This window comes from Hyperoodon ampullatus (genome assembly GCF_949752795.1).
Source record: "Hyperoodon ampullatus genome assembly, chromosome: 10".
Taxonomy (NCBI): Eukaryota; Metazoa; Chordata; class Mammalia; order Artiodactyla; family Ziphiidae; genus Hyperoodon; species Hyperoodon ampullatus.
This window is the reverse complement of record NC_136923.1, coordinates 50,618,007-50,762,185: the sequence shown is the minus strand read 5'-3', so window position 1 is coordinate 50,762,185 and position 144,179 is coordinate 50,618,007. Positions and strand designations below refer to the sequence as shown.

Below are 144,179 nucleotides of genomic sequence, written 5' to 3'. Positions count from 1 at the left end.
TTTTAAAGTATGAGTTCATGCATCTGTGTTTAAGTTGAATTAAATATGAACAACTCTGGAAATGTGTGACTATCATGATCCAGATAACAATTTTGTGATTTACTTTAAAAAAAGAGTGATATGGAGGATCAATTTCCATTAGTTACGAAGGATGCTCCCAAGGCTCTTCTCCTGGTGACTTATCAGGAAGTCTTGTGAGGAAATAAAGTAATTCAAATATAAGTTTCACTCCAGCACAACCGTAGAGGCAAATATGTCTATTAAATAAAGCACTTGATGTCTTAAGAAGCTGCCTTTTAGACAGGTTCTTTCTGAACTAACTCCTCTTTGGCCCCCAGGCTCTGGTGTGTGTCGCTGGACTTGTGCGGGGCTGAATCTCAAGAGTGAGTGTACAACTGTCACGCACAGTCTGCGTGTGAGCGACAGAGCACCGGCCAATCTTCTGCAGCTGGGAGCAGCAATTAGCCGCTTGGTGAATTAGGGTCTTGTTTACACTGTTGTCCGAGATAATCATGTGCTTGTTTTAACTAAGATGCTCTGTCTTCCTCAGAGGCATCAATCCTCATATTTAAATGATAAGTTCTTTAAATCTCACAAATCATGTTTGGGTTTCACAGGAGGAACCCTGTCACAGCCTGTATTTTCTCTCCCTGATTGGGGAATCAAGGCATGAGTTACAGGTATATTTCAAATTATTCTTCAAACAGTTATAAAAACATTATGTGGTCTAGTCCAGCAACTTTTTCGACACAGACCTTTTTTTTTTTTTTTTTTGCGGTACGTGGGCCTCTCACTGTTGTGGCCTCTCCTGTTGCGGAGCACAGGCTCCAGACGCGCAGGCTCAGCGGCCATGGCTCACGGGCCCAGCCGCTCCGCGGCATGTGGGATCCTCCCAGACCGGGGCATGAACCCATGTCCCCTGCATCGGCAGGCGGACTCGCAACCACTGTGCCACCAGGGAAGCCCAGACCTATTTTTAAAAATGCCCTTTATGTGAACTCCCAGAACACATCTATATGTACACGTGCACAGACACGTCCCCTCCCCCCAACCCCAGCACACAAACACCTGCACACACAGATGCGAAATTCGAGTTTACAAAATAAGGCATAGCCTTCCCTAGGGTATCGTACTCTAATTCTTAGCTATTCTATTCTAGTGCATCTCATTTCACTCCATTCATTCTGCTCCATTCTATGTTCTGTTTACTTCCTTTACAAAATTCAAGTTATAACCAATGATTTGACTTTCTGATTTACTAACATGTCACAACCTGAAGTTTGAAAAGCATTAATCTACATATAAATTTAGTTTGGATTCTATCTGCTCTCCAAGTATTTGCAGAAAGGAGTGCATCTGGCATTACTATGTCTTTTTGCTCTTCGGCTATGTGTGATCACAATACAATGATCCAAATAGGTCCAGATTTACTCTACTGAATAAATGCCAGTTAGTACCCCTTTAAGACAATAATGACCTCTAGTCACTCAGTATGTACTTATTGATGAGTCAGATAAGTTATTTTGGAGATCATGAGCATGAGTCACTATCTACTATATCCGGTTTTTCCAGAAGAGGGACTTCCTGAACAAAGTGTCTGTGTATTCCTAGGAAATGTTTGCTGGTCTGAGTTGTGTTCTTTATGCAGCCACAGCACACAAAGTCAGGTTTTTTAAAGACATAAGTCTTAAAGACACATTTTAAAATTTTATACCATGAATATAATATAAACAGTTAATATTTTAAACAATTGAAAAATTAATACAGCTTTCCTGGTTAAGATGATTAGAAGACATTTGCAGAAGACGTTTATCTTTTTTAGAAACCATGGTTAATTTCCTGTTATGTTCCAGATACCTTCGTGGTTCCTGGAGGCCCAGAGATAAGTAAGACATAGTCCCTGTTCTAGAGGCACTAACAGCCTGACTCTCAGATAACTTCAGGACCCTCTGATAAGTGCTGGAATGGAGATGTGTCCTCTGATGGAGGTCAGTGTGAGCACAGAGGAGGAATAGACCGTGGGGAGTGGGGACAGAGCCAGGGATTTGATGGGGAAGAGGTGACTTTTGAATCTCATCTTGCTGGTTAATATATAGGTTTAAAGCAGTGATCCTTCACATGTTGTAAAATGAGTTTCTCCTTTGGAGAGTGGAGGTGGCTGGGGTCACCTTCCCCCCTGACACACAACTGATGGAGGGGCTTTCTGCTTTACCCCCAAAGCCCTATACCCTTCCAGAGCAGCCCAACCAAGAAACACATGGGTACACAATGACCATGAGGCCTGGATGTGTGAAATTCGTGTTAGTTCTTGTAACAAAAACATCGGAGAGCTGTTTTGTGACAAGTGTCACAGGTGTGCATTGCACCATCTGCTGGCACTGGAAGAATATGAGAAGCATTGCCAAGGGCCGGATTGAAGTTCTGGCCCTGACACGCCTTACTGGCATCCTTCGCAGGGTTCTCAGGTTATATGGACCTTGACTTCTTTCCTGTTTTGACTGGGTTCAAGGCCAGAGGTGGTTTAATAAATAATATAAGGTATCTCTTCTAAATTAGTGAAGATTCTTTTAAATGTGTACATTTAAATGGTTCTTTTCAGTTTCTCCAGTGGGACACGGGGTGGGGCTAGTATATCCACACACTGAGCAACGAGCAAGATGATCTGTAGACCTGAAAAGGGGGGGCCCAGCCACCAAAGGACCACTTACCGTGTGTTTGCCTGTGACTTCGGCCGCTTATTCTGCTCTAATCCGTCCATTGTGAGCAGTGGAACTCTGCCTCTGCCCCGCCTCCTGCATCCACACCCGAGGTGCGCATCCCCACTTTGACCGTGCTCCTCAGCCTCTTCGAATCATCCTGGCCACCGGCTGTTACCTTTGCCCTCCTGTCTCATCTCTGCTGCCCCATCCTTGGAGAAAGGCCTGGGCTCTCAAGGAGGGCAAGAGGGAGGCTGCTCCCAACTCTTCAGTGTGTGGAGCCACAGGTTCAGATAATGACCAGCTTCATTCTTAAAGTTCACGACTTGGCGAATAATTGTCAGACTCAAAAGGAGAAGTATTTTTAACTCTTGACTGAGGACTTTGAGTAAATATTTCCTTTCTTACTGGGAGGATACTACTTTCTTCATTTCATTGGATGAGAGGATGTTTTCTTCAAAATCTTAGATTAGTCTAATCTGTTATCCTTGAAGCTTAGTGAACTACCCGGTAAGGATTCATTTGGAATTCATTGTTTAGCATACTCGCTGAAAAACAAAGAAGGTAAGTCCTTGAAACGCTAAGTTGAATAACTCCTCGTTTTTAGCAGACTGTAAATTTCCTGAAGGCAGGGGCTGGACCATATCAATCTTTGCACGGCTCACAATTCCTAGCAGACTGGATTGTACCTAGTAGGAGCTGAGTAAATAATTGTTTATCCATTTCACTAGCATTAACAGCCCTGATTACACACATGGTCACACACACGGATTGTCTGGACAATTAAAGTGGGGTCCTCCAAGAGACTAAATGTTTTACCTAGACTGATTTAAGTACACATCTTGCCAGCCTTGTAAAACATCAAATGCTGAATACAACTTAGTATTCTCATATTGATTCATTGTCATAGTATGAAAATCAGTTATTGAGCTGTGTTTGTGGGAATAACGATTCATGCTGTTACAGCTTCACCTCCCCCCAGGCCTATCCACAAAGAGAAGTGGTGAAGGATGCCACATAAAGAGGGAAAGAGATAAAGTGACTCTGTGGGTTGTCACTGGTAAAGTTTATAGAATGCTGCTCAGCCTATAGGACCACAATGAAAGCATTAGCTGCTATTATAATTGTTTAGACTGCTCCTTTATTAGTGTCTTTGAAGTGCTAACGTACTTGCTCTGCATAGGGTAGCACAGGGAAATCAGAACACTTATAAATTTCCTATGGCCAGCTATAAAAATTTTTAAATCAACAATATTCAGTTCTAATTTACCTTATTATGTCCTGCCTGTTCCTCCAAAGAGTACTTTAGATAGACAACAATAACAAATGTTTCCTGTGGTGAAAGGCATGGTCAACACTTTCTAACTTGTATAATCTTGGGCAATTTTCTTGGCCTACTGAGTCTCAGTTATCCCATCTGTATAATGGGAACTGTGACAGCTAACTATTATCGATTCTGACAGAGTAAATGAGATCATGTGTATAAGCCGCTTATCATGATATCCTTAGTGCCTACTGTATATCAGGCATGGTGTTAGCTGCTGGTGGTCTTGAAATGACATCTAGGAATGTCACTTTCAGAGGTGCCTGCAAGTAGATGTGTGCTAGATTTGAGGTTAGAGGACTGTGTAACCTAATAGTGGCCTCTGAGAATTGGAAGTTAAAAATAGGATCAGATTTTATGTTTAGATGAAAATTCATAACTTTGGGGAGAGTTATAGATTTTTTTTAATTGACCAGAATTAAATATGGGGTCACATAAGAAGCAGTTACTTGGAAGTACAGATTGATATACAAATACACATAGTACGTACAAGTTTCAGTCCCTTTACACGTATTGCAAGATTTGGATCAGTAGTGAGGTATCCAGGGTTAGAGAAGGTGCATTCTGTTACCACCACAATATGACTTCAGCCTTCCAGAGGGAAGTCCTGAGGTGTGGCAGGCAGGGTCCCCAGAAGCAGCCTCTGAGATGGAGTTCAGTGTGCAGGAGGTTTACTCAGGATGGTTCTTGGGACCAACACCATGAGGGACAGGGAAGGGAGCAGGAGTGGACAGAGGGAGCGGTGAGCCACAGTTGAGGCCTGAGGATGAGATCAGCCTTGGCCAGCTCCGGGGATGCTTGCTCTGCAGCTAGGATGGCCCTGAGTGTCAGCCTCGGCTGGAGATGGCCATGCTTACTTTCCCACGTCAATCACTTATTGGATATGGACTGTCCTAGGAAGCGTGTGGCATTGGAGCCTCAGACTCTGCAGTTGAAATAACCCCTCAAGAGGCAACAAGTCCTTCCTTGAAGAGGATTCTGTCTCTACCACCAAGGTTGACCAGAAAGATAAAAAAATGACCACCACAGTGCCCTAGAACAAGTGTATTTTAATGTGTACCCCAGTGTTGTATAAAACTTGTATCACTCCTTGGGAAAAAAAGCCTTAACTAGATATGGGTCAGTTTTTTTCAAAGAAGCTGTGGATCTAACAGATTTCCAGACCTCTCCCATTCTCCCTGGAAATAATCATCAGTCATCTATGAATCAGAGTCTCTCCCATCTGGACTGAAGCCCCGTTTGGGTGCACAGTACTTCTACCTGATATTATTATATTATTTAATCCCAGAGGAATTTATTATGAAAATCTTTAAAACATGCACAAAAAATAACGATAATTGAGTACCAACCCCCCATGGGGAGTGTCCACATTTCCCCTTCTCCTTCCGGAGGGATTTCTAATGCATAAAGCACAGCCTCCTGTGTTCATCTGAGACAGATCCTGACGGGTGTGTCCTCAGAGCAGGGTGAGATTTCACAATGTTTGAAGTCACTAATGTTTCTTAATAGCACTGACGTGAACGCAGTTGGAGTTGTCAGATCCGTGGTTCCGGGAAGCGACCTGCTCACCCCCCCAGATCTTCAAAGCAGTGCCCCGCCAGCCACTCACATTTCCACTGTCCTGCGTCTGCGGCTCAGCCGTGGGAATTAGATTTGGGCCTGGAATGAGGGCTGATGCCTGAGGCTGTCTCAACGTTCATGGCACCCAGGAAGCCCACACCGGGAGTCACAGGCCGAGAAAGGTGCATGGAACTCTTGTGCTTCAGTTTCGTAATGCTGTTGTGTGGAGGGGCCTCCTGAAAATTGATGGACACGGAAGTGACCTGCCAGCCTGCTGTGTGCTCTTGGCAATAGTTCAGCCCAATGTAACATCAAAATCAAAATTTCAGTTTAGGAAAGGAGCATCGTAGGGAAGTCGTACAGAGACTATCTAGAGCCAAATCGGGGATCTGATTAGAACTCGTGACCTGAAGATCCAAGACCATTTCTGATTTCCTAGCAAGTTCGAGTCCCCAGGTGGGTCTGCCACGGTGTCCAGGATAAGGCCCCAAGCCTTAGGCTGTGCTGGGCCTGGCTCTGTCCTGAGCGGAGCAGCCCTGGCATGCCAGGGAGTGAGTCAGCAGTCCCCTCTGCCCCCGCGGATGCAGTGGGGACTTGGTGGCTGTTTGGCCCCAGCGCAGGTGGCAGCGGGGGTGGCGGCGGTTGCATTTCCTCTTTGAGGTGGGGACTCAGCTGTTTCCTTGGTCACGCGCCCCTCCTAAGCGCTTGGAAGAGGCAGGAGGCCAAGAATACAGCTGAGACTTGAGCTGCAGCCAACTCCCAGCAGCTGCTACTCTGTTCTCTGAGCTGGAATCAACTCCAGGCTGCAGTGTGGCCTGATCTGGCATTTGGGGAGGGGCCCGGGAGGGGTGTCACTTGCACATTCTGAGTGACTTAACCCACCTGCTGTTTGTGTGTGTGTGTGTGTGTGTGTGCGGCTTAATTTAAGTGACACTTCTCTAATATCCCAGTTACATGAAAAAAAAATGTAGCTCAGTGAAAAAAGGAGAAGGCGTTCACTTTTTGGGGGTCAGTGGATTTGTAGATCTTAAAGGAATTACTTTAAAACATAAAGCTGAGGGTACCATCCTAACTCAGAACGTATGTGTTTAATACAAGCATGTTTTGGTCTACATTTTCGTCTCTATATATGCACAGAAGCAGTTTGACAAGGATATTGCACCAGGAGCAAGAAGTACTGAGTCCTAGTGATTGTGTGGCCTTTACAAAGATAGGTATGTGATTCTGGACACCAACTTTGTTCTCAGCCTAGGCTGTTTGTTTGTTTAACATGCTAACTGAAGACAATAAACCTCTCAGATCAAATTATGAGTGTTTTTTGGAGAAGCAAAACAATTAAAGAAAGTGGAAAGTTTTGGGCAAAATGCGAAAAAATCAAATTTTAAAAGTCTACATAACCAAAATGTGTACTTAGTTAACACACACACACTCTCTCTCTCTCTCCTATGTATCTATTTCTTTTTTCCCCTTTATTTATTTATTTTTTATATTGAAGTATAGGTGATTTACAACGTTGTGTTAGTTTCAGGTGTACAGCAAGGTGATTCAGTTATACACACATACATTTTTTTTCAGATTCTTTTCCCTTGCAGGTTATTACAAAATATTGAGTCTAGTTCCTTGTGCTGTACAGTAGATCCTTGTTGGTTATATATTTTATATATAATAGTGTGTATTTTTGTATCTGTTTCTACACAGCAATAGTTGATTGGTCTTTAAAATGGCTTAGCATAGAGCTGTTTTATGTAATGTAAGCATATCCATTTGGAGGTAAGAGATCCTACCAAACATTTAGGATTTTGTTACTTCCTATATTTGAGAAACCAGAAAAAAAATTATCTGCGTAAACATCGCATGAGTTCCTGAATCTGTCCTCCTATTTGAAAGCATTGCTGTTAACAAAGAGCCACCTTTAATGAACTCTACCTGCTTTTTTAAGCAATTAATACAAAATCCTCCACAAGTCTGGGTCCTCCAGAGGGTGCGGTTTATTCTAGTCATCTTTGGACCCCCTGTTCCTATCAAGGTGCTTGTTAAAAAGTATGTAGAAGAAATGAAAAGGCATTCAGTTTATCCTGTTCATTATGCTTTTGAAAGGAAATATGATGATGATGATGATGATGTGTGTTGTCATGGTTTTAAAAATACCCAGATCATCGCTCACCATGTAACAGCTCCTCTGGTCTTTACCCTTCTTCCCAGACCCTTGGCTCCAACCTGCTCCTCAAAGAAGAGTGGCTGCAGACAGGAGATGTTTAAAAGTGACAAACTTATAGGTGGCTGCTGAGTAAAAGGGACTACAGATGGTATAGATGGAGAATGCTATAAATGATGACAGATGTCACCCAGGCACCATTCCCTGAATCCAAACCTACAAAGCAGAAGGGAAACACATTTCTTTTAATGAAGTTACAGGGTTTCCCCACAAACAGTCCATTTTCATTGAAAACTTTTGCTTGATTCCTTGTAGAAGCAAGTAAGCTCAGAACCCAATATTCACGTCAATGGCTCCATATAAAAATATCCTTGAATTCTTAAGACATTTAAGTTCAGTCTGACTTGTAATTGTTTTTGACTTTGTTTTTAATGCATTTGAGTTGTTTTGATTTTAATATTTATTCCAAGAATAAAACATATTTTATGATAATTTAAATGTTTATCTAACTCGTATTGAGATTCTTCTGGCACTACTAAAATAGTTCTAAAAAATTTTATTAAACAATTTGGTTCATGTGTAGGGTATTTTTCTTTAGTTTTATCTTTGATGTTTATTTATTTATTTTATTTTATTTTATTTTATTTTATTTTATTTATTTAGGCTGCGCCGGGTCTTGGTTGCGGCACGTGGGATCTTCGTTGAGGCATGCGGGATATTTCATTGTGGCACGCGGGCTTCTCTCTAGTTGTGGCATGTGGGTTTTCTCTCTCTAGTTTTGGCATGCAGGCTCCAGAGCGCTGGGGCTCTGCAGTTTTTGCGACATGCAGGCTCTCTAGTCGAGGCGCACGAGCTGAGTAGTTGTGGCACGTGGGCTTAGTTGCCCCACCAGGGATTGAACCCACGTCCCCTGCATTGGAAGGTGTGATTCTTTATCACTGGACCACCAGGGAAGTCCCTGACGTTTATTTAAAACATCCCTTTCATAGACTAATTCCTTTCACTGTGCATTTGATTAGATGGACTTATTCTCTACTTTTGGTTTTGTTAACAATTGCATTGTCTTTACTTTCATGTTTTCTAATTGAATGGGTAATTACATGGCAACCAAAAAGGGGTTCACTGTGCAATTAACACTGCAAGTAGCCTATTTGAACTCATTCAGTATTTTTTGGTGTCTTCTCAATCTTTACTTTTTCTGATTGTAAAGCTAAAATAGGTTCATTTGAGAAAATTCAGAAAGACTGGGGTAAGCATGTACCCTCAGATATCCTGTGGTTTCATCCCATGGATTCCAAAGCATCACTTTGGCTGCCTTGGTTACTTATTATCAGGCATGTGGTGATTGTTGTTCTCACTCATTTGAAAGTGTTGGGGTTGAAGTTGAAGTCCTGTGGCCAGTCTGTCAGGATCTGAACTCTAACACCACCTTGTTCTAGAGCAAAATCTTAGCTATGATACTTAATGTCTCTGTAGCTGTTTCCTCCATTCAAAAATAGGACATTTGAGGGTGAATCCTTTTATCCTATATTTTTTAATCGAAATAACGTCAGGCACACAGTGAGCACCCAGTAGATATACTGAAATTGTTGTCAGTCGGCTCTGTTTACATTAGCATTAAACTTTCTTTTTATGTAAAATCTCTAATTGTATGATAGTAAAAGTCATTTTCTTTGCAATGTGATTTATGGCAGTGATAATGATAATGAGGAAATAATTGCTAGTTTTGAAGTGGGACCTCAGCGGTTTTGCATTATGACTAGGTACCATAATCTCATGACTTGTTAAATTTATGTATTCACTCACTAATTCATTAAATAAGTACATCATCAAACCATTACTGAACACCAGATGTTTCCATACAATAAAAGTAAAGATAGTCCCAGTTTTTAAAGAACTTATGTGAGAGTGAGAGAGATAAGAATCTGTTACTTCTCTCTCTCTCTCTCACAGAAGACTCTACAGATTCTTTCTGAATCTTGACAGTCTTTTTTTCAATGTCCATTGGAAGCTGGGCTCCATTTGGCTTACTTTTTTTTTTTTTTTGTGGTACACGGGCCTCTCACTGTTGTGGCCTCTCCCGTTGCGGAGCACAGGCTCTGGACGCGCAGGCTCAGTGGCCATGGCTCACGGGCCCAGCCGCTCCGTGGCATGTGGGATCTTCCCGGACCGGGGCACGAGCCCGTGTCTCCTGCATTGGCAGGCAGACTCTCAACCACTGTGCCACTAGGGAAGCCCGTAGGTTTTTTTTAAAGTTAATTAAAGGAAAATATCTAATCTGAAATGGGAACTTATAATGCACAAAAATGTAATTTATAATGAAATTTCTCCTAAATAATGCACTCTGAAAACTAGCAATGGAACAGGCATCTTGACAGCATATACATGCTTGAGTAGACACTGATTTTAAAAAGGAGGACCTTTACATACTGATAGTATAGTGACTGGGTACCAGTAGTGGTGACTGGAGCATCCCTGTACCATCTCTGAATTTGTTTTTATCCATTTGGGGTGAGGAGTAGTCTTAAATATAGAAGTGTTCATTTTTGCCTGAGCATATCTATACTAAAAAAAGGGGGGAAAAAGAGAACCTAAAAGCCTTTTTTAGGGGTGAAACTGTAAATATTACTTCCAATAAATATTGTGTTTATTGCATTCTTCATATATAGCCCAGATGTGAGTGAGTGTGTGTGTGTGTGTGTGTGTGTGTGTTTCTGTGTATATGAATGTGTATCTTTAGAGAGGTTAAGATGTGTAGAGACTACACTTCATATAGACCATGGTGAATACAGTATCAATAGCTTATTATTGCTGGTCAGAAAACAGACTTTTGCTCCAGTGTTTATTTAAAGGCTGCAATTGTCTTTCAAAATCCACTAAGAAACCTGCCCCCCAAATTCAGTTATGACGTTTTAAAGAGAAAAGAAAAACAGTGAACAGAAAAAATTTACTCCTAATTTGCATACATAACTTTTGACAAAATAAAATATGTGAAAATGCTGCATCGTAATACGTGTTAAGAGAACGATTCCTAAATTTTCTACCAGTTTTTAAGAATGTTGCCAGGACACAAAATCTGCAGTAAAGCCCAGGCCACTCAATTAGGTTCTGTCTAGAGAAAGCCAGGAAATAAGGGTAGGTTTGGCTTATAACCAGAGCATTTTTTTTTAAACAAAAGTTTTCCAGAATTGACCAACTGAATTCATGTATACACGATACAGCAGGCCAGGAGGATTTAGACAGGCAGCTCTTCTTTTCAGTTTTTCACAGTCTCCTGAAGTTTGGCTTCTTGGTGAGCCAGTGGATGGCCTGTGGAGGGAATAGCTAGTGGTTTCTGTCCCTGTGTCACTCTCCCCTTTCTCCTTCTGGAGTCTCTGAAGTTGAGAAAAATTATGGCCTCACCTGGAATTGGCATCTGCAGGTGTGACCAGGCCCCCCATAGGAATGATCAGGCCACAGGGTTTCCAGCAGAAACACTCCCAGACAAGTTATAAGGAGAGTTTCAGACCAGAAGGGATTTCAAAGACCTGGCATTGTACAAATCACACATGTGTGTTCTCTCTCTGTGTATATATGTATACATATATACACATAGATACACATACATATACACACACACATATATATATTAAATCTTAATATTTAAATTAGGATACTAATAATACCTTTTGAGGGTAAAAGTAATCATATATGTTAACATGCTTAGAATCCATTGGTACTAACAGATTCAGATTACCTTTCTTATCATTATGTACGTGATTTGTGAGGCAACAGGATCCAGTCATGTTCTTTTTTTTTTTTTTTTTTTTTTTTTTTTTTTTTTGTGGTACGCGGGCCTCTCACTGCTGTGGCCTCTCCCGTTGCGGAGCACAGGCTCCGGATGCGCAGGCTCAGCAGCCATGGCTCACGGGCCCAGCCGCTCCGCGGCATATGGGATCCTCCCAGACCGGGGCACGAACCCGTATCCCCTGCATCGGCAGGCGGACTCTCAACCACTGCGCCACCAGGGAGGCCCCCAGTCATGTTCTTTACACATCTTTTTCTTTTCAGTGAAATTACGTAATTGTTTGAAGTGTAGAACCCTTTTTTGTATATACCATACTTCAACAAATACAGAAAAATGCTCTCCTAACATACTATTTATCTATAATACTGAACCATCCTGTCTTTGCTTAGATGCTAGTAATAATGAGTGAATGACTCTTTTTGTCTTCCTAGTTTTCAGTCTATTTGTGAAAATTAAAATTTGTTTCAGGCTTCATCATGAATTCCTCCAAATATTCCATGTTCTACTTTCACATATTCATTTTGGATGAGTTTTTCTGACCGTTGGGCTGGCCTGCCAGCCTTCCTCCTTTTTTTCTTTCCCCCCTTCCTCCTGCCCTTCCTCCCTTCCTTCCTTCCTTCATTATGAGTAAAAAAAGTTATGTTTTTTTCCCCTCTGTATAGTTTTCCCCATGTTTACGACTTGGACTTTTTATTAAGGAGATTGTATCTAACAAAAATGTTTCCACTTCTGAGCATGCCTTGCTATATATTATGATGCAACTATTGACTTCTCTTATCTATGTTTAAAATCTTGAAGGTATCACAGATAAGCCAGTGGCTCAAAAGCTGAATATTACACATTACATAAGACTGACAGATGTTTCATTTCTACAGTAGATCAAATCCTAAATTTGATTCTTTCGCAGATAATCTCAGCCTGGCCAGTTCCACATCGGAGGCTTGGAGGTACAGTCTTGCAAACTTTTAAACAGCTGTTGTTTAAAAGTTGTTTTTGTCCGTTTCGCTTGTTTTCGTTCTTTGATCCAGCACCAGATTTCCAGCCCCCATTTCAGGAATCCTGTTGTCCTACTGTGTTGCAGGGATACTACATCCCATCTGACTTTTAATTTCAAGGTTGCACCTTAGAGATATCAAAGTGCACGCATTAGCCTCATGTCTTTCTTCCTAAAGTGTCCGTTTAAACTAGGTCCACCCACAGTCCCCTTTTTTTGAAGTCTCTGAAAATCAAGTGTGTTTCAAGGCTATTTTGTTCTAATCATACGACACATGTTCAAAGCTAATAGCCCCTTCCCGACCCTTAGCTTAAGCATTATACACCACACCCCATGAATAGAATGACCCCAAATCTTCAACTTCACCATCAGGAATCCTCAAAGAATTTTTACATACAGCTTAACCCTGTTCTTCCAGTAGTCGTGGGACCCTTCAGCCCTGGGATCTCAGGCCCACATCTCTCATCACCTGGGTTGAAACTGACCATGTGTCTCCTGAATTTCATCAGTAATTTCTGCCAGTTCCCTTATATAGATGGTTTGATAACCTGTTTTTTCCCACGACAGGTAACTCTAGCAGGCTCTAATAACTCACAGAGCTTACAGCAGCACATAGTTTTGTAAGATTATCCAAATGTATTAGATATTTTAAAATATAGAGAATTTTAAAAAGTACACACCTGTTTTCCCTGGGCTTCTCTGGATTGAAGGGACTTGTTGGAAGGTTTGAACAGGGAGCATCCCAATAGGAGAGTCCATCAAAGTAGAAGGCATTCACCTGCAAAATACTGCAGTCTCAAATGCAACTAACTCTCTAACAGTCCCTTAAAGCAAGAATGTTTTCTTTAAAAAAAAAAAGCTTTGAGGTCAGGCTTGAGGCAGGGAGTGGGGGAGAGGTCATGGGTGTCTGGCCAAGCTTTTGAGGTACACAGTGGTCATGTGATTGCAGTTGTGACATTGAATGGTGGCACACAGGCCAACTTTAAACGGCAGCCCCTATCTTTCAAGTGACCGACCACAGCTCCCTGTAGGCGACTTTGCAAGCAGGGCATCTCGGGTTTAATCAGCATTGCCATAGATGGCCCCAGACCTGGGGGAGCACGCACATGCACATTCATATGTCTTAAGTAGGAAATTACCTGCCGGGTGAGTCCTGGGATACCTGGCAAAGGAACAGATTCTGTTCCACCAATGTGTTGTAAGTTTCCTGAAAATGTTTCCCTCCCAGGGATATATCCATTTCTCCTCCCGGCAAATTGGTACAGATTGTGTTATTGCTGTGTGTGAGGCGTTATCCATGGTCCCAGAGACACTGGTCCAATAGCCCTCTGTCCAGGGAATTTAGAGTCATTCTCCCACCCATGTTTACCACCTGGAATGCTTTAGATGGTTTATATTTAAAGCAGGATCCTAAAACAAGCCAGACCCTTGATGTCTTAGAAGTAAAGGCTTTGAGACACCATATTGCGTATTTGCCTTCTTTTCCTAGACATTTGTTCTCCCTGAGTCTCTGTAAGTCCTGTCTCTGAAGCCACAGAGGTTTCACTCCCTGCCTGCTTCCCTTCTCTTCGAGGAAAGGAAGCATCGCAGGAAATGTTTTCCCATCACTTTCTGCAGCACTTGAGGTCCCAAATGCAGACTCTTTTCCTGAAGAGCATTCCCGAACATCCTTTGGTGGTTTTGTTGTTAACTTACTCTCCCACATCTACAATTTAAATAGTCTTTCTAGAGATTTCACTGTGGTGAGGGAAAATTCCAACACTGTGTTGCTAGCCATTAAAACCAAAAACATGCAGATGTCAAATGAATTCACGTATCCTACATTTCAAGTGCCTTTTCTCCCAGGAAGTCTGAGGATAGTAGGAATTATTTATTGAACACTTAGGTTCTTCTCTAGCAAATCTGTTGATCTCAGCCCAGTGGCTTTCTGGTTTTCATGACTGTGTTTGCAGGGGTGTCAGTATGGAGTTTTGTGTCGTGCTGTACTAGGCAGCGTAGAGAAAGCGGAAAAACAAAAGAGGAAAAAAGTTCCCCACATGCAAGAAGGGGCAGAGATGGCCGGTAGGATGTAGATGTATTATCCTCCTCTATGTGGGCTGAGCACCATTGCACTGCAGTGGGGGCATGTCATCCTGAGGGGCCAGATGACACAGGTGAGGGGCCTGATGAAGTGAGCACCGGACAAGACTCAATGGAAGAAACTCGATGTAATAACTGAAAAAATGTAGTTTAGAAGGAATGAGAGGCACCACTTCTGTATTTGTTTTTAGTCTGGAAATGTGAGCAAGGCCTAAATGTCTGGCCAGTTTAATTGTAATCATACATTTGTTGGATGCCATCATTTTCGTGAAAACTCAGACACTATCAAGGCCCTAAAGAAACTCACCTGCATGTGAGTCTTCAGTTCAGGGTTTCCATGCTTTCCTTTTATCTAATGAAAACGTCTCCCCATTGTTTTCTGTCACTTATACCTATTAGTTCCCTTAAGATTGCATTCAAATTAGCCTTTGTGAATAGAAGACTTTGAGGTTGACAGTGGTGTGCATTTTTGTATTGTATGCTTTAGTCCTCTGGATGGGATTGCTTTGCTCTCAAATCCCTTTGTCCGCTGAATTCTTTAGTTGGGTTGTTAGCTGTCCCCGGGGACAAGCACCATCTCTTTCCTTTCTCTAGTGTCCTATCCAAAAGGCCACACAAGTGTAGGTGCTCTCTAGGTAAGCTTGGACTCTTTCTCTGAATGGACTGCCCATTATCACAGATACACAGAGCTCAGTCAGACCAAAGCCCCCTTGAGACCCTCCCATCCAGAAGCATGTCATGGTTTTGCCCTATTAGTGGCTGTTGGGTGTTTTCCCTTAACCTTGCCACAATGGTTAATAGGTCTCTGGATGGTTAGATGCCTTGGCTTTTTGGGGTTGGAGGAAGCAGAAAAAATAGTACAGTGACAACAAGTCCTGCTGTGTGTCAGGCACTGTTCTCAACACTGAGTTAATACAGAGGTAAACTAACCAGGCACAAATCTCCGTCGTTGTGTAGCTTATGTAATAGTGGGGGGAGAATGATTTTTACTACTTGGTTCAAATATTGAGCCTTGTTAAAAAGTGACTTATCTGAGTGTCTAAGATCTGGGGATTTCAGTGATCAAAGTAGCCAATAGCCAGCTGCCCTAACACTAAAGAGACAAGATAAGTAGGCGTGTTGTCTTGCCCACTATAGGTTAGCAACAAATAGTGCAGTTGATATGAGGATAAAATGTAATAATCTATGGAAAACACTCATTCCAAAATCACCCATGTGGAAGTAAATACTAAAAGCATTTATTGGTGTGGTTGTTGGATCTTGTAGAAAGAGCTTGCTATCAATATAGTAACACACAATTATAGCCCAGAGTCACCCGACAGAACTAAAACTCCCTTTGTTCCTGAATCTCCTGAAATTCCCCCTGCTGTACTTGGGATGGCAGCAGACATCCGTTTCTGGTAAATCTCTCTCTCCTGCCTCTCTCCCTCCCTTTTGGGTGTAAAACTCGCCTCCTGCAGTCATAGACCCTTAAGACCCACACTTGAGCTTTGTATTTTGGGGGAACATCCTTCAATTCCTTTGCTCCTCTTTTTTTTTTTTTTTTTTTTTTTTGCGGTAGGCGGGCCTCTCACTGCTGTGGCCTCTCCCGTTGCGGAGCACAGGCTCCGGAGCACAGGCTCAGTGGCCATGGCTCACGGGCCTAGCCGCTCTGCGGCATGTGGGATCTTCCCAGACCGGGGCACGAACCCGTGTCCCCTGCATCGGCAGGCGGACTCTCAACCACTGCACCACCAGGGAAGCCCTCCTTTGCTCCTCTTGAAAATCTTTCCATACTTCTGCTGTTGTAGGGGGGTGAAAGGAGGCAGAGCTGAGGTCCTGGGTGGGTAATTTAAACTTCTATGTTGATTCACTTTGATTAGATTTAGTGATGGTGTTAGCTAGTAATAATTCTGAAGAGGCAACCTTAAGGCGTGAAATATTCACAGGCTGTGGCACCAAGTAATACCCCTTGACGTAAGGGAAAACAAAGATATCGTGGCTGTGAAAACCTCTTATTTTTCCCAGTTTATATATGGATAGAACACGAATCTTATCGTCATTTCAAAAACGGACAGAAGAACAATTTATCGATTTATCTCTGCTTTTACTCATTTTATCTAAACGTCTCTTCCTTCTTTTCTGCAAGAAAGGTTTTAATGACACACACATTTAGCTCACCCTGTGGCACCTATAACTGCATCACATTTGTTAAGTTTCATTGCTTTTGAAATGACAGATTCTTCTTTCACTTCTTGTAGGAATAAAGGACAAAGAGTTCACATCAGATGCGCTGAATAAAATTAGTATTTCTCCCCACCCTTTTTTTGAAGTGCCTTTTCTCTTCATGATGAATTTTTATAGTTTTGAATTCTTTAAGCCAGAGTTGAAAATATGCATTTGTGATAAATCCTTGTTGCATAACAAGGTGTCTCCAGTATACATAACTGAACATAAATAATAGATTATATTCTTGGCATCCAGATTCTCTGAAAGAGGACATCTTAAAATACTGCCTTGAACTGAATTGAACTGAGTTGAGAATACAGAAGTTCTGACGTCTGTGAGATTAATAATGCTCAAGCAAAAGTATCATTTCAATTGATCATCCCTTCTCCCTTCTCTGAAAGTGTTGTTTGTCCCAGGAAATCATGGTACAGTGATACCGAGGGAAAGATTTAGGATAAGTGTGTAACTTGGTGAGATTCCTGGAAGATCTAACTATTTAGAAACATTTTTGTTTGAACAAAGTTATATGGTATCATCAGCAACAAGATCCCAGCAGTGTTATTTACTTTCCCGGAAAATTTGTTTTAGTTACACTTGGAATAAAAAAGCAACTTCCCAAGTCAGAGATTCTGGCTCTTTGCTTGAACATTAGGGAGACACTCATTTCTAAATGTTACATGTGTTCTGGCACCAGTAAATTCAAATTCATTGTTCCACATTAAAAAAAAAAGTATAATGCTTTCTGAAAACCCTGGGCACACTTTATCTGGGAATCTTGCAGGCATGTGATTTTCTGTATGGCTTCTGGAAAGACAGGTACCATGAGTTCTAGAAGTGAAGGAGGAAACTGGGCAGATAACTAGCAGATATCTTGAGGTCATTCTGATGACTGTGGCTTATGGGCTTTCAGGAGTTTCAAAGAAAAAGACGAAGCACAACGTCTAGAAACCCACATGTGTCCATAAAATATTAGGGATAAAATCAGGAAAGAAACACATATACCATTATCAGACAAACTGTTCATGAAGTTTTTGCACAGTATTTGCTGGCTTATGCGACAGGAAGGGCAATAGTGGTCTAGGGAAAAACAATGTGTGGTTGTCTCTTGCAATATCCAGGGAACTAATTGCACAGATTAGATAAGCCTCGTCTATATTTCTAATAGAGCTCCAAGCCACTAGAGGAACACGGAGTTTTAAAAAAAGCTCTGATCCCCAGTTAAAATGACAATGTTTTTTACCCAGTTCTGCCACTATCTGTTTGTGGATCTTCTCCAAGTCACTGGATTTAATATCAGCTAGACTAGCTGATTTCAAGGTTCTTTGCAGGGCTGTGGTTCTCTGGGTACTTTTTTTTTTTTTTTTTTTAAGTTTGCACATGGCTGGAGGTTGGTGATGCTACCCTGTGTATGGATAAATCATACCTAGACTCTTAACAGATTGAGGTAGGAAACATACGGTGGTGATTAGCCTGCATGGCTTATGAAAGTTGAGGCTATTTTAAAATCCTGGGACTGGTCCCAGGGGTCACCCAGTCAAACCCAAACAAGCCTCAGTGCTTTCTCAGTCTCGGATTGTTTTCTAACATGGTAGCGGGGCCACTGGCCCTGTTCTCTGTGGCATTAATTGTGGTCAGAAAACTCTCCTTATCTGCAATAAAAAAATATGCAGGACTTCCCTGGTGGCGCAGTGGTTGAGAGTCCGCCTGCCGATGCAGGGGACATGGGTTCGTGCCCCGGTCTGGGAAGATCCCACATGCCGCGGAGCGGCTGGGCCCGTGAGCCATGGCCGCTGAGCCTGTGTGTCCAGAGCCTGTGCTCCGCAACGGGAGAGGCCACGACAGTGAGAGGCCTGCGTACTGCAAAAAAAAAAAAAAAATGCAAAATTACTGAGTCAGTGATGTGACAAAGCTGCTGATCAGCTGCCCCATTACCTGCAGCTCTCTCATTCAGATGATTGACGGCTGATGTTTGTATTGCACTAAGATGCGCCCAGAGTTGTCTTGTGCAGTTAGAAGTGGTTTCTGTTACCTTTTGTGGATGAGGACACATTGGCCAAACATGCACTGATTCTAGTAGAGGTGCAGCAGAAAATTCTCTGCACATCACTGCATCCTAACCTTTTATTCTTGCAGTGTCCACATTGGATGGTTAAATAGCAGAGCTTATCTTGCCAAAGATGAGATTGCTAAGATGATGATGAGGAGGAGGAGGATGGCCCCATTTATTGGGTACCTGTTTGAATCAGTACAAACCAAGGCAGGTTACATCCACCACACTTGTCTTTCTATGTATGTGTTATCAATACACCAGAAGCATTTTGTAAAGTAGGCCAGTTCCTCTCTTGTACTATCATTTTCTGCCTTTGATCTGTTTATATTTATATTGATTTGTCTATTTTTCATTTATATCATATTCAAGAAAAAAAAAGTTTTTTAGATTCTTTTATTGTGACAAAATATACATAATATAATATTTATCATGTTAGCCATTCTGAAGTGTACAATTAAGTGGCATTAAACTGTGTAACCATCACATCTGTGCCCACAACTTTTTAATCATCCCCAACAAAAACCAATTAAACAACAACTCCTTTCTTCCTTACCTCCAGCTCCTGGTAGCCTCCCTTCTACTTTCTGTCTCTATAAATTTGCCTGTTCTAGGTACTTCATATAAGCAGAATCATACCATCTTTGTTCTTCTGTGTCTGACTTACTTTACTAAGAATAATATTTTTAAAGTCCATACATGTTGTAACATGTATCAGAATTCCATTCCTTTATAAGGCTGAATAATATTCCATTGTATGTATATACCACATTTTGTTTATTCATTCATCTGCTGATGGATACCTTTTGGCCATTGTGAATAATGCTGCCATGAACATTGGTGTACAAATATCTGTTCTAGTCCCTGCTTTCCATTCTTTTGGATGTATATTTTGGAGTTGAATTACTGGGTCATATGGTAGTTCTATGTTTAGAAAGGTAGGTTCTTATTTTTTTTTCCTAGTGCTAACTTTTGAAGCAACACCAAGTAAGGCCAATTCCTTGTTCTCTGAATATGTTTTAAAATAGCATTAGAAAATAGCTATGTTGTCCTCCCTAAGTCTTCTCTTGTTTAAACTAAAAATTGCAAATTATGCAACTATTTTTTAGAACTCAAATGTAAGATCTTTTGTCCATCCCTGCTACATTTCACTTTATTACTTTCATCAATTAGTTCACTCTATGGGGATATCCAAATATTTATTATGGGACCCAGTACATTATTTACTCCTCCCAAGTTTACGTCTTTCTTTGAAATACACTGAGAAAACATTTAAGAAGTATAAAAGCAGAAGTCATCTTTATTTTCCAGTTCATGAATCATCAAGAAAAGGATGATGAAGATAAAATTGTTTAACCCATCTTTAAAATTTTTCATGTGGATCCATTAGAAGTATTTAACTTTTATCTTATTTTACTTTTTTGAAAAAAAAGAGGATTTTTTGAGATTGTGTTAGAGCATCCTTGCAGGTGGTAGAGATTCCGTAAACAGTTGTTATAAAAGTGAAGAATTGAAACATTGGCCTTTTTCCTTCAGATGTGTTTACCGAGATCAGACCTTTCTTATTTTTAAAGACACTTGTGATTATTGTGGGGCTGTTCTTATATCTAAAGCTTTGACATCAGTTTTTTCCATTACTGAAGTCTGCCACATGTTGATGTAGGTTATGTTTGTGTCCAATTTGCTATAATAATAAAGAAGAAAAAGTGATATTCTACGTATGAGCTACTGTATGTTTATAAACTGCCTAGCTATCAAAGTTGAAATAAGAATATTCATGTAAAATACTTCTACCTTTAAACCCCTAGTATGAAAATTCCTTTTCTTAAATATCCTCCTAGGTTCTTCCTCCAAAACAGTTGTCTGATCACTTTGGCATTTGCGTGGTGGTTCAAGAATTTTACAGAATGCCTGTGCATTGAGTTGACCAAAAAGAGTTTAATGAAAGGGTAGAACTCCTGGTTGAGTATTTCTTATACATGTATTGAAGAAGACATTTTTCTTTGGAAAGTAAACTTATGTGAAATTCTCTTATTGATGTTTTTCTTTCTTTCTTTCTTTCTTTCTTTCTTTCTTTCTTTCTTTCTTTCTTTCTTTCTTTCCTTCCTTCCTTTCTTTCTTTCTGGCTGCATTTTGGGTCTTTGTTGCTGCATGCAGGCTTTCTCTAGTTGTGGCGAGCGGGGGCTACTCTTCATTGCAGTGCGCAGGCTTCTCATTCCGGTGGCCTCTCTTGTTGCAGAGCCACTAGGGAAGCCCTTCAATTACTTTTCTTCTCTCTTTTTTTTTGTTTTTTAAGTCTTTAAACTTAATCTTACACGTTCAAACTAACTCTTTTTAACAGAATAACTGCTTTGAGACTAGGATGTGTCTTTGGTTGATAAGGGGTTGCAGCATTTAAATACCTTATGCAGCAAATTGACAGATCACTAATATCACAATTTGCTAGTGGCTTACATTTGCAGAACTGTGACTAGCTAAAAGAAGAAGGAACAGTGCATAAGGGAAAAACATTTCAATTGTTCAAATAAGTAAATCTTGATTGTGTTGTCTCATCATAAAGTACCTATACTGATTGAGGGTAGGATTAGTCATCCTCTGCTAATTTTGAGTAGAAGGATTGTGACAAAAGTGACTAATAAAGTGGCCCTCCCAACTTGCTAATAGAATTTCATGTCTCATTTTAGATATCCTCTGAGAACTAAATCACTGCTGGAATTTGAATTAAACCCCAAGCTTTCTTTCTCCACATGACAGCCCAGTGATTAATATATGTAACACACACACACGCGTGTGTGCACACAATTAGGACATGCCTATTTTGTTGGTGATGATGAAAGACAGAATATTTGGTCTTTTGCACGGTGCTTCTCTCCTCTCACCCTCTCTTTCTCATCCCCACAAACCCAGTTGCTACTACATGCAACTCTAAAGTCAACCAAAAAAATAAGAAACAACATAATCTAAAATGGTCATTATTTTACTCATTTTCCTCATTGTAAATAGCTGACAACACCATTGATCAATTTCCTATAGCTTACTTATTGCCTGCCTTTCCTCAATATCACCCCCTAAACTGTGGTTAAAATATTATTTCCACTGAAAGAACTGCAATGACTTTTATTTTGTGCGTTTGTATAGAGTCTCCTTTTTCTCTCTCCCCACCTCCAACCATAACAATTGACACTTGGCCAGGCTATCTATTAACCAAATGTTGGATAAAACATATTTGTTAGACATGATTTTGCTTCTTTGTGAAAAATGGGAGAAATTGGAACAAATGAAGATTAAATAGCAGTGGAAGAGTCGGGTTAGTTTGGGGAACAGAAAGCTGGGCTAGGGTTGATTTCCTGGCACTGCTTTCTTAGCAAAGAGAACAGTTTTAATCAGTTACAAAAATATTTGTGATCCATATGTTCCTCCCTGCTCGCTCCCATATGCCCATATTCTCTTTTATCTTGGTGGATGATGACTTTATGATTCAGGGATGCAAGAATAATACCTCGCTGGCTTTAGAGCACAGTGCTATTTCTAAACGTGTCCTGGTAATTACGCACGCACATATATCCAGGCTGTTCATGCTTTGAGATGGTTACGTGAATATCAGTTTGTTCTTTCTTCGTGGAAAGAATTATATCTTGCATCCACCTACTGGGGCTGGAATAAGGCATCTAAGGCTTAGATTTGAAAACTGCATGGCCATTTCACTTGCTGGATTAACCACCACTGTACAAATAGGAGCGTCAGGAAAAGGAGACAGGAAGGCTGCGGTGATCGTTGATAACTTCATTTTCTTTGGGAAAAGGAAAACAGAATCCAAAAATCATTTGGTAAATCCATCCATCACGGGTGCCTGTTCTAAGACTTGTTAGATATTGAGCTGGTTACTTAAATAGATCCTAATTTTAAGGCATGTTGACTTCTATTTAGTATCAAGTTTTCATTATGTGAAACTGATAAAAATTGAGAAATTAAAATTACTGTTGATGAGCAACGCATTTGATCCCTAAATTCATGTTTCCTTCGCAATAGTTACATAATTTTTAACGACAAAAGAAACACTTTTTACAGCCAAAGTATCCATTTTAATAAGACATAAATAAAGCTAGAAATGATTGACTGTGTAAGTGATTGAATTTTCAACAGTTGTTTTCCTCTTACACAACAAATGGTGTCGTAACCCAATAGGCTGTTAATAAAGCTGCAGTAAAATCCGATGAGGAGCCAGCTGTGCTCATGTCAACTTGGGAGGGGGCAGCGAGGGGGAGGCAGAGAGTTTCTAAACTTCAGAGTAAATAACTGAGATGCATGTAGTGTTTTCAAAGTCGGGTATATGGTGGAACATGTGCGCAGGCTGTTGGATTTAGCAGATGTGCGCCAGGGTAGAGTTGCAGCAAAGGGAGAGAGATACAGCTTGGTTTTGGCAAACGTTATTAGGAATCCGTCTCTCTCTTTGCATTCAAGCTGTATTTGCCGCTGCTCCTGTAGGAGTTGTGAGAAAAAGAAAGTACAGGTTATAGCAGGGATTGTTTTCAACAGGCTCAAAGTTTGCAAATCTGTTGAATCCCTCTGACAGTGTTGCTTTGGTTTCAAACAGAATGCCCAGCTGACGGTGGCAGTCCTGATTGGGAGGGGCCAGTAGGTGGCGGGTAAATGATGCTCACACAGCAAAGAGAATATTCAGAATTCTTCTTCTCAAACTGTCAGTGGAGAGGAAAGAGCTCTCTCAACAATACCACCGTGAAAGTTTTCTTTTTTCTTTCTTTGTTTTTTTTCACTTTTATAGCTAATGCCTCATTAAGTCAAAAATCTTTCAGCCTTCTTAGGATAACTTTCAGAAGAACAGAGTCACAGGAACAGCACTCAGGTAGATTATATTGATCCATAATTAAGACAAACGCTTTCGTTAAAAACGGAGGCAAGACTTTTGCTCAAAGGTGATCTGGATTGCCACTGAGGCAAACACACAAGCTTGTTTTTTTTTTTTTTTTAATATAAAGTGCGAGATTTCACTAAAAAAGGTTAAAATTGAAGTGAGTAATCTTCGGTGCATAATGCAATTGTTAATTTTAGCTCGTTGCGTGGGTGCCGCTCTGACTTGAACAGCCGGCTGTAGCCTTCATTAGAGAAGAAGCAGGCAGCTCGGGACAGGTGGAGTGGATCAAGCCGTGAACGTGATTTGCTGGAGGCCGGTCATTAGTGTTAGAAACTCAGTCTTGTTTATTTTGTCCCTCACCCTTACCATGGTTATTGCAATTATTGTGACTGTTGACTTTTCGTCTTTTTTCAGGTGGATGATGTGTCAGGCTGTGTAAGGGAATCGCACGGAGATGGGCGCTTTGAACTGTTAATGGGGACATGGGACTCCCGCTGTCTCTGATCCCTCTTGTGGATTTTCCCGGCGTAGAAGGACAGAAGCCGCTCGTAAGTCGCCAAGACCGACAGCAGAAATTCTGCGCAAAAGGTAAAGGGCTGTCATCAGATGGCTGTCATCTCATCTGTATATTTTTCTCATTCTATAAATATGCCTGTTTGCATAAAACAGTTCATGAAAGGCAACCAAAACAGACAGGTTCTGTATCAGGGATTCATCTGCCTTAGTGTTTGTAAAATTAGAACTCAATTTGTTCTTTTTTTTTTTTTTTTTAAAGCTGGCCACAATCTGTTTTTTATTGAAACCCTCTGGAAAAAAAGTTAGGGCAACAGAAGTCCCATCTCCTCCCCCACCTCAGTTCATTGAGAAACAAACTGTTTGCTACTGGGAAACAGAACTTTTTGTTTGGTTAACTACACACATCCCCGGTGTCACTGAAATACAAGAGATCTGTCAGCTACACTGAATGGATATCCTCAAACCTCCCCAAACATAAGAGCCTTGCTCACCAGGCCCTCACAGACTCCCAAGTACCATCCTTGAGGAAAACTTCCTTTTCCATTCCCACAATCCTTTGTCAAGTGAGCTTGTCCTGTCATGGTAGGTCTTAGCAAATTTGCAACAGATATTACTGCGTTTTAGATTTTTCTCATGCTTCCTATGTCCAGTTGGAAATAAAGTTACTGAACTAGTAAATGATAAACACTCCAGAGAAACATCAAGGCACTGATTTGTCCAGTAATAGTTACCATTGTAACGACTAGGAGCAGGGCAGTCATTACTTGGGAATTTTTGTGAAAAAACTGACTTTCTAGGCTACAAGGTCTTTCTCTATTTTTCTTTCTCCTTCCTTCCTCTCTTTTCTTCTTTCTTTTCCTCCTTCCTTCTTGTTTTTCTTAAAAAAAAAATGGAGGAGGAAGTAAATGCTGAATTATTCAGGAGCCCCCTTTGACAGCACATCAGAAGGGGAAGTGTCAGGGTTTTATGGAAGAAGGGAGAAAAAAGTACTAATAACAGGCTTACACTTTGAAAAGCCATTTCCGGTGTCTGTGTAGTCATCTCTTGTGAGCCTGGAGCATCGGAGTTCAGTTGTGATAGCTTCCTTCTGCAGAATCTCTGCAACATCAGCCACCGACAGGGCTTGGGGAGGGCTTCTGCTTTTAATAATGTCACTGTCACTTTGAAGGCTGAAACTGTTGTCCCTGAAAGGTTTATTTCCAAATTTAGATCCTATATGTATACTGAATTATTACCTCTTACATTGACTTCTGCCCCTTGGAGAGTGTACTGAATCCTTTATACCCAGGAAGGTATGTCTGTGGTTGAAATTTGCAAATGATTTATGAGTCATCTTAGAGATGCTGCAGAACCCAGTACCACCTCCCGACTCAGAAGTGGAGGAAGAGTTGGGGAGATACTCTCCTTTTGCTTCTACTTTGTAGAGGAGCATAGGGACCGGGAGACGTGTGGGACTTTCATGTCTCATTTTAAGATGTATTGACCCACCTTGACAGCAAGGTGCATTCACAAGAGCATGTGTATGTGTTTGGAGGGGCGTGGACAGGGCAACTGAATCTGCCTTTTGTGTTTGTCTTGGGTACTTGATTTGATCTTGTTTTATTCTCCTTTTGTGTAAAATTGTCAGGGAGGCTGGAGTTGCTTATTTGAATGTGAGTACAAAGGGAGAAATCGAATATCTCAAGAATAATGGTCAAGACTTCACCCTGTGCTGACATTACTTTCTGATGTCTTAACCTTGTAGGGTGTCAAATCTTGTTATTTTAATTTGCATCTGGGAGAATGTCTGAGCCAGGAGACCTGAGTCAGACCATAGTGGAGGAAGGCGGACCTGAGCAGGAGACGGCCACTCCAGAGAATGGCGTGGTTAAATCCGAAAGTCTGGACGAGGAGGAGAAACTGGAATTACAGGTGAGCCTGGAGAAATCCCATTTCTCATACCACTGTGTGCATCCCTTTCTTTCATTTTGAAGATACTCTGAAGGTTTGGGGTTTTTTTTGCTTGTAAAGAGTTTGACTAGTAAAATAAATAGGAAATCCATAAAACGAATCTTCTCCTTTCCCAATTATTAGTCTTCTTTTTTTTTTTCTGACCAAACAGTGCGTTCTGGTCAAAATGCCCTTTGAAATGAAAAAAAAAAAAAATCCAAAGAACATATTTAATGACTGAATTTGCCCACAGCTTCTCCATATTAATTTCCAGATCACCTCAAGGAGTTTGTGGAGGACTTCTCCTGAGGCAGCTTTACACTAGCTGAGTTATAAAGATGGGTTTGTAGTCCATGGAATACAGCTCATGACAGACTAAGAAAAATCAAAGACATGAGCTCTGTTGACCTTCCTGGGCAGGCTAAGCTTCAATTCTTATTAGCAGAAAAGCCTAGAATTCCCAGCCAGAGAGAGAGAGAGAGAAAGAATGCTCTAGAAGGGGTAGGGGGAAGTTTGGGAGTGATTGACCGTACTGAAAAAGTGTTATGATTAAATACTCATGATTTATGAGAGAAGGAGGTTTGGTAGAAGGAAAAAAACTGTACTTGCAAATAACCTGTATCGATTTTCTCTAAACCAAACTACAAAAGTGTTAACTCTTTTTATATAAAAAGGGAACAGAGGCTGATAACAGCATAATGGCCAAAAGCCTTCAAGGCCGGCTTTTCCCCTCCCCAGGAGCTGCTGTAAGGAGGGAATGAGAAAAGCTAAATGGTCAAAAGTTTGGGGAAGCAAGAGCTGGGGGAGCCCTCCCTGATGGTTATAATACCTTGTTGATGTTGTTATTGATTTTTCAACTCTGGTGACATCTTTTTCTCTCCTTCTCCCCCGTCCTCTCTCCTGGTTGTTGGTGGACTGTTTGTTTCTTTGTTTGCTTTATTTTGTTTCTAACATACAGAGGCAACTGGCGGCTCAGAACCAAGAGAGAAGAAAATCCAAGGTAGGGTTCTGGAATTCTACATTGACCTGATATCATGGTTGCATGTGGATTCACATCAGGGTTAGAGGATTTGCCAACGATTCACATGGCTGTATGTGGATCTTGGCTGCACCGGTGCTGCCTGCATTTAATGGGGTTGTGTTGATGTCTCTCTTTCTTTCCCACTCTATGTGCTTTTTTTTTTTTTTTTTTTTTTGATGTGGACCATTTTTAAAGTCTTTATTGAATTCTGTTTTATGTTTTGGTTTTTTGGCCACAAGGTATGTGGGATCTTAGCTCCCTGACCAGGGAATGAACCTGCACCACCTACATTGGAAGGTGAAGACTTAACCACTGGACTGCCAGGGAAGTCCCTCTATAGGCTTTTTAATTAGAGCATTTAGGGTTCACATAGCTGCAGTGTATATATTTGATCCTGGCAGACTTGACAGTGCTTTACAAACAAATAGCTGCTTGTTTTCTTTTCATTTTAAATCAAGTTTGGGGGAAATGTTTTAGTCTGTCTAATTAGTTTCTGCCTTGAAGTAAACAGGTTCTGGTGTTTAGCGCACAATCTTCAACTTTTAAAACATCTTCTCAGTCAAATCACTTCCAAACCCAGTTTTAGTAGAAATTAATTTGTGTTGTCTTTTTCTCCTTGTACTTTCGTGAAAAGGCAGCAATTCGTTCTTTGTACGTTTCCAGTGTGATGGGCACAGTTTGCTAGGCATGTTCCTTAAATTCATCCTTCCACATTCTCCTCCACCTGCATCTCCATCAACACAGGGGTCCGATGCTTTAAGCCAGTGTAGACACTGCATCCCCATCAACACAGGGGTGTGATGCTTGGAGCCATTGTAGACAGCACTGAGCAGTGGATTTGAAGCTTGCTTTTTTTTTTTTTTTTTTTTTTTTTTTTTGTGGTACGCGGGCCTCTCACTGTTGTGGCCTCTCCCATTGCGGAGCACAGGCTCCGGACGCGCAGGCTCAGCGGCCATGGCTCACGGGCCCAGCCGCTCCGCGGCATGTGGGATCCTCCCAGACCGGGGCACGAACCCGCTTCCCCTGCATTGGCAGGCGGACTCTCAACCACTGCGCCACCAGGGAAGCCCTGAAGCTTGCTTTTAAAACTCTGATTTGAGAATGTCCAGAGAAAGTGGAGATGATTCGACAGCCTGAGGATATTTCCTGGGTTTTTTTTCTTTATTTTCCTTTCCTTCTCGTTTCTTTTCCCTTCCCAGTCAGGAGCAGGGAAAGGTAAACTGACTCGCAGCCTTGCTGTCTGTGAAGAATCCTCAGCCAGACCAGGAGGGGAAAGTCTTCAGGACCAGGTATACCCCCTGTCATTATGGATCATTGCATGAACGGGATCTACCTTTGTGTGCATGCGTATTAATTTGGCATTAAATAGTGTTTTGGGGGAGCAAAAAACAGTTCAAGAAGGAGAAAGTCTTCTGGCTTCATCCTCTGTTTCTGAGACATTCTATATTAGTTGAACAGTTTGTCACAAAGTATTACGTTTGTTTTTTTCCAGACCCTCTGAAAACTGCAAATGGAAAGGAATTCAAAAGAATTTAGATTAAAACTTAAAATGTAAGCACAGTCGTGCTGATATTCCTCAAAGGCTCTCTCTTGATAAAACTGAACCAAATATAGTTCCAAGTATCCCATCTCCTTCCTTATTGGAGATTCTTACCTCCCCAAAATGCACTTGCCTATAAAAACACAAATCTTGGCTTTTATGAAACTTCAGAAATAGTGAATAAGGTGCATTGAGCTTTGAAGACATACTTTTATGGCCTTTGGTGGAGATTTCTCACTACTGGAAAAATTGTCCAGAAATAAATCTGAGATGATGGTGAATTTGAGTTAATATTATTAATACATTGCTGCATATCCTTATACCTATTTTTGCTCCTTATAGCAAGACTATTAAGCTCTAAAATTTCAAATTCCAACAAAACCCTTCTGTGACAAAATGGGAAACTTCACATCATATTTATTTTTGTTTGCCTTTCAGGCATCATATTCATTTTTATAAAAAATGGTCTTGCTGCTAAAAAATTTTCCTTATTTTATCAGAGCCTGAGAGCAGTCAAGACAAGTAAAATGATTTATCTGAGCCCAGAGGAGGAAAAAATGATTAAGATAGCATTATTTTTGTTGGGCCTTGTTTTGCTTTGCTCTTTTTACTTTAATTAAAATAGTCTAAATTCTCCTCATGGGTACAGAGAGCATTGAGCGCACTTTCTTTAAAAGGACCAAAAATAAATTCCTTATGGATTTTGTCCTAAGAGTATTTTTTTTCCCTAGCCTCATTTCCTTAATATGCTGCCCATGTCGTAAGGCATGGTCAGGTTAGCTTTCAGTAGCCATCCCTATGTTTCATACACAGGCTTTATTTTACTTGGGCTCTGAGAAATATGTGGCTTTTGTTCAGCATTTTATTTGTGCTTCTTCTTTTAAGGGAGATTGAAAAGGGGGAATAATGTGAATATCACAGCTTATATTATTCAACATTGATTGATGGCTTGTGATGTAATGCACACAATGTATGTTAACTCTGCAGAATGACAGACTCTGGGAGAAGTAATGCCCCAGTGGTCCCCCACTTCTAAGGCCAGGCAGAGGAGGACAGCCTTTATAGATTTCATCTGCTTTTTATCCTATTTGACAAGTACCAGGAGGAAATTTTTTAAGAGATCATCTGTATCATTGTGCCCATCCTGGACCTAAGTCTAGGTTCTCCATACAATTGGTGCAGAGAAATAATGAGGCAAACGGTGCTTTGTTCCTGCTGGTTCCAAGCTGAGTAACTAAAACTAGCTTTGTAGAAATTAGAGCTTGCAAGCCTCTCTTTGGACTGGCTGAGGTGTGGTGGAAGCAGGGGGGCTGATAGACACACAAATAAGCGAGTGGCCATGCTACTTTTTTTTAGAAAATAAAGAAGCAGACCTTTGAGCTTGAATGCAATGCCTTCATTAGGTACTACCGGCACTTAAACAAAATGTGGGAACTGAATCCCTGAGAACACTGGCCGAAGTATACAGTATACGGATTGTATTGCTTCCCCAATGTTTGTATATTCACAGTATTTGGAAAACTGCCTTCATTTTCCTGCGTGGGAAAAACTCTTGCTACCTGTATTACTTGATCTCAGACCCATAGCTGATGGTTCAGCCTGTCCTTAAGTTAAAGGAGTTTTGCTTTTCTAATGTTATACTATTTACCTATCAGTGTATTACTGCAACTTGAATCATTCTTTTCCTGTTGTTGGATATAAACTTATCCTGTACCGATGTATTTATTAATACTTGTATTTTATTATTGAGCATATCAATAAAAATATTAAAAAAGAACAGATTGTTTTTTACCAACTCTATAGCACTTTTGTGTGTTCTTTCAACACCAGAATGTGTAGAAAAGACAGATATTTTTCTGAGTATGGGATTTGTCAACACACAGCATGAGTTTGTACATTTTTTTGGTAAATGATGTCCTTTAGCCTGTGCTCTTACATTTATATTTCCAAGCCTCTTTGATTTTAGATTCAAACTTACCGAGGCTGGATGGTTCAATCGGTTTTGAAGAAGCAATGAGACCACTGCCATGGCCTGGTACCATCACTTTCCTCCCCTGATCCACTGTCGAATCGCTTCTTCCCCACTCAGAGCCAGAAATGTTCCAGCTGTTTCCTTAACAAGTGGAAGCAAACCGTAACCCCAAAGTCTGCCTGAATCTTTGCAGACTGAGACATTTCTGTCCCAAGTCCGGTGATAAAAGACCTTACAATCAAATTACACTCAGTTTTACATAATTTGTATATGTCCATCCCAAGGATAAACATGTGGATATCAGGAAACCCAGCTAAGATAAATATTTACCATGAGAAGTTGTTTTATTTCATCCTCTGTATCATGCATCTTTCCAAACATGGTGACTTTTTATTCCAACCTGGAATACACAATGGAGCCCCTCCCAAAAAAGAAATTTGGCTTTGGAGGACTTTTGTTTTCTGCTTGTTAGATTAGCTAGATTTACCAAGAACCATTAAGAATCCCAGATTGACCATAATTTGAGGATGTAGGGGCATAGTTTAGTCACATGTAGAGGAGCATTAGTTTAGTTATCAGTGAGAAACACTATTAGTCATTGGGATTTTTTTTTCCTACATCATAAATGTTAATGTCGCTAGTAGAAGAAAGCTTTCCTATCAAATCATCTCTTACATAAGAGCCAGTGGGCTTAATGTTGGCTCATTTGTCATAGTTTTAATCATAGTGTAGTTTTTTCATAAAACTGAAGAACATAATTTGGCTCATTCTTCTTCAAAACAGTGAACATACTATCAACCAAATGGCTGATATATGAGTTAATACAAAATGATCTGTTTTCAGTGAAAAATCAATAAATATAAAAGTGGATCCAGTCCCAATACTGTAAATGGTCAACCAAGCATCAGTTCAAGAGAATCTTACATCTTGGAAAGGATTAACTGATGCTAGAATTAAAATAATATTAAATATGTATATATAACTGATGGAAAATATAGCCCTATTTTCTACCTTTTCTAAAAGGCAGTGCTTATTGTAACCATATATTACGATGATTTGTTAATAGCCTTTGTAAACAATGTATGATAATAACCCATACCTAGGATTCCTGCAATTCTATATCTTGAGTTTTCATAGTGATAGAAATCATTATTGATATGGTTCTAAAACAGATTTTTAATTGTAAGTTGGCTGTCATGGCCTTTATTTATGTCTGTTTTCTCTGTAATTATGATTCATAGTATCTGTCTGTCTGTGTTTGTGCCAATTTTTCCTTACAAGGAATTATAGAAAAGAACTGCAGAAGCCTCTTTTTTTTGAGACATAACAGGAGCTGTGATGCAAGCTTATTGATAAAGAAATTTTTTCCTAGGTGTTTAAAAATAAACCTGTAGAGAAAATAAGTGTTGTTATCTACGGGAATTTAACTTGCTTATGGTTAATATTCATGAGGCAAAGTTTTAGTACTATATACTTCTCATGACCTTCCATTGACTTCTGAAGTTTAATTCACCTTAAAGGGCAATTATTTTTCTGACAGGTTTAATTTTTTACCATTTAAGAAAAAAAAAAATCTGCACCTGGCTTTCATTTTCCTGTTCTTAATAATCTCTATGCAAAATGGAAACCAGACAGAGATTCTTAAATCTGGCCCTAAATTATTATATTTTTTCCCCAACAGGAATCAATTCATTTACAGCTTTCCAGTTTTCCCAGCCTGCAAGAGGATGATAAATCTAGGAAAGATGACTCTGAAAGAGAAAAAGAAAAGGATAAAAACAAAGATAAAACCTGTGAAAAACCCAAGATCAGAATGTTATCAAAAGGTGAATGTGAAAATGTTTCCTTAACTTAATTTGGACGCATAAATAGTCACAGAATACATTATAGATTTTACACACATGTCACCTCCCACCAAATTCTGCATATAATTTTATGTGTACGTATGTGTGTGTGTAAAAGGTGATGTGACCTTGATTTTTTTTTTCTGTTCATGGTGTCATTTTTGTGTATCTAGAAAGGTTATTTTTAGGATCACATATTTCTTTGGATATTCGTTTGGATATCCTATTTTCAATAAGAAGTTTGTACAGGGGAGTGAATATAAATATGTTCTTAATTCAGGTTTATTAGTCCAGTTAACTCGAACTGATGAACAGTAATAGTACCCAGTTTTATATCTTAACTTTCATGTTTATCTTAAAAGACAGATAGTGGATTAGCAATTCTCAGTCAATAAGTGGTAAGTGTTGTTATCCCCAAAGCACAGATGTATATACCAATGTCAATGGAACACATATTAATATTTTATCTGGCACAGATAAATTTGGTCTCTGCAACCCATATACTGCTCTATAATGTCTCATTTAAAATATACACACTTCTACTTCAATAAAAATTCTTCCCCAAAAGTTATTCCTTCTAAAACCCCAAATCTACAATCCGGGCTTTTCAAATTGTTGCCTTACATATAATTGTACAAAACTAAAACCAAAAAAAGAGAGAGAGAGAGAGAGAAACAAAACTAAGTTGAAATGAAGAATACCATGAATAAATAGCTTGGCAGTAGACTATTTTTTAAAAAAAATAACTGAGAGAGCATAGGGCATCTGATCAGCTGAGAAATGACAACTACTTCTCATATTATGCTCTATAACCACATATCTGCCTATAATGATTATCTCTGCTGCCGAATATCTAAAATCGAGGTGTATCCAAGAGTAAAGAAGTACAGCTTCCTAAGATGGCTTTAGAAATTAAGCTTTAGCCAGCATCAAAAGACTTGAAAGACTTGGAAATATTTAGTGCCCTCCTATACTTTGTATTGATTATTATTTAGACAGTCTTATAACAGAACTTTCAGTTTTTGCCTTCTCTGTTTTAAGAGAAAGAGAGTTCCATGGTATCTCAAACTCTTGAGAGCTCTCTCTGTGGGTTGGGATTACCCCTCACTGTCACGGGGAGGTCGTGCCCTTGCTGATTGACAGCACAGAATGAACACATGACATTTGACTCCACCCACCCACCCAGACTGTGCCCACTTCCTCTCCTATGACAGTTGGGACTTTCCACACTGGGAATTTACTGGTTGTTCTCAATCCCCAAATCTAATTTTCATCCTGATGTAATATTACCAGGTTGCTAGTTTTGTAACATGTATCTTTCACACCAATAGCTTCACCTAAAGTTTACCTGAGCAAAAGGGATCGGGAAAGGTTGGGAAAACCTTTTCCACCCCACCTCCCCATCAGCCTTTCTGACAACTCCATCCTGCTATTTGTTTCAGATTGCAGCCAAGAATATACGGATTCTACAGGCATAGACTTACACGAGTTTCTGATTAACACATTAAAGAATAATTCCAGGTAAATTATTAAGTAAACCTCTCATTTCTAGAAGAGTCAAGTAGAATATTACAATCAAACTCATTAATCCAAACACTTCTAAGAAGAGAGTTGTAAAAGGCAGGCTTCTTCTCTGATGTCTTAAACTGTCTCTTGTATTTTCTTTTTTCTGCAAATAGTTTGCATGTTTACTGTTTATAAATAGTCTTAATTCCTGGGTACTTATCCAATGAATAAATTACAGTTTACAAGTTCTGCTTTTCTGGTCACAAAGAGATACTGATTAAGGGGAAAAAATAGAGAATGAGAATCAATGTCAAATAAACCAAATATGCTTCAGTACAGCAATAGAACCAACTACTTAGGCTTAGCTTTGTTCCAGTTTTCCTATCAATTTAAAATATAAAATTTACTTGATGTGTTTTATGGGCCTAATACCTTGCATGCCTTAATTAATATTAAAAACTACAGGAGTTTCAATATTACAAAATACTTAACAAGTGAGATGAGAAATAATCTTAAACGGAATGGAATTACAGGTATTTGGACAGCATATTCCAGAGAAGAGTTAGATACTGATTTGTAGCCACATAGATTTAAACAATCTTTTCCATACATATACATGAAATTGTTAAGTCTTTGGGAATGGAAAGTACATAAAGCCTTTTCATTTTAACATTTATTTTGCAGAGACAGGATGATACTCTTGAAAATGGAGCAGGAAATTATTGATTTCATTGGTGACAACAAGTATGTTAAATTGCAATGCCGGTTAATTAATCTGATGTGTCTTAGTTTGGTATTTGGGTTTAATTATTCATTCTGGAAAGATTTAGGGATAGATAAAACATTATTTCATGTGTTTGCTGACTCATTAAATAGAGATGCTATTGGAGTTAGGAGCTATGTGCTGATGGGAATTGTTGCTTGGACCGTGTGTGCTCCTGCTTGTTAAATTCCTGACAAAATGGCTATAAACAGGGGGCCACTGATTAGCATAGAGTAGCAGTAACAAGAAGCGACCCTTTTCATTTTTATTATAGTTTTTTAATGGGCGCCAGCTGGCTGTAGTCAGTTATGCCTGGAAATAATTGTACTGCTTTCAGTGTCAACCATGTAATGACATATCTCCAGATAGGCATCTGCAGTCCCGTATTATGTCATGTCATTTGTCCTGTGCCTGGCTCTGTTGATAAGGTATCCTGGACCAAAACAGAACACTTCCCAGTGGACATTAAGTTCTCTGTGGTCTGAGAAATGTGCAACTATAAAACAAAAACACTTATTGTAACTTAATCAATACACCTGTAAGTGGAAAATGTGTCTGGAAATGAGGACATCAAGTGATGCCAGAAATGAAATAAGCTTAATGGTTTAGATGAAAAAGAAATGGTTTTGTGTGCATACCTCTAAAATGTACTACAGGCCAGAAACGAATATGCTGATTCTGCTGTTTCTTGTATTCCTTTCCAGTAATCATTATAAAAAGTTTCCTCAGATGTCGTCCTATCAGAGGATGCTTGTCCATCGAGTGGCAGCTTACTTTGGGTTGGATCACAACGTGGATCAAACAGGGAAATCTGTCATCATCAACAAAACCAGCAACACAAGAATGTAAGCCCCACCACTATATTTATTTAGCATTTGCTTTTTCTCTTGTGGATTCATTTATAAGAGCACAGTATAAAATTCAAAGTACATGGCATTTAAAATGTGCAGTGTTATTTATCTCTTGCTCTTATCAACAGTAGTGGCATTTATCTATAGAAGATTATCTGAGGACCAGGAAAGTTGATAAAATTTAGGCCATACTGTGTATTTATTGCCTGATCTTTTACATAACTCGTGAAACACAATTTTCTTCCTTCCATCAGTAATCCCTGTGATTACATGCAAAACATGGAACGTGTTATGTCAAATATACCTCCAATGAAAAATAACAGACATTTTAAAACAATAATGACACACATAGGATAATTGTCCTTTTCTTTGTTTTTCTGGTTTATAGACATCGATCTTACTGTGATTTTTAGAATAACAAAAAATTCAAAACCTGGAGACAAAAGTCCTGCCTCTAAGACCCAATTCTTTTACTTACTAGCTGTGTGACTTGAAACAAGTCATTTAAAATCTGCCACCTCAGTTTTTTCACCTATAAAATGAGAGTTTTTGAGCTGGCTAATATCTGAGTTCTAGATCTAAAAGGAGGTTGCTTGTTTGGTTTTGCTCCTTTCAGTAATTGTTTGCTTCTATCTTAATGACTTTTCATGGTGCCACTGAGTCACCAAAAAGCATAAGATGAGTAGTTATTTGCTTTGGTAATTTGTCACTGTCTCTCTTGAACTCATGTCTCCTTTAAGTACAGCACAAACCACTTTCATAGCAAAAATACACATTAAACTCAAAAACTGTCCCTATATAAAGCATTCTCTTAAGACATCTGTGTATTATAATTTTTTTTTTCACAGTGTTTGGTAAATTGTGTAAACTGCCTGGTTTTTAGGAATGCCGTGTTGGTGAAGGGAACTTTTGTATCAAGCACAGCAGCATGGTTAAAACATTATTTTCTACTCACCGGAGGTTGGAACTTGTTGGGATGGAGATGAGGCTCTTTCTCTGCTCAAGACTCAGTCTGTGTTCAGCAGACTGAGTGTGAAAGTCATAGTGGAGAGAACTCAAACTAGGAGATCTGGGACTGAGGTTGGCTATTATCTCAGGAACACTGAACACTTCACTTCTCTGGGCTTCAAATTACTTATTTATCTGCAGGAGAGTTTGAAATGGATAATGTTTAAAGGCCCTTGGAGCTTCAGAATTCTTGGGTCCTATGGTTGCATTCTACTCTGCTGGCAAAATACATCTTAAAATGTATTAGCTTTCCACTTTATCTGATTGTTGGCACATGGACCTCCTATTCTGAACAGTAGTAGGAGTGAAAGATTACTGTCCTTTAATCCTTTACATCTTCCCTCTCCATCAAATACTCCTGGTTGTTGCTGCTGTTTTTCACTCTCCATTCTGGTTTTTCTTATGACGTTCTGATACTAATGCAGGGACACACTGATTGCAAAATAGGCAAGCAAGTGCCTCTTTCCTTCTAATTTCACCTCTTTCTCTGTAAGGCCATAACAGACACGGAAAAAGCCCATAGGTCAAGTAGATTGGTACAGTTTCAACTAGTAGAGATAGTGCATTTATGTTTAATTCACTGTGATTTTGCAATCGCATCGTCATAAATATTAATACACACGTTTGAGACCTGTTTCCTTGTATGATAGTTTTTGAGAAAATAAACCAGTGTATAAAGGCTCTCGGTAAACTCTGAGTGATGACTCTGAACTTGCTCAGTTTGATGTAGTAGTCGCTACTTATGTATGACTATTTACATTTTAAATTAAGTTAATTAAATTTAAATAAAATTTGAGTGTTAAGATTCAGTTCCTCAGTCAGGCTAGCCACATTTCAAGTGCACCTGTTAGAGCATATATAGAACATTCCCATTTCTTCAGAAAGTTCTATCGGTCAGCTCTTTTCGAAATCCTTATGATTCTTGCAAGTTTCCTTATACCACTAAAGGACATAATTTGTCCCTTAAACCTTTTATTTTCTGCCAATGAGCATCATATTTTCATAATATCAGACTTCTTCCCTTCCAAAAGAGCACTAAATTTTCTTTTTCTTTTTTTTTTTTTTAAATGGCCAGTTTCCAATAGACCCCATGTGTTCATGCCTCCAGGAAGAGCAGGAGAGTTTATGCAGGGTACACTTTTAGGTATTGCTGCTACAACAAAATGCCCAGGCTGCTAGACATTTTGCCTGGTTCCTGCTCTTGATCCTTACCTCTTGATCCTCACTCTGTGAGTCCTAAATAAAAAGAAATGACCGTATGTCATGGACAATCAAGATATTTTCTGAAGAGCCGAGCTTAATAATCTTTCATCCACAGTTGTCAAGGCCTACTGTCCTATTCCAGACGCCTTTCTGACCGTCCTCAATTTGAGTGGCTCTTGCCAGGGTTGAGATGGGGATGGGGGAGGTTAATATCTTTTAGGACAAGAGAAAAGGATGAATTAAATGTCCTTTCACAAATGTCCTTAACAAGTCACATTTCCAGGACCTGAATCACTTTGGGCAGTTTCAGCAAAGGAGAAAGAAATATTGTTCTGTGGGAAATGATACATTTGATGTTTGAAGTCTGTTGCCATGTTCTCATGGAGTTGAAGTCTGAATGGGAACATCTCTTCAAGTTCTAGGTGTCTTGCATTTCTTTGACTCTGAAAATTTCAAGAGTTGTGCCATCAGCACAATTGGCATGTGATGGTCGTGGGAACCGTATTGATTTAGATATATTATTAGATGAAAATGTTTCCATTTCTATAAAGGAGGGAGGCTGAGACGGAAATTCCTCAGATGGTTCCTTGTGGGTTTTGTGTTTTAGGAATACCTTTTCAATGTGTACAGTTTTATGCTATTCTGAAGCAAATACATTACAAATGCATATTTTAAATGGCACTGCAGCTTGGGAGAAATGCAGAAAAACGTGGATGGAAGATATAAAAATGAACTAGAGGGCTGAGGGAGAGAAAACACTTTCTTACTTAACTTTTAATTTTTCTTTTTCAATGACACTGAGCTGGCATATAAGGTGTTCCTGTGGCATGGATGCATATCAGCTAGATATTGGCTGGGATTTATTTCCAGAATCCCTGTTTTTCTAGATTGTCAGCAGTTCAAGTAATGATAGAATGTGACTTGAAAATATTAAGTTTTGCATGGAGAGAAAATAGTTTCACCTGAAGTTCAAAATATTTAAGTCACGACAGCAGACTATGAGGATTATACATACACGTGTGTGTACCACACTCACTTCTAGTATTTTCTCTAATTTCTTCAGATATAATACATCCATCCTTTCATGATGGAAAAAACTTATCTCAGACTTCTCAGTTAGTTAAGTGGTATAATCTCTTATAAGAATATTACCTAATGTTTGTTCAGTTGCACTGGGTACTTTACCTCTTATTTAATGTATATTATTTCATTTAATATTAAAAACATATAACATAAGTCATTAGAGGTTTATTTTACAGAAGAAGAACATTAAGCACAAACTCAAGTTCAATTTTGGACTTACAGAGAAGCAATGCTCAGTGTGGCTGGGATCTAAACCAGTGTGTCTAATGCTGAGAACAATTTTCTTAAATAATCTAACTCTCTTTAAAGCAAAAACATCCAAAACATCTTGGGCAAAATCCTCAAGATCTCCGGGATTGGTTGGGATTTTCAACTCTTAAGTCTTTTGTTGTCTGATAAGAAACAGTGATTGAGGGAGAAGATCTTTTTGAAGATTAACTCAGTGGTATCAATAAATAACAGAGACTTCCTACAAAATGCTAGTTCTTGCCAGATTTTCTGTATTTATCACTGCTACAAGATGTGATATTTGGGGAAAAAAAGATGCAGTATTTGGTAGGGGGTGATAGCCATCCAGTGGAAACTTCCTATACTCCATTTCGATCTGTGTTTTCAAGAATGAAAAAGCTACACTTACGGATAATGTCAGTACAGGAGATAAACATATCCATTGTGTTAATACAAAATTACTGCTCCAGGCAATTCAGTTGTCCAAATGCATGTTTTCATGTCATAGCCACAGGAGCATGGGGTTAAGGATGTAGTAGTCCTGAGAGAGTAGAAAATAAGAATCATGTTCATTTGGGATACGTTCCAAAAAGGTACCTTCTTCTGAGTGAACTGATGCACTTTAGAGACTTCAGCAAAGGAAAGTCACCTTAGCCTGGCACCACTGCATCCTTGTTGATTCTCAGGGCTAGCCAGAGTGAGAACAGGTGAATGTATGTCCTACAGCCATCCAGCACATCTGTTGTTCCACGAATTGGATCTGAATGGCTGGGGATGCCTCTCATTAGAATTGACTGCTTTTTGTTGAAATAACAAAGTTTTTGAGCAGAGGCTCACTATGTGGTTTTTTTTTTTTTTTCAGCTTTTGTTGGGCTCTCTTTCCCCCGTTTATTGCTAGAAATATGTTTCACTCTCTAGCACTTTAAAATTTTTTCTGTTGACATTCTTTGTTAACTGTCAGATTAGGTGGTGACACCAAATGAGCCCCTTGGAAATCTGGGGCAGAGGTACTAGGGTCTGTGCAATTTGGTAGTGCAAGTGATATTTAGAATGTATTTACTCTCATGTTACTTTTTTGATAAGTATTGAGGATTGAGGCTAAAAGATGAACAGTGCTTTTTAAAAAAACATTTAAATGCTACAAATATATGGGTCTATTTTCTTTATGAGAAGCTTTATTCTCCTCTTTGTTTCTCTTTCTGATCTTCACTTTTTCTCTTTGCTTATTTTTCTACATGTTTAGCCCAAAGCAGCTCATTTTTCTCTTATTAGATAACTTTTACCCCCCCCCCCCATTTTCTCCTTCTTGGAGAAAAGATGTATGCTCAGGGTGTATCATTTGGAGACGAGAAACCATCTACTTTCACTAGTATTTTCCAAAGGGCCAAGATCAGTCATAGGCAGAGAAAATCCCACGTGTATCTGAATGTCTTCGCATATGTCAGAGTAACCATTTAACTAGCTCCAGATAATTTTCATGTTAAAATGTTGTCATCTCGGGCTTCCCTGGTGGCGCAGTGGTTGAGAGTCCGCCTGCCGATGCAGGGGGCACGGGTTCGTGCCCTGGTCCGGGAAGATCACACATGCCACGGAGCGGCTGGGCCCGTGAGCCATGGCCGCTGAGCCTGCGCGTCTGGAGCCTGTGCTCCGCAATGGGAGAGGCCACAGCAGTGAGAGGCCCGCGTACCACAAAAAAAAAAAAAAAAAAAAATGTTGTCATCTCTTGAATTTTTTTTTGGCTTTCATATCCACCCACTGTCATTGCCTCCAATCCCCTACTCTAAGAGTGCAAAGTAAGGAAAGGAAATGGCAGATCTACTGCGGAAAGAGGATACAGGCCCCTGCAACCATGAAACAAGAATAGTGGCTCAAAGGCAGAGGTTGGGGGTGACACCTTAAGAGTCCAGTGCTCAAGAGCACAAGGTCCCGATTCCTGAGAAGTGTGGACATGGGTATTGGCCTGGAGTGATGAGCAGAGTATAGTGACTGTGGTAGTTTGCTTGTTTGTTGCAGAAAGGATGATTCACTGAGCTGGCTATTAGGTAAATCACAAGAACTGTGAAACTTGTTCTGGTGCTAAACAAAGCCTCTCTCTAAGTGAAGCAGTTGAGCCCAGTTGACTTTGCTAAGAATCCCTGAGGTGATGGATGATGACTGCCCTCTGAAAAGGACTGGGGGACTGCCCCCTTCTCAGGGGGCAGACCAGAGAGGAGTGGCCAGCAGCACAGCAGGGTCAGTGGACATCTGTGCTGCTTAGTTTCCTGAAGGGACTCAGGTTGAAGATGGGAGTCATCAGTTCTTGACCCTTAAGCACTCACTCCCTGCAGGTGATGAAGTGCATTTATACCAGAACAAACAAAAAAACCCCATACTTTTCCTCCCACATCTATTGTATTTCTTTTCCTTTGTCTCGGAATGTGAGTGGCACCAGGAATAAACTGAACAGCATCCTGGTATGATGCTTGCTTACTAATCCTCTGAAGAGGACTAAGCATCACTTTCTTCAAGTGCCTCTTGGAAATCTGTGAGCGGTTGGTTGGCATCCTGTCATTTCTAAACAGGACACATTTACTCTGCACTTTTTATAGGAATAGCATTGAAAAATCATCTGACTTAAAGCCAAAGGTCAGAAACTTATCTAAGAATCACATTACTCTCAGGAAAACTGTGGGATTTTATTTACTGAACAGACAACCTAGTTCTTTAAACAATAGTCCAGCTCAAAGTTAAGACATTTTTTTATTAACATTGGTCAAATTCTGCATCATGTCTCTCAAAATATATTTTCTCATATTATTATTCTCAAATACCTCAGAGAACATGTGTCTATAGATAGACAGACATATATTGTGAGGAGAGAAAATAAGTGTGCTGTGTTCCTTTCACAACTTGAAATTATTTATGGGCCTTTGAGTGTTGAACATATAATTTACTGTTTAATTTTGGAATCGAAACATGCACGTACCTTCTATAATGTTAATATCCTTAATATAACTTTTCTTAAAAAGAGCTTTCCCATGCAGTAATAATACTTTCCAAATATCTGTATATCTATCTATCTATCTGTCTAGCTCGCAACATTCTAGGTAGATAAAGCTAGACTGTTTTGCAGAAGAGAAAACTGAGGTTCATGTCTTGATCTTACCTGGTCATTTTACAGAAGATCAAGACTGAAATCCACGGCTACTGCCACTCAGCCATGACTGAGGTTTACGTGGTGTGTAAGTGCAAGCCTGTGTGTATAAATGTATAAAGATGTTATCTGTATCATACAGTTTGGGACAGTTTAGAGGGAGGTTCACTATACATATAAATACTACATATAGTCTTTTCCTATATGTAGAGTAGTTTGGAGGGAACCAGATTACGGTGATTTGGTTCCTTCCATCAACACCTTGGCCTCCTGTAGGGAGCAGAATTAGGCCCAGTTTCTGCAGACTCCCTTTGTTGCTTCTAGATCCACCTTTAGTAGGAGCAGTCATGTTAGCACTCTCCCTGGGGGAAGTTGTAGGGCATACTTGAAGGCCAGAGCCTGGTTGTGTACAATGAATCTTCTTGGTGTATTTTCTGTGTCTTATTAATCTTAAGATTTCTAGAGAACAAATGTATGGACACCAAGGGGGGAAAGTGGTGGGGGAGGGTGGTGGTGGTGGGATGAATTGGGAGATTGGGATTGACATATACACACTAATATGTATAAAATAGATAACTAATAAGAACCTGCTGTATAAAAAATAAATAAAATTCAAAAATTCAAAGAATAAAAATAAAAATGGTCAATAGAATGAACTGAAATTTCAACAAAGAACATATACAAATGACCAAAAAAAAAAAAAAAAGATTTCTGCTAGTGGAGAGGCCATGAGTGTGTCACCATGACTTCAGGAAAGATGAAATTGGGGCATAGAGTAGAAAGAGAAGTTGTAGTCTGTTGGTTGAAGATGTTTGGTTTCCACACTTAAATGCTAGAATGCTGAATTTGTAAGACGCAGTCTCATTTAAAAGAGAATAAAATGGTATAAAATGACAAGGTGGAAGTGGAAATCATGAAATATGTAAAGAACATAGGACTTTCTTTTTTAAATAAGAGATATCAGTTGTCAGTATCGTAATTGAATATTTCCATGTGTTAAGGGAACAGGGCCACTTAGACTTCTGTAATATGTTTGACTATTAAAATATTTTTGACGAATGTCTTTGACATCAAAATATTTCACCCTGTTGTGCACAGCAACCTTTCATGCATATTGATGACCATCTTTCCATTATTCAGTATAAAATTCAAAGATGTCCCTTTGTGCTCCTCTGCATTTAGCAGAATTGAATTCTTCATTTGTGCGTATGTGAGGGGGAGGGATTAAACTGAACTATTTGGACGAGAAGTAATACATTTGGTTTCAAGAAATGGAAACCAAATGGCAGTGAGAGTAAACCACTGAAAATACTTCTAGATCAAAAAGTTTTTAAAAAATAATAAAGCATCCTCATCTTTTTTTAAGGTTCAGGTGAAAGAAATCTAACTAAAATTGGAATCAGTTGACTAGAAGATAGAGTTTGATGGTCTTACACAGTATTTCACTCAGCCATACTGCCTGTCAATTCATGAGCTCTGTCTAAAAAGGAACAATGAAGAGTTAGTTCTAACTTTTGAAAGGCTTGACTGGGGATGCCAAGACAGACTGGAAATGCCAGTACTGCTTACCACACATGCTCAATGAGTGTCACAGTAGACACCTGCTATGAATTGTGGGAAAACACTTTTTTTTAAAACTTAAGAAGAGGAAACTATTTTTTTTTTAATCAAGAAGAAACATTAGGAACTTCCCTGGTGGCGCAGTGGTTAAGAACCTGCCTGCCAATGCAGGGAACACAAGTTCAATCCCTGGTCTGGGAAGATCCCACACACCACGGAGCAACTAAGCCCGTGCACCACAACTACTGAGCCTGCACTCTAGAGCCTGCGAGCCACGACTACTGAGCCCATGCACCACAGCTACTGAGCCTGTGCTCGAGAGCCCGTGAGCCACAACCACTGAGCGCACGTGCCACAACTACTGAAGCCCGCACGCCTAGAGCCTGTGCTCTGCAACAAGAGAAGCCACCACAATGAGGAACCCATGCACCACAAGGAAGAGTAGCCTCCGCTTGCCACAACTAGAGAAAGCCTGCACACAGCAATGAAGACCCAACACAGCCAAAAATAAATAAATTTTGAAAAAAAAGAAACATTAAATTTGTTTTCTCTGCTTTTTGATAATGATAAAGAGACAGCTAAAAATAATAACTCATGGACTGAAATGTTCCAGGAAAAAAAAATGTAGGCATGTATAATGCGTGGCCATGAGATACATAGTAAACTCTAGTTATCATTAATTTAATAAATACCTTGACCTTTTGAAGCCTTGAGGAGTTTTTCTTAGAGTTACATCCTCATCTTGATACATTAAAAATAATTCATTACCATTTTAAATAAAGGTCCATGATATATTACTTTAGTTCCATTCATTTTATGGCTAGGAAAAAATATTGCTATAATGTTAAATTAGTGGTAAAAAGGATTTTTAAAAGTGCTAATATAATGGTGCATTACCAGTAATTTTTAGTGTAATCACATATAATACTTCAGTAATAAACTATAGTCTGCATGAGTTTAAACCTAAAATTACTCCTTACCTCTAGGTAATTCTCTATAAAATCAACCTGGAAAAATCTTATTAGGTTTATTTTATTCCTTTTATGCAAACTTCAAATGGTTACTTTCTAACCTTTCAAAATATTTTTGGAAAATCAAGAAGGGATTAGTAATTTGGACTTTTAGTTTCTAATGTTTGGAAACAAATTTAAACAAAATACTTGAAAAGCAGTCATGCAAGATGCAGTTTGCATAATTTATATCAGAGTAACAAATATTGTTGTTCTAAATAATATTTACATTATTGATTCAAACAAGCTCCTTTGACTACTCTTGCTTATGTGATGGATGTATTTTTCCTGCTATGAAAAAAAAAATCAGCACTATGAAGAAACACAGATGACATTTCAAAAATAATGGTTGAATAGCTCTCTCGTGACTATAATGACATTTTAACTCAGAAGTTCCCAAACTAGAAAAGCTAAAATTCCCATGTCCACCTCTTTTCCCAAGATATCCTCAAATGTGAAAAGCTTTTCTTTAATAACACAATTGACTTGAAGCCAAACATAAATCTGATTTTTAAAGATGCTCCTAATGGTCTAAATTTTTTTTAAGATTTATTTATTATTTATTTATTTATTTTACTTTATTTCTGGCTGCATCGGGTCTTAGTTGTGGCACGTGGGATCTTTCGTTGCGGCACGAGGACCTCTCCCTAGTTGTGGCAGGCGGGTTTTCTCTCGTTTTGGCGGGCAGGCTCCAGGGTACGTGGGCTCTGCAGTTGTGGCACGCAGATTCCAGAGCGTGTGGGCTCTGTAGTTTGCAGCACACAGGCTCTAGTTGAGCCGCGGGAGCTCAGTAGTTGTGGCGCGCGGGTTTAGTTGCCCCACGGCATGTTGGATCTTAGTTCCCAGACCAGGGATCAAATCCGCGTCCCCTGCATCGTAAGGCGGATTCTGGACCACCAGGGAAGTCCCTCTAAATTTGAATTTATGCTCCTACTAACCAAACTCTCTCCTATTCTGTTTTATAATTTAAACATTTGTGACTGTATATCTTACTCAGTGATTCTTTGATCTGTCCCTGAGTTACTGTGATTTATATACAGCTGTGCTAAATTTTCATTCATTCATACATTGAGTCATTTATTCATCCAACCAAATGCCTCCCATATGCCAGGCACGGTTCTAGGCACTAAGGATTCAGTTTTTAAAAAGCAAGGTCCCTGCCCACATGGAACTTGCATTCCATCTCTGGTTACTAGGCTGAAATCTCACTCTAAATGATTTTCTGCCTAAAGAAGAATTTAGCCTGAAGCAAATTCACCTTGTACTCATGAATCCAAAAGTTCACATTCTTAGACCATTTCATTTCTAAATGAACATTTATAGATGATTAACAACAAATAAAAGAAATATATCTGTATATTTAACAGTCAGCAAATCATTTCATTGACTAGAGTTTATCAGGTTTACAGAGCTTGGGGCTATTAGAAGAGGCTTAATTAGCATCGATACTATCAGCATTTGTACTTAAGTTAATATCCTAATTTTACATGCTACATAAAAAACAATACAACAACATCTAAGTGTTTGAAAATGTTAGGAAGCTTTAAAAAAGCTTTTTTTAAAAAAAATTTGGATATCACTGGATTGTACACCTGTAACTTATATAATATTGTACATTAACTATACGTCAATTAAGAAGAAAGAAAAAAAAACAATATAACATCTAACTGGTTGAAAATGTTGGGAAGCTTTTAAAAAGCTCCTTAAAAAAAAGAAAAAGAAAAAAGAAAAGCTCCTGGAGAATTTTTCTCATTTACAGTGACCTGTAGCTATTCACGCTAGTATTGTCAGACTTTATATTGTAATAAGTAATTGAAGTGACCTGTGACTGTGCTCCACCAAAATATATTTAATTTCTATACTGTAGATGACCTCTTCATTATAAAGTGCAAATTTACTCTGTTCTGATGTTAAAATGTCACATTCTCACTTCCAAATTGCTATATTTTATTACATCTTAATTTTGGTGGAAAACGTTTACATTGATATTGAAGATGATATGATGCAGATTTTTTTTTCTTTATCCTGAGGTGTTAAAGCCCTCCAGCCCTCTGAGTACAACAGAAGCAGAGAGAGACTGAATCACTTCTCTGCAAGGATGTGAATAGGCTGTTTGATGCCTGTGGCTTAGTGGGTGAATCTATAAACTGGAGTCAAAAGATTTAGCGAGGGATGGTTTCTTTATCTGTAAAAGAGGCAAAAAATATTTGCTTTTCCTACATCAAAGTTTTTTTGCAAGGATTGAGTAAGATAATGATATCACTTTGCAGAAATTATATACAATTCTAGAAGCTATAACTGGTATTATTTCAGTTTTCTGGTTTTGTCTGCTCCCAATTATTATTATACTTTATGTATGTGCGTTTAAGGAAACAATGCTTCTCATCAAGATTTGAATTATACAGTTAAGCTGCTCCTTTGTTTTCAAAGTGCTGTTTGCTTATTTTGGAGCTAATGATGAGATTCCCTTAATTACTGGTCACCTTAAATGCTGGTCATATTAAACAACAGATGCTGTGACATGGCTTCCCAATGACTGGATACATACTGAACCCAGGGGACTTCAGAGTAATACATCAGACATGAGAGACACTTTAATGACAGCCGTAAATTACAACTGCTTCTAAACTGGGGAATGAACATTTTAGCACTTCCTCTGGGATGAACCCAAGCCCAAGTCATTCATTGAGTTCTTTGGTGTGCAGTGATGCCTGTGGGAAATTAACAGGGAAGTGGAGCCCTTTCCTGTAATAATACAAAATGATTAAGAGAACCTTAAAAAAATCAATAGACTAATCAATAGTGTATAACTGCTTGGAGCATTTTCCCCATGGTAATCAGACATTAAGTTGTTTAAACTAAATATCTCCAGTTTCCCCTATTACTGAACTGATTTATAAGACATGGTCAAGGATGTCAGAGTCTACTGGAGCCAGATTGCAGAGCATTTGTCATTAAAGAAAGATGGAAGTAATTCGTAGATGGTTCTCTCTCACTATAGATTCAGAAGGCTCTTGAAAGGGAAGATATAATAGGAAGATATAATAGAAAGTGTTCTCCTAGTTTCCAGACATTGGTGAATTAATGTGGTAATCCCATATTCTAAGCATGTATAGTTGCTTGAGAATATAGGTGGGGATTTGATTGAATTCAGGAGTGATGGAGGTCAAGATAACTACAGAAAGCATCTATACACTATATATTTTCAGGCCTTTAAAATTTTTTTTTAACTTCAGCCATGGTGAACAGCATGCAGCAAACAAGACTCCGAATTCCAAACAACCAAAGGTATTCAAACAACACCTGTGAAGTGACATATTATTACCTACCTGTATATTGCCAGCAGTTCTAGTATCAAAACCACGTGTACACTTTTTTTTAAAGTTCAATGCCACTGTTCGGGGGGTGGGGCGGGAAACACTAAGAAATAACTTTAAACAGGGGGAAAAACTTTTTTTATTGATATGTTTTACTTTGCTGGCAGACCAGAGCAAAGGTTTTGTGAACATTTAAAAGATGAAAAAGGTGAAGAATCCCAGAAGCGGTTTATCTTGAAGCGAGATAACTCTAGTATTGATAAAGAAGACACTCAGGTTGGTTCTCAAGTTTGAGAGTGGCTGACGTTGTTGTTTTTGAAGGTGGGCTGCCTGATGTTCTTGTCATTCTGTTGTCCCCGCTCCCCCTCCCAAATCTCCCCTGCCTCTGAAACGACTGTCCCCCCTCAACCTCCTGCCCGCCTCCCCGCTGCCTCCCTCTTTGGCATTCAATGGATAGCAAAACACCATATCCTGGTTGCTTCAGCGATGGCTCTGTGTTGGGCTGCATGGGTGGTGCTTGACGCAGGCTCTGCTGCATGTCTTGGGGGGTTGGGATGCCGCAGGCTCCGAGCTGATGGGAAGAGCTTTGTCAGTTGCATTTCCAGGTGTCTGTGTAACTCTGGCAGTCGTTCCCCTCCCTACAGCTTTATCCTTCCGTTGTGCACACATTGAGCTGGATTGTCAATACGGACCGCTGATCAACTGATGTAGCTGTAAACAACAAACCTTGTTATGGTGAGGCCAGGTGGATTTTGCAAACTCTCCTAAAATAAGTCTTCACAACAAAGAATTGAGTTCAGGTTTTAGTCCCCCACCCCTTCCCCTTCCCATGTTTTATCGTCCATGTCAGTTGTCTGCTTGTTTTGCACGAACTGGAGCAAAACTTCCTCCTTACGTGTTTTTTGCTTGTGACAAAACATTACATTGTTCTAGAGTAGCCTTACTCATGGGACCTCAACAAGGCTAGAGAGACTTTTCTATGGATGGGCGGATGGAGGGGGTGGGATCCAGGGTGATGAAGAAGAAAACTAAGTAAATGGCAAAAGAAAACAAAATTTTAATGATAAGAGGAACAGTAGAAAGTCATATAAATGTCATTACAGTTACCCTTTATGTCTCTGACAATCAAATAGATTTGTTTTTTTTGGCAATGACTTTGCTTTAGAATGCTGAAAGGTAAGACAATCTGCGTCTCACTCAAGTTATTATTTTAATTACCCACAGTGAGTCACCGTGAGCCAGTGTGTGCATCTCTGACGCACTTTTTAAAAAAAAAAAAAAACCCGTTCGTCATTTGTATCTCGTTTCCTGCCACCACCGTCAAACCACACCATGGCTCGAGTTGACTCTGGAACATGTGCCCGTGTCCTGTACTTAGTGGGTGTTTGTTGAATGGATGGATGGACGTGGTTAGTGCAGGGCGTTTGGGGAGGAATGGCAGGAATGAGATGGGAGGGCAGTAGAGACACAGGAAGTGGCTCAGAGGGAAGAACAGCAGTCCTCATGCTGGGTTCTTTGAATTGTTAGATTTCTTGACATTGACCTTAATCAGCAGACAAGCTTTTTGAATTTAGTTCCTCTTTTTATCCCAGACGCAATTCACAGAATAAGTCACTGAGTGAATAAAAATACAAGTTAGGATGCAGAGAAATAGCATCCACATCTTCCATTCTGCCTGTTCCCTTCTTTACCGCCTTGCTCTGTTTCTCCGGTCCCCAAGTTTTCAAAGGCATTTTTTCTCTTAGCCGTCTTGAACTAGTCACTTCCTCTTTTCTCACCACCATTCTGCCTCCTTTTGGGGAGTCAAAATCACACAGGTTTGCTAAGGAGACAGAGCGCATGACTCATGACCCATCACGTAGCCAACTGACTGAATACCTGAGGCACATTCAGGAACTTACACTCCAGAAACTCCCATGCTACTTGCATCCAGCAAGGGAGCAAGCAGGAGTAACAAGCATCCCCTGCCGCCATTGCATGGCACACACACCACACACGTACCCCACCACGGCTTCCTTAGGGACCAGAGGGAGTAAGACTTTTCACGCCCCATTTGCTTAAGTGAACATTTATTATTCTCAGCTGAAAGTTTTTCTTAACTGCAGATTTCCAACAGCTCAACTTGGATAACCCTCCTGATTTCTTTTTTCTGTTCAGCAAAACAGAATGCATCCATTTAGAGATGACAGACGAAGTAAATCAATTGAAGAGAGAGAAGAGGAATATCAGAGAGTGAGGGAGAGAATATTTGCACACGATGTGAGTAGTTGTTTTCATTGCCTCTTGAGTGCGGTCCTTCCGTCAGCAGCAAGGCAGCCTCGTTCCCCAGACAGGGAGCTGGCAGGGTCGAGGGAAGCTGGAGGCAGGGAACAAACCGAAGGGCAGCAAACTAGAGGTGTTTCTGGAAGAGGACCTGCTTCAGGGAAGTGATGGAGGAGGGGCCGAGGGTTTGCATGTGTTCTCTAGGGTATGACCTGTGGGGAAATAGAGATACCATTTTGGTCAATGAAACAGTCCGTAAGTACAGAGAGAGGTTGCCAGATTTGCAGAAATCCCTTCACGTTCATATTAGCCAGCAGATACCACACGGTTGTCTTTTTAAGACCAACATTGTACACAGGAAAGAATTACAGAAAAGAAAGAAGAGTCGTTGATCCTACACACACACACACACACACACACACACAGAATTTTCTGCAATCTTAGCAAGTATGGACATTTTAGTATATCAAAGTTAAATAGTGATATTCATCCCCCCCACCCCATTTTCAGATCAAATTAGTTCTGTGAAAAATTTTCAAGGGTATAGTCAGAAAACAATTTCTATTGTTCAAATCCCAAAGAAGATGTGGTTGGGTTTTTTTTTTTTTATCCTTTTCCTCAGTGTGGCCAAAATTAAATGCAATTAAATTAAATACAAATTAAAAGGTTTTAAAAAACTGGATTTAAATGCAATGAAATGAAAAGGACAAGCTATTGCCATAGGTTTTCCCTTCCATGAACTCATCTGGCACCCTCCTAAAATGCTGTGGCCTCTTCCCTCTGCAGAGGTACAGCCATGAGCACCTTTGTGTAGACTCTCTGCTGCCAACACCTCTGACGTTCTAAGTCAGGTGGAGCGTCTGACCTCCTGTGTGATTTGCTCCTGGAGGTTCTTACAAAGCCAGCCTAGCATGGAGGGGGACTGCTCTCCCTCGAGGTGTTAAGCCCAAGCCAGTCTCCCTGATCTCTAGATCCTCTATGCCTTTCTTAAAACACAATTTTCAGTTGAATAATCTGGCCCAGAGCTTGGGAATTAGAGGAGTGTGAGAGAAGGAGATGGAGGTAGCCATAGTTGGCTGATGTCCAGGTACAATTCTAGAAGATTCTAGAAAATTCTTTTATCATGGTCAGAATTATTGAGGGTGCATAGGACAGCAAGACACATGGTAGACCTTTCCTTATGTTTGCTGGATACAAGAATGCAGTAATGAGAGGATCTTTTCTAGTCATGATACTATAATGATGCCAACTGTGGACTGGAGGTAGAATGTTCCTGTCTGATGACCTTCAAGAAGAGAAATATTTCTGAAGGCTAGTTTATTTTCTATTTTCTCTCTCTCTTTCTCTCTCTCTCTTACACACACACACACACACACACACACACACACACACACATTTTCCCTCTTAGTCTGGTTCTGGCAAGTCATATAGTTTATGAATGAGTTGTTACATTGATAAACAAATACTTATCACCCACATAATATACAAGCAACATTATTCTTTTTTTTTTCTTGCCAAAGCTGTGCCACATTGCCAGACACTCAAGAGCCAGGTGACAGTAAGTAACGTCACTGATGCATGCCTATGATGGGGGTGACACTTGCCCTGCTGTACTTCATTTGTGTATTCTCGTGTCCATAGGGAGGTCGTCGAAGGGAGAAGGGGTCAGTGTGACTCCCTTTACACATTGCATTTCCTCACATCCATCTTAAGGAGATTATTCGTAAGCGACCTGGGTTCCAGGCTAAAGATTGGAGGCAAGGGTTCCTGTTTAAAGCCTCTATGGCCACATGCTGTATTAACTTTTTTTAACAAGTAAAAGCAGACTTAAATGTGAGAAAGCTTAAATGCAAAGCTATTGTCATAGCCTTTTTATTCCATGAAATCAGTCAGCAGCCTTCTCTACAGTGCTGTGGCTGCTTCTCCCTATGGGAGTGGAGGCATGAGCTCCTTTGATAGGCTCTCACACCTGGTGACCAGCACTTCTGGCTTTACTGATTCAGGTGGGAAACTGCTTGTTTCTGACACTGCTTTTCACTTGATCTCCTAGGGCAGTAGTTTTTTAATCGGCATGCTGTACCCAGAGCGTACTCGTAAAGGGCTTCAGAGATCAAATAAAATCCCTGATATTACCTGCAAAATATTATGTTTGTGAGCATATGTGCATTTTTCTAAGGATAAGCTCTCTAGTGTTTATCATATTCTTATAAGTTTTCATGATGCTTAAATGAGCCACTAAGAGCCACTTTCCTAGAGGGAAAACAAAATGTCTTTCTCCCTAGTCTGATAGCTCTTATAGAGAAAATGCAGTCATACCACTGGTGTTCTCTGTTTTAGCTATTAATATCCCCAAATTTGGCAGCTTAAAAAACAAACAAACAAAAATCTACTTCTCTCACAGTTTCCATGGGTCAGGAGTCTGGGAGCGGCTTAGCTGAGTGATTCTGACTCAAGGCTTTTCATGAGGTTACAGTCAAGCTGTCAGCTAGGGCTGTACTCACCTGAAGGCTTGGTGAAGTGGTTATGTGCTTCCAAATTCACTCGAGTATCACCAGGCCTTAGTTCTTTGCTGGCTGTAAGCTGGAGATCTCAGTTCCCACATAGTGATGTGGGCTTCTCCATAGACTGACAGGTGTCTTCAGAGTGGCAACTAGCTTCCCCCAGAGCAAGTGATCTGAGAGGGAAAGAAAGAATCCCAATTGGAAGCCACAGTCATTTATAACCTGATCCTGGAAGTGACCTACCTTCCCTTCTTCTGTATTCTCTTGACACACAGACCAGCCCTGGTGCATGTGGGAGGTGCCACACAAGGCAGGGGTCACTGGGCGCCACCCTGTATTAACAGGATAACACAAACTCAAGGACATAACAGCAGTATGAACTTTCTCGAATATATATAGTAACATAAAGACAGGACCCTTTAGGGGACCTTCACCTATTCAATTCCAGATTCCCAGATGATCATTACTGCTGCCCAAATTGTCGAGGTTCACAACATAATAATTAAAGTATATTAACTCAGTTGTAAAACAAATGCAAAGAATCCAGCATAAGGAAATTAAGTTACAGGCATCTAATCTTTTTTTTTAGCTGGTCTTTAATTTAGCATCTTCATAATTTAAAAACAGAGATAATATAATCAGCTTCCTTTGCCAATTATTAAGCAGTGGCGTAGTTCAAACAGGTTCAAATATCGATATACTTAAGTAGGATTTTTTTTTTTCTACTTGAAGTTACAATAGAGATTTATAGAAAAATACTTCCTGGTATTTACGCTTTAGCAAAATCCAGTTTTTTTTTTTAAATTAGAAGGGTTCTTGAATATTTTACAAATGTATCTTGGTTTCTAAGGGTGTGTGTGTGTGTCTGTGCGCGTGCTTTTGTACATAGGTGCACAATCAATATATGCAGATTACTTCAGGGTTTTCTAGAAAAAGTTTTTCAAATTTAGTTTGAGAATTTTGGTATCTTGAAATAAGACCAATTTATCTATTATTTGGGAACTAAAATGTTGTTATTTAGAGCACACAACAATTTAGTTATCAAATAATAAATAAATGTACTTTTGTAGTCAGAAATACTTGAAATATAGCTCTTGTTTCCTTTGGCAAGAATTTCAGCTTGTTTTATGATTAATCCTATGCAATGTTGTTCCTTTTAGGAAGGTTAAGTTGATAAAGCAATATATTTGAGAGAGACCTGTTTTGCCTGTAGGGTGATTTCTGAAGGGTATTTATGTATAAATAGGGATTTGGGGAGGACCTAATCTTTGGTCTCCTTTGCATGTGCTGGGATTCTTCAGAGAGAGCTGATGATGAGGGTGTGAGGCACCACCTGGCTTGGGGGTGGCATGTGGAAGAGAATTCTGTAAACCATCGGCAAAAACGTTTTCCTCCTTTAAAAAAAAAGACCTTTATTTACATCTGAGGATGCATATACCTGACAGCTCTGAATGCTGGGCTTAATTACTGTGACAATTTTATCTTTCTCTGCTATTAAAATTTGTAAGTTATTAATGCTACTTTACACACACACACACACACACACACACACACACACACACACATATTTTCATCAGTTACTGAATCGTAGCCCATAACTGTCTCTTGTCTTATTTATGAAAATGTGGTAGATGGATGATGAGATGATTTTTTAGGACCTTTCCACAAAAATCAGGCAGATGCTGTGGAGGTAGGTTTTGGGGAACATCATCTTTGACTTGCAAGTAACTTATTTTTTAATTCAAAGAGTTTTGGGCTGCTTCTCTTTCCCCCAAATGCTATAGATTAATAAGTCTGAAGAGGTCAGCATGTCTTTGATCAACTCCTTCAAAGAAGTAATTGAGTCTCAGTTATTCAGTACCAACCAGAACATCCTAAATGTAATTGACCTCTTTTCAACCTCAACAGATGAGAAATAACAAAGTATTAAATTCATCATGGATATCTGACACAATCTCACTTTTTTCACATACCAGGACTTGGCTCAAACTTGACTCAAACCGGTAGGGAAACCAAACTAAAGGAAATAAAGACAATGGGATATTTAGCTTACTTTAAAGAGATCCTCATAGGAATAATGTCAAGGGCACATCATCTGTATTTGTTTCCTTTTATAAAATTAAATGTCAAATTTTTTTAAAAATATTTTTCTGAAAAGCTTTTTTCTTAGTTGGCTGTTTTTGCCTTTTGTTTAATAAAATTTTTGCACACTTGATCTTCGGGATGCATGTTAAATGCACAGAGGTTAAAACAGAAATGGTTCTAGAGATGCCCCCATTAAAATGCTCAGGCCACTGAGAAAAACATTTATGCCCAATCTAGCCCTTTGGCTTAGTGGAAGGAAATGACTTCTCCAGTAAAATGTAGAAAGAAACCAATATCCTGCTGGCATCTCTGAGCAGTGGTTACATTAGCAGCATTTTTAATTCAAAAATTCGATATTGAAAGGTCATTATTATTTCTTTAGTTTTATTTTATCTTAAAATCGACCTATTAAGTCTCTATTTATCCCTTTAGCCAGGTGACTTATTCATCATTTAGAAAATCCACACGTATAATATGGTGTCTATATTTACATTTACAAACTTAGTACTTTGAACATGGTTTTATATTAGTTCCTAAACACAGTCGTATTTTAGGACTGTTGCACCATATTTTGTTTAGACTTCTGTTTCTCTGTTTGCTAAAATTTAATTTGATCTACCTTTCCCGAGCACATAATGATAATGGAATTTTATCTTCCCTAAGTTGTATATTAAACCCAAGATAGCAGAGAAATGTGTGCTAGGGAATGCAAGCTAAGAAGAAAGTCACTGGGTTTTTTGTGTGAAAAACTAAGATATATTAGATGGAGCTTGATATTCTTTCCCGATTAACTTCATTTTATTCTCACTTGTTTTCTGAGCACCCCGCTGCCCCTGCCAACTCCCCGCCAAGATTGTTTGATAGCATCTCTTCAGTTTGAGAGTCTTGCAGGTCATCTGTTTATGTTGTGAGAGTTTATCGTTGCCAGGTCATAATTTCAGGATTGTGGCTTTACAGATCTCCCATCCTCAGGTGGATCGTGCCAAATTTGCACGCTCTGCCTTGATCTGAACTTGTCCTTTTGGCTCCTGACGGCGGCTGCATCTCGGCAGCCCTAGAGGAAACCACTAGCTCAGAACCTGATGCTCACAGGTTTCTCCAGCAGTTTCATTCACAACATCTCTCTTCTGACCTTGGCGCTACACAGGCTAAATCTGTTTGAAACCTGGAGACACCATGACGGAAAAGAGCTGCATGAGAATGGTTTACACTTCTAACTCTAACCGGTTTTTTTCCTTTTTTTAATTTCCATGTTTTCTGAAAATGGTACATATTTTTCTTAATTCTTTTCCTCTTGGAGGGGAAAAGTAGTCTGAAAAGCAGGCAAGGATTTGGGCCCCCTCAGCATATCCAGAACATCTGATACAATGCTTTTTTTATTTTTCAGTCAGTTTGCTCCCAGGAAAGCCTTTTTGTGGAAAACAGGTAAAATGAAATTTGCTTTTTCATGTCTTTAGAGGAACAAAGTCTGTCATGTGTCTTGTTTTTCATAGATATACATATGCCATATATAAGTGTGTGCTTGAATATATGTATAAATAAATACATATATCTATGTGTACACACGTATATATGCACACATATATGTTATTTAGCATGTCTAAAAGCTATTTAACTTGGGGGAAAAATTCCCTCCGTTACTTCCAAACATAAGTTTCAACAGTTTCCTCATTTAAAGTCTCAACTTCTGGTCCTTCCAAAGGTATAATCCTGTTGCCTTCCTCAGGCATTAAAAAGTATAAATGTTGGGCTTCTCTGGTGGCGCAGTGGTTGAGAGTCCGCCTGCCGATGCAGGGGACACGGGTTCGTGCCCCGGTCCGGGAAGATCCCACATGCCGCGGAGCGGCTGGGCCCGTGAGCCATGGCCGCTGAGCCTGCGCGTCCGGAGCCTGTGCTCCGCAACGGGAGAGGCCACAACAGTGAGAGGCCCGCGTACCAAAAAAAAAAAAAAAAAAGTATAAATGTTGAGACAGGAACTTGCAGTTTCATTGGCTTATTGAATAGGCTGCTAAAAGTACTTGTGTATTTGGTGTTATTGGCCACTTCCTGTGCCCTATCGTTATATGTAGCTACACAGATGATAATTTGAATAGTGTTGTTTTATATTTCTCATTCTAAATAATCTATCAGTCTTCATAAAAGGCTGAACTTAGAAAACTTATCTAAACCAATCTAGATTTATCAGTGTACCTGGCTGGGTATTAGTAGAGAAGGTGGTGGTTATGACATGAATGTGTTAAAACATTTATACAAAGTCTTGAGTACAAGAGCAGAAGTTCTCAAATTTAGCATGTACCTTTTAAAAATAGTTCTAAACTGATATAGATATTAAAATGCTCCATTGATTTAATTGCACCTTTTCAAGGGGAATTAAGGAATTCCTCATTAGCTGTACTGATCACATTAAAATGCATCACAGTGAGCAACTTGGATTGGAAATATGGTAGCCATTAAAAGAGTGGTGGTTAATTTCATTTCAGGTGTTGGCTTAATGGGTATCCCTATAAAATCGATTAAAATGGAGGCTATTTGATTAAATTCCAGTACTTAGAGAAAAGTTAAACCGGGCATTCAAGAGGATTGGTTTAAAAAATGCCCTCATTCATAGTAGCAGTTAGAAAACGTCAAGTAACTACCCTCAACTGAATAACCTCTTGTAGAAGAAGGGATGAAAGTAGTGAACAGGTCTTTACAAGGCATCCAAAAGCATCCTCAAAAACCCATACAGTTTTCAACAAGTATTCCTTTTTTACAGTAAATTAAGAATCCGTGAGCTTTAACATCGTAGGGATGTTAAAGCAATCCAAAATTCTATATCCAGAATTGAATTTGGATGTTGGATGCAACATTTGGATGTTGAAGCAATCCAAAATTCTATATCCTTACCCAAAGAATAAAGTGAGCATTTAGAATTCAGTTTAGTAGGACATGTCATTCCCTAGTCTTCTAGCCAATCATTTTCCCTACTTACTCCCTAATCTTAGTCATATACTTGTGTTTTGTATGAAAAGACTGCTAGTGCACTTGTGTCCCTAATATTCAAATTGGATTATATTCATCAATACAATAATTTGTCACAAATATGCATTGCATATGTGAAGAAGTATTGATGGTCTGCAAAAGCAAAATTCTGAATAGATCCCTACAAAAATAAATATATTTCTTTGATACCTGCCTTTGGAAGGCATATTTCACTATGCCCCAAAAATAAAGAATAGCTAATATTACCCAAAGAAAAAAATCGCAACTGATATATTTAATTAATTAAATGTCTATTATATCTATATCCATTTCTTTGATTCTCCCCTCCTCTTCCATTCCATCTGTTTCTTCTTCCCTTCCTTCTCCCTATCTAGCATCAGTACTTTATCCTAGGGTAGGGAAAAATCAGGCTGCCATTAATTTATTAGGGCAAAACTCTACATCTTGAAAATAAACCGTAGCATATAGGGTTGATTTGCAAGACAGGTGTGCCATAGTTGAGTACACATCCATTTAACATAGGGCATTTAGTACCCTTAGATTTTATATCATAAAAATCATGTTTTTCATTTCCAGTAGGCTCTTGGAAGACAGTAACATATGCAGTGAGACCTATAAGAAAAGACAGCTCTTTCGGTTGGTATGGTTTACTTTTTTAAAACTGTTTTCAGATGATGTGGTGGAATCAATGTTAAATATAAGTGTATTAGTGTAAAATATCTCTGTTCATGAAATAAAATATGTTTGGTTATCTCTTTGTAAAGCTTGTTACTGAGCTAGTGTTGAAGCCATATGGGGTCCTGTGAGATACAGGACTGGGAAACCAAATGCTTTGTCTACAGTCCTTTAGGGTTCTTCCTCTGATTTTCTGGGGTTTTTTCCTCCAGGACTAACTTTGACAGCACACTGATTTCACATTCCCAAATCAACTTTGGTGAATTACAGTGAGTTAAAATTTCTCTTATAGCTTGCAATTGTGTATACGTTCCCAACACTGGAAAACAAATCAATGATAACTCTATTTGAGTAGTTGATTTTTAGCCATTACTATCCATCATAATATTTCAAACAATATTTTTTCAAGCACAGATTTTATTTCTAAAGAAAGATATGGGATTGTTTCCAATTATAATGAACTACTTAAATCAAGATCTGTGTGGGATAAGGAGAATAGATTTTATATATATATATAAAATATATATATAAAATATGTATAAAGTTTTATGCTAGGCTAGAGAGTGCCATGAAAGCAGAGGTACTATACCCGCTCTCTCATTATTTTTTTAATTAAAAAAATTTTTTATCTCATTACTTTATTAAATGTGTCTCTACCATCCATTATAGGGCAATGGATACACAGTGCTATATATATTTTATATGTATATGTATATATATATATATTCAATACCTAATACATATATTTACCTAATATATATATTTAACATGCTAGTGCTTTTATGAATATTAGGATTCATCTCTGTTGTAGGAAAGGCAAAACAAACAAACCAACAAAACTTCTTGACCACTGAGAAAAAAGGAAATACCCAAAAGTAAATGAATTCTGTGCTTAGAACATACCTTTTTGCTGTAAATCTGAACTTATGACCTCATCCTTAGAAAAGTTAGAGCAATTTCTTTTCTTTTTACACTTTGGCAGAAACAAACAAAAAAAACAGGATCTATTTTTTTAACTTCCTTTACTTTTCTAGGCTGAACTATGCATCTAATACCTTCCTCTTGTATCATTAGACAGTTTATTTTCACACTTGAAGATTAAGAAAATAACCTTACATTTTTTCCCTTGAAAGCCCAGAGAAGGACTAGAATGTATCTGTGCTCATGCAGTCATACACCATGACCTGGCTTGTTTAGACCAGTATAGATAAAATGTGGGTTCTTGACCCCTAGAGGCGTTTAGTTTTACATAGCCCCAAATCTGGTCCCTTAGCCAGAGCTACTGTCTAGTGAAGTCAACCATCCCAAATACGGATGCTATAACCCACCAAAATTACCAAGCACAGAAACTCAGGAATATGACTTAGCACAAAGCCATCCAGACACTGATAAAAGCAGTTCAAAACGTACATCATACCTAACTTGGTAAAAAAAAAAAAAAGTGTCACATTCAGACATGAAGGACAATAAAAGTTATCAGTTATGTTAATTAGCACAGAAGCAGAACTTAGAGTATGTGCTTTATGACTACTCTGGGGTCAAATTCTAGTTATGTACAAGAGGGCCAACGCCTCTTGATGGCCAGATATTCATTATCATTGTCTTCCTGGTTTCCAATAGAAGAAGACTAGGACTGGGCTTGTTAGGAAGTATAGGAAGGCACTTGTGGATATGATACCTATGATTCCACACCCAAATAGATATGAAATTCAGTTCTGGACCTTACCTTGCCAGTGTTAAGGTGAATGATTGATAGAGCAGCAAAAGATACGATTTCAGTGTATCCATATCTAGAGATCATAAATTAAATGCATTATTTTGAATCTCATTAATGCTAACTCTCTAAAGCAACAACTAAAATTCCATTTTTTATAAAATGCACAGATCTTGACTTGAGATGAGGATTTGAGCCAGTGGATTAGAGGTAGAAGAAGTTAAGGAAATCTTAGGTTGCCTTATTGGCTATGGGATGTGACATGAGCCTAGAGGAACTACCCAGTGCTTTAGAAACACACTAAAATGCACTTAGGAATAGTGGTGGACACCTCCTTTGCAGAGAAAGGCTTAGCCACTCTGGCATTTAGAGGAAGTCTAAATTCCTCCCAAGGAGGTGCAGAGTTGATAATTGAAGCAGACTTTAGTGATGATCGCCTCCATATGGAGAATTGCCTTCTGATGCATCCTGTATGCTGAGGACCACTCCAAATCTTTTCCTATAATAAATATTCTGCATTATCTACAGGGGAGATTATTGTCACACCCTTGGTACATTCATGGTTGCTAAATAATGATTTAGTCAGGCTTCGTCAAGGGTGGGTCAAATTAATCAGAATTATATGAGGAAAGAATGAAGCTGAATTTGGAGATTTAAAGGGAAACAATCAGGAATAGAGCACCTTGAAAGGGCTGGTTTTTCTCCACCCAGTCTCCTCTGGGGGCTGTTTGAATTTCATAGGTGTTTAAGAACTAAAGTCACCTGGCCCTTGGTGAGTGTCTGATACTTCCTACTCACAAACTAGTCTTTTTTTAAAATAGCCCTTGTTTCTAAAACCAGCCATCTCCGAGGTACAGAACACACAGAGAATGTTTGTAAGAAAACATTAAGAGAGGACAGCAGGGCGCTGAGTACTTTTTGTTTTGTGAATTTTCTGTTGCATTTCCTCCCTTCACTGTACAAAGTCTTTATCACAGACTAGCTGTTTCATCTTTATTATCTCCTGGATCCATTGACCTTCTTAAGTTTTCATAAAATGAAAGAAAACGTTTAGTAAGTAAAGTTGAAGCAAAACCTAAAATTTTCTGTATACCTTCTGTACAGCTTGGTGGGTGAGTGTTTCAATCAGATATGTATACTTCTAGCATCTCAACAGCCCATGATTGCCTTTAGAAGAATATTAATAAAACTGCTGTTCACCACTGTGATCAAGATTTCTATCACATTGCACAGTGATATGAAATTAGGGGTTATATCTATTGCCCATGGTTGTTGTCCCCTTTGCTTATTCATAATCCTTGAGAATCTTAGAATATTTTGATGATCCATTATTTCCAAACTGCAGAAAAGCCTTTGAAAAATAGTAACCAAGTCACTCTTTAAGCAGGTGGAAACCAATGAAAATGCAAATTTCATCAACTTTCTCTATAAAATACATGCAGTTGTGCACACTGCTTAGAAATACTCTGTAGTCTTCAAAAATGACTTTTGGCTATTGGATCTCTTCCAATAAGTTCCATCTTTTTCTATTTGAATTTTGAACAAATGTGTCGTTTCATCTATGGAGCTATTTTGTTATTCCCATTGATCTCCTTGGAAAGTTTCGTGTCAGTGTAGTGTTTGCACTGTTGTTATTATCACGAATTTTTCTATGTGAAAAGTATTAAAGGGCTCTTTCCTCTGCCCATGAAGGTTAAACTCACTGGGCAAAATTCTCACCAAAGGTTAACAGAGGAATTCCTGTGATTTCTGTGCTGTCTGCCAAAGCCTTAATGAATCATAAAGTTAGCAGCTAAATTAGTAAATGGCTTCTTTGAAACTGTGTATTTTACCATGGTCCAATTACTTAATGCTAAAGGGAAAGATGAAACTCTTTTTCGGTGGGAGTTGCTTTTAGGATCATTTAACATCATAATTGCTTTCAAACACGGATTCATTGTTGATTTGGGTCAGGAGAATTTACCTTCCTCTCTCCTCTCCACAAGAGAAGTTACCAATTATATCTTATATCCTATTTTTCTTGTTGTTTCCCCTTCACTGGCAGAGGGACCATGTGACATTTCTAGGTTTGGTTTTTCGTTTGTAGCATGAGTGTTTGTGTGACGTGTTACCTGTCTCTGTATACATCAACAAGGTGTCTGTGCACTGTTTGTGAGGCGACAGGTGTCATGGAAAGGGTTGACCAGAAGGGTCTTATGTAGACGGTTCTTACAAGAAAGGTCCCGCTCTGTGTCCGTTCTGCTTTCGGAATCTAATGCTGTGCCGTGCATCTTTCTGGTGGCCACGCTCCAGGGGCAACAGAGACAGCTCGGGGAGAACATCTGGAAGTCGGCAGAGCAGCTCGGAGAATGAACTCAAGTGGTCCGACCACCAAAGAGCCTGGAGCAGCACAGATTCTGACAGCTCCAACCGCAATCTCAAGCCTGCCATGACCAAGACGGCGAGTTTTGGGGGCATCACGGTGCTGACCAGGGGTGACAGCACATCCAGTAGCAGGAGTACCGGGAAGCTGTCCAAAGCAGGTAGTTAGTACTGAATGGGTTTATGTCCCGTGGTAGTTTCCTCTGATTCCACCCAAGCTGTGCGGTCAGTGCTCTCACTGACTTCCCTGAACTAAAGATAATGATGTGAATGATATTAATCACTGAGATAGCAAAAAAGTCAGAAGGTGCAATTTAAATAACAATACTGCCTCTTGCAAGCTGTGTGCCTGGGTCCAATTATTAACCTCTCTAATCTTCAATTTCCTTATCTATAAAATGTGGGTGATAATAGAATGTTACTGTAACTCCCCTCAGTAGACTATTGTAAGTTTAAATTTGACCATTTGTATAAAATCAGTTACCAAGGCACCTGCACAAGGCAGCTATTTAACCAAGGTTAGCTATTTTTAAAAATTCAATATTATGATTTATTCCTTAAAGATATGGAATAGGATAAGGAAAGAGAGCCTCGGAAATTTTCAAGTTTCCAAGTAGCTAGGTGCATGCATCTACTTTTTTCCCGTCTTTTTCTTGTAAGTGAATAGTGATCTTTTGACATAGGTAGGTGGAGTTTGCATTCATACTGGTGCATTCATAGCCTGCATGTGCAGTGAGTGGGAGTCCAGGGCCCCAAGGGGGAATGAATGCTGAATGGACAACGCCAAGCAGAGGTTAAACACGGGCAGTCCTCCACTGTGAATACTTTCCCAACCAAGCTTCTCACTAACGCTGGGGAGCCTCTTTGTGAAATCTCAGCTCATTATGCTAATGGTTTAACATAATTATGTTGTTGACAAGTGCTTCCTAAGAAATTATCTTGTGTTTTCCTACATAGGCAGAAAATTAATAGCATCTAGTCTCAGCCACTACTTTATGTATACATCCTGCTTCTTGGAAAGATTCAGGTGGGCTCGCACTGCCTTCTGTCATTTTTATTCACCAATTGGAGAATTCTTGATTTCTTCCTCTAATTAATTGCTCTTATATCCCACTATTGCAGCAACTGAAGTCAAGAAAATCCACTGTGGTACACTTGAGTTCCTGTAAACTAAGAAAGGTTAAAGGGTTTTAAATCTCCTTCAAACGCAGAAACCAAGTACCTTAAATGGTGCACTTAAAAATTCCAGCACACCCAAAGAGCTCTTAAGATTTTTAAATTAATCGACCTTCTCCACACACCAACCACCAATCATCTCCAAAGCAAAGCTCTTTGGAAACATTTAAAACACTTCAAGAATGCTAAAATGCCATGTTCTTTGAAGAATGATTAGAAATTGTAAGTGCTTCAGACATTTTTTTTTTCTTTTCATCTAAGTGTCTCCATTTGAAAGCCTGTCAAGGTACAGGAATGGCAAGGAAAAAAATGAAAGGGGATCAAGATAGGATGTCAAAACAAACTTACAATCTCCCAAGATGGTTTTATGAAGCCAAGCTGTCAATTTTGCTGTCATGGAGCTTCAGAACCACACAAGTTTCTGATTTTTTACTTTATTGTTCACAGTGGAATGGCAAACTTTTTTTGACCTTTTAGAAACTAAGTCTGGAGTTGTGACGTTTAAGTTATTCTTCTCCTCTAATTCTAGCTTCAAATAGTTAATAATGAGACTCTTTCCAGGTGGGAAACATGTTTTGCTACATTTGGGGAAAAGCATATTAACCGAAGTCAGAGTGCACAAGCACATCCTCTTGAGATCTGGGCTGTATTTCCCTTATTGTATCCCCTGCACTGAGCACTACAGTGGTCACCTATCAGGGGTCCAGTGCAGGCGTGTGGAGACAGCTGATTTCATCACATCCTCATTGGGAAGAGGACTTGAATGGCGATTGCACCGTGACCCCAGCTGTTTCTTGGTAGTGGCGATGGGGTTGTGAGATAAGTGTGTGTGATATCTATTTCTTTCCACACTGGCCACACCATGTTGGGATTTTTGTTTGTTTGGTTGGTTGGGTTTTTAAATCTAATTTTTATTTTATATTGGGGTATAGTTAACTTACAATGTTGTGTTAGTTTCAGGTGTACAGCAAAGTGGTTCAGTTATACATATAACTGAATTCTTTTTCAGATTCTTTTCCCATATAGGTTATTACAGAGTGTTGAGTAGAGTCCCCTGTGCTATACAGTAGGTCCTTGTTGATTATCGATTATATATATATTAGTGTGTATCTGTTAATCCCAACCTCCTGATTTATCCCTCCCCACCCTTCCCTCTTTGGGAACCATAAGTTTGTTTTCAAAGTCTGTGAGTCTGTTTCTGTTTTATAAATAAGTTCACTTGTATTGTTTTTATAGATTCCACATATAAGTGATATCATATGGTATTTGTCTTTCTCTTTCTGACTTACTTCACTTAGTATGATAATCTCTAGGTCCATCCATGTTGCTGCAGATGGCATTATTTCAATCTTTTTATGGCTGAGTCTTATACCATCGTATATGTGTACCACATCGTCTTTATCCGTTCATCTGTCGATGGACATTTAGGTTGCTTCCATGTCTTGGCTATTGTAAATAGTGCTGCCATGAACGTGGGGTTGAGAAATAAGTGTGTGATATCTGTTTCTTTCCACACTGGCCACACCATGTTGTTTTACTGGCATCCTTCCATCTTGATGTCCAGAGCAGGGCTTCTCGACTTTAGCTGCATCAGACTCACAAGAAGAATTTGTTCAAGCACAGATGGCTTCTCTACAAACCAAGCTTGAGAAACAACTGCTCTGGAGAAGTAAGATAGCCTTCCGTTTTGTTTTCACCATTTTACATGGCCTGGCATCTTGTTTTCTGGAGGCAAGAGTATCCTTGTTGTTGTTACCTTCCAGGTCTGTGCCCTGGGGTATTTCTGGAGCCGTGCAAGATGCCTCATCTTTCCATCACTTCCTCTTCTCCGTGTTTATTTTCGTCACTACACTAATGCATCCTGGATATTCTTTTTCCCTCGTAATTTCAGAAGCTTTTGGTTATTCTACTGAACTCTGACACTTGGATCTGGAAACATTTTCTCAAACTCAGGAGAAAAAAATACTCATGGTTCAGGGTCCCTGTAAAAGAAAAATTGTATCTGATGAGTTAAAGAGGCAGGGAAGACTTTACCCAGAACTAATTCAATAGAGGTCAAGACTCAACCCCGCTGAAACAAAGGCAGGAGAGTCTGTAAGTGAGCTAGAGGGCCTTAAATAGGTGATTGGTCAATTTGATTAGACCGCCTGTGTTTGCTAATTGGTGCTGACACTTGCAGAGAAAGGCACCGTTTTTCATGAGGACTTCACTTCAAAGGGACAGCTCCCAAGTCCTTAATAAAGACCTTCCTGGTTGTAAAACTGATAAAAGGCTGGGAGAAGATTTGCATCTACAAAGCACCCAGCTGATCTTCCTGTGCTATGCTGCTGCTTCCCACTAGCTGTCTATTTTACGTTTGGTAGCGTATATATGTCCATGCCACTCTCTCACTTTGTCATAGCTTACCCTTCCGCCTCCCCATATCTTCAAGTCCATTTTCTAGTGGGTGTGTGTCTTTATTCCCATCTTACCCCTAGCTTCTTCATGACATTTTTTTTCTTAGATTCCATACATATGTGTTAGCATACGGTATTTGTCCTCTTTCTGACTGCCTTCACTCTATATGACAGACTCTAGGTCCATCCACCTCACTACAAATAACTCAATTTCGTTTCTTTTTATGGCTGAGTAATATTCCATTGTATATATGTGCCACATCTTCTTTATCCATTCATCTGTCGATTGCTTAGGTTGCTTCCATGTCCTGGCTATTGTAAATAGAGCTGCAATGAACATTGTGGTACCTGACTCTTTTTGAATTATGGTGTTCTCAGGGTATATGCCCAGTAGTGGAATTGCTGGGTCGTATGGTAGTTCTATTTGTAGTGTTTTGGGGTTTTTTTTTACATCTTTATTGGAGTATAATTGCTTAACAATGGTGTATTAGTTTCTGCTTTATAACAAAGTGAATCAGTTATACATATACATCTGTTCCCATATCCCCTCCCTCTCCCTCCCACCCTCCCTATCCCACCCCTCCAGGCGGTCACAAAGCACCCAGCTGATCTCCCTGCACTATGCGGCTGCTTCCCACTAGCTATCTACCTTACGTTTGGCAGTGTATATATGTCCATGCCACTCTCTCACTTTGTCCCAGCTTACCCTTCCCCCTCCCCGTGTCCTCAAGTCCATTCTCTAGTAGGTCTGTGTCTTTATTCCTGTCTTACCCCTAGGTTCTTCATGACATTTTTTTTTCTTAAATTCCATATATATGTGTTAGCATACAGTATTTGTCTTTCTCTTTCTGACTTACTTCACTCTGTATGACAGACTCTAGGTCCATCCACCTCATTACAAATAGCTCAATTTCGTTTCTTTTTATGGTTGAGTAATATTCCATTGTATATATGTGCCACATCTTCTTTATCCATTCATCCGATGATGGACACTTAGCTTGTTTCCATCTCTGGGCTATTGTAAATAGGGCTGCTATGAACATTTTAGTACATGACTCTTTTTGAATTATGGTTTTCTCAGGGTATATGCCCAGTAGTGGGATTGCTGGGTCGTATGGTAGTTCTATTTTTAGTTTTTTAAGGAACCTCCATACTGTTCTCCATAGTGGCTGTATCAATTTACATTCCCATCAACAGTGCAAGAGTGTTCCCTTTTCTCCACAACCTCTCCAGCATTTATTGTTTATAGATTTTTTGTTGATGGCCATTCTGACTGGTGTGAGATGATATCTCATTGTAGTTTGGATTTGCATTTCTCTAATGATTAATGATGTTGAGCATTCTTTCATGTGTTTGTTGGCAATCTGTATATCTTCTTTGGATAAATGTCTATTTAGGTCTTCTGCCCACTTTTGGATTGGGTTGTTTGTTTTTTTGTTATTGAGCTGCATGAGCTGCTTGTAAATTTTGGAGATTAATCCTTTGTCAGTTGCTTCATTTGCAAATATTTTCTCCCACTCTGAGGGTTGTCTTTTGGTCTTGTTTATGGTTTCCTTTGCTGTGCAAAAGCTTTCAAGTTTCATTAGGTCCCATTTGTTTATTTTTGTTTTTATTTCCATTTCTCTAGGAGGTGGGTCAAAAAGTATCTTGCTGTGATTTATGTCATAGAGCGTTCTGCCTATGTTTTCCTCTAAGAGTTTGATAGTATCTGGCCTTACATTTAGGTCTTTAATCCATTTTGAGTTTATTTTTGTGTATGGAGTTAGGGAGTGTTCTAATTTCATACTTTTACATTTACCTGTCCAGTTTTCCAAGCACCACTTATTGAAGAGGCTGTCTTTTCTCCATTGTATATCCTTGCCTCCTTTATCAAAGATAAGGTGACCGGGCTTCCCTGGTGGCGCAGTGGTTGAGAGTCCGCCTGCCAATGCAGGGGACACGGGTTCGTGCCCCGGTCTGGGAAGATCCCACATGCCGCGGAGCGGCTCGGCCCGTGAGCCATGGCCGCTGAGCCTGCGCGTCTGGAGTCTGTGCTCCACAACAGAAGAGGCCACAGCAGTGAGAGGCCCACGTACCACAAAAAAAAAAAAAAAAAGATAAGGTGACCATATGTGCGTGGGTTTACCTCTGGGCTTTCTATCCTGTTCCATTGATCTATATTTCTGTTTTTGTGCCAGTACCATACTGTCTTGATTAATGTAGCTTTGTAGGATAGTCTGAAGTCAGGGAGCCTGATTCCTCCAGCTCCATTTTTCATTCTCAAGATTGTTTTGGCTATTCAGGGTCTTTTGTGTTTCCGTACAAATTGTGAAATTTGTTGTTCTAGTCCTGTGAAAAATGCCAGTGGTAGTTTGATAGGGATTGCATTGAATCTGTAGATTGCTTTGGGTAGTAGAGTCATTTTCACAATGTTAATTCTTCCAATCCAAGAACATGGTATATCTCTCCATCTATTTGTATCATCTTTAATTTCTTTCATCAGTGTCTTATAATTTTCTGCATACAGGTCTTCTGTCTCCTTAGGTGGGTTTATTCCTAGATATTTTATTCTTTTTGTTGCAATGGTAAATGGGAGTGTTTTCTTAATTTCACTTTCAGATTTTTCATCATTAGTGTATAAGAATGCCAGAGATTTCTGTTCGTTAATTTTGTATCCCGCTACTTTACCAAATTCATTGATTAGCTCTAATAGTTTTCTGGTAGCATCTTTAGGATTCTCTATGTATAGTATCATGTCATCTGCAAACAGTGACAGCTTTACTTCTTCTTTTCCGATTTGGATTCCTTTTATTTCTTTTTCTTCTCTGATTGCTGTGGCTAAAACTTCGAAAACTATGTTGAATAAGAGTGGTGAGATTGAGCAACCTTGTCTTGTTCCTGATCTTAGTGGAAATGGTTTCAGTTTTTCACCATTGAGGACGATGTTGGCTGTGGGTTTGTCATATATGTCCTTTATTATGTTGAGGAAAGTTCCCTCTATGCCTCCTTTCTGCAGGGTTTTTATCATAAATGGGTGTTGAATTTTGTCGAAAGCTTTCTCTGCATCTAATGAGGAGCAGAGATGCGCTAAGAAAAAGGAGGTGAAGGCCCTGTAGTCAGAAAGAAACCTATTTAAAGTATAGTTAAGCTGAGGGGAACTTCAAGGGCATCATCCTCACCTCTACTCATCATTTAGTCTGGTGGCTTATATTTTACAAAGGAAGACATTGAGGTCTAAAGAAGATGTCACTTCCTGAAGGAAATACAACTAGTTCTGGAAGAACTGGAACCAAAACTCAGGGTGCTCCCTCCCTGGCAAGTGAATGCTTATTCCGTCCTCCAAGGGAATCTTCCCCTGCCCTTTCCTTTCTGCCCCATCCCTTTCCTGGATTTCCATTTTGCTTTGACTTATGATCTCTTTTCCAATCTCTTCCCATTTTTCCCTTTTCCTATGTCCCTCTTGAGGGTTCACCTGAGGCTTTCACCCAGCCACCCTGGTGTCTTCGGTCTACACCTCCCACCAGCTGCCCCTCAGGGTCCAGCTTCAATTTCTGAGCATCCCATTGTGAGTAGAATTGAATTTCTGTGCAGTATCTCCTAGAACTTGGCATAGGCCTGGTCAGGGCCCTGGTCCTACCTGGTTCTTGCTGGAATGACTTTAGGGTAAACACATGACCTGCAGGCTTCAAGGTTGGTCCCTGAAGTTGCATTGCCTGGGTTTGAACTCAGACTCCTCCAAGTGCTAACTGCACTTGGGAAATTTACTTAACGTCTCTGAGGATCAGCTCTCATCTGCAAAATGAGGTTGCTATGAAAAGTAGATTAGATAATTCGTATAGCGTGATTAACACTGTGTTTGTCACATAGACATACTATTTAAATATTTGCCATTGCTGTCACTAAGTCCCTAAAAAAAGGAAGCACAAACCACTCTTAGCACCCAAAGTAGTAAAGTTCTCAAATATTAATTATTTTTTTAAATCTGTGAACACTTCTAATCCTGTGCCTTTTATCACCATTGGTAGCAGCCATTTTTGATCAAGAATTTCAGTAATGCTGGCTACGTGTCGAATACTGCTTTACCTGATTCTATGTGATGGATGTTTAGAAGCTGGTCAGAGCTGGTTATATGCCAGCCAGGCTGCAGGGTGATTGCTGAGCCATCCCTCCAGGGAGGTCTGACTGCCTCCATCTTTGCAAGTGTTGAGAGTTTAAGCCAAATTTACTTTTCCTTCTTCCCTTCTTTTAACCTGTGGGATCAAATCATTTCCATTATCTTTACCTTGTCTCCTCATTATTCCTGTTGAAGCTGCTGCTTTTTCTCAGCCAGTAGAAGGAAATATCGTCAATCAGTGATGAGTGGCCATCTTCCAAAAGCCAAAATGAAGTCATCTTTTGGATTTTGTTGACGCACGTTAGTCTCTGTGTATCGATCTCCACCACCAGCACACATGCCCAGGATGGTGCTAGATGCCTTGTTAGCCCCGACTTTTTCTTACTGTCTAACCCCTCAGCCTGGATGTGGGCTGAGTCAGTTGTGTATGAGCTTCATCGTCAGGGGTCAGGAAGTGTTATTGTATTATTACTGTTCTTGCTGTTGTTGTTGATGCTGCTAAGTGTCAAACTTGGACTGTAGCATCAAATCATGGGCACAAGTCCACAAACGCACGCTACAGTTTGCACTGGGGCAGTGACTGCAGGATCAGACGTGTCAGCCATGTGGTCTCAAAACTACTCTTAGTATTTCCACATTTCCTTTTATCCTTCATTTTTCTGCCCATACATTATTCAGAACCCCATCAGCATTAGTTAGATAGAGCATCCTGAATTAATCTGAAACTTTATCATTCTGAATAATAAAGTCATGGAAAAAGCAGAGAAGATTCCCACCTGAGAACACTGGTGGCAGTCGGTGTTGGGTCATGGTTAAATCTAGATCCGTCTGCCTGGATCACATCCCAGCTCTGTCACTGTCTACCTGTATGAGTTGGCTTGAGTTAGCTGCCTTTTCTGTGCTTGCATTTCCCTATCTATCTAGGCAGTATAGTCCTTATAATTACAGTGTTTATCAGGTACCCACACGTACTAAATGCTCAGTAAATATCACTGTCCTTCTTCTCAAAAATTACCACACTCTCCAATGGCCCCTCTTCTCTGCAATCACATGTTGTATTCCTCTCATGTATTTAAGAACTTGAAAAAGAGTAGGTACATGTATATGTATAACTGAATCACTTGCTGTACACCTGAAACTAACACAACATTGTTAATCAACTATACTCCAATATAGAATAAAAAATTTTTCAATAAAAATAAAACAAAAAGGTCTTCAGTTTACCATAATTTAGAATTCCATATTCTCATTAAAGATGACAAATCACTTACTATTCCTTTAATCACTTATTAGTACTGGAATAAGTTAGGGCTGTAGAGTTGAAATTCATATGTCAGCCACACTTTTTATTATTAAAAATGCTGAGAATTTTAGAAGGAACATAACAAAAACAGATAGTAGAACTAAAAGCCATATCATTTCAAAGATAAACTTCATCACATGTTATTTTGTTACTTACATTCTTCCCAGTATCCACTGTACAGAATATTCTTCCTCTTTATGTTTTGCAGAAAGATAATTTATAAGGCATTATACTAAACATCACTTTGAGAAAATGGTTTAATAAAAGAACCTGTGTTCAGGAAAAAAAAAGGTCTTCAGTTTAAGGGCACATTTTAGAATCTTCTAAACAATCTTAACTATTCCTTATATGTGTTAACCTTTAATGACACAGAATAATGCTTTTTTTTGTTGTTGTTGTTTTGTGGTACACGGGCCTCTCACCGTTGCGGCCTCTCCCGTCGCGGAGCACAGGCTCCAGACACGCAGGCCCAGCGGCCATGGCTCACGGGCCCAGCCGGCACGTGGGATCCCCCCAGACCGGGGCACGAACCCGCATCCCCTGCACCGGCAGGCGGACTCCCAACCACTGCGCCACCAGGGAAGCCCGAATAATGCATTTTTAATGACATAAATCAATAATGTGGGCTAATAGTTTTTAAAGTTTCTTATACTCCATTCTTGCAACCTATGATGTCACTCAATCCATCTGTTAGTTTGAATTCACAGATACAGAAATTTTGCTCAGTGCATTTTCTCTCTGAGGCTCTGGTTAATATTCAGACCCCAGAACAGCCACAGTAAAGGGTGAGGGTGCTGGAGCTGCTTGGCTCTGGTTGTAGTGAAGAGTGGCTGGTGCCTAATGGACATGGGCTATAGCTTTTCTTGTCCACACTGGAGGGAAAGGGAGATGATTAGGGCTGGATTCCATCTTGGGAGCTTCTGCACACTGACCCAGTTACTTACATATTTGAGAAATCTACAGTCCACAAATCTCCCCACGATTCTACTCTTCTGTGTCATGTGAAGGCTGCTCAGTCAATATCATGACAGCCAAGCCCTCCTTGGTTCACCTCTTGGTCATATTAACAAGACTTCTGTGCGTATGGGAGGTACAGTGCAGCTCTTAAGCATTTCTAATAGGAATAAGCGAGTTCTTTTACTCACATTTGAGGGAAAAGATCGTTTCTGACCGTGACCCTTCAAAACACAGCTTTACGGATGTTGGAGAACCAGTACTTCAGAACCATCTGTGTGACCACAGACTCCTCCTTAAACTGCAGTCTCTTTAACCTCCATCCCAGTCATTTTAGTGTCGTAACTCCAGCTCAGTGAGACATTTCCACTTCATTAGTTTCTCAGGGAGATGGGAGTTTTCAGGCCCTGAGTTCCCAGCTTTATGGAACCATTTACCAATTCATCACCCTAGTGGCATGTGAGAAGCCGGAAAGAGAGAGCTCATTCTTAATCTCTCTTTTCCAGGAATCTGACACATCTGAAAAATATGCAGCAAATATTTCAATCAAATGTGGGAGGGGCATTAGTTAATCTCATGCTGCAGTGCTCACCTCAAATTCTTTAGTGATGGATTCTTTACACTAAGTAGTGGTTTCTCTCCTCTCCTCCATGTGGAATGATTTGTTGATTTGTGTCTCTCCGGTAGGTTCTGAGTCCTCCAGCAGTGCAGGCTCGTCAGGATCTCTGTCGCGTACCCATCCACCTCTCCAGAGCACACCGCTGGTCTCGGGCGTGGCAGCCACTTCTCCCGGCTGCGTGACCTACCCAGAGAATGGGATGGGAGGCCAGGTCGCTCACAGCAGCACCAGCTACATCATCCTTCCACTCGAAGCTGCCACAGGCATCCCACCCGGAAGCATCCTTCTTAACCCACATACAGGTTCGTTCATTACCTCTGCTTTGGCTGAGACATTAATATCAGAGGTTTATTCTTGTGTGTGAGCTTATAAATTTGCTAGCAAGTGTTCTGAAAATTCCTGGTGCATGGATTGTTGTGTAGGGTCTTGATTTAGGAAGAGCAGATCTATAGAGAGCTGGAATCTATATCTCTGTATCGCTATCAATATTGGTATGTAAATCAAAATACAGATACTTCCCAGAAATATCCACTTTTCTCTCTGTCCTCTCTTCCTTGAGCACGGTGTCTCTCACGTATTCCCAGGAGCTAAGATCAGAAACCACAGAGTGATGAATTGGGATGTACTAATTGAAAATTGATGTTTCTCAGACCAAATCCATGGTTAGCTTGTTGTTGTGTCAAAAGTATTTTTGCATCCAAGATATTTCAGGAACTTGAGATCTCGATCGGAGCACATAGCAGATTCTTCACTACAGAAATTGACTTCCCACCTTAGAACTCCCTGCAACTCCCACTGGGGAATAAGGAACAGCAGTGGCAAGAGAATACAGAGGGCAAGTTCTTATGTATTTTAGGGATTTTAGGATTAGACTGGTTTTGGTAGGGTTTGGAAAATTGGTAGCTTCATGACAATTGTTTCTTTCATGATGAATGGCCATTTTTTTACTTTTCTTAAATTGAGGTATAGTTTTACAATATTATATAAGTTACAGGTGTACAATATGGTGATTCACAATTTTTAAAGGTTATGCTCCATTTATACTTATTGTAAAATATTGGCTATATTCCCCGTGTTGTACAGTATATCCTTGTGGTTTGTTTTATACCTAACAGTTTGTACATCTTACGTTTTTTACTTTTTAAATTTCTCTTGTGGTCAGTTAACTTCCACACAAATTTCAGAGGACCCAGAGCTTTGGGCAAATAAACTGATGAACACCTGCTTCATGGGGGAAACTTCTCAACCAGAGGCAATTTTTCCACGCCTCCAAGGCCATTTGGCAATATCTGCAGATATTTTGATTATCATGACCTAGGGAGGAGGGGCTGCTACTGGCATCTAAGAAGGTAGAGACCAGAGATGCTACTAAACATCTTATAATGCACAGAACAGCCCCTGACACAGGAAGATTATCCAGCCCAATATGTTAGTCGTGCCAGGGCTGGTAAACCCTGGGTTAGAAGGCTTGATTTGACAAGTCACTTCTCTAGAAACCATTGAAAGAGATTGAAAAAAAAAAAAGAATTTTCTCAAAATATATCTGAGGTTTGGTTTAGATTACTTAAAAATGCAATGCTGGATGAGAGTCTCATAAAAGTGATCTGGCTCAATCTTCTCACATGTCTAGTGCTGCTAATAATTAGGAAATTCAGAGAAGCATGAGCATGACAGTAAAACAGTTACTTGAATAATTGCCACATTTTCATGAAAACATATGGCACATTCTTAAGGAATGGTGTTTGATTGAGACATTTTGAAAATGCCATAAGTTTGAGGGAAAAGGAGGCATAATCATTTTATTGAAAACCATTTGAAAGCTTTCAGATTAGATACTTCTAAGGAGAATATTAGATATCTGGATCAGTGTAAGCACTATAAAGGAAATGAAAGGAAAACCAGGATCATATTCATTACTCTGGGCACAGATCAAAGTATGATCTGACTCTGTCAGCTTTAATTCTTTCACTTTTAATTGAGATGGAAGGTTTGTAGACAAGAGTAGCCACTAAGCATAGTTTTGAGTGGTATGTTTTAACCAAAATTGCAGAGTATTTCGGGAAAGCTCAAAAGAGTATTTTTTAGGGTACAGCACAGGAATATGATTTGTAATGATAGCGTGGATGTGCATGTGTATGTGTATATTATCATCTATAATCTTGTTTATAGAAAAGGAAAGAATGTGCTCTTGGTGCCAAGTCCCAATTACAAATTGGAATGAGTAATTTGGAGCTGTTATTAAAATTTATCCTTGGCAAAAGGATCCTAACTAAAGAAAAGGATCCAGTAATACTGTTGAACAACAGAGTTTCCCTACACACATCTCTGATCTGACAAATGCTAGACATGAAACTATCCCTCGACCAGGAGGAAGATGTACTGTTCTATTCTGTGATTGAGTGGTGGGATGTAAGGTGAATTGTGATGTTTCTTTTTTCCCAGAATGTGTTTATTTTTGTCAATTAAAAATATGTGTGGGGGGACTTCCCTGGTGACGCAGTGGTTAAGAATCTGCCTGCCAATGCAGGGGACACGGGTTCAATCCCTGGTCCGGGAAGATCCCACATGCCGAGGAGCAACTAAGCCCGTGCGCCACAAGTACAGAAACCCGCGTGCATAGAGCCCGTGCACCACAGTAGGAGAAGCCACCACAATAAGAAGCCCACGCACTGCAACGAAGAGTAGCCCCCGCTCACTGCAACCAGAGAAAGCCTGCAGGCAGCAACAAAGACCCAATGCAGCCATAAATTAATTAATTAATTAATTTTTTAAAAAAATGAACAGGAGTTCCCTGGTGGTCCAGTGGTTAGGACTTAAGGCTTTCACTGCCGTGGCTCCAGGTTCAATCCCTTGTCAGGGATCTAAGATCCTGCAAATCATGTGGCATGACCAAAAAAACCACATATATATATATATATATATATGCCAGCACATATGAATGTACGTATACATCTATCACGTATCATATATATGTGTGTATATGTGTATCTGTGGTGAGTCGTGTGCATGTCTGTCTATCAGGCTATCTGATCACTTATTTGACTCTACTACTAAAACTGGAAATTTGTCTCCTTTGGGCTGGAACTCATCTTTCTCTGGCATTGCTGTGTCCCCCTAGAATCCACACCTCTTACCTTTTCCTAAATACCCTCTGCCAAATATGTGGTAGGAACACTTTTGTATAAGCAACCCAGAGCATATGACTACTTTGCTTCTTATGTGAATTGCCCTTGGATCCATTTCCCTGTTACCAGCACATTCATGAGCTTGTGGGGAGGAACCATACTTGGTTATATTTTTGGCCTCCCTAGAGTGGATAACAAAGGTCCTCAACAATTACATATATATATATACATATATATTTTTTGTTTTGTTTTGTTTTTTGTTTTGTTTTGGTATGCGGGCCTCTCACTGTTGTGGCCTCTCCCGCTGCAGAGCACAGGCTCCGGACGCGCAGGCTCAGCAGCCATGGCTCACGGGCCCAGCTGCTCCACGGCATGTGGGATCTTCCCGGACCGGGGCACGAACCCGTGTCCCCTGCATCAGCAGGTGGACTCTCAACCACTGGGCCACCAGGAAAGCCCTACATATTTTTGAAACAATATCTACTATTCATCGTATATGCTAATGTGGATAATAGAGCAGTTTTTCATCCAATGTCATATATTTGAGAATGTCCCTCATGTGTAAAACGATGATTGATAAAATATCTGTCTTAAGCAATAATAAGACAAGCAATGATTTGAAATACTAAGGTGCCTGCCAGTCATTTGTCTATTAAATGAAACAAAAATGAAACTTCCTTTGTTAGCACAATTGACCGGGCTCTTACTAGGAACTGAATATTTGGCAGCTGAAACCAACCCACCCACATACATTCTTGTGGTTCCCCAGATACAACCAGGACTTTTTATTTCTTCTGGCTTTAGACTCAGCTCTCATTTGGTCCATTTCTAACTCCAAACCTGCGTTGGCTGTTGTTTCTTTGCTTTGCAGGCATCTGGATGAGGGAGTCAGAGGCTCTTTCTCAAAGTTATCCCTGGACCACATCTTCATCCTTGCCAGGCAAGCCTGGGTTTGACTCTTGAGAATGATCTTCTTCCAACCGTCTTGGACTCAGCCTCCTTTTGGAAATTTCTAGCTGAAAGCTCATCTTTGGCTATTTTCTTTCAACTCAGTGCTATCCAGAGATGTCAACAGGTGTTGGCATCCCTCAAGTCCTCATTAGTGCCGTGTGTGTTGTTTTGCCATTTTGCTTTGCTTTCATCTGGCAGGAGTCCAGGAGCATGAGATGGAAGAACACGCCATCTGCAGGGACTTGACTTTGAGCCACCTTTGAGGGCTGGTCTCTTTCAAATGCTCCTGATGGGCTTCCATAACACTATGCTGTTTTTGTTTTTCACAAGACTTCTAGAATCGATTTATCCAAACTGCTTCCACCTTTCGATTAAATGCACCATGAAGTTTTTGTGTGCTGTCTAGAAACGTATCTTTGCAAGTCCTGAATCAGTCTTTGCTTATCCATAATCATCAGCTCCTTAATCATTTGATTGCTCACCTTCTAAGGACTAGGAAAGGAAAATATTTTTCCCATCATCCCCTCCCTTTCTTTTTAAATAATACCCTTCTGCCGGGTACATGGTAGCAGTGCTTTGGTATTGGAAACCAAGAGCATATGATTACTTTGCTTCTCGTGTGAACTGCCCTTGGATTCATTTCCTTATTGCCAGCACATTGGTAAGCTCTTTGTGAGGAGGAGTCCTACTTAGTTTCTCGTTTTTGTTTTGCATCCCTGGAATGGATAACAAAGCTTTAGTCACCATGCAGGGGCTCGATCATTATATATTAGTAACATAATGTCTGCTGCACATTACACACATTGATGTGAGTAGTGGAGACGTTTTTCACCTAAAGTTATGTATTTGAGGGCAACGGACGCTCTGCATTCAATCCTTTTCTCTGCCCTGGCTCAGCTCGCCACACTGGCTTACCTCTGTCACTACACTCTCTTTACCTGCTAACACCCATTCCAAGGCCTGCTGGACACGCTTCTGCAGTTCTGACATGAAAACCTCTGCTAAGCGGAATAGTCCTAGAGCCAGTGAGTCTTTCTCTTTTGATTTTCAGCCACTGTCATTCAAACTAATTGCCTGGATTCAGTCGTAATTGCATCTGGATTGGTAAACAAGGTAGAATACCAAGAAGCCACCGTAGCCTGACTTGAAAACCAATAGTCAGTCATCCCGGCCTTCTTAGAAAATTGTTTTTGGTCTCCTCCCTGGCATCCATCTGACTTCTTTCATTTTCCTCAGTTCTCTCCACCATTCCTTGGTGAGCATAAGAATCAACCTTTTATACTACCTTCTCTTTCTAGAAGAACCTGCCATCTCTCTCTACCCAAGTGATTTCTTAGTACTTTTCACATGCGGTTATTTAGAAATATTTCTTTCTTCTGGTCCACAGCACAATAATAATATTTTAAACAGAGGATCTAAAATTTATTGAAAATGGCATCTGAATATTTTGCTGTTATATTTTCACCCTAAATATGGTCAGTTTTTCACACTTCCTTAATTCTCACTGGGGTAAATCAAAAGTCACGGACATAGTAAAGAGCGTTTTCTTCTTAGTTTTCCATCCGTGTGTGTGTGTGTGTGTGTGTGTGTGTGTGTATGAGCTTAGAGTGAGGTTGACTTTGAAATGATTTTGTGTGAAGTTGCTGTGACAATTTTTTTTAAGTGTTAGGTACCTAAAATTTTCCTCTTCCCTATTAAGATACAAAAAAGGAGGAGACAAGTAAGGATTAGAACCCCAAATGGGCTACTAGATTTTTGTAAATTGACCTGTTTTTTCATCCTTTCCCAAATTGCTGGGTTTTGCAGGGAAAAAAAAAATGGGTTGCAGATTTTAAATTCAGAAGAGTTATTTTGGAAAAAAGAACAATAATTTAAAACAATAAAATATAGCTAAAATTAGGTAACAGTGATAGGAAAACAAGTGCTTATGAAGAACATTTAAAAAAAAAACAAAAACCTCTAAATTTAGTCATTGTTCTCTGACTAAAATTCTGGCACATTTGCTTTTCCATCACATCATGTTGTGATTGGTTATGAAACTGTTGTTAGAACTCCTGTGGTTCTGGCAGGTATGTTCATGAATATGCAGCATGTAAGGTTACTTGTTGTATACATACACACATACATATGTATATAAATATTTGGGAGGGTACTGAAAATTTGGGGAATGCTAAAGCTTTCATGTCAGTTCCTAACTGAGCTGCAATCAAGTCCACTGCTCTTTCGCTGTAAGCACTTTGCCCATCTTTTCCCCCATATTCTGATTCTTCTTTATTTACCAATCCTGGGGGTGATTCCACCTTGAAACATGGCTCCCACCTCTCCTAACTTCTCATGTGTTGATGAATAATTTTCAGTTACAATTGGATTTTTTTCATGGTACCTCGTTGTACCATGTACTCATTAAGCAAACTTGGATAATTCACTTAAGTTGTGTGGTATGATGGGAGGTGAATGGACCAGGGCCATTTCCTGGGTGTCTCACTGACTGTTTTGTGTATTTCTGGGCCCTCCAAACTTTGATTGTCTTGTCTCTAAAGTGGAATGAGATTGCACACCTGTAGGGCTCTTGGAAGAGAAGACCATGGATGTAAGGTGCCTGTCGCTGAGCCTTCCATATTGGAAATCCATTTCTTCTCTCCCTTACCTCCTTTCTCTCTCTTTCATTTGCTGCCCTTGTTCCTGTAATCTTCCTGGTGGGCCTTCATTTCCTCTTCTGAAACATAGGGAGATGATACCTACCTTCCTCAGAGGCCCAGTGAGGTTCCAGTGATATTGTTTTGTAAACCATAAAATACTCCTCAAATAGTAGGAACAATAACAGTGAACCAAGCCATTATCTCAGAAGGCAAAATAATGTATATTTGCTCTGCCATGACAAGATGATTCTGTGATGGGTTTATTATGCATCACCTTCAGAATCTCTGTCCCCTCCCCTGTGTACTCCTGCTTGCGTCTATTTAGAGAAGCGAGTGAATGCATGTGGTATATCCTGGTTGTATATATATTTGTGGAACTGATAATGATTCTAAGTGGGTGACCAGCCCAGTGGAAGCAAAACAAATATACTGGTAAATAATGTGTAACTGAATGTCGCCAGAGCCGTATAAACGGAAAGCAGCCCTTATATCTCAGTGTAAGTTATCTCGCTGGTAGCTGTGAGGTTCAGGGCAGCAAGACACAGGACTTGGTGAAGATTGCTTCTCCACAGGCCTTCTGCACTGGGTGCCACTATACAGATGCACTTAGCTTTGGCAAATTGCCTTGAAGGTGATGGATTCATTTGCGGCTTCTTTAAATTGCTGTGGGCTTACGCTGTTACCTCGCTTAGCCTGATGGGTCATAAACAGTCAAGTCTTCACACTGGCAAAGGCTCCAGTGTCCTGGACTTCCCCTGCCCCATTGCTTTAGGTTCCATTTTTGAGTATCTGTCAGAGTGGTTCTTTGTGCCAAAGGAGAGCTTGAGAAGTTTACCTTGACCAAGGTGCGATTCCACTGCAGGCCAGCCCTTCGTGAATCCCGATGGAACCCCCGCCATATACAACCCCCCCACCAGCCAGCAGCCCCTGCGAAGCACGATGGTGGCGCAGCCCCAGCAGCAGCCCCAGCAGCAGCCCTCCCCGCGGCCCCAGCAGCAGGCCCAGCCACCCCAGACGCAAATGGCAGGCCCACTGGTCACTCAGGTAAGAGCTGGTGGGAAGGCAGGGAGGGGAAGTGCTCGGAGATGCAGACTGCACCAGCCTCAGCAATGTGGTGCATCAGGAGGAGGCGATATTTTCCATGGGTGCCAGCCCCATCCACTCAACTCCATAATAAAACCTGGCAGCCTACAGCCCTTGGTTGCAGGTTGACAGGACTTCAGCTGGATCCTTAAGCTTAGGTAGAGATGAGGGCCCCGTCCAGTGACTTGCATGGTGAGGCATGGTACTTGGGGAAATGAATGACAAGTCTTGTCTTAGATCTAGATGCTGCTTTTATGTGTCAAGGAGTCTGTACTGTCTTGGGGACTGAACTCAAGCCCATCCAGGCCATTGTGTCACTTTGCTCACCCATTCCTAATGCAGATCAGGTGGCCTGGCTGCTCATTTGTCCCTTGGAGAGACATAGGGCTGTCCTCCTTTTCTAGGGCAACACATGGAAATGTTCAGAAACCTGAAGTGTTCCAGGCAGGTTGCCAGGGTGAACCTCTTTTTTTTTTTTTTTTTTTTTTTTTTTTTTGGCCACAGTGGGCAGCATGCAGGGATTTTTGGCTCCTGGGCCTGCAGTGGAAGCACAGAGTCTTAACCACTGGACGGCCAGGGAAGTCCCCTGAACCTCATTTTTTTTGTTTGTTTTTTCTTACTTTTTAGTACTTGGACTATATTTTTAGACCCAGGGATCTGACCACCAACAACAACATGAAAAGTATCACAATAACTTCTTTTTTTTTAATTGAATGAAAGATTCTTTAAGTTCTATAGTGCTTTACAATTTTCAAAAGTTTCACACACAGGACTTCATATCTGAGCAGCAAGCCTCCCTCAAGGCTGGCTGGTGCTGGTCTGCCTGCTTTGGCTTCCTGTTGGTGGCTGGTGCCCCTGTCTCAAGTGCACTGAACCAGGAGGACGTATGAGGGGGACGGTGGTGTGCTTCAGATGCGATTGCCTTCCGGTGGGATTTCAACCCCCAGTACTTCCCTGTTACCTGACCAGCTTTTTCTTTCCTCCAGTCTGTCCAGGGGCTGCAGCCTTCCTCCCAGTCAGTGCAATACCCAGCTGTGTCTTTTCCTTCCCAGCATCTCCTGCCCGTGTCTCCGACGCCGCAGTTCCCCATGGTACTGTATCATGTGGGGATGACTTTTCACCTGGGAGAGCACATTCACTGGTTTTACTACTTTCTTGTGCAGGGCAGGCTGACACTGGGTGGGTGCCCTGGGCTGACTGTAAGGGGGGAGGTGGTGTGTGAATGCCTCATTCTCCAAAATAATGCTTTCCTTTCTGTCATCTGTCCCATGTTTAGTGCCTCTGCAGTGGTACCCTTTTAAGAGTTTGCGAGCTAAGTGGGAATTGAATGTCCTCAGAGTTACATGTCAGGAACAGAGAGACACATGAACTTGGTGTGAGGGTTGGGAAATATCTTCAAAGTCAATATCCAGATGGTAACCGACATCACCCTGTGCTCCTGATACAGGTGTTCCCCTAGAATCCCAGTCCTCCAACGGCCTCTCATTTCTCCTCAATGTACTAGGTCCTTTTGGACAACAAGAGTGAGCATTGTCCCTGATCATCAGGCCAGGCCAGTGACTACATACTCCTTAACATGCAAATGAAACCCCACTGATGACACCACTTCTGGCTCGATTTTTGTGGCAGCCATGGGCAACACAAGTCCTTCTGCGTCCTCCAGAAGGCAGAGCCTATGGTTACTGCTGGTAGACCAGATGACCCTCCGGGACAGAGCCCCAAATCCTTCTTGTCTCAGTGCCATCCTGAGGATCCCAAGCCCTCAGTGAACACAATAATAATTTGTTTCCACTGAAAGAGGGAGATACGGGTCAAACTGTTTGCCATCTCTAATCCTCAAGATGATTAAAATCTGTCTTCTCTTGTTATGTTCTTTTGGTGTTCTGAACAGAGACTTCCTCTCGTTTATTTTTTCCAAATTGTTCTCCCTCCGTCTCCCATAAGGACAAGCCTGTGTCCTATGTCTGCCGCTCCCATTCCGCAGCCACTCTTGCTGACGCCCAGGTTTCTCTCCATGGCTTGCAGAGAGAGGATGTGACCACGCAGTTTGGCCAGATGAACCTGAGCCGGCAGTCCTCGGGGGAGACTCCCGAGCCCCCAGCCGGCCCTGTCTACACACCGTCCCTCCTGCCGCAGCCCACCCAGCAGCCAAGCTATGTCATCGCTTCCACAGGCCAGCAGCTCCCAACGGGGAGCTTCTCGGGCTCTGGCCCTCCCATCTCCCAGCAAGTCCTCCAGCCCCCTCCCTCGCCCCAGGGATTTGTGCAACAGCCTCCACCCACACAGGTAAGTGTGCTTTTTCTCACACCTGTGACCCAGAGCTGGTTGCTGGTGCATCTTGACCTCTGTTTCCATGTAGAACATCACCAGCTCAACTCATCTCGCTCTTCTGGTCCATACTGATATTCCCAGCCTACAGGACCCGGTCTGTCACAATCATCAGTTGTGTGAAGTCTTGGGGGCTCAGAAAGTAAGTTTAATGACACAGACCCGTGTCCCTGGTACCAGGGGAAGTGGCCCATTTTCCAGACTGCTGGTGCAGAGGCCATGGGAGAGCATTGCCCTCCAGCAGGATGTCAGCTCACTGGGGTGATTGCCCAGGGAGGGAAAGCCTCGGGGAAGGAAGGGGAAGGCCAGCTCCTGGGGGACTTTCATCTCTCTTGCTGCTGCTCTGGAAATGTGTTGTTTCCTTTCTTATCCATTCATAAGCATTTTCTGGAGCTTTTCTGGGGCTCCTCTCTGAATATAAAGGAGGAAGCTAAGCCCCATCCACTGTCCTCTCCACTCCCCTGGGGAGCGGGGCTCCTGCACATGCTCACAGGTAGCCATTAATCATATTTAATTGACTTGAGCATGTAAGACACCACAGATCACTGATTTTTACTGTCTTCTCAAAGACTGATGATGTGTTACTCTTCACCACCAAACATCTCTGGGGCTCTGCTGGGTATCCCTTGCAGAATATTGCAAGTGATTACTGTCAAGATGTAAAATGCACAGAAGCGTTTTCTGGTCCATTTTCAAGGCATGCATATCCCAAGCAAATTCCAGCCTAATTATGAAATATTGCATTGGATGAGCTGTTTAAAGTACAGAGTCACCTTCGTATCATTTGTGGTGTGGCACTGCCTTAACATCTTGAATAAATTATTTTCTTTTCCAGCCATGCAAAATCCCCCACCATGAAATGATTTTCACCCAGTTGTTCATTTTATTTTGAGTGATAATTAATAGTCCATCTTTAGTTGCTTTCTCTGGAATGTAGTAGTGTTGCTGGTAGGGTTTAAGGTGATGTTAAAAATAATTTCAAGTTACAGGAGAAAGGGCCTCATTGATATATTAATTATTTTACTAATAAATGTTTACTTTAATTATCAGGGAAAAATATTTTAACTCTTTTAGCCTAAATAGCATCTAAGTGTCACCCTTTTCTGATGTCGAAGAGAAGAGTTGGCAGAATATTTAATTGAAGACTTTTTTTAAAAAATGCCCTTCCTTGATTGAAGGAATTTCAATAATTAGTGCACTACAAGAGCAAAGACAACTCAGAGCTTTGGTGTGTCTGCAACAGAAATGCTTTCATTCCCTCTCCAACAGATTTAAAAATAGAAAGAGGGACGGAAGAAAAAAAGAAAGGGAAACAGATTCTCATGAGCAGTCTGGACATCTGTGAACTTCTTTGTAAAAGAACCACAGATAAAGGTATAGGATATAACCCACAGTGATTGTCAATTTAGTAAACATTTTAAAACTCAGTTACTCAATTATGTATAGTGTTGAACACTTGAGATACAGTCCATGGGCGTATATGGAAATACGTTATGTTTATGCAGAAAATGACCTATTTAATAACCTTAAAGATCAGTCTTGTCTGATTTGGGTGAATGCTTTCTGAACGCCCACTGGAAGGGTGAAGCAAAAATGTATGGACAAGGCAAAGAGGGAGAATAAAATAGCCATAAAATTCACAGTTCTCAAACCGGTGGCTCCTAATGTTATTCTAAGCAGATAATCCTTGCAGGCTGTGTACTGGCACACCTCTGCTTACACTTTAAAGAAGCTGATAGAAGAAAAGTCAGAGACCTGTAAATAAAAAAAGTAATCGATTAATAAGAAAACAGGGCTTCCCTGGTGGTGCAGTGGCTAAGAATCCACCTGCCAGTGCAGGGGACACGGGTTCGAGCCCTGGTCCGAGAAGATCCCACATGACGGGGAGCAACTAAGCCTGGGCACTGCAACTACTGAGCCTGCGCTCTAGAGCCTGTGAGCCACAACTACTGAAGCCCGCATGCCTAGAGCCCATGCTCAACAAGAGAAGCCACCGCAATGAGAAGCCCACGCACCACAAGGAAGAGTAGCCCCCGCTCGCCACAACTAGAGAAAGCCCACGTGCAGCAACGAAGACCTATCGCAGCCCAAAATAAATAAATAAATTTCTAAAAAGTAAGAAAACAGCCTTAATATAAATGACCCGAGGCAGGCAAGGAAGTCTTTCCAGGTCAGGAGACATTTGATTTGAATCTTATTGGAAGTAATTAGAGTATCTTCAATCATTCTTAGTCATTAGAAAGTGACAGAAGGTGACATGAACAATATTTTTAACATATGTCCCTTTTAAAACTGAACATCCATTTTTTGGGATACCAGCTATGTGCCAATCACTCTGAAAAGTGCTTTGCTGGGCCTCCCCATGTTTCATAATTTCATCCTCTGATTCTTTTAGGCTGGAGATCAGCAGATTTCATGACCTCCCTGTGTTTCCATTAGCAAAACAATTCAAGTTAATGATCATATTTAAAACTACTGTAAAAATGTGTTGTTGTTGTAGATGACTGTTTCATTCACTCTTGTTTCATTTAAAAAGCACAAAATTCAGCACCTTAAGACAATCACCATTGTATTGTTCACAGCCAGGTCGGCAATTTGAGCAGGACTTGGCAGCGATGGCTTGCCTCTGCACCACATGTGGCCTGACTGGGCCTGGAAGATCCCAGGTGGCCTGACTTATATGCTGCAGTGTTGGGGTCTTGGCTGGGCTGCCTCTGTTCTCCACACAGCCTCTTTCTCCAGCTGGGTAGCCTGGACTTATCCTGGTGGCTGGGTTCTCTCCTGAAGGAGTGGCAGCTGCAAGTCTTCTTAAGGATCAGGCTTACAAGTCTCAGAAGTCATCATTTCTGTCTCATGGCATTGGTCAAAGCAAGACAGAGCCAGCTCAGATTCATGGCTTTCGGGAGTAGATTTCACCTTTTCATGGGAGGAGTAATGCACACACACACATGGAGGCATGGTGGCCGTCTCTGCAATCTACTGTACTCACATTATGTCATAAGATGACAATATTTTACGTTTCAAAATGTTACTCCATTTACAGCTCTCATTTCCTGCCATTGTTCCCTTTCTTCCACAGATGCCTGTATATTATTATCCATCTGGTCAGTACCCTACCTCAACCACGCAGCAGTACCGGCCCATAGCCTCTGTTCAGTTCAGTGCTCCGAGGGGCCAGCAGATGCCACAGACAGCACAGCAAGCAGGTACTTGGAATCCGTTTCCCATTTTCTCCTCCAACCCAGTGATTTTGCACATAAATCTCTCAGCTGTCCTCTTTGGATGAGTATCCAAGCTTGGCAATTTAAATCAGCTCATTTCCCTTCCCCAGAGAAGACAAAGGAGCATTTGATTAACTCCGTGTGGAAAAGTGACAGGTCCAAGGAGGAGAAGCCCATGTCACACCAGCATCCCTAGCATCCCCAGCATTCCTAGCATGCATGTGAAATGTGGTCTCCGTAAATGACTTGAGGATCCTCTTAGTTTTTCTGAAAGCAGAGAGCCAGCTACATCCCTATGTTCCTAGTTCATACTTTTTTCCCCCTTTTCAACCTAAAGAGACTTTTCCCCTGTTCCTAAGGCTAGGGCACCACATTAGGTTGTTTCTGTAGCATCCTAGAAAGCAGCGTTTTGAGAAGAAGGCCACTGACACTGCAGCCTGTGTCCCGATGGAACTCAGACCCTGGCTTATGGTCTGGAGGGCCACAGCCTCCTGCGGCAGCCACTGTGCAGTGGGAAGGGGGGCCGAGGCACTGTCCGAGAGTGAGTAGCAGGTCTCACAGTGAACCGGTCTCTTTCCCTACTGTGTCACACTCCCGATGGGATGCCGCGACCCCGACGGCAGCAGGAAGCCGGCAGGCCTCAGTGACCTGTGCTAGGGAGACATTTGTGTCCTTTCTGCTGCCCACACGGCAGAGAAAACCGCTGATGGTCCTGCTGAAGACCGCCTGGCTGGGGCACCCTGCCTTCCGTGAGTAGGGCAGCATGTTAGAGCCCACACTCCCATCTGCCACCCAATTTCTGCACTGGATGTATGTATGTGCATCTGTAATGTGTACAATATGCCTGTGTGATATCTACAGGAAATGGACAGTTTTTATACGTTATGACAAAAAGCACCATCCTTGCCAAGGATGAATACCAATCCCCACTAGAATACTCAATGCTGATGCTGCTGGCATTTTGTCACCTTGGAGGGGTCATTTAATTCCTCCATGTTGGGGGTAGCTGTATATTCTTTAGTTCATCTCATGGCTTAAAGTCTGTGGGAGAAGAAGGAGACACATATAGCAGCCAACCAGACTATGTCTTATTTTCAACACTGTATCAGTTTGGGGAAGAATCTATTTTGACCTCTGAATTGGCTTTACACTTTTACAGTAATGAGAGCACTAAAGGATTTCTAATTATTAGTTACTTTAAGACAAGCATTTGGCCATATTTTCTCTGACTGTTGGAAAATGGTATTATCTCCATCATTCTGGTGGTAACTGTGCTATGAATTTAGATATAGACTCTAGTGACGTGTTGTTTGCATTCTTGAACCATCTTTTTTTTTTTTTTCCTGCTCATGTTATCAAAGAGTTAATTTATAATCTTCTAGCTGTTGGTCCAGAGGCTATAGCAAAGTTTTCCTTTTGGTTGCCACTGCCTTTAGAAGAAGAAAGATGCCAATATCTAATTATAATGATTTTTTTAAAATTTAGTTTAGTGCCACTGTTTGAGAGTTTTCTGAAGGATATTTCAGTCTTGTGTTAGGGTACAGTTCACGTACAGGAATGCAGGTCCAGACGTGCGGGATCCCACTATCCTGTGAACTCTGGGTCTGTGTGAGGTGCTGAGAAAGTTGGATGAATATGTTAACTGGGCAACAGAATAAGGTTTAGAACAAGCCTCGGGCTCCCCACTGCTTCTTCCCCGCTACCTTCACTGATGCATGTCAACCCAAGGGAGAATCCACGTGACCTTTCTTACTCTTTTTTAAACACTGTAGGGGAATTTGGGGATGCAGAAACCACCCTCCCCACCTTGGGGAGACCTAACTGGTGGCTTTTGTGACAACCCAGTGGCTCTGACTTGTCCCATGCCCCACATCACCAGGGAACTGCCACCCCGAGGCAAGTTAATGACACGTAATTAGAAGAAAGCATTCTAAGTCAATATCTTGCTCAAAATAGCAGCCGGTGCTTCAGGTGTCAAGGAAGTGAGTGGCAGCTAATGTGCCTGTGAGGGTGGGGAGCTGAGAAATGCAAAATGATACATGCACAGTATCTTCCCTGAGAGTGATGACATCAGCATACACATGTAGACCCTTGTGCTCCTAGTGTGGTGGCCATCACAGCTGACATCAGGCCTAAAATCCCCCTGTGGTTTCCACCTCTGCTGAATTTACTGAGTGTTTGGGAAGGCAGATCGTGTCCCCACATCTCACTGAGAATCACCTCTGCCAATAAAATCCAAGGAACACAGCTTGGCGATGGCTCTGTGACGGTAGAAGGGGGCTCTGGGCCCTACAGCTGGGAAGCTTTTCACTGAGCTTAGTGACACCATCAGCAACTTCCCAAAGGGACATACATAGAGGAGTTATCTGGGGGAACAACTCCATGTCCATGGACTATCTCATAGAGGAAAGAGCCTCTTAAGCCTGTGTGTTAACCAGTGTATCACAATGACATAAACATACTTACTAGTTTTGCCTTTATTTCCTGGCATGGATGATCCTATAGAACCTAATATGCTGTAACTTAACCAGCATGTTACAGAGGTAGATAACATTTAATTAATTATTCAAGTACACAGGGTGGCTTAATAGCAGAACACATTGAGAGCCTGGACTTTTGTCTCCCGGCTTACACGGGCTTCCATGTTATTTTGCAGAGCTGGTCAGTAACAAACGGCAGAGAGCAGCTGAGACATCTGTGCACAAATCACACATTGGGAAGGAAAAAAATAGCGTTCCTTTTACATCATGTCTCCAACTCCAAATTCCCTTTTCAGTTTGACTTAAAAGTGTGCTCTCTCTCTCTCTCTCTTTCTCTCTCTCTCTACATATATATGTATATAGCTTCATTCTTTGTTCTCCAAGATCTTGGACATGTCCTAAAAACAACAAAAATGAACTTGTAAAGTCCCATATACTTTCCTAAATGGGCATTTGGGAATGAATAAATCCTAATTTTGGTGTTAGAATAATACTGGTTTCATAAAATAAATTAGGAAGTGTTTCCTCCTCTTTTATTTTTTGTGTGAAATTGTGTAAAATTGGTGCTAAATCTTCTTTAAATGTTTGGTAGAATTCTCCAGTGAAACTGTCTGGGCCTGGGGATTTGCAGAAGCAGAAATTTTTTTACTTTTTATTTGAAGATAATGTGTGCAGCTTTTTAAATATGAATTCATTATGGTTATAAGACTATTCAGATTATCCATTTCATCTTTGCTGAGTTTTGGTAGTTTGTGGTCATTGAGGAATTGGCCCACTTCTTCTAAGTTGTTGAGTTTATGAGTATAAAGTTGTCAGTAGTATTCCTCTATTATCCTTTTAATAGATACAGGATATGTTGTGATATCCTGTTCTATCTTGATATTGGTAATTTTAAATTTTCTTTTATTTTCATAAATCTTGCTATATTTATCAATTTTTATTGATCTTTGCAAAGAGCTACCTCTTTGTTTCACTGATTTTCTCTATTGTTTTATTGTTTCAATTTTATTGATTTCTCCTCTTGTCTTTATTATTTTCTCCCTTCTGCTCATTTTAGTTTTATTTTGCTCTACTTTTTGTAGTTTTTTGAGGTAGGAAGTTAGATTATTGATTTAAGACCTTTTCTCTTTTCTAATATAAGAATTTTGTGCTTTGTTTCCTTCTCAGCCCTGCTTTAGCTGTGTCCCACATATTTTTATATGCCATATTTTGATACATGTTTATATATTTTTTCTTTTATTTGAGATTTTTCTCTTTGACCGGTGGATTTTTTAGAGGTATGTTGTTTAATGTGCAAGTGTTTGGAGATTTTCCTGTTGTATTTCTATTATTGATTCTAGGCTGATTCCATTATTCTCAGAAAACATACTCTGTATGATTTCAATTCTTATAAAATTGTTGCAGTTGGTTTTATGGCCCAGGATATGGTCTATCTTGGTGAATGTTCCTTTGAGCACTTGAAAAAAATGGGTATTCCACTGTTGTTAGGTGGAATGTTCTATACATGTCAATCAAATCCTGTTAGTTTATTTTGCTGTTAAGATCATCTGTAATTTTGCTGATTTCCTGTTTACTCATTCTGGCAGTTGCTGAGAGGTGGATATTCGTGACTCAAACTATAAGACTTCCTAAAGTCCTGAAATGAATCTCAAGATAAAGGTTGCCCCCGTATCCCTGAAGTCCAAGGATCAAGGGGAGACTGTAGCTATTTGGAGCATGTTGGTTCCTTTCCCAAATAAACAAGAAATGCTTCATTCCCTAAAAGAAGCTAGAAACATTCCATAGGAGTGGTCTGGAAGGTAAAAGCCCTCTGACCAGTGAAGTTTGGGTAAGGTCTTCCTATAAGCTGCTGTCCATGTCTCTCACATGCCAGGCTTTCAGCCCTGTTGCTTAACGGCAGTAATACTACTTTAGGTTTGGGTAGAAAAATCATGTAGGTGACTGTTTACAACAGACAGTCCAACAGTTTTGCTTTCCTAATAGAGCAGATGTTTCTGTATTCTTGAATATAATGAAAATAGAACAACAGGAAGAGAACATGGATGGCTTCAGAGCAGAGCAAGAAGGGGGGAAAACATGAAACTTGCATGAGCCTTAGATTAGATTATAACTGCAGTAGATCATTTGATGTAGATTCTGAAAACTGTGGGGATGCCTCTCACCTCTGCTTTTCTAAAATCCCATTCCTCTCCCACCTTCCCCCACTCCCAACCATCTGCCGAATGATTCATTTTTGGTAAAAACCAATTTCATAGAGCGTTTTCCAGGACAATGTTTTACTTTTCAAATCATAGTTTAAAAGGAAGCCATGAAAAGGAAATCTTAAAAATGCATCGTATTGCAAAACTCCATGCAGCTTTTGTGGGGTTTTGCACGCCTATTTACTTCTGCTCTGCTCAGTTCTCTGGATTGGGTCCATGAGGCTCCAACCTGCCTGGTGATGGCAGAGTTGGAATCTCTTACAGGAGCCAGTGGTGGAGGTCTTCAGAAGTTTTTGAACTTTACTCACTCTTTTCACTTGTATTTAAGATAAACCTCACTTGGACTTTCTCTTACGCTCTGCTCGTCAGCCATCATGATATTTAAATAGTGGAAATAGAAATGGAAGGTAAACACTCAGTTTTGCTAAATGAGGAAACTGAGGAAGGTCAGCCTCCTACCCGATGTGGAGTCTTTCTCATCAGAGCCAGAAAGGGGACTTCTGCTACTTCAGTCTTTACAGATTTAGTAACAGATGCAGCTCTCAGACACTCAGCAGGGTTATTCAGGCTGACTGAGTCTGACTTGTGAGATTTTGCCCTTGACTATATGAACTCAGAACCAACTAGCACGTGCAGGTGGTAAGGAGGGCACATGAACAGGAGTAAAAATAACATCCAGATAACTCGGAGCAGTGTTATCATCCCTCCCCATTCATAGGAGAAAAACTGGAGCTTCCCCACCTCTTAGGGCATCATCTCTCCCTGCCCTGAAAGAGAAGCTGGAAATAAACCTTGCAGCAGGCCTCTTAGTGTCCAGTTAATCAGAGTGAAGAATGATGGATGCAGATAAAGAAGGTTGCAATTTATTTAAAATATATGTAAATAAAATTTATACAAGAAGAATGGTGAGGGCAGAGGAAACCAGGTGAGGGAGTAGAGATCCTGTTTGTTTTATTTTGCTAACTAATGACAGGATAACAGTAGAATCCAGGAATCTGTTGGGGACACTCTGACCTTTGGGATATAGATTTCATTGATCCAAACCTCCATTCTATCTAGGAAGAAAACCATTTATATGTAGAAAGTTCTTCAGTGAAGAAGGTAGAATTCAAGGGGGTCAGCCTGTCAGAAATACAAATGATATAATAGGCCATTCGATTTTTCTGTTCTTCTCCAGAACAAAAATCCAAAATATCTTCTACTCTTTAGTTAGAGCAATTCAACTCCCTGTAGCTCCTTCCACACACAAATCAACTCTAGGTCTCTGAAGATTCCTTAACTAGATTTTGTAAATGCAATATCTGCCCCCTCATCCATTTTGGATATTTGGGGGAGGGTGACTGTAGACAGTGTGCCTCAAACTTTCAGGTATATACATAGCACCTAGGATCCTGTTCACATGTGTATTTTGATGCAGTAGTTCTGGGTGACTCCTGAGATTCTGCATTTCGAGCACACTCCCAGGTGATGCTGATATTACTGCTCTACCATCTTGCGAGCAATGTAGTAGATGGTACATTTTTAACCACGGCTATCTTGTAGACCAGCTACTGACAAGAGAAAGGACCTACCGAGATTCACTCTTTGATTCAACATTATTTATATCTCAGGCATAAATCTAATACTTCATGGTCAGAATATATGACCTTATGAGTTATAGCTAGTGAGGATTTAGAATAAACAGGTTAAAGCTTACAAATGCAAATCTTGAGATAGAAGATAAATAGAGTATGATTCTACTACATAGCAGGTACTCATAGGTGCTGAAAGAATGAATGATATGTGTGCCTATTTTATGGAGCATGTGCTTATGAGTGAGAGAGCGGAGAATGTGGGAAAGTTTAAAACGTTAAATGAAAACCTGTCAGCCCTCGAATTTAAATATCAAAAAGAGCAAATTAATTAAATGTTATGAAATCAAGTAAAAGACAGCCTAACCAACCAATCCATGTTAACAAACGAATATACACATTTTTTTCAAAGCTCAAACACCCAAGGGCTATGTCACAGGTCCACATTCAGGGATATAGTATGTTTGGATTTTCATATGCTTAGCAATTTGGGAATTTCTATACATTTAAAGTAATGAGGAGCTTCCCTGGTGGTGCAGTGGTTAAGAATCCACCTGCCAATGCAGGGGACGCAGGTTCGAGTCCTGGTCCAGGAAGATCCCACATGCCGCGGAGCAACTAAGCCCATGTGGCATAACTACTGAGCCTGCGCTCTAGAGCCCTTGATCCACAACTACTGAGCCTGCGTGCCACAACTACTGAAGCCCGCACGCCTAGAGCCCACACTCGGCAACGAGAGAAGCCACCACAATGAGAAGCCCGCGCACTGCAACGAAGAGTAGCACCCGCTCACCGCAACTAGAGGAAGACCCAACGCAGCCAAAAAAATAATAAAGTAATGATACTTCCATCAAAACTCATTTTATGTGACTAGTTTTTTTGTTTGGTTGGTTGGTTTTCTTTTCTTTTCTTTTTTTTTTTTGGCTGCATTGGGTCTTCATTGCCGCGTGCAGGCTTTCTCTAGTTGCGGCGAGCACGGACTACTCTTCGTTGCGGTGCACGGGCTTCTCATTGCTGTGGCTTACCTTGTTGTGGAGCTCGGGCCCTAGCTTTCCTTTAATCATTTTAGTTGCCTTCTGAATGCACAATGATGGAATGGATTGGGTGGCATTCCTGGCAGGAAGATAGAATTATCTGTGACCCGTGTATATTTGAAAAAGGACAAAAGCCTCTGTTCCTGATAGGAAAAGCAACGTCTTAGCTTTTTATTTCTTTTAGGAGTAATATTTTTTGTTGCAATAGAATATTGTTCATATTAACAGCTCCTAGTGAGAAAGAGGATTGCTGCCTCTTTACTGTTGCTCTGAAACACATTTGGGATGGGGCAGAATGTACCTTAATGGAGTCTATAAATTTATCTAATCAGTGCAGTTGAGTAAACTTGACAGTGAATTCTGTATTTTTAGCCTGACTTATTAAGCAGTCATTGTCAATGTAATTGAGAGGGATTTTATCTTCAAAAACCTTTTCTCTGTCTTTGTTCTTAGGATGATATTCTTCACCTTGACTTCTTTCCCTCTTAGGATTGGCTCAGATGAGGAGAGGGAGCATCAGAGATCAGAGATAAAGAAAGAATGTGGTACACCAGTGTGACCAATAAGAGATGTTCATTTATAGACAGTGGGATCTTCTCTTTTTATCTTAAAGTACCTTCCCAAATTTGATGATTTTTTTAAAAAGAACTATTTGCCTAATTACCCTACATATAATTTCCATACATTTTAATATTTTAAATCCCATTAATCTCTATTTTTTTTAGTTTGAGAAAGAATATATAACTGATAATCACTCAGAGAAGCGATGCAAAATTTTTTACACTTGACAACTCTAAGGAAGTGATTGCACTTTGGATGTCTGCATTATTATGTTCCTAAAAGCAGAGGGGGTAAATTATCAAAGAGTTACAGGAGGATTTAATTGTCTGATTTCTGTTAACATCAGTGGAAGTCACATGGATAAATCCTTGCGGAACACGCTGTCCTGAAAATATTGGTCTGGAAAAGGTTTCTATGGAAATGTTCATGTGTTTCTTTCATTAATTGGTCTAATTATTCCATTTACAGAAATGGGAATGAGAAGTATTAAGCTGGGATTATGAGAAAGGTTAACACTGTTAGGAGCATTAATAGGAATTATGCTATTTTTAGGTCTGAAAATCTTACAGGTTCCCAAAACAATATAGATGGCCAGGTCCCTCTGTTTCCTAGGAGGTTATGGTAAAAGAATTTATTCAACGTGTTTGAAATCGTTAGTTTAACACTTTGCATTTTATATACCTTTGGTGTTAATATACTCATTTGTTATGCAGTTAAGCGCTACGGGATGGTTAGGATTTCTGCTTTTCTGTAAAGATAGGAAGTAAGACAGATCATAGCATTATCTGTTTTCTTTTTTCTTTTTTAAAAAATCTGTTTCCTTTGTCTGACGCAACAGAAAGTGGAAAGCATAGCTTGTAAGGGGGCAAGAAAAGCATACAAATACATGTGTTTTTGAAAACTCTTAACATCTTTCCTAAGAGAGATATAATTGTCCTAAGAGAGAATCTGAATGCATTAGAAAAATCCAAAGAACCCAAACTGCTTATTCCAAAGTGTCAGTTACCTGATGGTTTAACCAAAGTAAATTAAGAGAAGTTAAGATGTTTTGTGCCATGTGTAGTCTTGACCCTCCCTTTTTGTGTTCTGCTCTTTTTATGTCTTGTGAATTCGTTGCCAACAATTTCTGCCGTCAGCTGTCACCTAGATCTATGGATGACCTCATTTTTCAGCCCCACTTTTCTTTAGAAACATTTTTTTTAATTCCTCAAGGTCTCTATTTCCTCCCCATCCCCAAATCTGTTTTCTTATTTTATTTTCTATCTTTAATTCTTAACTCTACACAGTCTCCCTCCTTCTCTCTCTCCCTCTCTCGTTTGTTTTCCTTTTTCTTTCTCCTTATATTAAATAAGATTTTCCCTCCAAACTCTGGGTGCTTGGTACCTTTCATCTCATGTGTTCATTGTCTGCATTTTCCCCTTTATTTTTTTTTAAAGTCTTCATTGAATTTGTTACAATATTGCTTCTGCTTTATGTTTTGGTTTTTTGGCCACCAGGCATGTGGGATCTTACCTCCTCCACCAGAGACTGAACCTGCACCCCCGGCATTGGGAGGCGAAGTCTTAACCACTGGACCGCCAGGGAAGTCCCTTCCCCTTTATTTTAATTTATCAATCTCATTTCTTTCCACCCTACACATCCCTCTCCATTAAGAGATAGGACGCTGCATTCTTTCAGAGACATTCACAATCTAGCATTCAAATGATTAAGAAGAATGTTCTAGATTTTCCCAACCTTCTGGAAGCAGAGCATGGAAAGTACTACGCTATTTTTTGTCCCCATTGCTGTCCCTAAAGCCAGCATCAAGTTAGCCCTCAGGGTTTGACTCCACTTAGAAATCTGTGGTGATAAAACAGTGAAGAGCATCTTGAATTATGTTATTTTTATCTTGCTTCCCAGATTCCAAGCTGCCATGGTATCTACAAAAAAAATGATTAGGCTGGTATTTAAATTTGTCATTTCCAAGGGGTTTACTATTGATTAAAATTATTGATTTTTTTTTCTAACTTTGAATTGAAAACAGTGGCAGATCACTAAATTCAAAGGACACTACCTCCAAGTAAGTAGCCGTGAAATATGTTCCTTCCTTTTTTCCACTGTCTTCAGATGTGACCATTTTCTGTAGGGACACCAATATCAATTCAGCCAAGCCAATCAGCATGGATGTACTTTATTCATGACATCCTAGTTTGCCTCTTCCCTGGACCAGCAGCGCAAGAACAAACTTTTAATCACCCCCTCCAGCTCTGAAATGCCACTGGCCCTTCTGTCCAAACGATGGCATATGAACATGATAGTTCTGGGTCCAGACAGCAACCCAGGAAGGCTGCAGGATTGTAGGAGCCTCAAAAGTTAATATAATTCTCAAAGAAGCACAGTGGCTCCCATACCATCTTTAAAGCAGGTGGAGGTCGCATGCTTACATGTAGGGTCACTAGTTCAGTTGTTACAGCCTGATTCCACGGCAGAGGCATTTTTGCACAGCTGTTCATTGGAAGAGCAACATGCAATAGGCTTCACACTCATGTTCTTGTTCAGATCCCTGAAGAGGCCACAGCCCCACTGTGTGGTTTCATCCAGGTGCACTTCACAGTTGTCAGCCCATCTTCCCTGGTTGTAGCCAGGATTTTGATGCCCTTCCAGGACCGCCACCAATCCCTAATTGCCCACTGACATCTTCTCCCTGATTCCCACACCATTTCCTTGAAGGCACCTAGAGACTCATTAAAATTTCATTTTTAACGTTTTCTCAGATGCTCTTACTCTGTCATTTTTTGTTTTTGTTTTTGAAGTAGGTCCAACACCATTGCACTTTTTATGAGCCATTGTGGGTCATAACTGTTTGAGAACAAAGAATAAATGGCAGAAAGAGGAGTTAGAATAGAGCCCCCAAAATGCAAGATACTGCAGTGGAGTACACATTTCGAGGGATTGTAAGAATACGCAGTAGGCTATGTCAAACTAGCTCCAAGTGGGTTTGTGTGTATTTCTTTCCCAAGGAAAACAGTTTATAGATAAATGTCACTCTAAGTACTCATCTTTGCATGGATGGTGTTAACCAGACTGTGGGGTATTACATGATAGAGGTCAGAAGGCTTGAGATACTCTTTAGTGAATTTTGATGAACACCTTGATTTCCCCAGTTGAGACCACCTAGATCTATCTTGGAGGAAAGGCTCAGTTTTTACTGGGGAGATGAGTCAAAGAGAACAATCCAAGGCCAAAAAAAAAGAGAGTAAATCTCCTGCCTAGCTGAAAATTGTGGCAATTTTCAGTCCTAATGTAGTAATTTTTGTCATTTTATTTAGAATATGAAACTTTTTGTAAGTTGTGAAAACAACACAGTACTTACAGGGAAGGAATTTTTTTAATTTATTTATTTTTGGCTGCGTTGGGTCTTCGTTGTTGCACGTGGGCTTTCTCTAGTTGCAGTGAGTGGGGGCTATTCTTCATTGACGTGGGCAGGCTTCTCATTGCTGTGGCTTCTTTTGTTGCGGAGCACGGGCTCTAGGCGTGTGGGCTTCAGTAGTTGTGTCGCATGGGCTTGGTTGCTCCGCGGCATGTGGGATCTTCCTGGACCAGGGCTCAAACCCATGTCTCCTGCATTGGCAGGCGGATTCTTAACCACTGCACCACCAGGGAAGCCCAGAATTTTTTGAAAGACACAAAAACTCCATGCTAACAGAACAATGATTTTTTTGCCTTTTTTTTTCTGTGTTTGAGCTTATATATATGCATGTTATAGGCACATAATCATAGATCATGCCACTTTCTTATTAATACAACGTTTTTATTTATTGAAAACACCTTATTATTTTATACAGGCATGTAAACTGATTCTCATAACAGTTCTGAACACTATATTTCTATGCAAAACTGTATTTGCAGGTGACATGCATGTTTAAATAAAAAAATTCAAGACAGTCTACAAAACAGCTACTAGAACTAATAAGTGAGTTTAACAATGTTGCAGAATACAAGGACACAATATAGGAATTAATTGTATTTGTATATACTGGCAGCAAACAAATGAAAAATTTAAAAATGTAATTGTAATAATATGTGGCATAATTTTAATAGCAATAATGAATCACTCTGCTCCCAACCTTGTAGGTCCAACCTTGTCTCATTCATTCAGGACTACTTAGGAGAACCCCAAACACTCGGAAATATCTCGCACAGTAACAGCAGTTTACAACGTGGAATGTTTCCCAGAGCAGCCCTTGCACTCCTGGTTTCCTGTTTAATAAGAAAGTACACGTGGTGGCAGAACAAAAGCTTTCAAATCTTTCATTTATCTATCTTCTTTAACGTCCATATCCCAGGACTGTTTCATAACAGACTGTTGTTATTGGCTTCGCTTGTTCTCTCCCCAAACAGGGAGGACTCCACAGAAAGTTCAGGGTATTTCTCTGCCTTCTGTCAGGCACTCATGTCTTTTTAATTTCCCATTGTTAAAGCGACAAAATTCAAGGAGCTCATACTCTTTGGGTTGGAGTCTACCTCAAGAGTCTCTGGGAATGTGCCACACAGAGGAGAAGGTTTCCTTGGCAACAGGAATGTGGGGGAAAAAACATGGAAACATTTGCTCCCTCCCTCCTTCCCTGGGGCTCCTCAGCACTGCTGTTTGTCAGGCATAAAAACTACACTTGTCCTCGCTGTCAATTCATTTAGCCATTGACCCCACTACCAACCACTTGCTCTGTTTTCCCATTCATGAAAATAGCTCATCTGTGAAATGGACACTGTTTCATTATTGCCTTTAGCTGGTCTTTTCTAGACATCCAAATAGAGAAAGGAAAATTGGGTTTTTAAGAAGTGTGTGTGTGTGTATGAATGTGATTGTCCAAATAAACTGAATTTAAATGACTGAGTGGTAGCACTTATTTTTACATTTATTTTCAGTTCTGAAATTTGCATAATAGGCATTTTCCAAACTCTGGCAGGATGTAATGGCATATTTGGTGACTACTGTGAAAATTAATGTATTAATTTGGCAGAACTTAACGACATACTTTCTAGGTATGCTTCTAAATAAGCCCCCAAGAGCTCAAAATGTTTTTCTCCCCCTCTTAAAAATGGCAAGACAAATATAGGCATGTGAATTTATAGATAGGTGAATCTAGGAAGTCCAATTCCAGGGACATGATTCAGCAAGTATGGGAATCAGCTGATGTGATTTTCAGTCCTAAGCTCTCACTATGCCACAGGAAATCAATAAACCTGTATCAGTCTGGATGCAAAACTCAACCTCTTCCTAACCCACTTCATCCCTCTTATCTGCATTTTTTCCTTCCTCAGAACAATGATAGAGAATATGCATATATAGTTGTTGATTTCTAAATCATTCTGCTGCTGAGTTTGTCAGCTATTGAAGGATATTTAGTGTGCTGTAGGCTTTTGCTTCTTTTTCTGGGTAATTGAACCACCTGTTCAACTTGGAACTTAAGGAATTTAAGAGTTTGCCAAGAGATTTAGTGTCTCTTATTCAGAAACAAGTCTTCAGCGCAAGTAGCAAAAATAAGAGGGTTAGTATGTGTGTGTGTGTGCGTGTGTGCGTGTGTGTGTGTGTGTGTGTGTGTGTGTGTGTGTGTGTTGATAAAGAACTGGCATTTATTTCTCACCCCTCTGGAGACTGGAAGTCCAAGGTCAGGTTGTTGGCAGGTTGGTTTCTTCTGAAGCCTCTCTCCTTGCAGAAATCTGTCCATTCTTTCTAAAGTGAAGAATTGAAAAAAGATACTAAGTGCAGAAAATCAGTGCGTTTTGCCAAAGAGTTCTTATAATGCTGTCAACAAGCACTAGCACGTTGGATTGTTTCACCCACCACTGGCTAAAATTAACCAGAACAAAAACAGGGATCCTGTGTTGCTTCCCATTTTGAGTTACTCTAATGTTGCAGGAACTACCTTATCCCTTCAGGACCTAGATGGCATATATTAAACATCACATTGTACCTGTGTGTGTTTATAAATGGAGATTTAAAACCTAAAAGGGCATGCCAGGTTTATTCAAGAGGCTGTGAAACAGAGTAAAAAGACACCAAAAGCTTCCTCTCTTTTTCTTTTCCCCCCCTTTGTTGTTGTTTGTTGTTGGTTTGTGGTGACAGCAACTGACTATAAATTATGTGAGTCAGTAATTCCAGCTCTCAGCATCCCGCCAGCTCTCTTCCTGTTCCAGCTCACACTGGTGGCCCTGAGGGTCCGCAGGATTGTCGGGAAGAGCGGCTACTTGAATCCTGTAAATTTGCCTGGTGGTGACAGCCAGCACTTGTACAATGACACCTGCCATCTGGCTCTTTCTGCTAGATTTGCAGCAGAAGCCTCTGTGTAGGGTGGAGGGGTTGTGAGAGTCTCCAGGCAAACCAGAACCTCTGTGAAATCACTGCAGATGGCTTTATTTTGGGAACTAACAGGTGTGGAAGTCGAAGCAGGAAGTAGAAAAATAAATCAGCTGGGAGTTTGATGTCTGCTGGTCTTCAAGGGGCTTGAGATAAATTTCATTGATTTATTAGGACAATATTATGTACCTGGAAAAATTTGGAAGCAATTTGAAACTTTAAAGACCCCATCACGGAACTGTGGCTACTATACTCATCTTCAGGAAAGGTGGTGATGTGATAGAAATTTGCCATTGGAAAAATGCACTTTCATCACTCCTAAATCACTGTTTCTCAAGAGATGTTCCATCGGCATTAGGCTGGGGAGGGGAGCTTATAAAAAAATGCAGATAACTGGATTTTCCTAAATTGTTGACGGCTAGGCACCACCTCTCCCCAAGGAGTACTCTCTTTTTGTAGGGAAGGTGCATTTCTTCAGTCTCTTTAAAAGCTTTTTTTGATTTTAACTAAGTGCAATTTATTCTAATGCTCACACAGATCAGCTTTTCCAAACTGCATTCTCAAGCAACTAATGTGCCATTAATCTTTTTTTCTTCTTAACATTTTTATTGGAGTATAATTGCTTTACATTGCTGCGTTAGTTTCTGCTGTATAACAAAGTGAATCAGCTATATGTACACATATATCCCCATATCCCCTCCCTCTTGTGTCTCCCTCCCACCCTCCCTATCCCACCCCTCTAGGTGGTCACAAAGCACCGAGCTGATCTCCCTGTGCTATGGGGCTGCTTCCCACTAGCTGTTTTACATTTGGTAGTGTATATATGTCAGTGCTACTCTCTCACTTCATCCCAGCTTACCCTTCCCCCCTCCCCGTGTCCTCAAGTCTGTTCTCTACGTCTGTGTCTTTATTCCTGTCCTGCCCCTAGGTTCTTCAGAACCTTTTTTTTTTTTTTTGGATTCCATATATATGTATTAGCATACGGTATTTGTCTTTCTCTTTCTGACTTACTTCACCCTGTATGACAGACTCTAGGTCCATCCACCTCACTACAAATAACTCAGTTTCGTTTCTTTTTATGGCTGAGTAATATTCCATTGTATATATGTGCCACATCTTCTTTATCCATTCATCTGTCGATGGACATTTAGGTTGTTTCCATGTCCTTGTGCCATTAATCTTTAAGAACCACTGCCCTAAAGCTAATCTACTTTGAAAATTCCTCTGATGTTTATTTCCTTCTCTATGTTCTAAAGAATCCTTATGGGCAGGAATACCATCAGGTTCAAATTGGCGGCAAATTTCCATCCACATCTCCAAGGATGTCTTTGTTGTCAAGAATACTGTCTGATGCAGCAAATGTTTGTTTTTTCTGTATTTCGGGATGTGTTCGGAGGTGATTAAGACGAAGAGGTGGCAGAGTGGTTAGGGTAGGCAAAGGTACATGAAAAATGTGACCAGCAGTTTTTGACTGCTTATAAGGCAAAGCTACTTATAAACGACTCACGTGACCTCTGTGCCTTCATGGGTGTTTCCTCTCTATATAGTAACAGGATACAGTTATACAGTAACCGGTCACAGGAGCCCAGGGACTTGCTATTGGAGAATACTTCCTCCTGTACCACCTCCTCCTCTCTGTGCCTTGATGCCCATGGAGCTGTCCCATCAAGTCTGTCAGCAAAGTTGGCGTTCTAGTCTGTTTCTAAAGAGCATATTTTAATCTTCTCTGAGGGAAAACTTGTCTGAGTGGCATTAAGAACCAATGTGATTTTTTTATTATTAAATGGTGGAAAGTGGGAGCTAAAATACCGTGGATTTCCAGTATGTGGAGACCGGAAAGATTAGCACTAATGCTAATCAGTAGTGCTGACACTACTGACATCACCAGTGATGTGAATGACCAAAAAGTTTGTTCATGTGTATCATGAGTTCTGCTTGTACAGGTTTAATTTCCAGGTGGTTTTGTAATCAGGCATTTATTTATTCAGCAAATGTTTATTGAGCCCCTGATAGGACCAGGCAGGAATCCAGTGATATTTGGAGACACAGACCTGGTGTCATCTCACACTGAGGCCATTTGCACCACCCACCCACAAATCTTCTCAAATCTGTTGTGATTTTACAACATGTTTAAATAACAAAGAGCTTCCTCCAGACACAGAGCCCTCAACATCAAAATCAAAAACTATGATACCTGCACACACACAGAGACACACTCACATACCACACATACACACATATGGAATAGATCATTATTCTTACACATTAAACTTACACATAATTTTTTTCCAAAAATCAGTTGTTATTCCTTCACATATATTTTAAACTAAAATTACAGAGAATCAACTATATGCCAGTATAAAATAAAAACTAAAATAAATGAATAAATAAAATTACAGAGATACTCTGTCATGGAAAATATTCTTATTTGTGTTGATAGCCAAGGTAGACTATCCTTTGAACACTGTAAAAAATGATATTTGTAAAAAAAAAAAAAAATGATATTTGTGATGCTAATAAGGAGATGCTGATACTATTTCTCAGTGTTTACTTATTTACTCTTTCACATTCAGTGTTGGCAACAGGCACTGCCTATGTGCACATATGTGATACTATTCACATGTGATACACAGGTGAGATACTATTCGGTTATTAGTATATTTGAACCCTCAGTCTGAGACTTTTAGCTCCTCATATATGTTCTCTCATCATAATATCTACTTGCTTCTGATAAAGAATAGATTCATGAAGGCTGAAGGGCTGGGGAAAGAAAGCATCCTTGACCTCTTACTGCCAGTTGAGACCAATTGTGTCGATATAAACCTCACATAGCAGGCACACAATCAATCTTTTTTGAATGAATGAATGGATGGCAACATTTTCTAAAACAATAAGACCAAATGTTGAAGATGGTTCTAAGTGTCTAATTTAACCCCAATTTAAAGACCTGCATATGTTGAGGTTTTGTGAAGTCTTAATTCAGCATTGTATTGATGGCCAGAAGTTCAGAACCAGAATTGGCCTCTGGAGCCAAGAAAACTATAAAGCAGCATCATTTCCCAGGATCACTTGGTTCTAGTGAGGAGGGGTCATTTCCCCTCTGTCCCTCAGTGACTTATTTTACTAAATGTTATAGATTCTAATGCTTAGACAGACCAGGTTCTCTGAAATATCTCTGAAATAGCCACTGGAGAAGTGAATCAGAGGCCTCAGTAGCAGACACAAATATAGAGCCAAACAATTAGATGTGGTAGAGAAAAACCCCAGGGACCATAGTTCTAAGGTTAGTGGTACTGTATGTCTTTTTAAGGCTGTGATTACACAGCTAGGGGTGGGGAAACCTATCAAAAGTTCTCTCATATAATTAACTGACATACTTTGGTTGTATTAACATCCCAGTGATTCTGATTGAGTTCTCCCACTTGCATCATTCCTGCCCCATGTAACCAGGATCTTAGTGGAAGGTGGGATGCTGGCATAGCCTCAGGACAACTCATCAGAGAGTCAGCACCATAGTGTGACTTGAAATCCCGTGGAGGAAATCCTGCCCAGCACCACTGGTTGTACATCTGATAAAGTTCTTTAAAAGTCTTGATGTACGTGTAGCATCCACCTGCCTCTCATTGACGTGCCACGTGAAGGGTGAGGAGGTGGGTAATGGCTGCCTCCCCCCACCATGCTTTTCCATCTGTGAAGGAAGAGAGCTATTTCCTAATCCCATGGAACCATGTGGAGCTTGTCCAATCACCAGAATGGTAACCCAGCAGTTCTAACCTGGCAATCACAAGTCCTTTAGGGATCACCCTAAAATCTAATACATTTTACAGAAGTGAATATAGCATATTGATCTTGAGTTTGAAGTCATAACTGACATCAGTGGAAATGTAGAGGCCTAGGTAGGGGCTACCCCCAGTCCAAGTATAGAAATCATGTGCTAAGTAGTATCCTTTCCACATCTTTCATCACCTTATAATATTTGTGGAAACATTCAGAAATTGTTCATCAACAGTAAAATTTTGTGAATGACTATTGTGTAGTCCAAATAGGATTTTCAGAAGGGGTTAAATTGCTACGGATGACTAAAATAAAAAGGTACATTTTTAAAAAAATTAACTTGTTTTAGGCAATTAAATGTTAGTGTCTATTCTTGTCCCATGAAAGACTATGGTGAACCTTTTAACCTTTATTGGTAAGCTAAAAAAAATAAGGTTGATGAAAAAGAATAGTTTCAATCCCTGTGAAACCTCTTAGGCATACTTGTCAAGAAAAATTAGAGCTGTTTTACATGCATATTTTTGCATGATAAATAAGAGCATTTTTAGGAATATTTATTTTTAATATTGTGGCTTTGATTTTAAAAGCTGACGCTTGCACTAGAAATGTAACAGTTGTAACCAGCATACAGTGGTGTGGCAACAGATTCTAGCAGTTTTTTTCCTCCATGTATTCTGTTTTGTTTTCTATTCCAGGGCTGATATACACTCCCAGTTTTCTAGGTTAAATGTGGTTCTTTCGGTGCTTTCCTCCATGCATCCTTTGGGGAGGTAGCAAAGCAGGCCACAGTGGGTAGAAGTCAAGAACTGATCTCAGAAAGTGTCACACCTTCATCCCTAACTCCAGGTGACTGTCTCAAGCACAGTTTTCTTTGGTCACGAAAGAGGTCAGTAGGAGCACAGAACTACTGGGCAAAAAAGAGACCTTAGATAACATTTGGGGTGGGGGGGGCTTTAGTTTTCTGTTTGCATATACATGCATTTTGGTTTTCTAAATGGTTGCAGAGAGACAAATATAAGTCTACCACTTTTACTAAAATATTACAGTTCTCTTGTTTGTATGTGAAAGATCAAAATCCATATACATATATACATAGTTACAGAGTCTAGAGTGGATTTTTTAAACTACTTATTGAGTTATGGCAAGGAGTTTAACACTCATTATTTCCAAAACCTCTTCACTTCTCAGGATCTGAAGTAATTCTCTTTGTTCTGTTGGCTGAATACAAAGCCACAGCATCAGAATTAAAATCATGAGAAATGCATTATTGTCTCATGTATGTACTATTGGTGAAGGGCAAGGAAAATTCTGCTTAGGTGAGTTAAAAAAAAGAAAAGAAAAGAAAATTATCCTTTTAAGCCATTGAACTAAAATTTTGGATAGAAATTTTGCAGAAGTAATTTCACTTTCTCACCTGACAAAACAGAATATATACACTGAACATAGCATTGTTCTCACCCTAAATATCCCAAGACTACACTTCTTTTTGCTGATTTTTGTCTGTCAAAATGTCAAATTCTGAGCAGGATTGCCTCGGCCCCATTTTTTTTTCTTCTCCTCTGACTTGGGTTGAGAGAGTGGTAACAAGGCTTGTTAGAGACATGTCTGAGATTGATTCTGAGTGATAGCTAAGAGCTTAGCTAAGAACAAAAAGCCTGGGGTTTAGTACAGAAATGCTGTAACAAGTAGTTAACTGGGTCCACTCTTGCCCTGGGTCCTTCCGTTTATTGCCTAAGTGAAGCATCAGTGCACTGAAAATCAATCACCAGTCCTTCTCGTTAGTTAGGCATAGCTGGGATGCAATTTTGCATGCTTTCTAGACAAGGAACAAAGCTCAGCCATTCCAAGAAACAGAGGTGACATGAAAATGGAAATGAAAGTAAAGTGCTTTCAATGCTTATTCAATTAATTGAGTGTTAAGTAGTTTCTTCCTACTGAGATCAAAAATGGGAAGGATGGAAAAAAAATGGGAAAGATGGAAAAGATAAAAATTAGTCCTTTAAAATAGATCAGTCTAAATAATTGTTACACATAAGTAATTTGTCCTACATAATGGAATGGTTAGTAATAAGAAGTTAGATTACCTGGCTTCAAATCTCTGCCATTTATAGCTGTGTGACCTTGGACAAATTAACCATTCTGCCTTGGTGTTCTCATCTGTAAAGTGAAGGGAATCCTAGCACTAGCTCATCAATCATTAATGCAGTAATTAGAGGAGACTGCTTAAATTGTGGGAACTAAGTGCTTGATACACAGATCACAGTGACTGATGAGTCATGTAGCTCTGGGTACCTCATTGAGCCTGTGGAAGAAATGGGCACTGATTCTGAAGACTTTCTGTCCTAAGGTACCTCTTTTCTATGTAGGGGGAATATCTAATATCCAGTGCAGTGATCTTCCATTAGGAATTTAGCTTTCTAGATTTTAAATGCTTGTCACACAGCTGGAGTCATGTTTTCATTCTTTAAAGAGGAAACTGGGCATTTTGGATTCTTTGGTAAAATATAGGTACATGGCTCTGCCAAGTTTAATTCTGGAATCAACTGATAAATCCCCACCAGTTATAGTTTTAATGGCACCCAGTCCTAAGCAATGTTGAATGCAGTATGGGAGTGCCAGTCTCTTTACTGATAAAAAGACAAGAGAAGCTTCGTTATTACAAAACAAAAACACTCTCACAAAATACAACAATGAGGCACTAATTTGTTTCTTTGCCCACCTTAGATGCCACTGTATGTGAGAGATTATCATGGAAAACACATCTTGCTATAATTTGGAGCCTTTAGGCATTTGATGTGCCAACTACCTTCACTTGGATCTGGTCTGTAATTTATCATTGGAGTGTCCTACCTTGCTCAAATGCACCCTTTGTGGGCAGAGGCAAAGCTAATATACTTTCCAAGTGTATTTGAATTGCTTCAATAAATCACAGCTGCCACTGTAAGCAGCTTTATCATTTGCCAGAACAATAAGTTATCTTCATGCTTTATAGACGCAGTGCTCTCCAAGACTTTTATTTGTGTAAATTATAATGCATCATAACCCATTTCCTAAAATGAAATTAGGAAGCCACATATATATGTATATATATATATATATATATATTTTTTTTTTTTTAAGATGCAAGGAAGTATTCCAAGGAACTCGTTTAGGCTCATCAAGAATTGGGGAAATTTTTATCCTGCTTATTTTATAGTAGCAATTTATTTCTTCATTATTACTGTAATGATGTGGGCATTAAATGCTTGCAATTGGGGTTAAACTTCATTTAGCTCTTTACTGCTCCAGTGTCTCAGTAGAACCAGTCCACAGAGAAATAGGACTGAGCACAAATGGTTCCCGTTGGATCAGCCAGGCACAAGTTGGAGAAACCTGATATTTCATAAATATTTGTTTCTATTGACAGCTCTATTAGCAGTCATTCCAATAAATCAGGCTGCAGAATCAAATTTTTGCCCGTAGTGATCTCTGGGACTGACTTCCAGTTTCCTCTTTATTTCACAATGACCAAACCCGAATTCAAACCTGATTTGAACCCGTTAGACTCCTGAGAGGGAAGTGTATTACATAACAATATTATGCCTGAAGATCCCAATGAGGAAAACATAACCTAATTTTAATACTACTTCAGGACTCTAATCAACATGATGAACAATAAAATGTGCTCTTTTTTATTGGCTTGACTGAATAACTGCTAAATATTTATAAGCTTATTTGCCATCATTTCTTCCATGATAAGAAAATACTTTTGTTCATAATTGCCTCAGTAGCTCACTCCAAGCAGAGAAAACAATGTTTGTCAAGAAGCCAGGTTTCATAATTAGAAACTGATTTATTTGTTTCAAAGCCAAGTGTTTTCCCATGCATATTACAATATTTGGATTAGCTTTAATTTTTTCTGTCTTTATTACCAAGAGGGGACTTATACATCCTGCCATGGAATTTTAGATTTTGCCGACCATCTCTCGAGTTTACAACGCTGTTTATTTTTATATCAAACTGCCCAATAGCTATTATTAAGAGCGTCATAAACCCCTCCTTTTTGCGTGATTACAGGATCTTGAAACCAGTGTTTTCCAACCTATCAGTAGTGGTCCCATCCTGCCCCTTAAGCAGAACTCCCTGCTCACCAGTTCTCAATCATCAGTGTCCAAGTCAGCATCAGTTCCCCCAACATCTGCAGTTTATTCAAGATGCATCCCCATGACTCTCATCTTCTCATTACTTCCATTCCCTTACATGGTTTCTGGCTCCACCAGCCACCTCCTTGTCTTTCTGATGCCAAACCCTGGCAAACCCACCCCAGCTCCGGGCTCATACCCTGCTAGATGACCATGCATTCCTGTGTGCGTGGGGCGGGGGCGGGGGTGGGGGTAAAGGATGGGGAGGATGGAGGTAGAGATGGGACTCAGTTTTAAGCAGGTAGAACTTTGCCTCTCTCCTTCCTATTTCTTCCTTTTTCCCAGGCCCTCACCACATTGCCTTCTTTTTTTTTTTTGAAATTTTGAATTTTATTTATTTTTTTATACAGCAGGTTCTTACTAGTCATCAATTTTATAAACATCAGTGTATACAAGTCAAACCCAATCTCCCAATTCATCTGACCACCACCACCACCCCCTGTCAGTTTCCCCCATTGATGTCCATACATTTGTTCTCTACATGTGTCTCAATTTCTGCCCTGCAAACCGGTTCATCTGTACCATTTTTCTAGATTCCACATATATATATATATGCGTTAATATATGTTTTTCTCTTTCTGACTTACTTCACTCTGTATGACAGTCTCTAGATCCATCCACGTCTCTACAAATGACCCAATATCATTCCTATTTATGGCTGAGTAATATTCCATTGTATATATGTATCACATCTTCTTTATCCATTCATCTGTCAATGGGCATTTACGTTGCTTCCATGACCTGGCTATTGTAAAGAGCGCTGCAGTGAACATTGGAGTGCATGTGTCTTTTTGAATTATGGTTTTCTCTGGGTATATGCCCAGTAGTGGGATAGCTGGGTCATATGGTAATTCTATTTTTAGTTTTTTAAGGAACCTCCATACTGTTCTCCATAGTGGCTGTATCAATTTACATTCCCACCAACAGTACAAGAGGGTTCCCTTTTCTCCACACCGTCTCCAGCATTTGTTGTTTGTAGATTTTCTGATGATGGCCATTCTGATTGGTGGGAGGTGATACCTCATTGTAGTTTTGATTTTCATTTCTCTAATAATTAGTGATGTTGAGCACCTTTTCATATGCTTCTTGGCCATCTGTATGTTTTCTTTGGAGAAATGTCTATTTAGGTCTCCTGCCCATTTTTGGATTGGGTTGTTTGTATCTTTAATATAGAGCTGCATAAGCTGTTTATATATTTTGGAGATGAATCCTTTGGCAGTTGATTCATTTGCAAATATTTTCTCCAATTCTGAGGGTTGTCTTTTCATCTTCTTTGTAGTTTCCTTTGCTTTGCACAAGCTTTTAAGTTTCAATAGGACCCATTTGTTTATTTTTGTTTTTATTTCCATTACTCTAGGAGGTGGATCATAAAAGATCTTGCTGTGATTTATGTCAAAGAGTGTTCTTCCTATGTTTCCTTCTAAGAGTTTAATAGTGTCTGGTCTTACGTTTAGGTCTCTAATCCATTTTGAGTTTATTTTTGTGTATGGTGTTAAGAAATGTTCTAATTTCATTCCTTTACATGGAGCTGTCCAGTTTTCCCAGCACCACTTATTGAAGAGACTGTCTTTTCTCCATTGTATATCCTTGCCTCCTTTGTCATAGATTAGTTGACCATAGGTGCGTGGGTTTACCTCTGGGCTTTCTACCCTGTTCCATTGATCTATATTTCTGTTTTTGTGCCAGTACCATACTGTCTTCATTACTGTAGCTTTGTAATATAGCCTGAAGTCAGGGAGTCTGATTCCTCCAGCTCTGTTTTTTTCCCTCAAGAATGCTTGGGCTATTAGGGGTCTTTTGTGTCTCCATACACATTTCAAGATTTTTCGTTCTACTTCTGTAAAAAATGCCATTGGTAATTTGATAGGGATTGCATTGAATCTGTAGATTGTTTTGGGTAGTAGAGTCATTTTCACAATATTGGTTCTTCCAATCCAAGAACATGGTATATCTCTCCATCTGTTGGTATCATCTTTAATTTCTTTCATCAGTGTCTTATAGTTTTCAGCCTACAGGTCTTTTGTCTCCCTAGGTAGGTTTATTCCTAGGTATTTTATTCTTTTTGTTGCAATGGTAAATGGGAGCGTTTCCTTAACTTCTCTTTCAGATTTTTCATCATTAGTGTATAGGAATGCAAGAGATTTCTGTGCATTAATTTTGTATCCTGCAACTTTACCAAATTCATTGATTAGCTCTAGTAGTTTTCTGGTGGCATCTTCAGGATTCTCTATGTATAGTATCATGTCATCTGCAAACAGTAACAGTTTTACTTCTTCTTTTTCAAGTTTTATTCCTTTTATTTCTTTTTCTTCTCTGATTGCCATGGCTAGGACTACCAAAATTATGTTGAATAATGGTGGCGAGAGTGGACATCCTTGTCTTGCTCCTGATCTTAGAGGAAATGCTTTCAGTTTTTCACCATTGAGAATGATGTTTGCTGTGGGCTTGTCGTATATGGCCTTTATTATATTGAGGTAGGTTCCCTCTATGCCCACTTTCTGGACAGTTTTTTGTTTGTTTTTTTGTGGTACACGGGCCTCTCACTGTTGTGGCCTCTCCCGTTAAGGAGCACAGGCTCCAGACACACAGGCTCAGCGGCCATGGCTCACAGGCCCAGCCATTCTGCAGCATGTGGGATCCTCCCGGACCAGGGCACGAACCCACGTCCCCTGCATCAGCAGGCGGACTCTCAACCACTGCACCACCAGGGAAGCCCTCTGGACAGTTTTTATCATAAATGGGTGTTGAATTTTGTCGAAAGCTTTTTCTGCATCTATTGAGATGATCATATGGTTTTTATTATTCAGTTTGTTAATATGGTGTATCACATTGATTGTTTTGCGAATATTGAAGAATCCTTGCATCCCTGGGATAAATCCCACCTGATCATGGTATATGATCCTTTTAATGTGTTGTTGGATTCTGTTTGCTAGTATATTGTTGAGGATTTTTGCATATATATTCATCAGTGATATTGGTCTGTAATTTTCTTTTTTTGTAGTATCTCTCAGATTTTGGTATCAGGGTGATGGTGGCCTCATAGAATGAGTTTGGGAGTGTTCCTTCCTCTGCAATTTTTTGGAAGAGTTTGAGAAGGATGGGTGTTAGCTCTTCTCTAAATGTTTGTTAGAATTCACCCCTGAAGCCATCTGGTCCTGGACTTTTGTTTGTTGGAAGATTTTCAATCACAGTTTCAATTTCATTATTTGTGATTGGTCTGTTCAAATTTTCTATTTCTTCCTGGTTCAGTCTTGGAAGGTGATACCTTTCTAAGAATTTGTCCATTTCTTCCAGATTGTCCATTTTATTGGCATAGAGTTGCTTGTAGTAGTCTCTTACGATGCTTTGTATTTCTGCGGTGTCTGTTGTAACTTCTCATTTTTCATTTCTAATTTTATGATTTGAGTCCTCTCCCTCTTTTTCTTGATGAGTCTGGCTAATGGTTTATCAATTTTGTTTATCTTCTTAAAGAACCAGCTTTTAGTTTTATTGATCTTTGCTATTGTTTTCTTTGTTTCTATTTCATTTATTTCTGCTCTGATCTTTATTTCTTTCCTTCTGCTAACTTTGGGTTTTGTTTGTTCTTCTCTCTCTAGTTCCTTTAGGTGTAAGGTTAGATTGTTTATTTGAGATATTTCTTGCTTCTTGAGGTAGGTTTGTATTGCTATAAACTTCTCTCTTAGAACTGCTTTTGCTCCATCCCACAGGTTTAGGATTGTCGTGTTTTCATTGTCATTTGTCTCTAGGTATTTTTTGATCTCCTCTTTGATTTCTTCAGTGATCTCTTGGTTATTTAGTAGTGTATTGTTTAGCCTCCATGTGTTTGTGTTTTTTATATTTCTTTCCTGTAATTGATTTTTAATCTCATAGCATTGTGGTCAGAAAAGATGCTTGATATGATTTCAATTTTCTTAAATTTACTGAGTCTGGATTTGTGACCCAAGATGTGATCTATCCTGGAGAATGTTCTGTGCACACTTGACAAGAAAGTGTAACCTGCTGTTTTTGGATGGAATGTCCTATAAATATCAATTAAATCTGATCTGTTGTGTCATTTAAAGCTTGTGTTTCCTTATTAATTTTCTGTTTGGATGATCTGTCCATTGATGTAAGTGAGGTGTTAAAATCCCCCACTCTTATTGTATTACTGTCGATTTCCTCTTTTATAGCGGTCAGCAGTTGCCTTACATATTGAGGTGCTCCTGTGTTGGGTGCATATATATTATAATTGTTATATCTTCTTCTTGGATTGATCCCTTGATCATTATGTAGTGTCCTTCCTTGTCTCTTGTAACATTCTTTCTTTATTTTATTTTATTTTATTTTTTTTGCAGTACGCGGGCCTCTCACTGTTGTGGCCTCTCCCTGTTGTGGCCTCTCCCGTTGTGGAGCACAGGCTCCGGATGCGCAGGCTCAGCGGCCGTGCTTACGGGCCCAGCCGCTCCAGGGCACATGGGATCTTCCCGGACCGGGGCACGAACCCATGTCCCCTGCATCAGCAGGCGGACTCTCAACCACTGCGCCACCAGGGAAGCCCTATTTTAAAGTCTATTTTATCTGATATGAGTATTGCTACTCCAGCTTGCTTTTGATTTCCATTTGCATGGAATATCTTTTTCCATCCCCTCACTTTCAGTTTGTATGTGTCCCTAGATCAGAAGTGGGTCTCTTGGAGACAGCATATATATGGGTCTTGTTTTTGTATCCATTCAGCGAGCCTGTGTCTTTTGGTTGGAGCATTTAATCCATTCACATTTAAGGTAATTATCGGTATGTATGTTCCTATTACCATTTTCTTCATTGTAATGGCTTTGTTTTTGTAGGTCCTTTTCTTCTCTTGTGTTTCCCACTTAGAGGAGTTCCTTTAGCATTTGTTGTAGAGCTGGTTTGGTGGTGCTGAATTCTCTTAGCTTTTGCTTATCTGTAAAGCTTTTGATTTCTCCGTCGAATCTGAATGAGATCCTTGCCAGGTAGAGTAATCTTGGCTACAGGTTCTTCCCTTTCATCACTTTAAATATATCATGCCACTCCCTTCTAGCTTGTAGAGTTTCTGCTGAGAAATCAGCTGTTAACCTTATGGGAGTTCCCTTGTATGTTTTTTGTCGTTTTTCCCTTCTTGCTTTCAATAATTTTTCTTGTCTTTATTTTTGTCAATTTGATTACTATGTGTCTCGGCATGGTTCTCCTTGGGTTTATCCTGCCTGGGACTCTCTGTACTTCCTGGACTTGGGTGGCTGTTTCCTTTCCCATGTTAGGGAATTTTTCGACTATATTCTCTTCAAATATTTTCTCAGGTCCTTTCTCTCTCTCTCTTCTCCTTCTGGGACCCCTATAATGCAAATGTTGTTGTGTTTAATGTTGTCCAAGAGGTCTCTTATGCTGTCTTCATTTCAGTGAATTCCACCATTCTGTCTTCCAGGTCACTTATCTGTTCTTCTGCCTTAGTTATTCTGCTATTGATTCCTTCTAGTGTATTTTTCATTTCAGTTATTGTATTGTTCATCTCTGTGTGTTTGTTCTTTAATTCTTCTAGGTCATTGTTAAACATTTCTTTCATCTTCTCGATCTTTGCCTCCATTCTTTTTCCGAGGTCCTGGATCATCTTCACTATCATTATTCTGAATTCTTTTTCTGGAAGGTTGGCTATCTCCACTTCATTTAGTTGTTTTTCTGGGGTTTTGTCTTGTTCCTTCATCTGGTACATAGCCCTCTGCTTTTTCATCTTGTCTATCTTTCTGTGAATGTGGTTTTTGTTCCACAGGCTGCAGGATAGTAGTTCCTCTTGCTTCTGCTGTCTGCCCTCTGGTGGATGAGGCTATCTAAGAGGCTTGTGCAAGTCTCCTGATGGGAGGGACTGCTGGTGGGTAGAGCTGGGTGTTGCTCTGGTGGGCAGAGCTCAGTAAAACTTTAATCCACTTGTCTGCTGATGGGTGGGGCTGTGTTCCCTCCCTGTTGGTTGTTTGGCCTAAGGTGACCCAACACTGGAGCCTACCCGGGCTCTTTGGTGGGGCTAATGGCGGACTCTGGGAGGGCTCATGCCAAGGAGTACTTCCCAGAACTTCTACTGCCAGTGTCCTTGTCCTCACGGTGAGCCACAGCCACCCCTCCCCTGCCTCTGCAGGAGACCCTCCAACACTAGCATGTAGGTCTGTTTCAGTCTCCTATGAAGTCACCGCTCCTTTCCCTGGGTCCCGATGCGCACACTACTTTGTGTGTACCCTTCAAGAGTGGAGTCTCTGTTTCCCCCAGTCCTGTCGAAGTCCTGTAATCAAATCCCGCTAGCTTTCAAAGTCTGATTCTCTAGGAATTCCTCCTCCCGTTGCCGGACCCCCAGGTTGAGAAGCCTGATGTGGGGCTCAGAACCTTCACTCCAGTGGGTGGACTTCTGTGGTATAAGTTCTGCAGTTTGTTCTCCAGTTTGTGAGTCACCCATCCAGCAGTTATGGGATTTGATTTTATTGTGATTGTGCCCCTCCTACCATCTCATTGTGGCTTCTCCTTTGTCTATGGATGTGGGGTATCTTTTTTGGTGAGTTCCAGTGTCTTCCTACCGATGATCGTGCAGCAGTTAGTTGTGATTCCAGTGCTCTTCCGAGAGGGTGTGAGAGCATAGCCTTCTAGTCTGCCATCTTGAACAAATCTCTCCTGCCTTCTCTCTTTGAATCCATGGAAGGGAGCTAATTTCCTGTTCCCCAGAATGAATTCAGTTGGCAAATCCTGCTCCCAACAGTTTAAGTGGAAAGAGAACTATAATTTTTGGAAAAGCTGCTCATTTTCACCAAACATGGGGCAATGGCTAACACTGAGATTTTAATGATTCCTCTTCTAGAAAACCAGTTATTTATGGGACTATCACTATTTTATAAATACCCATTTAAAAAAGAAAAACAACTGATAGTTGCTATTTATATCATTAATTTTAATAGTATATCTTTGGAAGAAAAGAGCTATACAATAAAATATAGTATGCCATCATAGATGATTGTTTAGAAAGTTAATTGGTAACACTTCTATATAAAATCCCATTCAAATATTTGCTTTTTATTTTAAAAATCTCCATTTGAGCATGTTGAGTTTTACATTTTTTCAAGTGCTGAATTGAGCATGACTCACTCTCGTTTATCTATCTTTTCACCAAAAGGCTGCCTGTGTCCTTTTCTAAATTATTGCAGTGTTACAGTATTATTACTATAATTATTTTATCATTAAATGCTTGTGATTTATTATCATATTGCCATTGTGTTCTTTAAATCCTGGCACGATATTTTTCAATATCCTGAGTTCACTGTCTAGGCATAGTTTATTAAATAATGTTTATGGATGTTATGTTTATGAATGTTATGGAAATGAGAAAGGGCTAGAATAAAGGAATTTCTCCTTGGGGGTTTCAACCTGTGTTAAGCCAAGGTGGAAGGTTAAGGGAATGATTATTGAGAATCCATGAAGAAATGATGCATTCTCTGTCTCTCTCTGTCTCTCTCTCTCTCTCTGTCTCTCTCTCTCTCGTTCTATTGGGTTGGTCAAAAAGTTCATTCGGGTTTTCCCATAAGATGGTACAGAAAAACCCGAATGAACTTTTTGGCCAACCCAATATATGCTTATATATCTATATTTTGAGAGTAAAAATTAGCCCAGGCTGAGAAAGTAAAACTGCACAGCCATTCATTAGGCTGGAATAACAGACACAGAGAACAGCAGGGGCAACATTAACAGAATATGTGTCTCCTAAGGACAGGGAAGTCTAGAGTCCCAATAACCCCCTTATGTGAGTGACTGCTGCCCGCTTATTCACGTAGAAATCTTGTCCTCTTACATTATGGACTATGTAAAGTTACATCAGTGAAGAATAAAACTTCCCACTCCCACCTGGAAGACCTAAGTCACTGTAACATAGAGAAGCAGCCTTGATTTACAACCCATGTGCAGGGGTTCAGACAGACGCTTCTGGACACAGCATTTCACATCTATCCTAACCTTGTGGTTAAGAGAAAGGAGACAGGACCCTAGGTCCACTGTGCAGTCCAGAGAGGGGGATGTTAACTTCTTACACAGCTCTGCTTTGCTTTAAACCGATTAAAACTGCTTCACTTAAATGCTGTCTAAACTCCCTATGAGACCTATGTTTTCCTCTGTCCTTTGTTGGTAAGACACCCTGAAGTTCCTCTGTTGTGTGGCCTCCCTCATCGCAACGGGTAATAATTTATCAAATTACAGATTCTTGGTAGTTTTAGGCTGATTGTGCTAAGACAATCTCTATCCATCGACCCAGACCCCTTTGATGATAATTTGGGGCAAATTTTCTTTGCGCCTGCCTAGAAAAGTATACATTCCTGTAGCCAAAGCAATGCTGACTTGCCAAGAAACAGGAAAGGCAATTGATATGGAAACATCATGGGAGTAGAGGTATTGCTTGGAAAAACATGTGGTCAATTTGGTTTAAAAACTCACAAAAGTTTCCCCCTAACTGCAAAAATAAAAATTGTACAACTCTGCAGGAGTGTGGTGGTATGGAAACCACTAAGGAGAGGTTTCACAATCCAGGGGACTCACTACTTAAATTTGTGGTGTTGTCACAGTTCATGGAACCCATTGCACCCGTGTAAACATAAAGGCAGCTGGAAAGCTTCTCAACCACAGCATTCATTGACTGCCAAATGCTCATCTGAAATGTACTTCTTTTTTGTTGTCTCTGGGATTAAAACCAAACCTGTTTTATATGATGTTCTTCTCAGCCTAACCCCAAATTGGCCTTCTAAATTCTCTTAAAGAAGGAATGCCCTTAGTCTTCTGGATGTCTCAGATGACTCCTTTTACTCATTGCTTTTCTTTTCACCAGCTTGGTGTAGGAAAGAGTGGCTGGGTCTTACCAACAGTAGTTTCTTTAAGGGTGTATGTTAGTAAGATTAATAACTGGTTCTGAGTCTTGGGAGTCATGTTTTTATAGCTCAAGCTGCCTCTACTGTTGGAATGGTGGCCTTTCATCTCCATGACTTGGGGACCGAGCATTAGGAAGTAGCATGTAGTTCTTTTTACCACAAACAGCATTGACTGTTTGTGGTGAAACAGTTCTTGCCACGGTTTTAGAAGATTCTTAAAGAATGGCCCCAGCCCTCAGAACGCAAACTATTTGATTATGAGTTTTCACAGGTGGGCAGTGACTCTACCAACTTCCCTTGATGCCACATCATTTTTGAGCCTGGTAGATAGCCTACAGAAGAATTAAACATAAAATGTTAACATCACAAACAGTAGACTGCTGAGTCTTCCCATGCCATGATTTTTTATACCCTAATAGGCAGTTTGTGTCATTCAGGTAATTTACTTGACAATGGGAAGGTTCTGTGGAGGAATCACTGCTGTAATATATTATTTCCGTCAGCAGATGGTTGTGTGGTGTGGCAAATAGAATTAATCATCAATAAAGACCAAGGGTTTTCAAAGAGAGCAGGAGAGTGTCTGTCAATATTGGCAAAACGTGAAAGTCCTGAATTGTTGGAACTGGAAGAATTGTCCAGCACTCTTCATTCTTCACCTATGGGGTGTGGTGAGTTACGTGCTGTGCTCAAAGCCAGTGTTCATCTGTGTGTGACCTGACCTTCCATTGGGAGAGAATTACTTTTCTCTTACTTTTGTTGGAAACTGCCTGCGCCTTGGAGCTAGAGTCACACTTAGCCAGGTGGGAAGTCAGAAGAGCTAAGGACCACAGTGTTTCCCAGTCTCCTTGCCCACCTGCACGTTGGTGTCCGTCGTCACCGGTTTTACTTGTTGGCCTCTGGGTTCTACTCTTTCGAAACAAGATGTCTGGGTGGAAAGTTACATAACATCAAGGCTTAATGCTGTTTTATCTATCAACTTTCATTTAACGATAACAATACATTTATTAAGCATCTGCTGTGTGCAGGAATTTTAACTGCATGGAGAGTATGGGGTAAGTAAGCAAAGTGAGAACCATGTAACAAAGATAAATAATAACATAGAAGCAGTCTCTTAAGGGGACTTCGGTCAAGAGGAAGAAAAGTGACGCTTAAAATCATTGCATAGTCATATACATTAGCAAAATATTTTTAAAGGCCTTTTGGACTATATTCAAATCAAGAAGGTTTTTTTGGTCTGTTTATTTTCTCTCAAAAAATATTGATATAAACTGATCTGAACAGACTGACCTTAACAGACTCCATGAAAACCCAACTCACATTAGGCAAAAAAAATTTTTGTAAACAAACCTAATATCAGATTTGGTTCAGGTTCAATATTATCTTTTCAAGTAGCAAATGTAGCTCTTCTTTGAATCCATCAAAGTTCTAATTTTGGTTGCAGCTGGTTATTGCACCCAGTGAGAAATGTAACCTTTGATGAATTTGGCAAGTTGAATTTGAAGCATTTGGAGGCATCTGTTGAAGTATCCAATGTCCATATCAGCTATTCCTGGAAGTGGGATAAAAAGAAAGGGTATTTAAATAGGAAACATCTTCCAGAGCTTCAAAAGTTTGTGACAGAATACTTATTTACTAAATTGTCTTCCATAAAGCAATCCTGTTTAAATATTAGAATGTTAGAAGAGCTCTTAAACAGATCCAATTTAGCTCAGGGTCCTAGCTTGACAGTCATATTCATGGTGAGGAAACCAAGGCCAAGGGTGGTTAAGTCACTTGCTCAGAGCCATACAATGGAGTAAAAGTCGAGAGCTGAAGTTCAGGTTTCCATACAACTGGTCAGTGATCAGCACAGCCAACCTTGTTTCAGAGATCAGGATGTTTTCTGCATCCAGACGTGAGGCCATGGCCTCCTGGGTGGTTCCTACAGTCTCAGACTCACCAGCACATTTCAGTCTTGCCTTTCTCAAAGCCAGCCTGTTTTCTTTCCAGTCCAGTGGATTTACCTCTACTAGATATAATCCTTCTCTTTTTTTATTCTATTTATTTTGGGCAATCATCTGCGTGGTGATCACAGATTTCCTAGCTGCAGATAAATTAAAGGGCTTTGGATGCCCGAGAACAGCTGCACAGGCTTCGGCTGGGTTAATGCATTGATAGAGTTCAGCCCTGCAGTGCAGGGTGCAAGCTGGAACCTGGCTCAGCTGCTTTTCTTTCTGGAAGGGCACCTCTGTCACAAAGCCTCGCAGTAGATTACAATTATTTTTGCCTACAGCCACTGTTCCTCACAGATATTTTACTTTTTATGGAAATGAGAAAGGAAGGATTTTATACTTTTAAAAGACGGCTTTCTTAGCCATATCTTCAGCATAAGCCTTGAGTTTCTTTTTATTCAGGGACTCGAAACTATGTCTTGAAAAATAAGTAGAAAGTGTATCATCTTGAGGGTAAAGCATCTTATTAGAGTGTGATGCCTTTTGGGCAAACCCTGGGGGGTGGCGTACTCTTGGCAGCAAGTGAATTTCTAACTTCACATCATTTTTAAAGCTATAAATTAAAGCAACTTGAGTGTTTTCTCTCTATATTCCAGACAGTGTGCTTAGGGGTGTATTACTACTTAATCCTCACTCCAGTCCTGTGAGATTGATGTCATCAATTGTGTCACCTCCCCCGCTTTCCAGATGATGGAAATAGAGGTTTGGCAAGGGGAAGTAACTGCCCTAGGAGACACAAGGAGTCTGTCACCCAAGGCGGGGTCTTTACTGTAATATATACTGCCTCCTGTGATTTGACAGCTGTGCCTACAAAATAGAACAGTAATCATCTTTGCTTTCTCCCAAAGAAATGTTTTTACTGGTCTTCGGATGAGATATTTGCATCCACTGAGACATCATTAGGTGTGTGGTCCTGGGTATTAGATATCAAATAGCGGTTCTTTCACACCTAGGGAAAGCAGTTGTAATCATCTATTTTTAAACTGCTCAGCTATGTCCTTCATCATGATCTTGTTAGTAATGCTAGGCTGCTCAGGAGTTATCAGTCATGAAATTTCATCATATAAGCTTTCCAGGGGCTCTCACTTGCTGAAACACCAACTCTCCTTAATTAAAATTTTATTCTCAAGAGAAACAGCTCTATGTGTTTTTTTGGTGAGTTAATAATGAAACTAATGATCATGGTTGGCTGCGTCTTGCTACATCTATTGAAATATGGACATCTGTAGTCTTGGGTTCCCCGGCAGCATTATGAAGACACACTGTCAGCTAAGCGGATGCTCTGGGGAGAGGTTCTGCCCACTCCATTTCAATCGAACACTTTTGGAAAATGGTGTCTGTGTCCTGCCTTTGCTCGTAGACAGTTTTATTGATGGGGAGGTACAAAAGCCTAACAGCCCAGCAGGGTGTTTTTATTTTAATGTGGCTGAGGTAGGATGGAGAATGTCCCCCCAAAATGTGCTTACCAATTTAATAACAGATTAGAAAGGATTTCCCTAAGGACAAGCAATTTTTTTAAAAAACATGGCTGGAAATTTTACTAAAGGAGAAACATTTTATTTTTTTTTAATTTTATTGAAGTATAGTTGATTTACAATGTTGTGTTAATTTCTGCTGTACAGCAAAGTGATTGATATATATATATATATATATATATATATATATATATATATATATATACATACTTTTTCATATTCTTTTCCATTGTGGTTTATCACAGGATATTGAATATAGAGTTCCCTGTACTACACAGCAGGACCTTGTTTATCCATTCTATATATACTAGTTTGCATCTGCTAATCCCAAACTCCCAATTCTTCCCCCCACTCCCCTTTTCCCCCTTGGCAACCACAAGTCTTTTCTCTATGTCTGTGAGTCTGTTTCTGTTTCCTAGATATGTGCATTTGTGTAGTATTTTAGATTCCACAAATAAGTGATAATCATATGGTAATTGTCTTTCTCTTTCTGACTTCCTTCACTTAGTATGATGATCTATAGTTGCATCCATGTTGCTGCAAATGGCGTTATTTCATTCTTTTTATGGCTGAGTAATATTCCATTGTATGTATATACCACATCTTCTTCACCCATTCATCTGTTGATGGACATTTAGGTTGCTTCCATGTCTTGGCTATTGTAAATAGTGCTGCTGTGAACATTGGGATGTGTGTATCTTTTCGAATTATAGTTTTGTCCAGATATATGCTCAGGAAAGGGATTGCCTGATCATAGAGTAGGTGTATTTTCAGTTTTTTAAGGAACCTCCATACTGTTTTCCATAGTAGCTGCACCAATTTACATTCCCACCACCAGTGTAGGAGGGTGGAGCATCCTACATCTGTTGGTAGTCTCTCTTGGATTAGTCATAGATGCCTAAACTTGTCTAAGACATTGAATTGCTCTTCATCAATGCAGATTTATTTCTTCTGAATTCCTCAAGCCCCCTCTTCCACTCCTATCTTCCACTCCTTTTTAATAGTTAGGATCTTGCTGGAAGAGTGTATTGAGAAGTTGACTGCTTTGAATCATGTTTGTTATATTTGAATGATTGATAAAGAATGAGAAGTGCTCATTTCTCCCACTAGATCAGGAGTTTTAAATTCTGGGTTTTGTGACTGGGTTTCTGGAGTTCCTGAAACCAGTGGAATTTTATGTAAAATGTTTTTTGTATGTGCCCAGGTAAAACTGACTAGAAAACGGGTTCAAGACTCTCAGTAAAGTATCAGTGTGATCCATAATCCTCAGTAACTGTTAAATGTCAGTGCCCTTGATCGATACACTTCCCAGCGGTGCTATTGTTTTGCTGCCTCCCTTTCAAAGGTTAGTGAGGAAATGAAGCAGCAGTTCCCAAACTGTGGACATTAGGGCTTCTGTAAGTTTCTGCTGTTAGAAACAGCAAATATGTCAATCTGAAGAAGATTAATACATCAAATTATTATAAGCATCCCCCATCTCCCACCCTCCCCCCAACAAAAGGAATTCAGCAGATGCGCTCTGAGTGGGAGGAGAGCTCAGATGAGAGAGCTGCCAGGACTCAGTCACTCATTCGTTTTGGCACTGTTTTGAACCCAGTAATCTGCCAAACTGATTTAAATAGTTTCAATTTGAAGCTATACATTGTTTAGCTTATATGCATAACAGAACAGGAAGAGAGAGAACAGCCAATGTTGCAATGCAAGATATGCAGAGCACAAAGAGTGACATTTCTCTAAATTCATATCATAAAAATCTTCACTCAATTCCTAAAAAACTATATTTATGTATACATATACATATATGCATATGCATACACATGCAGACACATATATATGTATATATGTGTGTAAATGTGTACCGTATATGTATATACCTATATATAGTAAATGCAAAATTTCTCATCTGAACCCATACTGATTTGAGAGTGAAAAGGAAGGCTATTAATAATTACACTAGAGTAACTGGCATTAGTAGACACATGTGGTCACCTTATATATAAATGCAGTATTTGCTCGGTTATTAAAAAAAAACAGTTTTAGAAGTGAGGGAGTTAGATTTTAATCTTAATTTTGTGCCCCTTTGGACAATATGTATTAAATAAAAACTGATGATTAGAAATAAATAAATACATGCCAAAGTTTAAGAGAGGGAAATAATGACATTTATATCTAATTTGGTTTTTTGTTTGGGAAGGATAAATGATGTCTATAATCTACAATGTGTTTTTTGTTGATAAGGGCTTGCAGTGAGCAGCAGGAATCCTTTTATCTCATCTCATCAATTAGGAACAAAACACAAAAATTATCAAAATGAGTCAGTTGATTTTTTTTTAACATCTTTATTGGAGTATAATTGCTTTACAATGGTGTTAGTTTCTGCTTTATAGCAAAGTGAATCAGCTATACATATACATATATCTCCATGTCTCTTTCCTCTTGTGTCTCCCTCCCACTCTCCCTATGCCACCCCTCTAGGTGGTCACAAAGCACCGAGCTGATCTCCCTGTGCTATGCGGCTGCTTCCCACTAGCTATCTATTTTACGTTTGGTAGTGTATATATGTCCATGCCACTCTCTTACTTTGTCACAGCTTACCCTTCCCCCTCCCAATATCCTCAAGTCCATTCTCTAGTAGGTCTGTGTCTTTATTCCCATCTTACCCCTAGTTTCTTTATGATCCTTTTTTTTTCTTAGATTCCATATATATGTGTTAGCATATGGTATTTGTTTTCCTCTTTCTGACTTACTTCACTCTGTATGACAAGACTCTAGGTCCATCCACCTCACTACAAATAACTCAATTTCATTTCTGTTTATGGCTGAGTAATATTCCATTGTATATATGTGCCACATCTTCTTTATCCATTCATCTGTTGATGGACACTTAGGTTGCTTCCATCTCCTGGCTATTGTAAATAGAGCTGCAATGAACATTTTGGTACATGACTCTCTTTGAATTATGGTTTTCTCAGGGTATATGCCCAGTAGTGGGATTGCTGGGTCATATGGTAGTTCTATTTGTAGTTTTTTAAGGAACCTCCATACTGTTCTCCATAGTGGCTGTACCAATTCACATTCCCACCAGCAGTGCAAGAGTGTTCCCTTTTCTCCACACCCTCTCCAGCATTTATTGTTTCTAGATTTTTTGATGATGGCCATTCTGACCTGTGTGAGATGATATCTCATTGTAGTTTTGATTTGCATTTCTCTAATGATTAATGATGTTGAGCATTCTTTCATGTGTTTGTTGGCAATCTGTATATCTTCTTTGGAGAAATGTCTATTTAGGCCTTCTGCCCATTTTTGGATTGGGTTGTTTTTTTGTTATTGAGCTCCATGAGCTGCTTGTAAATTTTAGAGGTTAACCCTTTGTCAGTTGCTTCATTTGCAAATATTTTCTCCCATTCTGAGGTTTGTCTTTTGGTCTTGCTTATGCTTTCCTTTGCTGTGCAAAAGCTTTTACATTTCATTAGGTCCCATTTGTTTATTTTTGTTTTTATTTCCATTTCTCTAGGAGGTGGGTCAAAAAGGATCTTGGTGTGATTTATGTCATAGAGTGTTCTGCCTATGTTCTCCTCTAAGAGTTTGATAGTTTCTGGCCTTACATTTAGGGGTTTAATCCATTTTGAGCTTATTTTTGTGTATGGTGTTAGGGAGTGTTCTAATCTCATACTTTTACATGTACCTGTCCAGTTTTCCCAGCACCACTTATTGAAGAGGCTGTCTTTTCTCCACTGTATATTCATGCCTCCTTTATCAAAGATAAGGTGACCATATGTGCATGGGTTTATCTCTGGGCTTTCTATCCTGTTCCACTGATCTATATTTCTGTTTTTGTGCCAGTACCATACTGTCCTGATTACTGTAGCTTGTAGTATAGTCTGAAGTCAGGGAGCCTGATTCCTCCAGCTCCATTTTTCGTTCTCAAGATTGCTTTGGCTATTCGGGGTCTTTTGTGTTTCCATACAAATTGTGAAATGTTTTGTTCTAGTTCTGTGAAAAATGCCAGTGGTAGTTTGATAGGGATTGCTTTGAATCTGTAGATTGCTTTGGGTAGTAGAGTCATTTTCACAATGTTGATTCTTCCAATCCAAGAACATGGTATATCTCTCCATCTATTTGTATCATCTTTAATTTCTTTCATCAGTGCCTTATAATTTTCTGCATACAGGTCTTTTGTCTCCTTAGGTAGGTTTATTCCTAGATATTTTATTCTTTTTGTTGCAATGGTAAATGGGAGTGTTTTCTTGATTTCACTTTCAGATTTTTCATCATTAGTGTACAGGAATGCCAGAGATTTCTGTGCATTAATTTTGTATCCTGCTACTTTACCAAATTCATTGATTAGCTCTAGTAGTTTTCTGGTAGCATCTTTAGGATTCTCTATGTATAGTATCATGTCATCTGTAAACAGTGACAGCTTTACTTCTTCTTTTCCGATTTGGATTCCTTTTATTTCTTTTTCTTCTCTGATTGCTGTGGCTAAAACTTCCAAAACTATGTTGAATAAGAGTGGTGAGAGTGGGCAACCTTGTCTTGTTCCTGATCTCAGTGGAAATGGTTTCAGTTTTTCACCATTGAGGACGATGTTGGCTGTGGGTTTGTCAAATATGGCCTTTATTATGTTGAGGAAAGTTCCCTCTATGCCTACTTTCTGCAGGGTTTTTATCATAAATGGGTGTTGAATTTTGTCGAAAGCTTTCTCTGCATCTATTGAGATGATCATATGGTTTTTCTCCTTCAATTTGTTAATATGGTGTATCACGTTGATTGATTTGCGTATATTGAAGAATCCTTGCATTCCTGGAATAAACCCCACTTGATCATGGTGTATGATCCTTTTAATGTGCTGTTGGGTTCTGTTTGCTACTATTTTGTTGAGGATTTTTGCATCTGTTTTCATCAGTGATATTGGCCTATAGTTTGCATAAATGTAACATTTCAAAACATCAAGTCAAAAAGCATTTTAAAAATCTGTTTTGGCACTTTAACATACCTTTAACTTAAATGCCCATTTTAGTATTCATTTGGTCCCCAAGCTGAACATTTTGAAAGATATTTATTCACAAATCATGATTTTTTTCCCTCACATAGTTAAATAGAAAACAAGTGAAACATCACGTGTCATTTGTTAAATGGGAAGAAGTAAAATTGGTCCAGATATATCATGAATATTATTAAATATTGCATTTGAAAGAATACTGTGGTATAATCAATAATATATTCATTGAAAATATACTTTTTTCCTAAAAACTGCTTGCTTAATCATCTTGCATAAAAAATAGTATAGAATGGTTAGGTTAGAAATATTCCTAAAGTGGAAGATTCTCTGTCCCTCTGTGAGGATCTCAGGGGTTCTTGGTGCTAGGAAGCATCATAATAGTCTAAGGAGTTAGGAGATGGGCCCCCAGTGAGAGCAGCTGGTGGGGGTGGGGGGGAAGCGGAGGAGGGGTCACCGCTTTGTATCTTTGATGTGATGAGCGGGGGCTCCATTCATTAATTAAGTCACCAAAAAAAAGATGGAAAGGCACATGCTTGAACCCAGATTTCCCCCAGTCTTCCTTTTGCTCTGAGACAGCTTTAGATTAGGACACAAGAGAAGAGGGAAACTTGGTCTGTTTCTTATATAGGAACAAAAGGAAGCCCCACATTTCTCTGAGTCTTTGGTGATAAACATGGAGCAGAGCCTCTAAACAAAGCATAGACAGCACCCTGGCTGTCTTAAAGTTACAGCCTAGAAACCGGTGCTGCGCCAGTGCTTGGAGTCTGGATGCACAGGCCTTGGCAAATGATTCCCACCTGCACACAGCCTCCCCAGGTATGATTAGCTTGCCTCTTCCACTCCCTGCTATACTGAGTGCTTTGCCTACCTTCACGTTCAGAGCTGCTTCTGCTGCTTTTTGCTACTAGAGATTACACTTTCCTCATAAACCCAGGTCAGAAGAGCACATTCATTGCAGCGCCCATGGTCATGTCCAGGTGACTGTGTCTTGGCTCATAGGAAATTTGGGGTAGTGAAGCCTGAACATTGTGAGCTAGATGGGGCAGTTCCAGGAACTTTTTTTGGCATTTGGAGTCCTTCCTGGTACTAGCAACACCCAGTTTGTTCTTCATGTAAGGTACAATTCTGCAGGGAGTGAAAGTACTTGCACTTTACATAGCATCATTTGGTGAAGACAAATGACAATTACCATGTAGTCAATGCCGTGTCTGAGGACGTGTGACTCATATCTACTTGATCTTCATAAAAGCCCTGGGAAGTCGGAAATTAATAGGCAAGCAAGACAAAGCTCAAGGATAATAGATAACTTCCCAGTCACGGAGCCAGTGGGTGGAAGACTTAGCAATCAGCCTCTTGTCTGTCTGATTACAGAGCCTGTGATTTTTCTATTAGGAAGCAGAAACTCAGATTTAACACCAGAAGGCTAATTTGAAGTCTCATTTAAGTATTCTTTTACAGTATTTCATCTTGCTGATAATTCCTTTAAATATCTGAAACAATTATGGCTAAATGTATTAAACTTGAGATTAATATATAGCAGAACATTTTCTAATAAATATGCTTGAGGAATGCGGGGATCAGTTAAGGTCATTGTGGAAATAAACTAGACCCTCCTTTTTTCTTTTTCATTTTCTCCCGAAATATCCTTTGCCTATTGTTATCCACTTGATCTCAGCCATCTGGTTCTGCAGCCAGCAAAGGAAAATGTCAAATTCAACAAAATAAGTAGTACTGCTTGAGTTGAATCATAATTTAACTTTTTTTCTCTACCCTACAGGATATTTAAACAGTAACATAACTTAATAGTACTTCCTAAGTTATTATCAATTCCCTACAAACAATGCCATTTCCTCAAAATGGAAAGGCAAGCATTAGGGCTGAGAGTCAAATATTCTGCCCTAATAGTCAATGACATCTAAATTTGAGAGTTAACATTTACTTAATTGCTGAAGCAGTCATGCTAAGTGCATAGTCTGACACATCATCAGGTGTTAAAAAAAGATAATTTCCGAGGGGAAAAAAAAATATCTATAAAACCAAGAGACAGTACTCTGCTAAAATTATCATCCACCTCTCCTTAAAATCTTCATTTGATCAGGTTGGCACAGTGGCTTGGGGAATACCGCTTGACATAGGAGTGTATTCCTTGTGCTTTTTTTTTTTTTTTTTTTTTGCGGTACACGGGCCTCTCACTGTTGTGGCCTCTCCCGTTGTGGAGCACAGGCTCTGGACGTGCAGGCTCAGCGGCCATGGCTCACAAGCCCAGCCGCTCCGCGGCATGTGGGATCTTCCCGGACCGGGGGCACAAACCCATGTCCCCTGCATCGGCAGGCGGACTCTCAACCACTGTGCCACCAGGGAAGCCCTCCTTGTACTTTTTGAAGGGAAGGGGTGTGCTGGTTATTCCGTTTGCTTCTCCTCTCATCACATAGCCATTCTGCATCCTTCTGTTAGCTTCCTTTGTCCTGTGGCTTCCAGGTGGGTTTTGCTAATGGAAGGCGTCAAGAGGGCAGAGGAAGAGGGAGATCAGTCTCTTCAGCTCCTTCCTCCCTTGCAGTGCAGTTGGTTCTCCAGGTGGCCCCTAGGCTCTTACTGGCTTCTGGTAACACTGGCTCCTCCCCTGAGACCTACAGGCTGAAGGGAGAGAACGGTCCTTCCTGTTGTTAGGCTCTGGGTGCCTCCCTCGCCTGTTGGTCACGTAACTTGCCTGCTCATTTGACAATAATCTCTTTATTAACACCTCTTCAGATGAATCATTGGAGCGCAATTCTGTTGCCTGCCAGGACCCTGAGCTGGAGGTGGGAAGAAATTAGTAGATACCCCTGACTTAATTCTGGTTCTTCTAGGCTGCATGGCCCTGAACAATCTACCTGGATTCCTTGTGCTTCATTTTCATTGTCTGTAAAATGACAGTCATAACAGCACCAGCTCCACAACTGCTTAACTCAGTAAGGCATAGGCCATAAACGTTACTATTAGCTTGGATGAAGAAAGGGGAACAAATGCTTGTTCTCCTGGTTTGAGTTAATGCAAGCATGGTCCATATTAACCCAATATATGACCTCCTGGGAATGTTGCCTGTTGGTAAAATAACTGCTAATATCTGTACCTAAACATCGAGATAGAGTCAGGCTGATAGTTTCAAAAGAGATGGTTTGATTCTGGTTTTTGCAACTCATGATATGTTCCTTGAATCTCCAAACTTTTTTCTTTTTCCCTAATGCCCTACTGTGGGTTATCTTAGAAAAGTCTGTTGGTAGCTCCTAGAAACAAGCTTGGTGAACTCCAGTTCACATACACGAGTTATATTCTCCAAACTCTTAGTAATAACATGATAACAGCAACAGAGCCGACGCATGTGTGCCTAGGAAACAAAACTATGCCTAGTAGTCCAGTCTGTCTTATTTGGAGGAAACAGTATATAGCATGTATGCCAGCAAAGGGACTAACAGGAAAATGGGATTTAGTCCCCAGTTTATGAGAAATTCTGTGTGCGATCCTGTGCCTTCTTAGCCGTCTAAACCCCAGCTTCATCACCCAGAGCTTGTTGGGCCAGGAGATCTCCGATCCATTGTTCCCACTCAGGTTGAAGGACTTCAGGCTTGCGGGGGCGCCAAGAAGAGATTTAGAAAAGCAAGGAGTTCCAGCCGTATGCTGTAGGAGGGAAAGTAGGTGAGGTCCAGGTTTCTTGCTTGCCTTTTTTTTAGGCCAAATGAAGGTCGAGACACAGTCACAAGGGAACATAACCACGGGTTAGCAAACTCACAGTTATGTCCCAAAGACACGAGGCTACAGAAATCTGGTTTGTTTTCCTAGATGCCTCACCAAGTGCTAGCAGATAGGTTTGAGAAGGCCAAACAGTGTCTCCAATGGGTTTTCCGTCCCTCTCCCGCTCCCTTTTTCAGCTCCTTCCCGCATCTTCTCCTGTCTTTTTGGACCTCTCCCTATGCCTATCCCAGTAGCATCAGGTGGAAGTGGAAAACTGTGCTGCACCCTCTTGATTTGCTGCTGGAAGGAACTTTTTTTCCAGAGGCAAAGGGGCTAAGAGAAAACATTTGGCAACAGGTCGTCTTCGTCTTTATTCTACTGTGATGGTGATAAATTGTTTCCCTTTGGCCATGCCTCACGCATGGGCAGGGCTGGGGGCTCTCTCTTCTGAGTACATTTGCTTCTTCATTCTTTTCCTTGAGGTTTTTGTTTGTTGGCTTATTTTCTGTAATGTGGCATGGTAAGAGTCGTTTAGGATGAATGCAATGAGGACGGTTTTTTATCAACATCATTGATAAAATGTTCTTGAGACACTGCATGTAGAATACGGGGCTAGGCCCAGATGTATAAGATACGTGTCCTCTTTTAGAGGATTATAATCTACCTGGGAAGCAGGACCTAAATCAGTAATAAAATTTAATTCAAGTTCATACAAGGTGGAAAGTGCAAAGAGCAGGGGCAGGGCAGTCACATACCTTGGTCATTGCCAGGCGCTCGGTCCCTGGGATTTGTCTTACAAGAGGTGCATCTTGGACCATCCTAACACCCCTTGAGAAAGGATGGTCCCCATTTTACAGATAAGGAAAATGAAATCAGAGAGGAGAGATGGCCCCCCACAGGATGTGATGTGCCAGATTCCATCACCCACTCTACGAAGGGAAAAGTAAGCGGGTTAAACGATAGGAATTCAAGGAATTCAAGTATTTATTGAGACCCAAGGTCCAGCAGTGATTCCCAAAGGGTGGTCCCCAGACCACTGGCATCAGCATCCCATGGGCACTTGTCAGGAAGGCACATTCTCAGGCCCCACCCAAACCTACTGAATCAGAACCTCTGGGGGTTGGAGCCCAGCAATATGTGTGTTTTAACTTGGTCACTTTAACCAAGTTATTCAGAGACAGGAAAATGTTGAAAACCATTGAGCAGGGAAAAGAGTTCCAGCTGGGTGGGGAAGCAGGCACTCAAACATGGAGACAAGATGATGAGGCCGGACTAAGTGGCAAACCTTGAGAATCCAAAGCTCCAAGAAGGCAGCATACACACCTTGCTGGGAAGGACGGCCCTCGTTTCGCACACTCTCAGCACAGCCTGGTGTCCTGCCACGGACAGAACCTGAGGCCTTCGCTGGTTCTCTTAGACCCAGCGTATTTGCATCATCTCATTACATTGAAGTCAGCAGGCAACAAAGGTTGTGACTATCTTAAAATGCTCATGCTCTATTTGGGTGCTTATAAAGCATTTAACCATGATGAAATGTGAGTTTTACGCTTGCAGGCCTTGGGTGGAAGACCATTTGTCCCTCAGTTTTATTTTCACTCTTAATTATTGTGAAATAGGATTTAAGTGTGGACCATATACTCTGATTCCAGCTAAAAAGATAAGCACATTTGTATTTGTGTGGACAAGCCTGTAGATTTCTAATTGTTGTCTCAACCCAGATAAAAGCAACACTTTTAAATAACAGTTCCCCCCATGGTGAGATTAAAGATTGTTCTTATTGCTGTTAACAAGGATAATCATGGGGTGATTATGTAGATGAACAGAATGTATCTCTTTATTGTTGTTTAGAGTTGTGACATCATCTGGTGCCCAGCAGCTTTACTTTGGGGCCATCTGTCGGAAAACTGATAAAGAGACAGCGAGCAAGGGAATCAGGAGTTATGTCCCCTGAACCCTATGATGAGAACTTTACAAATGTTTATCCCCATATTTTCTCCTTGGAAAACATTAGTTATGGGTAGAATATGTACATTTATACCAAGTTCAGTTGTGGGTTTTTTGTTTTTGTTTTTGAGCTATACATTATATAATTTAGAATCACTCACTCTTTGGTTGTAATAAAATGTAAGCAAGTTGACATTTAAACTTTTTTGGCATCTTGAGATTGAAAATGGAATGATGTGTCTACTGGACTTCAAGGAAAAATCAGAAGAAACTAAATCCTGAAATCAATTAGAGCTTGGCATTTTGCATATATATGTGTTCAAAGGATGTGTGTCCACAATGTACCAGAAAACATCATGCTGGTGCTTCAGTTTCTTCACAGTCCAGTGTACATCTCAGTGTACAGTAGTGTACAGTCCAGGGTACATTCCAGTATATAGTGTACAGTCCAGGGTACAGTCCAGGGTATAGTCCAGTGTATAGTGTACAGTCCAGTGCATATCACGTGTACAGTGTACATCTCGTGTGCAGTCCAAGGGGACATCTGGTGTACAGCCCAAGTGCAATCTGGTGTACAGTCCAGTGCACATCTGTGCACATCTGGTGTGCAGTCCAAGGGCACATCTGTGCACATCTGGTGTACAGTCCAGTGTATGTCCAGTGTACCATCCATTGTACAGCCCAGTGTACACCCAGGGTACGTCGTGTACCATCCAGGGTACATTCCAGTGTATGTCCAATGTACAGTCCAGTGTACATCCAGTGTACATCCTAATGTGTAGTCCAGTGTCTGTGCCTGTCTTCTCCATGTTCATAAAATCGTATGAATGGCTTTTACAGTCATTCTTACAAGAAATGTCAAAGAACAAATAGTCAAAAGGTTTGAAGAAGGAAGGATAAAAGGAACAAAATTTAAATGAACTGAAAATTGGATTGCTTGACATTGAATTCAGGTCAGTGGTGTACCAGAGCTCTCTTGTTCTGGCCCACACGAGCAACATTCAAAACATCAGGAATTTTGCCAGCTGATTGTTAAGCCCTTTATAGCTTGAAATTGGCCACAGTGGGAATAGTTACACCAGGGAAATCAGCAAGCACTACAAATCAGGGCTTTTGTTTATCAGAGAGTTCGTGTTCTAGTGGACACATGGACAACTGACATTCATGACTATGGTACAAACTCATCCAACATGTGATGCCACTAAAACTCCTAGATGCCAGAGTCTGGCAGTTCACATGCTAAGTATTTCCCCAGTGTGTCCCTTCTCTGTTATCCTACCATCTCTGCCTGAGCTCCTGTCTCTACTGTCTCTGCCCTAGATTATTGCTTTTGCCTCCCAGCAGACTCTACCAGTGGAACAATGTTATTGTTAAATCTACCACTAGAATAAAGTTTAGTTAAGAACCCTGCCAGTCTGGAATTGAAGAAAAGAAGATAGTTATCTTTGACTATTGGGAAAAATAACATATAACACTTTCCTATATAAACAGAGCACTTTTGATTGACTCTAAAGTAAGTGGTTTTTGGTTTTTTATGTTTTTTTTCTGTTTTGATGTGGGTTTCTACAGATTGAATCTATGAACATAGAACTTACTTTCAAAATAGTTTAGCCAGGGACTTCCCTGATGGTCCAGTGGTTGGGACTTCGCCTTCCAATGCAGGGGGTGCAGGTTCGATCCCTGGTTGGGGAGCTAAGATCCCACATGCCTCCTGGACAAAAAACCAAAACAAAAAACAGAAGCAATATTGTAACAAATTCAATAAAGACTTTAAAAATGGTTCACATCAAAAAAAATCTTAAAAAAAAATAGTTGGCCAGGGCTAGGTTACAGCCTGTAGCTATGTGACAGTGACAGTAATATGATCACAATGGTATTGACCCCATGACTTTTTTGTGTGTGTGTGTGTGTGGTACGCGGGCCTCTCACTGTTGTGGCCTCTCCCGTTGCAGAGCACAGGCTCAGGACGAGCAGGCTCAGTGGCCATGGCCCACGGGCCTAGCCGCTACGCGGCATGTAGGATCTTCCCAGACCGGGGCGCGAACCCGTGTCCCCCGCATCAGCAGGCGGACTCTCAACCACTGCGCCACCAGGGAAGCCCAACCCCATGACTTTTGACCTCACGATTGTCCTGTTCTGGCCAGCTGATCAAAAGCAATTCGTCAGTGAAAATATCCACCAGAGGGAATGCTACTGTGGGGAATGATTAGACCCATCTTTGTCTTGACTTTGCCCCGAGCTTAGTCTGGGGAAAAAACTCCTCCAAGTTGCCTCAGCAACAATTCACTGTCACCCAGCCTGGTGTGAGCACATCCGTAATTAACACTGGTAGATGTGCAGAAACGCAAGAATGCCGCATTATCTTCTAAGCCACATGGCCTCATTAAGAAAGTAAAATGTTTGTGAGGCTCATGCAGGTTTTCTCCCTCTGGGCTGTGGAAGCTCTCTGGCTGTCAGCACAGCACTCAGGGCCAGGAAAGTTCAGAGAATTACTTCAATAATATGACAGCCTCGTCCTTTTTAAATGGAATTCACTGCCGGCTTCCCTCAGAGGCATTCATTGAAATTCCATGCATGAGCCATTCCTGTAGTCACTTAACAATGTCTCTGGTGTTTGCCCTGATTTAACAAAAAAAAGAAAGAGAGAAAGAAAACCAACTTTGTAGTTGTGATAACATGGATCTGGATGGTCTAATTACAGTGAAGAGGCCCTGAGCTTGCAGTAATAGGATGGTTCATCTGATGTGTACGGCCATTAGAAAATGACCCACGCGTGGACGTTCAAGGGGGACAGTAAAGAGGCTTTTAAGAATTACACTCTGTGCAGCAGGAAAGCTAATGAGCAAAAGAGCAAGTCGGAAGAAAAACTACTGCTTCAGGAAGCGTAGTTCCACTTACGGCCTGTGACAGCTTTCCTCAAGTTCATTAGGATGGACTGGGCTTCCCTCTGTTCCCATGCAGCCTCCCCATGGCTCATTCTGCATCTTGTTTTTAAGGAATGAAACCACTAATAATAAATGGTGAGGAAGAGAAAGGGGATGGATGCAGAGACTGCCAGTACATAAGATGAAGGCAGACACACAAAGATGAAAGAAGTCATAGTGGGCTTCAAGAGCCCAAAAATAAAGCAATTTTTTATACTCCTCTTTTTGACTTCTTTATGCTATTTTACTTCATATATTAAGAAGAAAACAGTATCTTATTGTGATGTCCAGGCTAGATATTTTTATCCTATATCTTAATTTTGGGACACGTTTGAAGAAAAGTGTCTTTGGATGCAGTCTGTACGGCTTTCTTGTTTTAAAAGTCCTACATGGGGTTTCCACATAATTTGGGAGGTTGACATAGAGGCAAAATGCTTCAAAAGATACACACCTTGGGCTTCCCTGGTGGCGCAGTGGTTGAGAGTCCGCCTGCCGATGCAGGGGAAACGGGTTAGTGCCCCGGTCCGGGAGGATCCCACATGCAGCGGAGCGGCTGGGCCCGTGAGCCATGGCCGCTGAGCCTGCGCGTCCGGAGCCTGTGCTCTGCAACGGGAGAGGCCACAGCAGTGAGAGGCCCGCGTACCGCCAAAAAAAAAAAAAAAGATACACACCTTGCTTTTCAAAGTTGACCCCCCGCTTCACCTACACTGTCACACCAGGGAGTCAGCACCTAGGAGTAAGAGTGGGACAGTGTCTGTAAAGGCCAGTGAAATCAGATGCCTCCTTAGTCCCAGAGGACCCCCTGGTTCTGGGAGGCCTCAACGTCAGTGGAACTGTCGAGGGCATCTTCCACTCTGCCTGAGGTGGGCGAGGGGCTATCAGTACCCCAAATCCACTTTCTGAAGCATAAGGTGGTAGTTCCTCTTTCAGGAAACCATAGCGATATCATGATACCATAGGATACATCTGTTCCCCCTACTCAAGCCTACCTTGAGCACCAAGGTGCTGTAGGTAGATGAAGCCAGAAAGGACCCTTGTCTTAAAAGACAGTGCCTTCATAACGAAGTAAAACTGGGGAACAAATCCATAGTATTCATAGACTTAGAACACTTGACGAGAGCAGTCTATAGACTCCGAAAGTACAGCCGCCTCTAAGTGGCCTGGGGGATTTTGATTTCTCTGACATCCTAGGCTGTTTCGCAGAGTTTCTGTGTATCTTCTTTCTCTTACCCACTTTTATCTTTTAAATACTACAGATACTATTTTTGTTTCCAAAGGTCAAGTGACTTTCCTAGGGCCAGCAAGTTGCCTGGTGCAGTCAAATAACAGAACTGATGTTACACTTAATGTGCAAAAAAGTTATTTTTACCTTATATTTTGAGAAAACAATCCAGAGTAAATATACAGAGTCTTCAAAGATTGTGAGGAGAGGCGTTATTTGAAACGGTCTTAGTAATTGAAAACTGTAGTTTCCACTGATTAGAAACTCATTAAGTAAATGAAGGGACTAGAATCCATTGGACCCTACTCCAACCTGGCTGCCTGTCTAGTGTCCCAGTATCTGAGTAACAAACCTTTAAAACGTTATTATGTGGCCTGAGTTGATTTTGCCGGGCAATTATGCTTTACCTTTGATTTTTTTCCTTTGATATCAGCAAGATCTTGTTCAACAGACTATGGATTATAACTCTTGTCCTCTTTACTTAATTAACTATTGAGAAAACAATTAATGCAATGAATAGCCATTGAGTACCTGCCATGCTAAGGGGATTTATGTTAAGCTCTGAAAGTTGCAAGAATGTATAATAAATAGTACTACAATTTAGGGAGTAAAAGCAGGGATGCCCAAGTGAGAAAACCACAACTTAAATTCTAGCTTTCCCTCCTACTAGCTGTCTGACCCTGACAATGTCTACATCTAAGTCACAGTTGTCTCTTTTGCAAAAGGAGTTTAATAACACTGACTGCCTCCCAGGATTCTTGTGACAATAAAGTGAAAGTGCTTAATTTACTGCTTGGGTCGGAGTAAGTGATCAACAAATATAGCTTGTTAGCTCCTTTAAAATGGAAAATCTTTAAAGAAGATGAAAGTGTAGAGGAATTGATAGGAAACCAAGAAACCGAACCAGGCAGATATTAGGCAGTGGTGTGTGCAATGCATGACCTATAAAAATTTGGCAAAGGGACAAGCCAGCCCTGGATAAGCATTTTTTTTCTTTTTCATAGTCTTCACCAGCCGTGCCACAACTAAACTACTGTAATTCCATCTCAATACCATGTACAAAGAACAGAATTTGAATTCAGAATCAGCTAGTGGGTTCCTTAGAAACCTGGAGAAATGTGTGTATGTTGGTTCATCCAAGATAAGTCATATTTTCTATTAAGCAGATTATTAACTTTAATCATTTGAAAAGGCATTCTACCATATTAAGAATACTTAATAAATCAAGAGGAAAATTACACTGCTTGGATGGGTTTGGGGAGGTGATGAGAACTGTCTAGCTTCTCAATTACTTTGCTCTGTAGATATTTGCCCTCTTAACTACACCCTTCCTCATCGTCAACCTTTATAACCAACAACAGCCAGGGAATCAAAACCCTGAAAATACAGGTTACGACTTTGTCATTCATTCATTTCCAAAATGTCGGCTCTGTAACAGTGTATTCCAATAAGAGTTAAAAGAATGTCCATCACAATCATGCAATTTATAATTCCTAAATTGTAATCCCAATTAACATTCTGATTTTTCATAAATATGCTACATCCAGCGAAATGTTTCCTTGACAGAATATTAATGAATTATCCTCTGACTACAAATAGTATTCAATAACTGCTGTATTTTAGTCAACACAATATTAAATTTTCAGATTTGTAAGCTCCAGACATCTTAAATGTTATAACTCCTCCGTCTTCGTGGAGGGCACTCATTTATTTGCCAGGAGGCATGTGTCCTTTCCTAACCTTTTTACCTTCAGAAAATAAATGATGCATGTGACTTGAAAATTGAATTAATCTCAACTGAAAAAGGAATAATAAAAATAGCTCATGTCTTTATGATCACCATAGCAAGCCTACAGGGCAGTTACTTTTGCTATTTCTGTTTTGTCAGATGCATTCTATCTACTAATCCTCAATAAATATGAAAAACTGATCATCTCACAGCTAAGAATTGACAAACTGGAACACATTTCTCATTTGAATAGACAAGATAAGCAGGTTGCCACCAGCCAGCGCCGCCACCTCTGCCTTCAGGCGAGCTGTGTCCCCGGTAGACCCTGTTAGTTCGTGCTTAGGTCACTGCTATCACATTTCTATTTGTCTATTCCTGGACCGGAGCTCAGATTCACATTCCAAATAGCCTCCTGTCTCAAGGACCATTCTGCGGCCTACCTTCTGTAGCATCATGTAAAGAAATGGAGCCCTCCAATTAAACCATTCCAGGTGTAAATTTCTTGCCTGGAGAGCGAATTGAGAAATGAATGGGGTTCATGAATATAAATGGGGCTTTCCTTACACTTAAGTTTTCATTTGGAAATTGTATGGCATGATTCGCTCCCCACATAAATCTTTATTTGCCTTAAGTGTGTTTACCGTGGGAATCCCAGTGCACAGCTGGTAGCCCATTGCTATGCATGACTGAATATTAAAGTTCACAAATCATCAGGCAGAGGGGGCTTGGGGAGGGCGACATCGCAGTGTCCCTGCATCTGTGTGCTCAGCAAAGATGAATCACACCCTCCCGGGCCGTGCACCTTTACTGGGACGAGGCCACCCAACCTCACTCTTTTTCTCTCCTTGAATATTATTTGACAGTTGCTTCCCCTTTCTACCAAGACATTCTGTTTTCTGTATGTCTTAACAGCTCTGTTATCATCAGACTTATTTTTCCTTTCACCCCAATTTTGGTTTATAGAGCTGATGTAATAAATGAATCTTTCATAGGCCACCTCAATTTCTTTTTGAACAGACTCTGTGAAACAGAGTCATTTTGAAGATGACTCGGTGAAAGGATGGAACGATTCAATAAGCAAATACATCATCTTTAGATGCAAGGCCACTGGGCCTCTCCAGCTGTCCCCTCTCCCCTCCTTCCCTCTCCTCTTTTTGTTTACAAAAAAGCCGTGTGTATTCTGCAACAGGACCATTGAGGCCAACTGGGCTTTCACCAGAAGACCAAATATAAGTCAGACTTTTAGAAGACATTTCTCTCATTTTCAACCTGTACTTTGAATCTTCAGCCAGAAATAAGGCACCATTACACGGACTTGGAAGTGTGTTCATACTGCCTGCTCTTTGTATCTTCAGCCAGAAATAAGGCACCATTACACGGACTTGAAAGTGTGTTCACATTGCCTGCTCTTTGTTATAGAACTAGGAAATGGTAAGGAAGGCTGTGGTCATGAATTTTCTATAGTCATGCCAAGTTATTTTTTTAACATATACAACAATTCACGTGACAGTGAATTTGACGTGGCTAGGAGTAATGTCATAATAATAGTAAAACAGCAACAGAATTATTTTAGGGCCAACGGGTATATGAATAAGAGTGGAAGATCTAGACAATGGGAAATCATAGAAAACAGTTTTTTACAATTAATGTTTAATTTCTCCCTGCATATGAGGCATTCTGGGAGGTAGTAAGGGCCATGACATGGCCTTAAGTCACATTTCTTGTTCCCCAGTCTGATGATTTTTCCATACTGTATAAACTGCAAACACTTTGCCATATTGTATAAACCCTCTGAGCTGAGGTTACTGGTATCAGTTAAGACCCGCAAAGCATATGTAAGGGAGGCTTTGACTGTGTTATCACCGACACAATGTAACTGGAGGAAAGGTGGTCAGGACGCTTAATTACATTCTTAATATGTGGTGTCTTTGCAAGAATGTAGAATAACCTAGTAAGGAAAACCACTATGACAGTGGAGTAGGGAGAGTAATGTGAACATGAAAAACATGGGACACATAAAGGAGGTCAAAGGATGACTTTCCAGATTACACACCTGCTCCACTTACCAATCGATGCAGGCACAGTCCAGGCCTCCCAACTCAGCTCATCCCCAGGTTTGCTCTCTCGGGTGTTCCAAACTGACCACACCTTATTTCCATCCCTTAGATGAATAGAGTTTATCTGTAACTCAGTGACTATTTGCAAGACACGTTTCCACAGTATTTCTAAGATGAGTGAAAACACATTTTTGCAGAGCAAAGGACAGCGAAGTACTGTCTGTTTAAACTTACATTATAGGGCTTCCCTGGTGGTGCAGTGGTTGAGAATCTGCCTGCCGATGCAGGGGACACAGGTTCGATCCCTGGTCTGGGAAGATCCCACATGCCGCGGAGCAGCTAGGCCCGTGAGCCACAACTACTAAGCCTGCACGTCTGGAGCCTGTGCTCCACAAGAGAGGCCGCGATAGTGAGAGGCCCGCACACCGTGATGAAGAGTGGTCCCCACTTGCCACAACTAGAGAAAGCCCTTGCACAGAAACGAAGACCCAACACAGCCATAAATAAATAAATAAATAAATAAATAAATAAACAAACAAATAAATAAAGGAATTCCCTTAAAAAAATTTTAAATTACATTATAGTCTTTATGTAATTTTACCCTTTCTCAGTTAAAACTCTCACATGTACTCAAAACAAGGTCTATTTATAAACAATGTGGTTTGATTAGGAATCTTTTACCCTTTGTTTCAATTTTTTAAACCTGGTTGTAAAACTTAGTGTCTGCGTTAAGAAAATCTAGGATTGTAAAGACTTTCTCACAGGGAATTGTATTAAGACAGCAGTTCCACTGATTTCCAGGCACTCGGTACAGTTAATAGTATGAGCTCTGGAAGGACCTTATTTTACAGCATGAAGTAAATCTGTTTTATTTCTCTATCACTATGTCATCTTCACCTACATCACAACTTTCTTCCCAATATTTGTAAGAACAATTCACAGCCTTCTTTTAAGAATGCATTTTAAACCACATCTTGTAGTAGGGATTAAGATAATTAGAATAAATCCTGGTCCACTTAAAAAAGAAGGAAAAGAAAACCTACCAACTGACCCATCCAGAAGGTCATAAACACATACCTTCTTTACATGTTGTACTCTGCATTATCTATGATATGTACATGATCCCTCATGGGAGTGTTTTGCCAGAACGTTTCCTTGGGAGCTAGCGGTGGCACAGAATAAAAGCATGACACACCTGCTGTTGTTGCCTTTTGTCTAAGTCAATGAACGCTGAATTATGTAGAGTAGGGAGTCATTCTGTTCACTAGGGTATGGAAAACAGAATGCATCCTAAGTTAACAGGCTGTTTGGTGACCTCTGTGTGAAGTGAGGTGATGCAGAAAAGCGAGAGGGTAAGAGAATGAATCAAATTAATTCGGAAAAAACTTGATAATGTGTGACTTCTCCAAATATCATTGAAACCAAAGCAAAAGATGAATCTGAAAGGTTTCATTTACAGCAGTCAACCGATGTCAATACAGGTTCCCGTCTTTGCACCATGAAGAATTTACCACTGTCACAACCTGCTGATTGGACCACTCTTATGGATGGAAGTATCAGTGAATTTTTTGGAGTCATACCCTTGTCCACCCCAAGAAACAAAACATGCATTATTAGGAAATACACACTCCTGATACAGCGATTGAAAGGTCTGCAGGTTGCCTGGTGAAGAAGCGCTCTCATCCCGTACAATATCATCATTGTTCTTCTTGGTACAGCCAGTTCAAAAGGTGTTCTTTCTTCACAGGTTACCAGCCGCTCTTGTCTGGTCAACAGGGGTTCCAAGGCCTCATGGGGGTGCAGCAGCCGCCTCAGAGTCAGGGCATGATGAGCAGCCACCAGGGAACTCCAGTGCAAAGCGTGATGCTCTCCTACCCAACCGTGTCTAATTATCAGGTGCATATCAGTAACTTGGAAAATTGTGTTTTATAAAGCAGAACTTGCCTAAGTACAGGCTGTGGGTACGTCCCCACATCGGCTGGTTGGCTGGGTGGTAGGTGCTAGGCCCAGCCAGTGCTGACGGCTGATTTTGAGTCAAGATTATAATAGACAAGCAGAAAATGGGAACTGTATACTTCTGTAACTACTGTGGCTTTTGAATGCCCTGCTAAGTGTGCTTCCATATAGACTTTCTATTCATGGAAGAAAATCCTTTAAAGTTCTATTCATGAAGACCTTCGGGCATTCTGTTGAAATTGTACTTACTGGGAGAAAGTCTTCACAGCAAATTTTCATTTGTTTTTGGTCACACCCAAAGAAACTTCATTTCACCACAAATTTATCTTATAAGGGATTTTTAAGTGGCATCTCAAGATTCATTTAAAGGGCATTTATTGGACCTGACAGCTGCATTTTCCAGACTAAACCCACACTGGGTATTTAAAAAGTGTCATGCCCCCTTCTGTAATGTATATCCTGAAATACCCTGGCAGGGGGTAGTGAAGAGTTGGCGAAATACTTTAATCATTAAATTTAGCTGCACCAGGTACTTCTGGCCCTGGAGAACTTATCCTCGGTCCTCCTGCCCTGACAATCCTTGTTCAAACTGCATCAGTTTCTACCTCCAACTGGATAGGAGATGTTCTCTAAAGCTGCAGGTTGAGAGTGAGCTGGTGTTCCTGGGACCGAATCCCCTTTTACTATCGATGGCTCCAGACCACTTGGCGTAAAACCGGAATGGGAGCGTGGCTTTTCAAAACGGAGAGTAATCCAGAGTGGGAGGTCCAGATGGCAGTCCCCGGAAGGCCAGGAGAGAGGAAGGAAGGAGGCTCAGAACTAACATCTTCTGAGCATGTACTTCTAGCCAGATGTGTCCCGAGAGCTGTACACCCCTTCAGTCCTTTCAGGGGCACTTTGAAGGAGGTTACATTATGCAGATGGACTCAGAGAATCAGAGAGGTTAAGTGACTTGCCCAATGTGAAACAGCTGATAAAAGGGAGAGCTGGGATTCCAACCTAAAAGCATGACTGTTTTTGATGACACCACTGTAGCTCATGGGACACCCCAAAATACTCTCTTCATATAGGCTTCTGTCTTGTGTCTTCCTACAGGTGCCAATGACCCAGGGTTCTCAAGGACTGCCCCAGCAGTCATACCAACAGCCAATCATGCTACCTAACCAGGCAGGCCAAGGGTCCCTCCCAGCCACTGGAATGCCTGTGTACTGTAACGTCACACCGCCGACCCCTCAGAACAACCTTAGGATGATGGGCCCTCACTGTCCCTCCAGCACTGTCCCCGTGATGTCAGCCAGCTGCAGGACCAACTGTGCCAGTATGAGCAATGCTGGGTGGCAGGTCAAGTTCTGAGCACTCTGGCCACGGTACATGTCTTCAGATACTACTCATGGCCTTTTAAGGGAGGAGGAGCAAGGTGCGAAAACTCACTGAGGACTTAAGTATTCACTCAACACCCAAATGACTGCTGCTGGTATTCTGTAAAAAACAAAACAAACAAACAAAAAAAAACAAAGACTAATCCACACATTAGCTCGTTAATGGTGCATATTTCCGTCATGTCTGCTAGGTATGCCTTTCTAGCTTAGCTAGTGACATGAATTCATCAAGGTAAGATTTTCTCCTACCACTGAATACCACTGTGTAGATGATAATATCCCTAATTTGGATTATTAGTTTTGTACTTTGTGTTGACTTTGTGATGCTAAAAGTATTTAAAAATTATATACTGAAATCACATTGTACCAAAGCTGTAATGGAAAAGAATTGATGAATGGAAGGAATAATTTATATACACTATAATAGAGTTTTCTTTTTTTAATGGATATATACTGTATTGTAGTGTTTAATCAAAATAAAACTATTTGACCTTATGGAGGAAGGTCATGTTTTTACCACCAGTTTGCTTCACTCTCTGTTCCAATATATGTTGGCTTATGTGTCACTGTTATCCCTTTTGAGCACTATTTCATGAATAATGCACAGAAAAGATGTTCCAGGTGTTTGTAGATGAACTGGCATCACCTTGGTAGGCAAACACTGAACCAGCTCTAGTTTCTTGTCATGAATACTACAGGGGTCCTGAAAATCAGGCGACATCCATCTCATCTGTTTACTGACTTCACATTTTTGAAATGTGTACCTTGCTTTTAGTTTTAGGCCCATTGAATGCATGTAGCTATACTTCACCAACTAGGAAAACCTGAGTATCCTTGGTAACAACAGCTCTACACCAAACTCTATACCAAACCCTGATCCACCTCCATTCAAATTCCATCACCTACCTGGAAAACAAGATATCTTTGCTTAGAGGGAGATTAAAAGAGGCACAGTCTAATTTAACCCATTATACCGGGTCACACAATGTAACGTACCACTAATATTGACAGTAGGTCAGTATCTCTAAGGTGCTGTTTGTCCCAATAATTTAAAACAAGGCAAAATATTGCCATTTGTTTACAAATACTCAGAACATTCACC

The 144,179-nt window shown here is 40.3% G+C and overlaps 1 protein-coding gene across 20 annotated transcripts; it reads left to right on the top strand.

Moving 5' to 3' along the window:
* Positions 1-26,021: 26,021 nt before the first annotated feature.
* Positions 26,022-143,051, top strand: ARPP21 (cAMP regulated phosphoprotein 21; the record flags this gene model as incomplete). 20 transcript variants are annotated; one of them, XM_079713126.1, is made up of 19 exons in its annotated part: positions 26,022-26,150; positions 27,127-27,168; positions 28,389-28,478; positions 32,383-32,527; positions 33,988-34,066; positions 34,736-34,795; positions 35,519-35,659; positions 48,375-48,483; positions 50,365-50,466; positions 56,443-56,480; positions 58,617-58,673; positions 62,719-62,948; positions 73,397-73,630; positions 80,906-81,087; positions 82,113-82,217; positions 83,152-83,412; positions 86,534-86,660; positions 141,490-141,638; positions 142,794-143,051. In XM_079713126.1, the coding sequence occupies 19 exons, from the start codon at positions 26,022-26,024 to the stop codon at positions 143,049-143,051; spliced, it is 2,538 nt and encodes an 845-aa protein (XP_079569252.1). The 20 variants fall into 20 exon arrangements, with proteins under 20 accessions (XP_079569252.1, XP_079569251.1, XP_079569250.1 ...); XM_079713125.1 differs by having other exon boundaries at positions 62,719-62,951; XM_079713124.1 differs by having other exon boundaries at positions 58,614-58,673.
* Between the last annotated feature and the right edge of the window lie 1,128 nt (positions 143,052-144,179).